We start from the raw sequence: 144,179 nt of genomic DNA, 5'->3' as shown, positions 1-144,179 counted from the left end.
ACGCCCACGCACGTGTACGTATGTCTATGTGTCGAGCGCACGTGTACACGTGTGAACGGGTTATTCGATGCCCGGCGTCGGCTGACATCCGCCGCGACGTGTTCATTTTCGCCTCGTGATCGCTGTCCACCGGTGGCCACCGGCTTTTTTCCTGCGTCAATCGTTCAGAATCAGTCGGTGAGATCGATGAGCTCCTAAAAAATAAAAATACAATAAAGACATTATTCCTATAGATCATCTTTAATACTTCCGTCACTGCTAGATCTACGGAACGTTGTATACTTATCTTTATTGTTTGGTAAGCTTACGGTAGTCGTTCGACGTTCTCTTTCCTTTTAATCATAGACGTCGTGGAACCGTATGAAACGCGAGTAAACGAGACCTTTATCGTTGTTTAACGACGTTAACGGCATTGCCCGTGCGAATCGCGTGCAGATTATGGATCATAGGGAAAGCGGAGAGGTGAGTTAGCGCGGTTAGATCGAGTCAAGAGATAGGTATTTTTAGGGTGAGGCTGTAACAGAGAGTGAACTGGCTGCGAGGAAAAAGGGAACGTTCATTACCGTTATTATACGAACGTTCGCGAGTCGTAAAGTTGCCCGTGCTCCCGTACTCGTTCCCTCTGTGTATCGCGGGCGACCTTTTTCATTTGAAAGCTTCGAAACATCCGGTACAACGGAATAAATCGGCGAAGCAATAAGATGGTTATCGCGGTAGCTGTAACCGACTATTTAGCGAGAGTCCGGCTGAATATTATTACCGTTACGTTGGCAAAAGAGATAAAACAAAGGGAAGGCGGGGTAAACGCGACGCTTACGGTCGCGTAATGGCCACGTAGTTTCACACGCGTGGCACGATGCGATGCGATGCGATGCGATGCGATGTGGTGCGGTGCGATCACGTAACGCGCACCACCACGTTTCATTGAAATTCTTCGCTTCTCAGCTTTCGCGATAATGATATTCGCGGCGCGCAAATTATGCAACGATATTCGAGAGAAGATTGCGGTGTCGATAAGCGCGCCGTGGTGAGGCAACGCTTAACCGACCGCTGAAAAAGAAACTGGAAAAGAAAAACGAACACAGCGTTCGTTGGTTAACCACCCTCCGTGAAAGAAGTTTAAATTCTTTTAACGTGCCACGAATTATCAGGCCCCGCGACCGACCGCCTGTTTCGTTGTAACGGGAAATAAGAATTCCTGCGGCGAAATCGGCGAACGTTTTAATTATTTCAATTTCACGTTCACTGTATAAACTGACTAGCCGGGTGTGGTCACGGTGTATCGTGAACATAAATTCCAAGTTTTACAAATGCGCCGGTTGATCGTTGGTATCGCTTTCATAAAACTGCTCGCAGTTATCCAATTAACGCTGACGTTCGACTCGTACAGTTGAATACATAAACTTGATATATTATTGGCACAATACGGTACAGGTATAGTCGCCGGCTCGTTCGCCGATTTCGTTGGATTGTTCGCTCGAACGCAATATCGAATTGATTTCCCAGAAGCGAGACCGCGCTTTGATTAACGAAATTGTGCCATTGATTGAGTTCCGTGCCAACACTTGATACGTAGCTCGTAGAGATGGACTTTACTTTATGAATCTTCCAAAGGGGAATAAAATGCAAAGCGTTCTTCCTCGTCGAGTCAGAAGAGATAACGTTCCCGTTTTCGCGGTTGAGAAGATCGCATCCTCCGGATATTCCACCGAATCCTCCGTAGAACGATAGGATAGGATGGAACGGTAGAGATTGAGAAAGCTGTCCGAATGGTTATCGGTGTTGTCGTCTGGCAAAGTGGATATATCACTCGGATATAAATGGATCAATGTGGACACGGGTAAAGCACGCGTGTTTCTTTTTTCCATTCGTCGCGCTTCCACGAATATACGAACCGTTTTTCCGTATCCGTAGGATACGCCCGCAATCGCAAGGAACACACGCACGTGCGTGTGTGTATTCTTGTTGCTGGCACAGAAAACGCACGGTGCACTTTGCGAGTGTGTGCGTTAGCCTCTCCTGTCCTTGTGCACACAGCAACCCTCTATCGAACCCATCGGTCACGGGTATTGAAATAAACAAACAAGCATCGGGAGCAATATCCCGCTCGGTCAATATTTGCCCGATGGTTAGTCGACTCGAGTTCCCCGCCACTGGCGTCAGCCGCCACCTCCGCCTGAACCTTCGCTCCTGACTCCGTCCTCACGGTTCCTCCTCTTGCACCTTCGTCTTCGTCCTCCTTCCTGAATCCGGGCACGGCCGGTCTTCCTCGTCACCGTCTACCTTCGTCTCTTCCGCCCCCGTTATCCGGCAATGTCGTCGAGGTTCCTTGGTCGTAGCCCGAGGGGCTCGTCGAGCGGCTGCCGGGACGAGCAGGGAGGCGAAAAGTAAACGTCAATGTAAACGCCGCGTTTACATTTACGTGTTTGCCAAGCAACTCAAATATTTCGTGCCGTGCCCGGAGTGTCCGCGTCTCTGTGCAAGAGCGAGCACGTCACTCTCTGTGGCGATGTGCAAGCACGTAAACCGCACGTGTGTGCTTTGCGTCGCTGAATTTCACTGTGTGCGTTGTGTGCTCGAACGTGTAGCGTATACCGCGTGTGCCCGTGTTAACGGGCTACGTAGCTCCGCGACGACGTTTCAGCTACACGCAATGTTTATCGAGTCTGAGACCTTTCTTTATTTTCGCTTCACCATGTACCACTCCGCCCCCTTTTTCTTCCCCCGTCCGTGCTTCTTGCTCTTATTTCCTTCCTCGCCCATTCCGACGATACGAGACCCTTTCCGCTCGTACAGACCACCCTGCTACAAGCTTCCTGTCTTTACAGTACGTGGGAGGAGGAATCGTTCTGGTCCCTGCTTGTATCGGGTTTTCGAGAAAACGTACCGCTTGCAATATTTAATTCGACCATCTCGTGTCGAACGCAAGTGGTACGACTCGACGGTAGACGATACCGTTATTGGGAAGGAATTTTAGAAATTTAATTGAGAATTATAATATTACAAGCGATTGACAATTATTTTTTCTCCCTCCCAGGAAAATGCGAACAACGTCGAACGATTCCGTTATCAACATATCATTACGAGTTCCCTCCATTTCGCAAGATTGTCGAAACGCTCATTACGAGTCGGAGATGCATCGATAAATTCTCCGACGGAGAAAGCCGACGTTATAACGGTGGCGCGCTCGCCATGAAAATCAAGCACTAATCTCGATAAGACCAGCCCGTACATTCAAACGGGATTGAAATTCACCGCGCGTCTTGCTATGGAGTCATCGGCAAGCAAAGGGGGGGTTACTCGAGAATCCTAATTTGTTCGTAACTATCCGAGCTGCCGGTTCTTCCCTGTAAGCGTCGCGGACGAAAACGTTGAGAGGGGACGGTGGCTGAAAATAATCCGGTAGCTGCAGTACAGCGTGCAAAAGCTACGAGGGGGAGGGTTTCGACGACGCGACTCTAGACGGTGGCGAGGTGAGGCGAGACGAGACGACGGGGGTAAAGAAGAGAGCTTGCACGGCACCGAGAGCCGTAATTCCTTCATGGAAAATTCAAGGTTTTTCATTAGCGACCCTCGTTTCCCCCTACGACAGGGTAGCTCGCCACTCGAGTCTCGGCTTCACACCCCTTAGGTTGGCCGGCAACGGGGGAGAGAAGAAAGTTTCGGCCGCACCGGCGCGGCGGAAAACTCGACGTGGCGCATATTTCATATATTATTTTGCACGACGTCGGGCTTGCTAAAGCAGAGGGATAGAGGGTCGAGCGAGCGGGGTGGTTTGCCAACAGAACTGAACGTCACTGCTGCAGGCTGTTTGCGCGGCCCTCTTTCACGCTACAACCCTCTTTCCCCTCCTTCTCTCAGTCGAGGCCCTCCATCGCCGTCGAACAAAGAACGCTGCATCCCTACCACGCGCACCGCCTCCGGCGTTAATATTTTAAGCACACTTTTCTACCACCGCACAGCCCTTACCCTTCTTTCTTTCTTCCTTCCCTTCTGGTGCCTCCTCCGTTGCCCTGCCGTGCCATGCTCTGACGGTCTTTCCTTTTCAGAAAGGGGAAGCAGGTTCTTTCGTTCTCCCTACTCGAGCCGGCTATCTTTTCGAGCAAGAGGAAGGAAGACGTCGAACAGCGGAACGAGGGCGAAACGAAGAGAGACGGCGAGAAGACGAGCAGAAAAAGAGGGACTGAATTTTGCAAGGCAAATTAAGTGTGCGGTTTCACGACAGTGGCTTTCACACCGTCCCAAGGCTCGCCTGGGATCTGAAAGGGATGTTTTAAGAGGACACCCTTGGCAGGCCTGGTCCTATCTCGAGGGAAAGCGCCGGCGCACCCTCCGCGATTACGTACCGAGGAGCGTAATGTGTCTCCAGATATTTCTCCCCTCTTATATTTCACGAGGGTCGACGCGTTTCTCTCTTCCGGCTGGTTTTCGGGAAAAAATTCGATTTGAATATCGGGATACCGTAAAGGGACGTCGAGAGGAAGGTCTTATTGGACGTTTAAAGATCAAAGGGATGCTCGAAGTAAACAAAATTCAATAATCACCAATTAATTTTATGTTCTTTCCGAATGTGTGTTCCGTATTCGTTTTCAAATTTCTTCGTCGCGTCATCTCCAAGTTTTCGAAACTAATCAAAGTTTTTAATCTGACCGCGTTAAATCGACCGTCTCGACGGAGAAACCGCAGTCCCTTTTGTCCGCGTACGCCGTACGGTATTAATGGCGCGACAAAAATCCCCGGTCGATCAATAGAAAACCATTTTCCCCGTGGCCATTAAATATTTCGCATCACGGGAGAAACTTTTCCTGAATGCGAACTGGGAACGCGTTGCGCCTATACCTGTAAGGTCCGCGCCGCGGCCGTAGCTATGAATAAATCGCTACCGTTGTTAAGAAGTCATGGAGAATCGAGTCACTTTTCATTCAAACTTTTATGACATCGCTCCCTTCGTATAAGCCAGCTGTCTTTCCACGTCCCTGTACGTGCATCCTAACGTTTCTCCAATCCCCTCCGTTCGATCCTTTATCGAACGTTTCCGTCGTTTCTCCGCCATCCCGAGAATTTGTTAGCGTTATCGAGCGATCCGCGACGACGCTCGAGCCACGAGTAGCTTGAAAATGTCACGCAACGAGCGTGTGTCGAGGGTGCTCCAGCACTCGAGGACAGCAGCGTAGAAAAAGCGGTGCGGTGTCGCGTTCTACCTGCTCGTTAACGGTTTACAGCCGCAAGCAAATTGCTAATTTTCACGGTAACAGTAGCCGACGAGCGGACAAGGCAAGATAAAAAAGACGCGACGATACTACGGGCATGGTATCGCGTTTCTCTTTCGTCTTGCTATCATTTGCCTGGCTGAAAAGCCAGCTGAGCCTGGCCGGCCTTATCGCATCACCGAAGCTTTGTTATCGCGATACGGCTACACCGACTAATTCTGCACGAATTTTCAGCGATACGCGTAAGAAACGAACAACGTTTCTGGAAACGAAAGTTTGGCAAAAAAAAATATTGCACTCCTTCGCGGGGTAACGCCGTACAGGAAAGCGAACCGAGGGGCGGTGAGAAGAGAAATGAAAGTTTATCACTTAACCCGCAACGTTGTCGGCCGATTTTGTCGGTGGAATGTCACGGGGCGCGGGTGGCCCTTGTCGGCAATTATAGCGGCACAGCTGCGCTTCGGACGGAACTTTTGATAGTTTAATGAGCCACGTCGGAAAACTTTTAAACGGCCGAACACGTTGTAGCCGGTGGTGGCCAACAACAGACAGGCCTCGAAAGTGAACACCCGCTGGCAGGGTCGCAGGTTCAACAACCCTCTGGGACCATTACGGACACGTACTACGTTCACCTGTGAGCAAAGAAATGGAAACCCGCGCGTGGACCCACGATACCACTTTTCAGTATGGCACCTCTTAATGTGTAACCTCTTCCTCTGTGTATGTACTTGCTACCGCTCGTTTCGATATAATTTTAAACTCTCCGAGCGAAGCTTAGACACGGCAAGTTTTAAGGTAAAAATACTTTGAGTAAACTGTATCAATTTTCGCGTTTCATTAATCATTACGTACACAAGTTTTGGGTGTTAATGGGTTCGGAGCCGTTTGCGACGTTTTCCTTCGAACGCATTTCTCTTTCTCGTATTAATGCGCGTGCATCTATTCAACAGCATCGAATTCGCGTATCCGTGGCAACTGAGTGATATCTTTGAAAGCCGCTAACTGTAGGTAGGTACATATTTAGACGAGATCGCGTGCAACCGAGGCGTGACTTATTCCGTTGATTCGTGCCGGCAAACTGTGCAACGCGAACGGCTCGTACGCTTTGCATCGAGAACAATGGCAACGTAAGAGCCGGAGGAAATTATTTCACGGTGTATTGCCCGTGACACGCACTAATTCGTCGGTTATTCGCGCACTCGTTCGGCGAGGAGTTAACGTCGGGACGAGAAAAGTGGATGGCTCTGAAAGCGTCGCGACGAACGATTAACCGATCGGTGAAGATCGTCTTCACTTTGGAATACAATGTACTTAAAAGTACCATCATCGAGTAATTTACATTTTCTACGATGTCGGGAGGTCTGCATTTCAAGATTTATGTATGGCCGTTCGAGGATTCATTAGTCAAACTGTTCGTTCCGTGATGACGCGCGACTAGTTAATTGAGATTCATTTATTTCTGAGAGCCATGTCATGGTTCACTCATGATGTTTATTCACCAGGTACGATTTTAGTTAAACGAAGAATGGTACTTTTCGATTTAACGTTTAAACTTGATAAGCCAATTAGAGGGAACATGTCAGAAATTAGAAAACTTTTACGTAAGATTTAAACGTTTATTTAATCGTTACACAATTTGAACGACAAATTTTTCCGATCGACGAAGCCGAGTTTCGTCAATTCTACCACGAACAACAAGTTAACCCATGTGGTGATACGATGACAGGGAAAAAAGGTTGTCATCGATCGAGCGGAAAACGTCTGTCCCGTCCGCTCTCGTCTCGCCACCGCTGCGTTTCAATTTTCCGCGGACATTTCTGCGGCTTTCGGCTCGATGCAATCACGTTTCGCGACTCCGCGTTAATCGATGTCGTTACATAAAAAACAATGACGTCTGGCGTGGCGGCGTTTTCCCCGCAGTTCGATAAAACGCGTTGTTCCGTTTGCGTAATGGGATCGGTAACGCGCTCGACGAGCAGCCGTAACGACGCTTAAAATCGTCGCATCCGAAAACGATTTTCGAATAACGAGCCGCGCCTCTCGGACTAACTGCGTGGTAATTAGAACGTGGTCTTCTTCGTCGTCACGGTAATCGTGGTTGGCGATGGCTCGATATAATTGCACCGCAATTACCGGCCGCGACAATTGCAACGTTTCCCGCTCCCGTTCCTTCGACGAATTGAGAAGGGTGGATGAGAGCATCCACCATTAGGAGCGCCATGGAAAAAGTAATCGGGCAGCGTTAATTCTTTTAGCGTTCAACCGTCTGATCGATCGATGTCTCGCTTTCTCCCTCGAAACCGTTCCCTTCGTTCCTCGAATCGCCTCCTTCTCACCGCTTTCGCGTCCTTCTCCATTGTCCACGAAAATGGGAACTTGTGTCTGCGAGACTCGACAGCAAAGTTCCTTTCAAAGCAGCCACCGGTAATATTTTAGCCGTGTATTTCTGCGTGGAAAAAGGGACCGACAGGAGAGACTGGTAGTCTGCAAGACGTTCCTTCGATGTAGATTCTGCGGTTCGTAAACTGCTCCTAAAGGGACCAAAAACGATCCGTTACCGATCCTTTTGTACGTCGACCATTCGAAAGGGAAATACAGTAAAATCTATCCAGTTTTTTATCGAACGAAGAGAACAAGCAAACCAGTATTAGTTTTCAAACATACGCGACTGTTAATTGAATTTGTATCGGTTTCGCGTCACCAACTTCTACGAATATTCATTCTGTCTAGAAATTGAAAATCCATCATTTTTTCCATCGCTGATTCTAGCTCAATAACTTTAGGCAGCTAAACAATCCACCTCGACTTCTCCTGATGACTCGTCCTATCGACATGTATACTTGCTCGTCGCAACAGAAAACGAACACACGTCGACTTTACGGTTGACGAATTAGTTTTAATGGAAACACCAACTCGGGGACAATGTCCTGTCGCTTCGAAAGTCACGTGGCTCTGATAAACGCGTTTCACCCTTCCGTACTCGGTGCACGGCTTGATTTTTTTTTTCTCCCCCCTCACTGAAAGTTCTCGCAAATGAAAGTTGAACGCGCACAAAGGCCGATTGTCGACTATTCCACGGTCGTTCTCGTGCCGCGACCTCGCAGACAACGCGTACTGAAAAAGAAAACACGAGGAAAAATAGATAAAATACTGATATCCCGACGTTTTTCCATCGGCAGAATTGCAGCCGGTTTTAACATGTGCGCCTTGCAACATTTAACCGATAATATAACAAAATTACTCGGCCTTTATCTATCCGTTGTGTCGCGGATTAAATATTTACGAGCTTATGTACTCGAAGCTAGTGAATTTTTCATGGAAACGCTCCAGATACCCTTCTGCTTCGTCTGTGTCGGACACGGATGGCAACGTTCATCGAGTAAACGCTCCTCCCACGAACTTTTAATTATGCACACGAGAAACGTGCATTATTTAATCGCGTACTCGCGGACGTAAACGACGTTCGTTGTTTTATAATGCACATCGACGAGAAAAAGGGTGAGGGCTGGAAAGAAAAGTTGATGACGGTACTCGTTTAAATTAAGCAACCGTTTAATTTTTGCTCGTTAAAATAACAACCCCTCTGTTTCCTTCGCCATGGCGTGACGAGTTTCGATAATATTCCAAAAAGGAGACCCGTAAAAGTTGTGTGTACGCGCGTCGATGCACCCTCGATTACCTCCAATAATCGACCACCTCCCACCCTTCTATTTACCATTTTCAACGTCCGTCGAATTTTCGTTAATTACAATTTCACGATCGCTTTCCATTAATCACCAGCCCCGAATAAGGGGTCGACGAGGAGATTCGTACGCGTGTTTCCCGTCTCGTTGTCGAGCACCGTCTCTCCTCTTGGCTAACCACAGTTTTGACAAGCCAGAACTTTTTGTCCAGCTTGCTCTCGTATTTGCTTTCAAACCCCTTTTTCGGGTCGGGGTGGCTGCCTGATCTCTATTCCTGGCCAACTTTGTCCGTCCCCTTGCGCCACCCTTTTGCACCGGCTCTATCCATCTGTTCCGTCGAGACCGTTTCGTAAAACCACCGTGCCCATTCAGCAGCGTTTCCAGTCGCTGCTTTGATCTTCCAGAGGGGCTCTAGCTGGATTCGTGGTTGCTCCTGTAGCGCTTCGTTCCAACTCGTATATACAGGGTGAGCCATCCAAGACATCATCGATTAATATATCTTTCAAACAGTCGATAATACCGAAAAATTTATCAGATGAAAATGATAACAGACGTGAAATTATGTCTCTCTCTTGACACCCTTCAACTGTTGTCCAATATAGTTAACGCTGTTGAAGGTAATTTAAGTTAAAGTCTCGGATGACTCACCCTGTGTGTGCGAATCGTGTAGCATTCGCGTGCTTCGGTTCCATCGCCTTCTGCTACGTACATACACGTTCAGATTGTGTACCTTGCGGAGAGCGTCGGAGGTGACACTTTCGTGACACTTTACGCCCGGAAGAGCTGCTGAGAGCGCTCGTCGGGACTTTCGGGATTAATGTAATGGCACCCTCAGCCTCTTGCACCACCCCGTCCGACGGCGACGCAGTCATCGGCCTCGTTCTTGCCACCGACCTTGTCGAGCTGAGTACTCGCGAGAGAGAACTCACCGGGCCACGATGAATTTCTGACGCGTCCCTGAAGAGAAGCTTCCGAGGATGAACCGAGGGAACGCGTGGTTCGTTGGGTTGAAAAACCGTCGCTCCGTGTATTCGTATCGTCGAGGATATGGTTCGGTACAGTTACAGAAATTTAAGGATGCTCGATGATTCGACACTGCACAGGTTTTCGTTGGTTTTATATCGAGTTGTTCTCGAGAGATTTATAACTCCGTCCTGTTACCTGTCGTTGGTTTTTGTTAACAATTCAGTGTGCGTGTCGCGTGGTCGTTAGGCGAGCTGCGCCACCCCTTTGACTGTATTTAACGGAAACGCGCGAGCTGCGTTAACGTTATCTCTAATTGAAAGTAATTATGGTGAAAAATGGACGGGAGCGTCGAACGTGGTTATTCTGCAACGACGATAAAATTCACGAAGAGAGAGGGCTGTCTGTTAAAAGAAAACCATTTCCACGATTGCCTAATAAAAATTTCTCGGCATGGAAAATTATACATCGAAATTGGCAATAAAAATTTCGTCGAAAAATCTCGGCTGGTACGATCAATTGCGTTCAGCGACAGGTAAAAAGCGCAATTAACTGAGTTGTGTCTAGGTGATGTAGTCGATATCGGTTCGAGGTTTGATGTACTACAAGCTTTCGTGACAGTTTTAAAATCGTATCGGCGTTTTATCGTGGACGGTAGGGGGTGTGGCTCGCAGGGACGAATGTAATGAACGCGCGGCCGAAATCAACAGCTATGCCATTCAGATAAAAATGTCAATATTCGGGCGCAGCTAATTTGCTTTACAGCGACGGCGCGGCGTGCGCGGCGTGTTGATTGTACAAAGTAATTTGGTTGGTTTAACCGACACGTAAATCAACAGTTTTTTCCCTCCCTTTGAGCGAACAAACGGTCGACGAACAGCCGCAGTATCAGATTGTGCCATTACGATTCATCGCTGCCACGACGGGCTAATTAATTGTCGACGATCAATACCGCTTTAATATTAAGAGCCACGCGATTTGTTACGCTCGTGTATCTATATATATACACACATTCCATTTACCTAGCCCGGAACTCTCGGCTCGAAGATTAATCTCGCCGCGATTCAAGATCTCCTGCGCGCCAAGAGTAGCTGTACCAATCGGTAATTTATTTTTACACGATCGAACTCGTTCCAACGAAACCCTATACCATTACCCTTATTAATACCAGAATAGGAAATGTTCTCGGTGAAAATATATTCTCCCTTTTACCCCGCTTTGCGTGGTACGTCAAATCAATTTGCGTTTCGATCGACCCTGGTATCGCGATACGTACTTGTCGAAGGGTGCAAAATATTTAGTCCCGATTGTAAGTGACGGCTCTTACCCGGAGGCAGTCCTAACAACCCTTGTTTACGTTTATAGCTTTGGGTTTGACGATCGCGTGCTACGTATCGCGAGAGTGCACCCCCGCGCCCCAATGCGCCACGCACACGTGTAGAAACCGTGAAACCGTATGCTGTCTACACACGTTCGAGCAGCAGGCACACGCATATGGTATCGTACAATAGAGCTGGGTATGCCGAGGGGTTTCACCACCGTAGGTGTAGATACCAATCTCTGTAGCAGGGGTTGAAATCGGCTACGGTAACCTAACCCCATAAACTCTCTACGAAACCTCCCTCTTGGAACTTAATTCGTCGAGAGTTGACGCCGACCCCGGGGGATGGGGTGAAGGAGAGAGAGAAACTGAAGGTGGAAACCATTGAACGATAAAGATAGACCGAGAGGAAGCGATAGGGTGGTAACGGTGAAAGAAAAGGAAAGAAAAACAACAGGATGACAGAGAGGGAGTAGGAAAGAGGGTGAAGAGATAAAGCAGGGAGTGGAATGAGAAGGAAACAGGACGTTTAGGGTGAAAAGGGAAGAAAGATAGGGCTGGATCGCGTTTATGGGGTGAGCTTGGTGCGATGGCCATCGCCATTTATTGGCAATTTGCTAAATGAAACGTGCCGCGCGTACATCGTACGATTATTAGTACCCCCTATCGGGATATCGTGCTCTCTCCCGTTGGCGAACCGGTCAGCGGGAAGTAGGAGATGCCCGGCGTAATGGAATTAAAACGATCGCGAATGGACGTCGATAGTGTCGACAGGGGCTTCCAGCGAAAATTCGGCAAGTTTCGCGGTGCTTTAATTTCAATTACAATAAATGGTTACAGCGAATCATCGTTTGGCGCAATCTGAAAATAATTTCAGCTCGCCGTGTGACCGCTCATAATGATTTTGCTCGTTTCATCGCGTTACACCGGAACCTTGTTACCGAACAATTTACGCAGACTCGCAACTTTATGAATTTATTTCCCGTCGCCGTTTTTCATTTCCTCCCCCTCCCCCCCACGTCAGCTCATCCTCTTTCGATCCCTCCAACTCCTGCAACGAAGCAATTTCGGAATACCGCTGTTTATTTGTTTGCCGCTGTTGTTATTGTATTTTTATTTCTCTCTGTTATCGTTGCATTTCTTGTTTTTATTTCAAATAAACCGCGCGGTGATTTCGCGTTTCGTTCGTAATTAAATGGCGAATTATTTTCGCTCGTACTTAAAACATCGATGGAAAAATAAATTGATTCGAAAAGCAACAGATTTTTAAACGCGAATCATTGCGGGGGAGGGATGAAGGAGGGATGAAAAAAGAGAGGTAAAAAGGTTCGTCGTTCGTTTTATTCGCGAATTGTTCGTTACCGGTAAAATACGACGACGGAATTGTATTATCACGAAGTTCAATTTGATGTTTCTTTCAGAGCCGCAATCGCGTTTCCATACGTCTACCGGCATTTTCGTGTCGCTTCGCTTTAGAAGTTCCTTTCTCGTTCCCTCGAACTCTTCGAATCCGTCGATTGAATTTTCTTCCAGGATATTTCTTTTCTAGCATGCGCATGTACTTTTAAAACTTCTCCGATCCAGTCTCTCCCTCTCTTTGGGTACTCCCAAAAATGACCTCCACCTTAAACTAACTGCTACGCGAACAGTTTCTTCTTCTCATATTGGATTTCAATACTATTCCACGTATTACCAAGCAAATTCCCAATACTATTTCTTTATTAAATGATTGCAAATTATTAAAAAATCGGGGATGCACCGAACCACGTTTGATTGGAAGGGAACGCGTAGCTGTGCTTCATATACGTAGAACAGGACTCTAAATATCTGTAGAGGCGAGTGTACGGGACTATGGCGAATATTAACGCCGCTGGATATTCATAATATGGTTAGCCGCGTATCGGCAAATATCCGAATTGGCGGATGTCCATGTCATCGCAGATATTCGTATTATCTAAATACGATTTACGATTTATCGCGCGAACTGCTATACATATACATATCGGACAAGCCGACAAACATTATCGAAGATATAAGTCCTTTAATGATCCGCGTTGTATGATTTCTCTGCGATGAAAATTGGCCGTGCGAATATATTAATTTTGGAGTATCACTCTTTTAGAATAAAATGAAATACGTTCGATGTTTCAGAGGGAGATGAACTCGTGTATTTATAGAATTTTTTTTTTTTACTCGATATAACAAATCGATTAAACGCTACAACGAAGGTTAATCTTGAATAGCCTAGAGCTATCAATTGCGGTCGAACGCTCCTCTAATAACAAGTGAAATAAAAAAAAAAATCCGTGGAAAAAAATTATACCAATCCTCGATAACGAAGCGTACCCCGCTTCCAGCGCGAGGATGGCAAAAATAAATAGCTGAAAGGCCGGGTAACCCGAGGCTTCTCGTTTCGTAACAACGTGTTCTCGTTAGCCGAATTCACGAAGCATGGTAGGGCGAGTTAGCGTGAAGAAGAAGACGATCGCGAGGGACCGCGAATGGCGACGGTAAGGAAAGAAAATAAAGAAATGCCGAAAGAAAGAAAAGAAGAGATTGTTGTTGAAGGGGGCATGAAAGGAGCGTCGGATAGGGGAGAAAAAAAAAGAAATAGAAGGGACTCGGGGCGGGGTAGGCGCGAAACGAAGGGAAAGAGAGACGTGTGAACGAGCCTTAGGCGAGATGGTTGGGTTAGGCTCGAACAGACACGGGTACGGGGCATAATAAAAAGATTTATTCGGCTTTTATCCCGGAGTTATTCAGCTCTTTTCATCCAGCCGGTGAGCCCCCGTTTTTTCTTCTTCTCTCGCTACTACCGCTCTCTTCTCCCCCTTTTTATAAGTCTCCACGGGCGAAACGATTCGACAAAGGGTGCGGAGAGAGCACCGTGGATGGTTGCGAAGAAGTAGGCAGGGGGTTAGAGGGAGATGAGACGGAGATAAAGAAAAGAGGGAAGGAGGATGGCGGAGCCAGAGGGCCCTGATTAAAATATACGAGCGAGCCTCGCGGATTTCTTCTTATATATCCCCGGATCCTTATGTCTCTTCCCATTCCCTCCACCTACTTCTCTTTCCTGGCCCGTCTGACTCCCTTTCTTTCGTTTCCCCTCGAATGCCCCCGCGCATTCGAGGAATTCGAAATGAGCTGCCATCGCGAATTCACGCGGCCGGAATTGGACCGAGCGTATATTTTACCGAGCTGACCGTGCTGGGAATATTAGGCTTGACTCGCGCCGTTTTACGTCGCGCTGATGAACCGCGATAAATCTGATTCCCTGCGTAAACTTACAGCTCGTAAACTCCTGACCCGCCACGTAGCCAAACTTTCGTCCTTTCATAAGAAAGTATATATTCTTATTCCTTCTTGAATCTGTTTTTTTTTTTTTTATATAATGCTTTTATTAGCTTTCAAGTAGAATATAACGCCGATGATCTGCATCGCGCTTTAACATTAACGAAATTTCACCTTTTACCACCTTTTTACCTTTTTCTCTGCTTCCGTGTCTATGTTGGATGCGCGTTCGATGGAACTTTGAGTTTATCAACGTGAGAGCGTAGTTCCGCGAAACTGGCTCGTGATACTTTTTCAAAGGACGTCGCTTTAAAGTTGACGGACGGCTTTACAAGCGAACCGTGTAAAAAGTTCGTTGCAGTTACGCTCACTGTTACGATTTTCGTTCTCCCGTTCGATAGGATGAGGTCAAAGCAAACGTTACACGTTCGAAGAGCAACGTCTGATTGTACCTTTGGCCTTTGATTCCTGCTGAAATTTGGACGAAGCAGAAAAAAGATCGATTAGCAAGTTTTAATTCTATACCAAATGATTTTTAAAAAATTTTTTTTTATTAATTAGGGTTTTTTGTCACATCAACTATAAGGTTATTAGCGACATCAAGGAGTAGGTAAAACTTACATTATCTGTTCTATCAGTTTGGTATCTTTTATAAATTTAAGTATCTTGCGATATTTTCAGGATTGTAATTAAATGACAATTGATATACACGCACTTACGTTACGTATCGATGTTTATGAAGATAACTTTACAGCCGGTAACGATCCTCTGTGCAGCGTTAAACGGAGGTACTCTGTTTTGTAAGGCTGCCTCGTATTACCGACATCGATGCAAACAAATCAGAGGTCGAACGCGTAAAGTGCCTCTGTACGGGTACAGAGGTGATCGCGTTTACGAGCGAAGCACGAGTTTGATATTTGAAAAGTGGAAACTTTTGAACATAAATTTAAACGTTTGAGTGGCATGCAGCGCGATCCTGTTGCTCTCGTTTCGCGTCGACGAGTGCCACCACTTTTCACTAGGTAGACTGTTAACGCTATCGAGCAAAGCTATTTTAACAAACTGACTAACGTAGAATGTTAAGCGATAGATAATTACCAAATTCTGAATAATTAACGCGAAAACAAACATAGGTATCGGACTTGTAATCAAATCTTGATTCGTGTAATTGAACGAAAAATTAACTGAAAAGGGAAAGGTGTTAATAAAAGAAAATTCACGCGAAATATCTAACGAGCGACTAAGGGTGTAACTCGGCAAATTGTCGATTCGAATTTAAACGACAAAACTCGTTCGTTCTTCAGTGGCGCTGATCTTTTTTTCCTTCGTAACTCCGCGAAATTGTCAATTCAAATTAAAACGTGCGAATTAGCGAATTCGTCGACGTTCGCACGCCACTTAAGTCCCGAAACTGTTCCGCTTCTAAATTTAAATGAAACCGTGCCGCTTATTAAATCCACCCGGCCGTTTTACGCGCGATAATGAAACCGAGCAAAAGCGACACGGGTACAAAAGGTTGGAAATCTGTCTGGTGGTTGGAGCGGCCGAATCCTCGTTGATTTTCAAACATCCCACAGAACGATCCCTCTTCTCCTCTCGGCCCTGTCTCGGTATAAAAACTTATTCTGCCGTTCGGATCTCGCTCGAAACAGCTCGAGCAAACAGGCACGTCGCGTCGCGTCGCGCGAAATGCGAGCGAAATTTTCAGAAGGGGATCTAAAGAGGGTGAAAAAGAGAGGAAACGATGGGTGGTGGCGGGACAGAAATAGCCTCGAAGCCGTTTCCAACATTCAAAGGCTCGCATCGCGACAAATTCCAGCTTGGTAGAACCTTTCATCGTTGCTGGCGGCGCCTCCCTTTCTCGAGCAGGCAGCCTTGTTTATCACCGGCGTCATATCAGAGGGATGGGTTCGTTGGTGAGACTGGAAAGAGAGTCGAAGAGAGACAGAGAAACGGAGAGACTTCTCGGCGTCGCGGCCGTAACGCAATTACGGCCGCACTTAATTTGTTTGAAGTACACTGCGCCACCGGCGGAGGTGTTAATGGCAACGCGACCTCATCCACTTCTACGGACCTCCCTTTCGTTCTTCTTCCCTCAGCCGCGTCACCGCGTCGCTTTCCTCTCCTTCTACCCCCTTTTTCTTTACCCTTTCCGTGCATTCGTACAATACTATGCCGCACAGCTACCGACGTTACTGCCATTCGAATAATAATCACCGCGAATTTTTACCAAAGTACACGATCTACGGTTAACGAATAGTTGCCTTTAAAATCAATATCCTTCCATTTCGATTGAAAAATTCTTTCATTCGTTACATTTATTTTATGAATTTTTGTTGCGAAAGGGATTTATCATTCGCAACGATCCTGTTCGCGTGAAACTTGCGGGAGAAAATTGATCATGATTGATAACGCTTCGCTGATCATTCGATGATAGTAACTTTACCACTGAATTACATTAGAACGGAACACGAGAAGGTCGGTCGGATTAATTGACAGCGTTAATACTGCAAGCGGCTGTTTCGATATTTACTGCTTCCAATAAGGATCGTAATCCTGTCTGATCGCACGACGAGGCGCGGTACGGATTATCGCGTAGGCGCTCATTGAAATTTAATATCGGCCCGATCGGTCAGCCGATGAAATCGATCGCGGTAACGCGATAGTTTGCCGCGAAATTGCGAAAATCGCGCTGGCCCGTTGGTATTCTATCGAAAAAGCGAATATCCGCGGCGCGTGTTCGCGTCAAAGCCTCCCCTATTGAAAAGTTGATACGATATTATCCCGTTGATACGGGACGTTGTAAAACCAAAAATCGATTTCGCCTACAAAATAAAGGGCTTTTCGCGCCCGTTCGATAATCGATCCTCTCCGTTCGCCTACTACGATTCGATGTTTCCATACGAAACAGCGTCGATCCGACCGCAAATATTGCCATTACGATGATTCGCGTGCGGTGGCTGATGGCCAAAGAAATTTTACGAAAATATATATTTGCCTCGCGTCGCGTTCTACGGAATCGTAACGCGATCGTAATTAACGGCAAATACAGCCGGGCTTAATTGTCCTCGCTATATTGCTAAAATTGTTAGATAATTGCGTTATCACTTACGTAATTCCATCGGGGCAAAACCGTCAAAGACTTCCGTGGTAATAACTGTTTGCAGTTGTGTTCTGCATTTCAACGCGAACAATTTAATTAACAATGCGAAATTGTACGCAATTACGTTATTTACAGTGATAACGCTGTTACATCGGCGACAGCGTTGCCTATTTATAGTGTTATCGATCCGTTGCTCTGTACCGCGATTCCGAGAGTCTACCGTGCCGGAATTTCATGGATAAAAAGGATATTGCTTATTTCTTTTTTTTTTATACCGGTATTTTAATCATCTATATCGATAACAATATTTCTAATTTCCAATACCCTTGCCGACAGCAAATTACTAGTAATTATCGCTGAAATCACAATCATCCGATTGTCTTTCATCCTCGTATTTCGAATTGAAGCTGAAATCGCATCACAGCGCGACTCTCGAAATTGCTTAGTCGTTTGCGCGTCTAGCAATGTGTGTCGTTTATATCCTGTTCGTACGAAAACACAGAGAGATACACGGTGTATCTGGTGTGCGAGCAGCTAGCGAGTCGTTGGTCGGATTACGAGTGACTCGAGTTACTCTAACCACCCTGGGGGTGGTGGTTGGGTTAGCGTGTGCAAGCAAAGTCAGGTAGAGAATCGCGACGGATACACGTAAGCGTGTAGAGTGTAGGTGAGATCGTGGGTGTGAGTAACGCGCTGGAACGTACATAGGAAGAGGGTGGCGTGTACAGATGCGAAATCGTATCAGGGTAACGCTGAGCGGTTGCTCGAAAGCCGCATCGTCGGGCAAACACAACCGGGTCTGGCTTGGTTGTCGTTCACGCAGTTCTCCAGCGGGATAGGTGGTGAAGATACGAGGAAAAGTGGGGTCAAAGAGAGCCAGAGGGGCCGCCCGAGCGAGTCTGTTAATTGGACTAATTACAGTAATTACTGAAAGTTTCAGCAGGCTACAGAGCGAGGAAGACGGTATATACCGGGGCGTAATACGGCACCCTGCTACATACTACCACAGCAACGTCGTTGACGATCTCACAGTTTGCTTGCATCGTCGCCACCAACATCGAAGCGAACACCAACAGCTACCACCCTCGTTTCTCGACGCCCATCGAGCGACTCGTGACACTGAGCTGGGTATTAACGATCGCACGCGTCGCCGCGTTCGCGCGTACCACGCTCGCGGCGAGTCGAGCACCCTTGTGGCTGGATACGCTTGTTTTCCTATTTAACCTCCTTCGAACCCCTCGCCCTCTGCGTCCCACCCGATTTTAGCCCCCCTTTCGAAACGGTGACACCCGTAACCCACTGTCGTTCCGACCCGGCGGGGCTAGCTTTGATCGAATTAGCGATTATCATTTGATATTTAGGGGACGATGAGAAGGGGGTCCGCGACGTCGACGAACGCCGGTTGGAAAATCGAACCCTCGTTACCGAACCCTGCTCGCACTCGTCTCTCTATCCGACACCTCGTTCAGAGGGTTGTTCTCGCGCCATTCGTTTCCGTCATTCGACAGTGGATCATGAAGAGGGATAAGTGATTTTTCGATCGGTCATTTACCAACATGTTTCTCTCCCTATCGCACTTTTTTTATTTTTCTGTTCGATGTTTTTTGCGTTCGATTCGACGGTCCACCCCCGAAACACGTAACAACGAATTCATGAGTTTCTGTCGGGGTTAATAACAAAGTTCTGGCGGGATTATTTTGACGATAATTAACGAGCAGGCAAGCACACTCGGCTTAATTGATACGGACGGAAAATGTTTCGCGGTTCGTATCGACGAAATGATATCGAAACCGGGGCTGTCTGCCAGCGTGCAAAACGTTTCGTTCATCTGTTCGTTTAATTACTTTCGCAGCGGGACGGAGATGAGCGTCTAAAATAATTCATGGCTCGACCTCTGAATCTATTTTGTGCGACGAAGAAGATTTAATATTAGCAATATATTGATACAAAAACTCGAGTGGAATCGTACTACAGAAAGGGTAGGAAAAACAATTTCCCCGATTTCTGAAAGCACACCCCAAACAGAGGAAACGTCCCGAAGGATTCGTGTCGTATCGAGGATAATCTGATAAAACTAAACAGAAAAGATTTCCCGGTTACAAGAGCCGCACAAACGCGACACTGATCTAAAACGAACTAGTCGGAAGCTGAAACGGAAGGGACAAGAGGAGAGGAGTAAAAACAGAGCGAAAGAAAGCCATAGTATGAAAGGTGTCGTGGAAAAATACACACGTCGAAGGGTTGCCTTCTATCGTCATCCCTCTCGATATCCTGGCGGAATTTCGATAAGCACGATTCGATATTTGGGTGTCGTTTGTATCGCGCCGGTGCAATCCCATCCAAGCCGGGCGTAATACACGGGAGACCATGCTTGTTATTTTTCCGAGGGATCTGTCAAGAAGGGCGGAAACGCGATCGGGAGCGCGAGAAACGGGCGGGAAAGATGTTAGCGGAGCACGCGATGCTCCTCGCAATCTCGTAATATTCCCGTAGGAGAGAGAGCGTACGATCTCGGAAATCCCTGGAGATTTCATCGAAATAAAGGTCGGCTCGGCAAAGGGACGAGCGGAATGGTGATGAAGCCGAGGCGATACACAGAGGGATTGTTTCGCGGCTACACGTATGTGTGTACACCGGTGCACGTTGTTTGCAACGTCCACGCGATTATACGAGAGTAGGTACAACATGGTTCGCGAGAGAAAAAAGAGAGAGAGAGAGAGAGAGAGAGAGCGTGCATGTGGCTGCAAAAGTTGTCGGGGAGAGATCAGAAGGTACATCGGTGCCGGGAGGGTGAGCGACGACGAAGTGGTGTGAGATTAAAAAGAGGAAATAAGGAAAAAGAAAAATAAACGAGGAACAGAGGAGCGTGGAGAGAAAAAAGCGGGAAAAAGGGAAGGTTGGTTTGCGAGCACGGTCGTGGAGGGGATTGCGGAATGGCCGAGGTTGCCGGTGCCGTCGTGATAAAAAGTAAATGAGGAACAAAGGTCCCGCCTTTAGCGACCGAGGGGGTGGAAAATATAAGGGCGAGAGAAAGAGAGAGAAGAGTATAGGGTGAAAGAAAGAGATGAAAGTAAAAGTAGAGAGAAAGAGAACGAGAGGGGGATACAGGGTGGAAGAAAGAAGGAAGCGGGAGTGGCCCCGACCGTCGGCAGACGTGCCGAGAATAATGCCGACGGAATTACACGGCTGGCAGGGAATAGGTAGTGTTGGTGGCAGTAGCTGCGTTAGTGGATCGACGACGGCGGAGGGCAGGAAAATCGAGGAAAATTAATTGATAGAGCCTACACAGGTAATTAAGTTTTCAGAACGCTTCGCCTTTATTCGAGGCCGCACCCTCTCCCTACTTTCCAACCACCCCATCGGTCGTGATCCTCTTTTCTCGATCGTTTTTCATCCCTTGCCCCGCTGCTTGTTCTGCTTCCAGACGTTCCTACTTCAGCCTGGATACTCGTCTGCCCTTTATTTTTTTCCATCTTTCTTTTTTTCCTCTCTCGTCTTCGTCGCCTCGATAAATCATGGTCCGTTCATGAAACGGTGCTCGATCGAACGACTCTACCCATGGATTTTTATTGCTTCCCGAGTTGCGATTTATTTCACTTCGTTACGCCGATATCGAAAGTTGTTTGCCGCCCTCGAGCATCCCGTGTCAAGCAGAGGGTGGGGGCCAACCGAGGCGAGGCGAGGCGAGCGAGGGCGTAAAGATCTTGCACGCTCGACGCCCACGCGACTATTCTTCCCGATGGTAATCTTAGGGGGAACCTATCCGAACCGCGTGAACCATTCGAACGGATATAACTTATCTTTATCTCGGGCTCCTCGTGCCGCCTTTCGGTGCTCGGGGCCACGGTTATAGATCGCGACGGCCCTGTCGATAACACTTTCCGGCTGACTGGTCGTCGATGATGTTCCATTTCCGCTTTGCGTGATGCACGAGTTTGCGCGCCCTGATCTGGCCGCGTTGGCATAATCATTTGCGGTTGCAAGTGCGTGCGATCGTGGCATTACAGGTTGTGTCAAAAATTAAAACAACATCTTCCTTTTATCTTTGTAAACCGATCAAAATTATACTTGGATCTATGTCGCGAAATTATAAAAATTTTGAAGACACTTTATAGCAAATATATCTACTCGATTTTGTACTAAATTAAATTCAAAATCAGAAGAACCGCGATACGCATCGTTTCTGAGACGCGTTGTAGAGCTCGAACGCACGCATCGTTCTCGTACACTACGCCAAGCGCAAACGAGTTATACCAATTTGCCAATAATTGTTGCAGTTATGTTAATTCTCAATCAGTGACGCCGCTCGGCTCGCATTCTCGTGTGTACCTCATGCAAATTCACCCTACACAAACTGTCGCGCTTTCGGTGAACGGGAAAAAGGATCGCGCGATGCAAGGGAGCGAAACGGAACGCAGAGAAATATCTATCTACACGCGTGAAAATTAAACGGACAGAGATACGGCTAGAAACAAGGGATAGATGCAAAGAGATAATGTACGAAGAGAGAGAGACGAACAACCGGACAATTGTGTATCACCGATTAAAGCAAACCCAGCGGCGACGTTGATTATGGTCTGCCGGATTGATTTATCGAGTTCGTCGGTCCAAACCGAGTCCCATCGGCTCGACGTCCCGTCCCGCTCGTTTCCGGTTTAAGAACCAAGGAACGTCCTTGGCCGGCTATATTCGTGAAAAGGGCGATAGTACGCTTTATAGGTGTTTTACGGCCGCGGTTCCGTCCAAACTGAAAGAGACATACGGCAGCCTGCCAATAGCACGGGAATGCTAACGGCCCACGATAATATTCGACGTCGCGGAAAATTCAGACGTCGAAGAAACTTAAGGAGGGAAATTTACGAGGGGCAGTCGCGCGTACCGGGCTGCTCGCCATCCTGAGTTTCGAACGTCGAATAATATCGTGTCCGGACGAAATCGTCCTATACGTTCGCGAAAATCTGGGTTACCGCGATTCGAAAAAATCGTAGACTCGGAGTTTTCAGAAATAAGTTGCAACGTTTCGATTCTCGCTTGTTATTCATCATGTTTCGAAACTTCAGCGAACCGTGCACGGAAAATCTGTACGATTACGCGCCGCAGTAACTACATCTGTTTCGCGGCCGCAAGGGGAGCAAGTACAAATAACGCTACCCCTGTTGAATCTACCCCCTCGTTTGTTTCGTTTGCACAATCCGATTGTAACCTGCAACCGCTGTAAATTCTGTCGTTACGGATACAACAGTCTGTAAACATAGTAAAATCTGTCTGGTAAGAAAATAAACTCGTTCGAGAATCTTAGTTTTTAGAGTAAACCGTGGAAGTAGTAATTTGTCGTTTATGACATCGCGTTACGGTTCATTAATTTTAATAAAAAATTAGATCACGGTCGGTAGCGATGGACGGTAATCTGTAGTCGGTTCATTTTTCAAACTTTACTCGGTTCATCGATGATAAAATCTCAGTGCCAGATTTATAGGAGATTTCGTAACAGTTTCAATTGTGAGAATATCAATTGTTACAACGAGGAAGAGAATAGGAGGGAAAAGGCGGATATACGAGGAGTCTCGTGACGCTCGTTGCTCTCGCGATTCACCGCGTGTCCTCTTTACTGGCGATTCAGCGTACTCGAGTCGGGCCTCGAATATCCAGCTTTACTTCCCCATAAAAGTTTCATGGCCCCGTTGGCATATTCCACGTCCACACGTCGTTAATTTTAGAGAGCGCGGGGCGACACGCTTTATTTTTATCGACTGACCTCAACACGATCGTTAAAGCCCCGCGAGCGCCAGCCGTTTTTCCCAGCTTCTATTACTTTCGTGATGGCCGGTGACGAGGGAACGATCTCACGTCAGTGACTACAGATCTAACAAAAATGTACATGCCTTTGTTTTCGAGGGATCTTGAGTTAATACTTCGATATTGCGCTGTCATATCATATCGTTAATAATAAATGCATGTCCAGTCTTGTTAGATCTGTAACCACCGCGGTCCGTGTTATATCCTAGAACTGCCACCCCCAAGATATGGCGAAGTTTGGTTTCCGGGAGTTCTTTCACGCGGCACCCAGGATGCAGTTCGTTAATGCTATCTCGCAAATGAAATTACTCGCGATCGGGCGGACGCATTATTTAACGAGAATTTATTAAACGAACATGCGTGCGCGCGAAGAGAGGAGCAATGTTGGGTCGGGTGTACGATAAATTAAACGTTCCGCCGGCTTACTCTCGCGCCCCGTCTCGAACGAAACAATCACGGCCAAGCGTTCCGTCTATTTGCATAATTACGCGTGTCCGTATAGAAGCCCGTCGGAGTCCTGTGCCGAATTAATGGCCGTGCACGTCGCATCGTCCGGAAATTCATTTTCGAAGAAGCTCCGACGCGCCGCGGCCGATAAACAGAGCCTCGGATCCGCGATAATTACCGCGTCCCACCCAATGCGTGTATTTATTTGTCGCGCGGGATGCTGTAATTAAACGTTCCGACGATAACCGTGCTAGGCGGTCATCATTTATAATTACAATCATTTGCATAGGCCGAAAACTTATCATTCTATCGTTTATCTTCGTTAACGATCGTGTCTTCTTTCATGCTACTTGTCAAGTCCCCTTTTCTTTCTAATGGCGCATCAATAAGGATATTAAAAGAATACAGAGAAAAAGGAAAATGATAGTATAAACGATACACTTGGGAGAATTTTTATTCTTTCGTCGCGCCGTTCGAGAGGTCATAACGCGATAACGGGAATGGCGCTGTAACCGTCGGACACGATCAGAGGACAGACGCGAATGACGACAAGGTCGACGACAACAACAACGAGCAGGACAACGAGGACGACGACGGGCAGGATGGATCGTCGACAGGGGATGATCTCGATTCACTCGGTTGACGTGGACGTCGATGGTGGGCGTGTCGGCCATGGGATGGCAACGTGTCAATTTCGAGGAAACAGGTGCTCGACGCCTCTGTGACAGCATGTTCGAGTTGGGCGCGGGGGTGATCCAGCTAACGGGGCTCGCGCGACGATCGACGAGCGAGGACCATGGGCCGAGGGCGAAAGGGGTGGCATGGCTGTACCGTGTGCCCGTTACGTTGGTGTGCGTGCCATTTTGTACGTGTAAGTCCACCGGGGTGGATGGAAGGGAGTAACACGGGATCGCGTGTTGAACATACACACAGTTAACGCGGCGCTCGACAGGCTTGGACGGGGGTAATGTCGGCTTGCCGGATGTTGGCAAGGGTTGGTAATAGGCCACCGCCATCCCTGCTCGACTTCCACGCTTACGGTTTCTCGTTGCTACGCTGAGCAGCAACCCCAATCTCTCACTTTCTCCTTCCCCTTCCACTCTCTCTCTCTCGCTCACTCTTGAACCCGCGTGATTGTATCAACAGCCTCATCAGGCTCATCCCCCTCCTCTAACCTACCCTCTGAACCCCATTCTGCGCAAGCAGCGCGAGTCTCGACCGCCACCTATTTCTCTGCCACCCTCAACCCTGGAATTTAACCTCCGTGAACACCGACAGTCAGCCAGCCAGCCAACCAGCAAACCAACTCAGTCGCGCGGCGATTATTAATTACTGTCAAGCCGGCCGCCTTCGCGAGGCTAGGATCGCTACTTCTCTCCCCCGACACTGGATAATGAACTTCGGCCTCGTTTCCAAGATACGTTGCCGGCCGAGTGTAAAGGCTCCGCTAAGTCGCCGGGCTTTTCGCGTCGCGACGTATGCACTCGGAGCTTTTAAATCTTTACGAGCCTCTCTCCCTGTTTCCTTGGCTCGCTGGTTCGCTCGGTAGCAAGGGTATTTTCTTGCTTCCGCTAAACCTTGGATCGGTGTTAAAGCAGTTTCAGCTAAATACCGTTGGAATGGCTCTATTCAGAACGCGACACCGGAGAGACGGAAATAATTTATCCACTTATACTTTTACGCGAGAATAAAGTTCCCTGCTAAATCGGGGAAGCTTGAATTTTATTTCCCTATCAACTTGGAAGCTTCTTAACGAAGATTTAAACCAACTATCGGATGCTCGGATCCTCGAATTGCAAACTGTTTCTCCTACAGCGGGAAACTCGAGTCATTTACAATATTTCAATGCACACTGAATAATCGAAGTTACGAAAGTATACACGAGCCTGGGAAGCTCGTGGAATTTTATACCGATGCTTTAACGACCTCGCTAGCAACGGCTAACAAGATTCCTCGCACGAATCTTTCGCATCCCGCGCTCGAAGGGAAGAAAATTGAAGGTACACCGACTCGCGCCGTTACGGATGATGATCGACGATAGGTTTCGGGCTGCGGTAGCTGCAAAACTGATGCCGCGATAAGGTATAAGGTCGAAATTAAAAATTCATTGGAACACGCGAGCCAGTCGGCGTGCGGAGCGGCGATTTCGATCGCGGAAAGTGCACCGGCGCACAGTGGTGCTCGGGGCATACGCGGCGTCACTATGGAATTAAGAAAACATGACTCGACCCCTCATTCGATTTAATGCGATTGCCTGGAGGCCAGGGGGATTCGTCGAGGCGAAGGGTGTGTATCGAGAGGGGCCACGTGTTTGCGGATGCGGCCTAGGGGCTGAAGGAGGTAATGGATACGAGAACTCGTTGTGCTATACATTTGATTTTCGAGGGGCTTCTCCCCTCGTGCCAGACGAACGAAGCGCTGTTCTATTTTGTATGAACGGTGACTCTAGCGAAACCGCTTCCACGCTTGTGCTTGCTCTTTTTTTTCTCGACACGATATGAGCCATTCGATCGAGGATGTCTCCTGTGGCCTAAGGGGAGCGTGCTCGTGAAAAGATCGATCGACGAAAAGCTCGATTAAGAGTACGTTTTCATGTGACGCTAAATATCATGAATTCAACACCGCGTAAGAAGATAACATTGAAACGAACAACGAATCAATTTCGCGTACGCTCCTGTCACGCGGACCTCGTTAACAACGAGATGCATTAAAATAATTAATTAAAGTAATGCAACGAATCGCGCGATTTCGCAAACATCAACGAGATTAATATCGAATGTAAACAGGACGAAACGGTGCCCGTGCACGCTCGAGCACGTACTCGAGCCCTTTCTCGATATCGTGAATTTTATTGCGCCCCTACCAAACACCATCGGCCAGTCCATACTTCTGCTCGACCGCAGATATGTATCCGAACTCGACGATGGTTCTCCCCCCTGAAAAGCGGAAATAGCCGCCGCACGACAAATTGCCCCGACGATTGGCCTCGCACGAGGGGAATCATCCGCGCGGACACGGAGAAGCTTTGACGCTCGCCAGCCTTTCGTGCCCCGACTCATTAATTTCTCCGCAGGCATAATCGGTCCCACGAAGTCGAAAGAAACAGGTGAAGGAAAGAGGAACGGGGACGGGGAGAGGTCGAGGTTTGGGAGAGAGAGGCAACGAACCCTCGAAATCGACGACACCCTCGGAAACCGGCACGAGCAAATGATAATTAACGGTAAATTACTTTCCTGAACGGGGTATTAAGGAACGGTTCCTTGTTGATCCCTGCCGGTGTTGGACTCACCCCTGGCCCCGGCTAATAAGCGGCGCGAACTTTAATTAAAAAGTAAACTGCGAACCGAGGGAACACCGACGCTACGTATCGCGGTAATTTCTTTCGTCGAGATTTGTTCGCTCTGCTATTTTTAAACTTCCATCGCACCCTTGTTACCTATTCGCATCGAACGACTGCAGTCAGGCGGGAATTCTAAGTTACCATAGTGAAATTAATTATTTCATAATATCTGATTGTTTGGATATTAAATAAATTATAATAATTACAGGGGATGCGTTTAGGCACTAATCCTCTTGAATATGGCTCTTAATCCGAAATCTGCTATTAATAATAAAATAGGCGAAAGCAGGCTTTGAAGGAATAAATGATGTGTCGTAGAAAAAGCAAAAGAATCAGGCAGAATACCACTTGCGTGGCTACGCTTAAATGGTTGCAGCCATGAATTACCTCTTTCGCAGTTTTTAATGATAAAACATTGAAGCGAAATAATTGTAAAAGTTCCCGTTTCTGAGCCAGAGAACGAGATGAAAAACTCGAGCGATAACGATGTTTGCGATTACTCGCAGCGATTTCAAACGAGAATGAAGATCGAAACTCGGGGGATAGGGTTGAACGGGGAAAGGAGAGAAGTGCTCGGCTGTTTGTTCGATGAAATAAGTCGGATCGTTCACAGTGATAATTCGCCTCGTTAATTTGGTATCGACGCGAGCCACAGAGCCGTATAAAAAACTGGAAAAGGAAAATGGGCTACGAGAGACTATAAACGCGATTGGTCGATCGCCTCGAACGATTTAACGACGCCTCGTTTGCGCACGCGTGTCTACACGTATTTTTACCCTCTCCGATTCTTTTTCCTTCTTTTTTTTTTTATTACTCGAATCCGCGGTTTACTGACCACGTAAATCGTATTATCGCTTTACCTTTTCCGATAGAACGCTTCGCTGCTTGTTCCAATACCAGATATCGATTAATTCTTTCGTTTCGAAATAGTGTCTTGAAAATTGGGTCTTTTCAAATGTCAGATTGGTAAAACAAGCGCGATTATCATACTGGCTGTGCTCTTTACATGCAAATCTAATCTCATCTGGGGGTATCTGGGACCCCCTAAATCGTGACCCCTCGAAAACAAAGGCACGTCCAGTCTTCTACATCTGTAGTCACTGGCATCGCGTCGCGTCGCTCGTCTGTTTCCTATTTACCTTTACAATCGTTGCCGGCGGACGGTGTGTTTTATCGCAACGAGTATCCGTCGTGCACGACATTCCGATCGTCCGATACCCGGTATCGAACAAAAATTCTTCTGAATAATTCACCGCGTTCGTATCAGGCGGGGTGGCAGACGGCCGGTCACGCTTCGCCGACGAATTGTCTCTCGTAAAACAGAAATCGAACCGGCGGCCGGATTTCGAAGGGCGGGAGAGAGAGGGTGAAAGAAAGAGAGCATACATTCGCATGGCACCTGTGATTTATTTTCCGAGCAGACTGTACCAACCCCCTCGTACTCCGACCCGCACTTTGGCACTATGGTGCACGAGGTAATGAAGTGGCAACACGGCGTTTCCAGGGGTCGAGAACGGGGGTGAGATTGATACCTCCAGTCACGTCGGGTGCCGTGGGGAGGGATGAGGTGTCGAGAAACCGGATCGACGACGCAGGGGAGCAAAGTAGAAGGAGGAAACTGTTGGCAGGAAGAGGTAGAGTCGTGGGGTGGAGGGATGCGAGATGGTTGAAGTAGGAGGAACCGTGGAGGGGGTGTGAGAGTCGCAAGAAAGGCTGGAGGGTGACTTTCCTCGTCGAGGGTTGGAAACGTTTCGCTCAGTTAGATACGCCGTATCTCACCGCGACGTCGGTGGCGGCGGCGTCTGCCACGACTTCCGCGCACTAATTAAAGAAATTAGGAAGGGAGAGATAAATTTTTACTCCCCACCTTGAGCTGAATGGTCGACCAGCCGGCAGACACCGACGGAAAAGAGAGACGACTCCTCTTTATTGCCGTTAACCTAATTGAAACGAGTGGCGCCGAATCGGACGAAGATCCAATCGCGACGAGAATGTACGAAGAGGTCTGCTCTCGTGTTTTTCATCTTCTTTTTCATCGTTTTTTCCTTCGATCTTCTTCCCTTCGACGACGATCATTCCTGATCTTCAATTATGACGAACGACGATTTCTTCGGGGGTATAATTAATCGTAATGAAACGGCTTTCCCGTTAATTGCCCGTGTTATCTTCTTCGTGAAAGCGTCAAAAGAGCGCGAAGGGAATATAAAAACATTGGCTAAGTCATATCCGAAATTACGAGATTCCTTTTATATTTAGACGGGATAGAATCCCGTCTGACCGGACTGTATGCCAATCCAGAGATTTCGGATAGCTAATTAGTTTATCTGAGAATAATCTTGTACAGTTAACGCGGCGTCAGCGCAGACAGCGAGGGGAAGAGAGGTGGAGGGAAGCAGCCATCGTCTAACTAAATTCTAATTAAGCGACCCTCCTCGAGGAACTGCTCGGAACCCTCTCTTGTACACGCCTTCGCCTAGCTGCTGCGTCTGCCAAGTATATCTGTTATCTATAGTCTGCCTTGTAATCCACGCGCGGGAATAAACTGAATAACGGATGAACGAACTTGTACCTAATCGTTAAAGGAAAAGTTTCTCAATTACAGGAAGAGCGAGATTTGTTCCGCTACCGGTCTTCTAGAATATGCAATGCGCCGCGGTAAAGGAGAAACATAAAATTCTCTTTAGTAATTTACTCGTAACTCTTACGGTATGTAACGCGTAAGTTTTATGAATGAAAAGAGCAAAAGTCATAAATATTAAATTAACGACAGGGAACACTTTCGTTATCCAGGCTTAGGTGGTAATAACCATCAATTGCAAAGTCTAAACGTTACTGGTATCGATTTCTTGTCTTTCCTTCTTTTTTTTTTTTTTCTTTTAATTAATATTCCAAACTTTGCCGACGTCGCGTCGCGGGGTCGCATTTAGGCGGGAGCGCTCGAACTTGACGAGTTCGAAGCTTGAAAACTTGTAGAGGGTTGAAGCTGTCGAGGGCGGAAGCGCGGAAAGGGTTCACGGCCGCAAATGAATTTTTTCCGAGCAAACGAATCCTCGAGTGTCCTCGACGCGGCTGCCTACACATAATGCCGAGCACCCTTCCATTCTGAAGAGGATGTTAAAGGACTCTAGAACGTGACAATGGGAGTCGCGGTGATTCGCAGTAGCGGTAATCATTGCTTCCTAACGTGTATCATGGCATCGAATGGCGGCTGCGATCCGCTCGAAGGCGTATCTGTTTTATTCATTACACTCTTTCTCGTGTCGAATTTGTTTCAAAACCATCAAGGAAAACTAGTCGTTCACCTTCATTTCTTGCTTTGTCTCGAGTTTAATCGACGAGGAATTCAACGAAACAAAGTGGTAACACGTAGATAAAATAGGTATCCTAGTTTTGTAGGACCCGTGGAAATTGTCCTGCGTGTTGCGTATTTGAGAAGGAAAATTAAAAACAAACAACGCACCGCGATATGTACTTGCACATCGATTCCGAGCCGATTCCCGCCGATAACTCTCTCTCTGGTTAATAAATTGCTATCGAGCGCGTATCAGTTCACCGCCCTCGATCATTTGACTAACAATAAACCATCGGGCACGAAGTGTTCGCGATATTTGATCTTTTTCTCGCTTGCCGGCCATAACCAGCACGAAATAAATAACATCTGTTTTGTACGGCTTGACACGATATTTTCCGCGTTCCGATGTCGAAACCTTGTCGCGCAACGAATTATCGAATTTAAACAATTTTTCGATGACGGAAAACATTGAAACGCTTCGTTCAAACCGCGTTGATGGATTCATATAATCACCCGTTTCACGAGTGCAATTAATTTATTTTCCCTCGCTATCGTGTGTAAATTATATTCATTAAAAAAAACGGTCGTTTAAAAATGCTTGTATTAATTTTATCTCTCGTCGAAGCGATCGCAGGACGATGTAATTGTTATTCCTTTGTTGAATTATTTATCACGCATTCAAAATTATTTGCCTGTGAATAATTTGATACGATGCAAGCATCCCTCTTTCCCACTTCATTTGAACCACATTCAAAGAGATCAGAGTGCCCCGAACTCGTAAATTATACAGGTGCATCACAATGTGTTACTGGAAACAATCGAATCGAGTGGACGGATCAGGAAAAATAACACGAATTTCAACGATCGAAAGGACAAGTACGGCTCTATATACCAGCCGTCAAAGTGTTAAAACCAGTTAAACACCAACAAAACACAAGTATCCGAGTATTGTCGCGTCTTCGACGGGGGGTTCGGTAGTTACGCGCGGATTTCTGGCATTCCAGAGCGCGCGTATCGCGCACCCCGCGGTAAAGCGATTTTCGCGTATTACTCGCGTTGCTCAGAATCCATCGAATTTCGACGAGCCGCAAAAATTTCGCCGACCCATCCCCGTGGATTCCCATCAATCCGACTACCCGCTTTCGCAACACCGCCCACAAAGTTGCGACAAAAACCGATCTTCTGATCGCTCGATCGAATTCGATCGCGCCTGTATCGAGAACGTAAAAAAAAAAAAAACTGTTTCGATAAGGCAGAGAAGTTGCGGACCTCCCTGAGGGATCGATTTTACGGGAAGCCGCGAATCTCCGAGTCGAATCGTCGCCTCTCGTCCCATCTTTGTCTCTCTCGGCTGGCCGTTTTGCGGTCGGTTGCACCGGTTTCAAGGTTCACTGAATTTCTCGGGGAATTGAAATATTCATAGAGGCGAGGCAACGGGGCCGGCTACGCGGCTTGAAGATTCGGATGGTAGTACAACGGGTGCCACGTGCTTCCCGTAATACGGTAGAATCAGCAGCGACGACGCGTAGACACGCGTGTGCGGGACAGATAAAGGCATGCATATGCAACCCTGTATATACCGGTTACACGTCGGTCGGATTTGCATGTTATTTCGAAATCCGGGAATACGGACACGAGTGCAATTTCCAGCAGGTCCCGTGTGGCTCAACCTCCTGATCAAGAATCCTGACACAGGACACGAAGACGCGAGACGTTGCGCGTAAATAGACGTAAATACGTGAAATTTAAATTGACAAAAATAATGTTGTAAAGAAAAATTTATCTGTATATCCCTTTGTTCCAACGCTTTCTTTCCCATCGTCGCGTGTTTCGCTGATCTCTCGGATTAATGCGAGCTACAAACGCGAACCGTGATCCAGCGATGAAAAGATTTTCCGCGACGGTAATGCATTGCCTGCGAGCACGGACGAGCCACCATAACGGTACAGCGATAATGACTCATTAATGCGCGAGATATTTGCACGCGGCCAGGGGGCTCGGTTCAGTGCACAGGGATTGATTATCTCGCGGCTTTACGGTCACCTGCAGGCGTAGACGATGTTTATAACTGCTACGTGACTGGCATACGTGTAAGCATTATGCCAGGGTAATTAGGGACGTTGGAATGAAGAATTATCGTCGGCAAATATTTATGTCGCCGTGGATCACGTTTCTCCTGATCGACGAAGGCGAGATTTCCTCGGTAGATAGGGAACGATTATTAGGCGCGAGCTGGGATCGTTGGCAAAGCTGCATTTTCATTTGTACGATCGCGTCGATAACGAGGCAAACCGTCGCATAAATTTCAACGGAACCTCGAGCTCGCTACGCGCTTTCGTTTCCCTTTCGTTCACGCTTCGAGCCTGCTTCTTTCTCTTTGGACGCGTTTTATCGACCGTGAACGAACCACGCTACACACCTATTCAACTTGACAAACGTACGATATAAACAGTTTTTCTTTTGGTTTAGATAGATCGAGGATCATTTGAATCGAGGTGATAAAACGTGCATTAGATTTCTTCAGTCATTTGAGTTGTTACTTTTTTAAGCGGTGTAAATCAATGTTTCTGTCTTAGTTAAAAATTGTTGTAGGTAGGGGAAGTTAGGAAAAAGAGTGTATTGTATGTTAATTCGAAATTCAAAGAGAACCGGATAAAATGTATTGTATACCAAAGATGGGCACACGAAGGTTGCATCAACGTTGAGAAAAATTTCTGCTATCTGCAATAAATAAAATTCTCAACCAAATCGCTGGCAGACATAAAAAAATCAATTGTCTCGCGCGTAGAAAAACGATTTCATTAAGTAAAGTGCTGGTCAAAAAGGCAAAGTTTGTCGCGAAGCGAGTTCTCGCGATTGTCAACGGCGAGTCGCACACGAAATTACAAAGCGTCCGCGTCTGTGAAATTAAAAACTGAATTCCTCCGTCGCGGCGCTGTTTAATGTAAACGTATCAACAGCCCCGAGCGAAGAGATGCCGCGACGCGGCGTGCGGAGTCGACGGCGGGATTTTAATTAACCAAATTCTCCGTCACGTTTTTGTCGCGGTCGCGACGGCAACTGCAAGTAATAAACACGCATGAGTCGCGTACGACAAGAAACTCGACGGTGCGCGTCGCCGCGGATTTATGCGCACGCCTCACCGTTGCGGGCAGAACGCCGGGCAATTCGCGTAAAGCAAGCAAAGCTCGCCGCGATTGCGTACGGAAGCGTAGGATATATGGAAATAGCAATAAGATGCAATGGGGTTGCTTGCGCGATCACCTTATTTTCGAAAATAAATTACGCACGCCTTCTCGATTTCCGAGCTGTGATTTCGCTTGAACACGCTACTTTTCAATATATTTTCACACCGTAATGCGAAGTTTCAAAAATGCAGAAGAATTTCTAGATGAACGGTAAACACGAGATGCCTGGATATAGGAAAACGTTGGATTTCGAGTAAATACCAGCTGGTAATTTTTAATAGCTTCGCTTTAAAGCTAATATTCTGCAAATACTGCTACCTACTTTGGCGTTTTCAAATGGATTGTTAAATATCATGCGAATCGAATATTATTTTTTGCAGAAGGAATCTGTTCTTTTTGATTTTTATTACTTTATCGACGAGATAGTGTCTGTTTATCAACGCTCAAATAAAAATCTTCAGAACGATTAAAGAGCCGAAGACGGTAGATTAATATCCTCGAGATTCAACGAATCGAGATCCATCGTTCAACGAAACAGACTTAAACTGCTTCTAATAGAGAGCTACCATCACGAACGAATTGCGAGACGTCGTTACGGTTAAGAGAGCAAGAGAGCAGTTTCGGTGGCTAAGGGGCGATAATTCGTAAATGACCCGGTCACAATGGAACGTACTTCGTCCATCCGTGAACAAACCCACTCGTACGCTACATCTGTTTCAACTGCTGTCGATTTTCGAAGAACACTTCCTTCGGATACGTTTTGTAACTCCGACGCGTCGTGTCGCTGAAGAAAATGCAATTAACAGGCGCGAAAGAGCGAATTCCAATTAGCGAATTTTATCCGTTCGATTCATTATTCGATCTGGAACAAGGAAATCGAGGAGGCGCGTGGTGAAAAGTTGACGCAACGCAAACAACTTACACGAACGGTCGATTCCTCGAACTTTCTACGCTCGATTCACTGCTTGCAAATAATTACCGGCTAATTACGTTCGCGCCGTGTTTCCCGGTGTACCGTCAGCCCCCAGGTCAGCCTTTGTGCCCGCGTTAAATGGCAACTACCGTGGAATGACGTGCAAGGATCGTTCACAATGGAGACACCTGCGGCCTCGATTCCGTGTAAAACGAACGAGGGCCGCATAAAGCCGTGAACGCGTACGGGACGCGTGATTGTGAGGGGCTGCTCGAGAACAGGCACGGGAATTATTTTCACAAGTTCCGGGCAGCCCTTTGTGAGGGCCTTCGCGCACAGCCAGCCAGGCAGGTGCTCGATCGGTCGTGCCTGAATTCTCTTTACGGCCTGGCCAACCTTCCATTACAGAAAAACGTCTCCATTCAAGAGGCGCGTTTAATCCAGACGCCGGTTTTTATCGCGGCTGGAAGCGACGGATCATTTGTTTTTGCACGGCGCACAGTTCCTCGACAACGAACCCGTACCTCTTCTGCTCTGACGTGTGCACGTGAAATGAAAGCGGAATTTCATCTTTCTAGAAAAGTAAGTCGATATACCTGACTATGTAAATGGCGAGAATTCAACCTCGTCAACGTTTTCGCATTATATTGTGTATCGCACAAATGATATCACAAGTAATACAACGGTAATATCTTCGCGATTAATTTTCTTTTCATTAGCGCACTCAGAACGTCAATGGTTTGAGCCGAGAGGTAAAATCTACGGCTCATCGTTCGAGTTCTGAACACGCTCCGAACAAATTGATCATGTCATATTTGTGAAAAAGGAAACGTGGTAGAATTACTCCTTCGCAGTGAATTACCTTCGGTAAGAAATTGATCGTTCTACCCTATGACTTTGTTGCTTCAGCGTTGCGTAAAAAGTGACGTTGGTTCGGCGAGTCGAGTAAAAAGAGGTCGACGCGATCGGAGCGAAGGAGATCCGTTAATCGGCAGGATTAAAGCGTATTAGACGAGCGAAACACACATAACTCGTGTCTATTAAAAATTTTTACCTTGCCTAGCCGAGCAAAATCGTTCGTTCCGCACGGTCGATACAACGAACCATTAACATTCCCCGCTAATGGCATACCTGTCGAGGCTGGCGATAATAAAATTATCTTAATCTCCGAAGTTCTCGGCTGCTACCAGTATTTCTCTGAGGCAATCTCCGTGAAATAGAGTCCCAGGCGTTTGCTATCCATTTACGCCACTAATTTGTTTCGTTTAGGTAACCGATCGTCCAACAATTTTCGGCTCCTCGAACTTTCGTAATTACACAACGATGTAATTTATCGTAAAACCGTATGCTCTTGCCTTCCACCGTGTTGCACTATTGTCCGGCTTTGTATCGCGATTTCGAGCACATTCGACCTCGTTTTAATAGAAAGGAATAACGAAATGACCAAGCACTTCCTGTTCTTTGTATCGCGTAAAGTTTAGAAAGACCATGTGCTATAGACTAAGAAAACCATAAAGAGTATTTTTCTTTTTTTGTTTGTACACTTTTTAAGAAGCAACTGCGTAATGAGGAGTTAAGTGTTCACACTTTCGTACTAGGAATAGCTGACCTGTCCAGAAATTATTCTTTCTTATTATTCTTTTTTAAATTCGTATACCTACATTTATTTATTCATTTATGAATACATTTATTTACAAATCACAATGAAATATAGCAGGTGATAATAACAGTAATTAATGCCAGGCTTGTACTAATTTGTACGGTTTTATTGAGAAAATGCTGATTAACGAGCAGCAATACAATTTAACATACAATTAATGGCAATTAACGAGCCACGTTTATTCTCTCTTTAAACGTGATCACAGTTACATGGTACTTTAATAACCAATAAATCAAGTAACGATTTCTCAACGTCCTTTTGAAATGAAAAATATTCAAGCAAATAAACAGGATATTACTTGTTTCAGACGAGGAGATTAAACGCTTTCGATTCATCGAGGTGCAAACATCGTATAACCTTAATCCCATTTTCCGTCCCGTGTTCTCGAGCAGCCAGGATTTCGTAGCCCTCGAGAGGAGGGTGCGATACGCTTATAAAGCATATTTTCAGCTACGCGATTCGGCACGACGCGCGCCGCTCCGCTCCTCGCGGGCTTAATACAAATCTAACCGAGCGTGGCCTCGGCCGAGCCAACATAATCAAACTTCTTAGGTTGCCAACTGTCGCGATTCATCTTCTTTTCCAGCTTCCTCGGCCCCTCCGCAGTTTCCGGCGTGTTTCCCGCTTCCTCGCCTCCACCCTCTTGCGGGAATAAAAAACACCGGCTAAGCAGAACGACGATGCCCGAGGTGGAAGCCGAGGATAATAAATCGCTCGACGATGCGGAGGCAGGCGATGCTGACAGATGGAGGGGGCGAAAGAGGGATATAGGTGGAAAACAGGAGAAAAAGGAGGTTGAAGCGTGACAGAGAACCATCGAGTGAGAAGGTAGGAACGATTCGAAGGAGGAATGAAGACGGAGTAGCCGGAGAAGGATGGAACGAAAAGAAAAAGAAGGTATATACGAAGGGAGCGGGTGTAAGTCGAAACAGCAAGAAAAAGAAAAAAAAAAAGGAAAAATCATGTTGTCGAGAGAAAGAGGGAGGAAGAAGGAGAGAAGAAAAAAGATATAAGGTTGGAAGTACCTGTATCCTGTTTGTTACAAGGCTCCCAGAGGCACCGGGACTCCGGAGGCAAGGAAGGAGAGGCAGGTTTAGGCAGCTTTCACACTAAAGCCCGAATTTACGACAAAGGAGGCCCATTAACCCCGTGGCATCTCGCCTCGAAATTGACTTTGCTCCCTACCTGAGCTCCGCGACGACGCGTGTTCCCGTCTCGATGGGGAAGGATAAAGAGAAGAAGGTAAGAGGGATGGCTGGTGAAAGAGGAGGATGCAAGATGGCTCGGGGAATCGTCGACAAGCACGATGTAGCGTAAAACGAGACGATTAGCGACGTCCAGTGAAAGTGACTGGAATCTTCGATTTCAAAATGAGAAGAAAACGATGCTGACGACGATGAAGAGGAAAGAGGCGGCGGGAAGGTAAGGGACGCGTGTAACTTGTTCCTTCTGGACGCGAAGCTATCGCGGCGTAATTTATGCGAAAGGAAAGGGAACGGTGCGGAAACGTTTATCGTGGCCCGTACGTGGCGCGTAATGTGTATCTCGATCGTCGTGTATCGAGGCTCGTACCGTGTGTACACACGTGGGTTACGCGCGCGCTCGAGCGGGCATTTCTAATTGCTCCCGTGCGCTGTTCACCGGCACCTACCTATAGAGTCGTTTCGATTACCGTAACAGCTCTTTAAGCTCGAGAGAGCCCGGCCAGCCGGCGTACAAATTCAACGCGCACTTATCGTATTTCATTATTGGCGTTTCTATATTATCGCAGTTATCTGGTGAACGAGCGTCTACGAGTCACGCCGCGCGTAAATACACGACTCGATAAACGGATCGACACGCTCCGTTCCGCCGCTATCTCGTCGCACTGTCCTACACGCGGCTCGCTCACTCGGAAACGCGAAAAAGGTGCCGTCCCTTTCGCCGATCCGGCGAAACCCGGTCCCGGGAAGGTCTTCTATCTCTCGAGTATACACGATGTGTATCGGCGATAAAACTGGCGCCAGGATGCAAAACAAATCCGACGAACAACTCTGCTGGACTTCTTTGACGAAGATGACGAGCGACTCCTAACGCGATTAAGACGTTTCGAACACCCAACCTGTCGGGAGATTTTCCTTTCTTTTTTTCCCATTTGCTTGTCCGTTTTTTTTTCTGAAAATACATAGTTGCTCGACGTGTGATTGACACGAGTGTACGATGGTAGACAGACTCAAAATTTGTTGCTTTAAGTAAATTGACGGATACCGTTATTGGAGTACGTTTCAACCAAAGGAAATGTCAATTATCGTGCAATCGAAAACGGACCGAAACACGATATCGTACTATTGCCATTTTCCCTGGGCCGTATACTTTTCCGGATAAATTACGAGGTTCCGAGCAGATTGGCCTTGCGGTCGGATTTCATCGTGAAATAAAAAGGGTCGCGCAGATCGTTTCTACGTGATCCTACCCCTCTTTTCCAACTGCACTCTGTATTTTCCTTTATTCGTTCCGGTACAAGCTCGCGACGCGTCGATTTATCGTTTCGTGCTTGAACGGAGTCAGCCATTCCACGGAGACACGCGAACACATTATTTTCAATCTTTTCCCCCTTTCCCCAGCTTAATCCTCGCCGATGGTCCTTCGATTTCAACGAACACGCCAGACAAATCGATGTCTTCCACTTTCGACGAACAAATAAAAGTATATTATTTCGTTCGTGAAGAATCCGATGCTTAATTTTCCGCAAAAACACCAAGTCAGCCGATGGATTGTGGTAAAAAGTCTCGACGGTACAACGACCTCGGAATTGTCGATTTATATGATTCGCAGGGAAAACAGAAGGGAAAGTTTTTCGCGATGCGAACGAATGATGGAATAAGAAAAGGAGAGAAAAAAAGAGAGAGAATCCACAGAGGGATATAATCGGAATGAAGCAAAAGGATTACAGATAAAAGACGCCAGTGTTAGCAATAAAGAAGCAGCTGTATAATCCTGCACGGACCGAAGGTATAATGTACTTACAATTAGGTATCCCTTCCCGTTGTATTTGCTTCGCTCTCTTCATCGCTCCCTATCCGACCCCATCCCTCGAACAAATTTCTTTTCCCCTGACTCTCCCCTGGTTAGTTCTGTATATAACCCACCGCCTTTTATGCCTTTTATGCCTTAATCAGCAGCAGAGAAGGGTCCTTCCCGACGCGATGCTCTGCCCACAAGGAACTTCCATCGCCCCCTTATATACATACGATGAAGCGGGTGGACCGGGAAAGGAAAGAAGAGAAAGGAAAAAAGGAATCGAACGAAGATCTCGAGTAAGAAGAGGAACGATATCTCGTCGGTAAGAACTTTTCTGCTTCTCGTTAGGAACCGTCGCTGGAGAAAGGGAACGTTGAAGATGTTAGATGGTGGAAGAGAGTGGAAGATAAGAGGGAAAAAGAAAGGGAAAAAAATTCCGTTCTCTCTATCTTTTCGTCTCCGTTCGGTATAGAAGCCAGGGACTACGTGGCAAGGGGGTTCGAATGAGTCGCGTCTGGGAAATCTGTTATTTTCTTCCCTCTTTACCACTACCAGCCCTCGGCTCTCCAAACACGCCAGTTCTCTTCCATCTATACGTAGGGTGGCATCCCGAGCCGCAGGGGGTGAACGAACGAGGGACGAAAGCCCTTTCGATTTAGGAACTCATTGAGAAGTCTGCCACCGTTGCTGTTGCCACCCCAAAACGTCAACGCAACTTCCCCTCTACCCTTCCTAGGTTTAACCGGCATGCTACGCGCCTCCTTTTATAAAGACCGTACAAGCACGCTCGGTGTCGATTTTCCAGCAGACATCGTTCTTCCGTCGTCCGCTAATAACGACCAGTTCCCGCTGACGCGTCGGTCCTCGCGCGAACGGGACCGGCTTAAAACGTTTTTCGACGCTTCGTTAACGAATCGGATCGACGAGAAAAAAGGCGCATCAACCGGAAGCGACTTCGTCGAACGCATCCCATCGCCGGGGATGGACAGACGTTCGAATAAATGGCGGGATCGATGGCAGCCTGGTGTAAACGTCCAGCGAAACCCGACGTGTAAAAATGTCAACTAAATTTCGCATGTAGACCGTCATTTTGCCTAGAGGGACGCTGAGCTTTCTCGAGGGTGTACATAATATGATCGAAACTTTTGAACGTCAGTGTACATACATTTGTGCCGACACACATCGGTCTCGCCTCGATTTGAAAGGATGGATTACGATCGCGTGATTGCCGGTGCGCCGAGTGGCGCCCATATAATTACCCTCTTTTCTATGCTCCATCGGTCGGGCCCCCGTGCGATGCCCGCCCCTATTCAACCAGGGTGTTCCAATAAAGAAAACAATGAGGGCTTTCCTCGAGGGGGGCCAGCAGAGGGGGCACGGTTCGTCGTCTGGTATTCTTCCCGGTGCCGATTCACGGTGTCTACAATACGCTCGCCGCAGGTCACGCTCCGTTCGGTTCCTCTCTGTGCACGCTCGACGGCATAATAAATCATTTCGCGGAACCGCTCGACCGGAAACGGATTTTGTACGCTCCGTTCGTCCCTGTCATCGTCGGCTACGATCGCCGCGGACTTCGATCCTACTCGATCCTCTCTTCGTAGCCCATCGCGATTCGTAAGGTCCGCGAATTTGTCGAATTCGTTGGTCCGGAACGATGCTCGACTCCGTAGCTTGACTTCCTCCTGTTTTATCTTCGTTACAAGCCATCTACTATTAGCAAACACGACGGTTCTTAGCGTGAACGAGATGAATTTTCACTGTTTAACAGATTGTACTCAGCAGCCAGTCGATGCAACGAAAATTCTAACACGTAAGATTGTTTATTTAGGATCGGCTGTTTAACGAACGATTAACGACGAACGATACTTTGTTCGATAATTAGCGAAACGCAGCGGGGTTCCGCTTAAGCGTCGTTTCTTGCTCGATCACGATGAATCGGAGAATTTAACGATCGCGGTACTCAAGACGGTTTCGTAAAGCATACTTAATTTTAAACATTGACACGGTAACAGTACACGCATTGTGGAATGACAATTAAAAAGCTATTAATAAGATAATAGATTAGTGGTACAGTTAATAATGAAAGGATGCATTAAGCTGGAGTATCCCACGTTTCAATGCGAATCACGTAGCGTATACAAGCGGTCCGTACACGGAAATGTTTATATAATTCACAAGTTTATTCCGCGGAGGAAAAACAAGCGCGTTACGTGACCGAGATCTTCTGGTTCACGGAGCGACGATCGTTGAACGACGGGAATCGCTCGACAAGGAACTCACCGAAAACGTATCCGCAACGACGGGAACGTTCGAATCTCGTGATTCTTTCATCGAGTACTGGGAAAACTTTCCGGAAAGTACGAGTTTCCGTGGCGACCTCCTTAGGACGGTACGAGCGACAGATCGTGCTCGCGTACACCAACTTCCCCGATGCGTCGTCCTCGAATTCACCCCGGAAATAGCCGGGGAACTTGGTCGATTTCGTGGAGTCGACGAGACCGTGTGTGGATTACGTGACGCCTTTCGAATGAAAGTCTCTCCTCTCTATATACCACTCTCTTCCCATATGTATGTGTGTTGCTTTCAAAATAGGACGAACTCTATACGCGTCAGGCTAGCGGGCGACGTTTTCGACGATGCTTTGCTAGCTATGTCGGGATGCGTTCTTCGTGTTCGAGAGAGATCCCGGATCGCAGCTGACGCGTTCGAAAAGCTTGAGATATTCGAAAGTCATTTACCCTCTTTTGTCGCGGCAACTTTTCTACGGATAAATCCTTTCCTACAGAAGATCGTGCGTCTCTCTTTCATCGGGATGAAAGATACGGTGAGCGAGAGAGCGAAGAAACAGGGTGGCTGGCAAACGTAGCGAAGAAACTAAACGATCGCGACCCCTCGCCGCGAATACGGGGCGTTCGATCGTAAAAACTCCTCGACGACGCTTTGATTTCCCTTTTGTCGTGTCCGCGCTGTTGGAAGGCCTTTTGGAAACGGTTTTAAAGGCCGCGGATTCCATCCACCGGAAGGCAATTGCCTGTCGGATACGCGACCGAGTCAAAGGGGCGGAGATGAATTTTTGACGGGGAAACGACGGGGATACGAATTCGCGACTCGACGTACGTACACACAGGGTGGTTCGCTACGGAATACGAAGCCTTCTAATAATACGTGCCACGGCCGTGTTTCGTTTCGACGTGTGCCGCAGGAAGATATCCTCTGTGAAGAGAGAAAAAAGAATCATAGTACCCCAGTCACCTGGGGGAAGAAAACTGGGGAAAAGGTAAAATCGTATGGCCAAATATACGGCGTGTAGTAAAAATTGTTAAGAGGTAGTAAATAAGAAAATCGTACGGTTCGGTTCAAACGACCCTCCCGGTCCTTTTAGGTGGACGTAACCTTTGGTTGCTCTGGTGTTAACACGAAACCGTCTGGTAATCAAAGGAAACGAGAACAAGGGTCGTCTTTAATGACCGATGCCGATCGATGGTTTAGTTTTACAAATATAAAAGCGTGGATTGGTTATGGGGGTAGGGATGGATCGAACAGACGGCGGCCGGTATCGTCGTCGATGGTGAAACCGAGCGAGCGATTAAAACAGCGATGGATACCGACGGTCCGAGCGCGTCCCGAGGGTTAATTAAAACCTCTCTAATTATTTATAAACAGTCATTTCTTTTTCCCGCGCGATAATAAACGTGTAATGCTCGGAGCGACGGTGGATTGGCGGGTTAGCAGTGGCGCTAGTCCCGGATTGGACGAGGCAACGGGAACCGCTCGAGTCCGCGTGGACCCGATAGCTCCGTTTTCGTCGCACCCATCGCGACGAATGGTCCTTGACTCCCTCGCCGTGTCGTTCCTTTATACCCTCTATCTCGGTTGCACTCGTTTTCATCCAGCACTCGCTCGCTCGTTCCCGCGTCACCACACTCGATGGTTTCTCTCTCGGTCGCACTCAGCAGCTCGGTCTACCAGCGCGTAATCTGTAAATCCTCGACCGTGGAGAGAACGTAGAAGTCCGGTAAGTTGCTCGAACGGAATCCTCGTCCTCTTACTTCTCCCCTTACTCTCTCCACGAACCCATTCCTCCTTCCGTCGGCTCTTCGGGTTCTCCTCATACCCTTCCTCGCTTATCCTTCGTCTCCATCGTCGCTAACCCCCCGCCCCTCTTCGTCTTTCGCCTCTCATTCCGTCACACTCCATTCCGTGTCTGCAGCTACGTGTATCTCTCTATCCGTACGCCGCCTCACCGGCTTCGTTTTTCCTTGGCCGGTTCGCGTTTCTCTACCGTTGGGTTTCCATTCCAAGTCGGTGCCCACTCGAAGGAGGAAGGAAGGAAGGAAGCAAGCGAGGGGATTTCTTTCAGCGCCGATAAAAGCCTCGCCTCGCTGCCCAATATTGATTCGCGCTCTAATCTGCGGAGAGATCCTCCGGCTTTCCCGTTCCTTTCGCCGCGTCTAACTCTCCTCTCTCTCCTTTCCGTTCCTTTCACCCGCCGCAAACCGTCCACGTCTCTTATGTCGTCGACAAAATAAACCGCCGATACCCTCCTCGTATAAGTAATAACTCCGATCAAAGCACAGAGGGTGGACGATATCGGGAAGAAGGCATCTGGCGAAAGGACGTGTGCAAAGCCAGTTCCTCGAGAAATACAGCCCCGTAATACCGTGCTTATGGATACGCTAGATAGCGGTCGAGAAACCGTCGTCCGATATAAACGACCGATCCACCGATTACCGATTCGGTATTTCAATTAGCGATCCTTCTCGCCTCTGCATTTTCCTCTGCTCTCGAAAATCGTCTTTCAACGTCTCTCAATAGCGCAGCAGGAGAAAGAAAAAAGAGCAACGCGTTGTCGCGTGAAACGACAATGATTTTCTCTTTACCTGAGTTTACCTGAGTTTACCTGAGTTTACCCGAGTCCTTGGTGTTCGACGATGCACGCCGGTCGTATTTTTTCCCCGTACCTTTTTCTTCGTATTGTTCGCGCCGCCTGTCTTTTTAGCGCGATTCGAATAAGGCTTTAAAACGGCATCGGTGAAGCGTAACCAGAAGACGAGGAACCAAACGTTTCTACTTTCCTGCTCTCGATGTTTATTGAAACCACGCTATTCTCTCTCGCTTCGTAAAGCTTCCACGGCGTAGCAAAGCAGTGCGTTTTCCAGCGGACTTGGCACAATGTCGGGTAGTAGCGTAAACACGCGCTGGCTGGAAAAACGAGGCGATAGAGGAACGGCGGTAATGCTCGACCGAGTCGACGAAACAAATTGCACGGTCCAATTGAATAATCCACGAGGATCGTGTTCCTTCGTGGCAGCTTCGTTCCTCGTAACTCAGCCGGTAATACAAGTTTAAGGAAACAGCCAGCAGTATAGAAGCGAGCGCGTGGAACGCGAACAGAAGAATAGGTAGATAAACGGAAGGAAGGAAGGAAGGAAGGAAGGAAGGAAGGAAGAAAATGGGAAAGGATCGTGCTGGCGAGCAATGAAAAATAATGGGGTGGCACCACCCCCGTCGTTTCCTCTTATACTTCATGAAGTAGAAAAAGGAGAAGCTCGAGCTGCCGCCGCCCTTTAATCTTCGCTTTAAGCCACGAACCGTTTCGCGAGTTTAGCGCGAAATGAAAAATTCATTTCCATCGAGGCGACACGAATTCCTCCTTCTCTCTCTTTCACTTGCTCGTACCCTCTTCAACCTTTCTCTTTTCCACTTTCAAGCTGTGCACTCTGCTCGCTCGTTTTTCCGACCGTTTCTTAACGTCCCACCACCGAGGAATTCATTATGAAAGTGTCTCTGCACCAGATGCAATTACAGAAACGATGCATACGAGAGAATGCGCCGGTAACGAGGGTTTCTCTTTGTCCTTATCGATCCCCCATGTATCTTCATCGATCCCTGCTTTAATTCGCAACGACAAATTCATCCCATTATTCGTTCACTCTCGTTACTCGTACGCGAACCGTGTTATTTATGCTCGTTAAAGATTTCTCTGCTCTCGCGTCTTTCAGCGAATCGACGTTCGTTCAAAGTCGATTGGTCATTCGAGCTCCCAGATTGGTTATAAACCGATTGAAAACGAACTCGAGTCGACGGGATTGGAGTTTATTTAAAACGACTGCGAAGATACGTTTGTCCTCCCGTTTATTGGCACTGCTCTGGAAAAAGTAAACTTCTTCCATTAAAAAGCTGTAGAAAAAAGGACATGATAATCCCTGATTCAAAGAACGAACGACGCTTTACCTGTTTGATACTTTTCCACGAAATAAAAAGAAAATTAAAACGGAAACGAAAAGAGGAAAAAGAGAGGACTGTTGGCTTGATCGTTTTTCCACGACAGTCTTTGAGAAGTTTGCTCCGCGCGTTAATTTCTATCTCGTCCAATTTCTCCGCGCGGATTCGCAGTGTTTACGCGTGCTAACGCGCGTAACTTATTAACTTCTGCTTTTTTTCCGAGCTCCGAGTTTTTCGCTCGAATTCACCGCAATACGAGTAGGTAACCGTGATAATTATTTTCCTTAACTCTCTTCCTCGTACACGCTTTCCTGTGCACTCGAGTATCTTTCGCGTTACCCTCTGGCGATCGTTGCGTTACCTTCGTGGCGAAATTTATCGGCTGGCACTGGATTACTATATTTCCAAGCGCGATGAGTGCCACCGCGTCGTATGCCGTGCAACTCTCGCTGCTCACATTGCGATTTGCATGCGAACCGGCGGCGTTATGCGCCAGATAACGAGCCTGCTGCAACGAGCCGCGAGCATACGCAAGCATTAATACCCAGCCGGCCGCGATACCGTGCGTGTAAACCGATTCGTGTCGACTTTTGCACGGAGGAAAGTTTAACACGTTGGTGGTCTCGTCTGTGTACACAAATGACCCGTCTGCTCTCTCGCTCTCTTTAGCGCTGTCGTTTTACTCGCAACCGAGCCTCAGGAAACTCGCGTGCAACGTTTACGGCACGCCGGTGTAACATCGTTAATTCGATCGAACCGTCCACTCTTATCGTACGATCTCGTTAATAACCTTCTTTCTCTTCCCTTAATTACTACCGCGGCACGGGAAAGGAGTAACGCGAGCACGCGAGCGAACGAACGGGAACGAGGATCGAATCCCAACGATTCGGACGCGTTTCTCACGATCACCTCGACTTGTACAGTGGAGAGATGCTACTAACGATTACCAAAGGAATATCGATCTTAATGATGGTTGTTGATTCATCGAGTGTAATATAGCACGTAACGAGCTCTTAACTTGTTTCCTTTTAAATTCATTAAAGTAAATGAATGTAGATGTTCCAGGATGCAGCTGTGCTTTTCGATTTAAATAAATCTGTGTTGTGTATCGGATAAAACTAGATAATATGCATCGGTTGACAAAACACCCTCTAAAAATAGTATAAGGTAATTGCTTACTTATATCGGGGCGTTTCACCCGACCACTGTGTAATACGCCCAGTCTAATTAATGCTTTGATTTAAGTCCGATATCGTTATCAGCACCATTACTTTGATCCACGGTAACCGGTTAGTACACTTAAAATCTATAACGCGATGCCGAAAGAAACGGAGAAGAAACGTTCTCGCGGATTTCCCGTTAAACGAGAGAAAAGATCGAACCCCGGACTAATTGATGCACTCTGAGTAAATAGGACGAAACGGTGCGCGGAATCGGTGCACGGTGGCCGTAGATCGTTATCGATTACGAAAGATTAATAGCCGAACGAAGTGTTGCACGGATTTTAACGAGTTCCAGGTAAAAAAAAAGGAAAAGCGGTGCCGGTTTGGCGGCTTCTGATTCGCGGCAAGAAATTGATCGTTGCCCAACGAAATCTCCGTTGCTCGCCTCGTGTGCGGTTAATATAAGAAACTCTAACGAGCGTGTAAGAAACGCGAAATAATTAGTACCGGTTTGAAGTAATCTTCTCTCTTTCTCTTGGTGTATCCTCGCTCTCGCTTCCTCCCGTCTCATCCTCCCTTCTTGCTCGTGTTGCCTTATGCAGATGCGAGCGGAACGTATTAACGTCAGGTACGTACAAACTTGCCCTCGCCATCGGTACCTTCGCACGTGCATATGGCTTTAATGGATGTACTACATAACCGCAGAAGCGGAGGTATCGATACTCGCGCGTAGTACCGACATCGTACTTTCTCCATCCTCCACGCTTTGTCCCTCTCGCTTCTTCTCCTTCCTCCTCGTTACCCTCTCGAACACGGAAAATAGATGCAATTACGTGAAGCAATTTTTTGTCATCGAATCTACCTCACCTAAATCACGAAACGAAAAGGCAAAGGTGTCGTTTCCGATAGTACGTAATCGTCGATAAACGATAATTATAATAACCCCTTTAACGAACGATTACGCTGAAGACTACCGATACTCCGTGAAAGGGTAAATCATCGATGAAATAAACTCTAGGTGTAGTTGGAGTGATTCAGGTGCAAGCAACGAACTCGCGACGAGGAAAATAGATCGCTCGGGGCGTGGGCTAAACCTCCCTTGATCCGAACGTAATCGATGAGCGAATAATTGAGAAACGAGAGGGAGCCGAGTCCTTATCGTCAGACTCAAGGAATTAGATGTTGGTTCTTGAATTGACTGTTGGTTTCTTCTTCTTCCTCTTCTTCTTCTGCTTTCCCCTTTATAATCAACGATATTAACAACGCAGCGGTTTTATAATCGCTAACGAGATTGGTCTGTAATCGTGTAAACAATTTGTCCACTGTGATTTGTGTTATCTTCATTCCTTTTTTCTTTTTTTATACAAGATTAGTCATGGTGAATTTTTGTGAATTCTTCAAAGTCGATCTCAGTGATTGTTCGCAATTGCACCGATCATAATGATAGGAGAATTCAGTGATTTGCAGTTCGTAGAAATTCAATAGAGGCCCGTTATCCTCTTCGTTCTCTGTTGAGCTTAACCCTGTTCTTTCTTCTAGTCCGACCTGAAAACAGGCCTCTAAACACGAGGGCGTATGTTGTGTACGGTCTGGCATCGAATTTCGATTCCGCTGGTCGATTGCGTATACTACGTTCGAGCACTCGAACTCTCTGGTTCGAGTTTCTCGAGGACCTCTCGTTATTTACTGTCATCCGATTCGGCTACTCCCCCGCAGCATCACGAGCGGAGAGGGTCCGTGGAGTTTCGGTCGAATCAAGAAAGAAGGAAGCAAGAAGAAAAGGGAGAAGGTCCTGAACGAAAAGCTCGAAAGCTATTCGACCGGCTTTCCGTCGATGTAAAATTAAATCAGATCGGACCGAACAAAGCATCTCGAATCCGTAGTCTCGTATTCGAGTCGTTTTCGAGCCAACCAGACGGATCAAAAAGACCCTCTGCCTCTCAGGTATATCCTGTTCCTCGCTGAATATTGTGTCTCCTCCCTTTCTCGCATTTCGTGCTTTTAATAAGTTCAGTGGGGATTTCTACCGCAGATAGCTGGAATAATGAGATAAAATTAACCTAGTACGATGGCTGTCCAACCGAGTAGCATTTAGTATATCGTATCAATAATAAAACGATCGATTAACTAAATTGTACGACTCCGATGTCGCTCACAAGCGTTGTCGGTTTGAATTCGTCGTTTTATTTTTGAACCAGTTATAAATAAAACAATCACGAGTAATTTGGTTATTAACGCAAGGGTTAATTTCTAGAAAGTAACAAAGTTGGAAATAGATAGAATATAACATGCAGAGATTGAAAAGCCGTTTACTGCGCCGTGAACAAGCTGGCAAGAGAACAGTAGGTACGTAGGAGAATCGAGGTAGTCAGTTCCCTTAAGATTCAATCGGCGCGCAGGTCGAACGAAATAATCATAGGCCGTCTTTCGATGCGTTTATATCGTGGACGGGTAGAAAAGAGGGAGTACCTTCCCTTTTTCTTCTGCCTGTCACCGGGAGAGGCAAGGAAACATTACTCGCGTAATAGCGATCTGAAAAGCGAGTACACTCGTTGCCGGTTTACCAGCTTTCCTAACAGTAATTTATCGGCTCCCATAGCGGCGCGTGATGTACGAGCAGGACCAGTCTTTCCTTCCTCCGCCAGATCGAAGATAAACGGCGTATTGTCTCGGGCTAGGAGAATCGTTGGCCACGTTGCTGCTCGTCGAAGGAGGCAACGATCGTTCTTGTGGCGCACCCCGTATGCAGATATCGAACGTAGGTGTGTTGAGGCTATTATGCTCGCTCGAAAGACTTCCACCGGCTGTGTATACGTGCTCTGTGTATGCCTTGCGTCGTGCACACAATCTACCGTCGCTCCGTTATTATTCCAGCCGCTCGAAAGGGAGACAAAGACGGCCCATTGCCGGCTGAAGGAAAGAAATAGGGAAAGAGGGGTCTGAGGGTGGCCATTGTCGCGACGAAAGCGGAAATTTTACGATCGTTATCCGATCCTCCCGCGCTCCGAACTTTCGAAACTGAGTAGTCCTCGGGTACCGTAGTTGTGCTCGATAAAGCGTTAACTATGTCTGTATGTAGTTGGTCCCCGCGTAGCGTAGAAGGATGTTAAAGGCGTTGCTTTCGACTCGATACGTTCGATCTCTATCTGACATCTGAATGATGGAAACCCATCGCTATTTGATCGAACTCGTAATACGTTTATTTCTGTCGTTTATGGTTCACACGCGCGATCTCACTTAGCGCCGGTAGTCGAGCTCTTGTTCTCGCTTACACTTTTTTTCGCTCCACTTTTTTTCATCCGTCTTAAGAGGGAAGAAACAACCGCTAGTCTAGACTACGATGAAAAAGCAAAGAGTCGGCTGATCGCCGGCGTTATCTCGAGACCACTTTTTTTTCTCCGTTTCGACGGAAACGTTCGCAGCCGACAAACTGTCTCGATGCGTGTTTACACGTTTTTTTTTTTCACATGGTACATCGAGCACATCCGATAACCAGTTACGTGCAAGTTTTTTTTTCCACGATGCCTCGAACTCGTCACGCGATCCGCCGCCCAGGTCCTACTCGGCGAAACGTAGCCTTATTTTTTTTTCCCCTCCACGGCCACGCGGATATCTTAACGTCTTGTCGCTATTGTTCCGGTGTGTATCATCCTCTGAACGGCGTAAACAGGTTTTGAAAACGAGATCAATCGTGGGAATAAGAATTCATAGCGCCGTTGCAGGGACGCAACGAGCGAGGGACGGGGATATATATTCTCTGCGGGATCGCGTAAATCCGATTACGAGGAAAGCGGCAGCCGCGTTATAAATTCCCGATGAAAGTCGACGTTAGGGAAAATAGGCGGCCCTTTTCAGCGTCGCCTATTATCCTCTTCTCTGCTGGAAGATCGACGTCGAGCCAGCACTGTGAACCCAGCGGCAGCGACCAGCATCGCCGTCACCGTCGTCGCCACCATGCAGCGTAGAATTTATTTATTTGCTTAACGCGCCTTTTATGAACCGGTAGCGGTTGCTGCGGGTTCCGTTCTGCTTCGTTCCGCTGGTTTGTGAATGAAAAATAAAGAAGAACGGGGGAAATGAAAACGGTTGAAAGAGGGAGAGAAGCAGACTTGCGAGAAAAAGGAAGAGAAAGATCGGTGTCGTATTTGTATGGAATGGAAGGAGCGTGTGTGCGTACGAGACAGGAAAGGGAGAGAAATAGGCGTGGAACAATAGGAGAAAGGAAGAGAAGGGTGAATGAAAAAGGAGGGTAAATTAGTGGGCTTACACGCTTGGCAGCTCCCATTAGGCTAACGTAGCGAAGTATTATTAAGTCACCGGCCGTCGCCGATAGTTACGGACGACCTCCCGCGCTCGTAGATAATAATAACACCGTGGACCCAAGACCACGAGGCAGACTGAGATAATAATAACACAATAGACCGGTACGATGGGAAAGCGGGGAAAAATGGAGAGGATAAAGCTGGGGGGATGATAGCCCTGGCTCGGATGCAGGCTGCGAAAGAAGGGGCAGGGACAAAGTCGAGTCTTGACCGAGGTTGTTTGCCAATTAAACGTCACGACACCGGAGACATCGAAAAATCGAAGAAGACAGGAAGTTCGAGTTGGCATTGCCGGCTAGTGGGCGGTAATGATCGTGTTTCGCTCGACGCTCTGCTTTCTTCGTCGTTTATCGACGTTCCGTTCAACTTTATACGACTATCGTTTCGAAGCATATCGTGCAAGTTATTTTATCGCACGAAAATCTTGAAAATTGATATTTTTGCAGTTTCATAGAATCGTACGTTTGACTTTTGTTAGTTAGAGATAAACTGCTATAAAAGTGTGCGAATTTTACGATTAGTGTTTTTATATCCCATCGCAGACGTTTGTTCGAGTAAAATCTCAAAGTGTTAATAATTTGTTCGATAAAGAATGCCACGCGTACGTAAACCTCTTTCTCGGTACGCTAAATTTTCCTTGAAAAGGCAGACGGTTGCCTTCTTCCTTCCTTTCCACCGATGCTGCGGCAATTGCCAGTGTAGTTTTACGAGTACTAATTGCCAGCCTTTCGTCGGTTTACCGCGAAATGAATTTTGCCGTGACTTCGCGGAAGATGGCCGCGAAATCGTGGCCGCTTTCCTCCGAGGACGTCTATTAGCCAGTCGTTCCGCGGTTACCTGCTCGTAGATATAGCGAATCCAAGAAACCGGCTGCAGGGCTGCTATTTTTCTCACGATTCGAAGGACCTAACGGGGACCCGATTTGCATGGTGAACAGCGTGACTCGTGACTCGAGGAACTTATTACGCGCGCGCGTAATGATACACCGTCAGCCAGCATTGTCCGAGACGCGAGATTGCACGTGTGTCGTGCAATTCGACGAGATGAAGAGGGAATGCTTTCTGCGTTTTAAACAGCCGTAAATGGATAGGTTGCGAAGGCATCGACGCTTGAAAATCGTTAAGTCGAGACGATTTCCTCGTGGAAACGATTCGAAGGCGCATCTGTAATTCCTTTCGATTACCAGTCCAAGTACCCGGCTTCAGAGAGCGTAAGAAATTATTAAGCATCGTTGAAATTAACGTAACGCGAGCCTCGATTGAATGGGATATTGCGAAAACGTTGACAGCGTGCACGATGATTTTTGTATTTTTGCGTGGTCGATTTAATCGATCGAAAAAGCGAATGAAAAACAGGGAAAAAAAGAAGAGGCGATCCTTTTTATTCCCGACACGCTTTTAACCCGTATCATCGGTTCTCCCCGTCATCGACGTCGCGATCCTCTCGCAAGCGCGTCGGTCGAATGCAAAAAGCATCCTGCCGACCCGATACGAATTTTTAATTATGCATGCATGCGCGTCTGCGCGCAACCATGCGTTATAACACGAAATCGCTAGGGGAGAACGTGCGGGGCAATTGAACGAGGCAGGCCGATCGATAAACGATCGTCGCTCGTACGCCAGATTTTCGTGTCGCAACGCGAACAACCTCTGGCCACTGTAAATGAGTAATTATTCGCCACGCACGCTCAATCGCGTTAATCTCGATCGAGACGAGCATCGCTTACCGCCTGCAGCTCGTGCTTCGTGGCTTATGATCCTCTCGCCAAGGATTCGACAAGTATTCCTGCCTACTCGGATTGAAAGAAAAGCGGATTACGATGAGCTATAAAGCGAATCATGTTCACAGAAATATCGAACGGTTCGAGAAACAATTATTATACAATAGCCGTTGATACGGCTGGTAATTCGATAGATCGTGGCTGCACCTTGACCAGCTGCTAGCTAATGGCACTACATCGAGCCATGTTTCGGAGGATTAACCCTTTCGCTAATAAAGGACACTCTAATGGACGTCTGCATATTTATCTCCGCCTACGATCATTCGTTAAACCCACAAATTTATAGCCAACAGATTTGTTACAATTAACCATTTAACATTCACGGTTGGGTAGTGTATTCATAGATGGCAGAAAAGATGAAGAACGAAGGATCAAAATATCGATGCCGCTTCGAGTTTCTATAACTCGCTGATCGACTCTCGAGGTCTCGCCCTTTCTGGATGGCGAACACGTAGGCGGCAAAACGGAGATAGAAAAAGGCTGGAGGATAACAGGGATGCGGCGTGGCGTCGGTGGATCGAGCAAAGCGACAAGAGCATTTACGTCGGTACGCGCAATTGCACGAGGTGCAACACGTGGTGAGCCAGAGAGAAGGTTGGCGCGCATGCAGCGGCTACGGCGGCGGTGTCGCGGCCAGACGCAGCGACTGCGTCTAATTAGCCGCTTGGCCGCGCGCGGAATTGAATTTCAATCGTCGTAATTCCCCGGTTCGCCTGGGTGCGTGTCGTGGATCGCAAGAGGACGTGGAGGAGGGAAGAAAGGTGGAAAGAACGCGAATCGAGCCGGTACCTGAACGGATGAAGAAGCGGCAGCGATCCTCGACGCTGTAGCCACAGCCTTTTACGGTCCTCAGGCACGGATCGTTACAGTCGCAATTGCGCTGCGGGCCCTGTTGCGCGATGCGGCACGGCCTGCTCGTAATCGCGAGCCTCGGCTAATTAAACGCCGACGAGCGATCGTTAACGATACGCCGCGCCTCGTCGTAAAAGATCGTGGAATCTCGAAGCGTGTCACGGCTGTTACGCTCCGAGATCGATCGATCGCAACAGCCTTCAAGATGAAGCAGCCTGGCGTGCATTATACCGCTCCAACTACACAGCCGAACCGCGTGCGCACACGTGTTGCAAAGCGTCCGACGACGCGTCGATGTTGATTCGATGCTCGTTGAAATATGATGGTTGTCAGCGTTTTCCTTTTTACGCGCAACCTCTCGTGTTGGCAGACGATCCGCATCGCGTATCGATGATCAAGTTGATGTAAAAAGATTGCCGTCCCGATTAAATTCTTCATCCTTTTGAAATATACCTACAGCTTTTATCTATGATGGACGTTTGTACGTGTTGTTTGTTTCGTTACCAGAGGGTGTAAATTCAAAAACATGTGTTCGTTTTATGATACTTGCTTATACAAATTTATTACAGATTAAAATTGAGGATTCGACGAAAGAAACTCCTCGGAGAGAAACTCACAAAGATACCCTAATTAACTGAAATTACATCCCTAATGTTGGAATTATCTTACAACACCGATCACTGTCGAACGGTTTAATGACCACTGTATCGAATGACTCAACGCTACCGCTATAGCTTTGTGCAATGATTTCAGGATAAGCGTTATTGATTTTATCGTGGCTCTTGTTTTCGCTGACAAGTATCATAAACCCAAAGTATATAAAAAGGAAAACGTGTACAAGTCCGATTCGCGCGTCGCTTTGAACAAAAGCGTATTACGCAATTGGCCGACCCGCGCCTCGATTAAATTAACCGATATCCGACCGAAGCCCTGTTATAAATCTACCTCGTGTCTTGCCCACGATCCGTATTATTACCCCGCTCGTCATTATATCCAGCCAATATCGTTTCGCGCACTTTCTTATCTCCCCATCGGTTACGGCCCTTGTCCAGGTCATCTCTGTTTCGAGGCAACACGTCGACGAGGGAGCGAGCGAGAGATGGCAGAATCTCTCGAATGCATGCGTGCTTGCGTGGACGCGTGTGTATAGACTCGTATTCACAGGGAAGCAGGAAGAGAACCCCTCGCAACAAAGATCAGGAACCTAATCTGGCCAACAGGAGCGGCAAAGGCAGCAGCGGGAACAGCAACAGCAACAAGGCGAAGGGTGGTGTTCGTCGGGACGGGTCTGTGGATGGATTTATTTAAGGGCGTGTATTCAGCAGGAGATACAATGGCGAAACGACGTCGGGGTGAAGGCGGGCAAGAGGGGAGCCGTTCAGCGTCAGGGTCGTTCCCGTGCCGGGAGGTTTATGGCCGACATCTGCGGCCAGTTTTGACCCCCTGGCGTGACGAAACAGCGAATACCAGATAGGACAGAGTAGCAAGGGTGGTTTAAGGACACTAACTGGCCGAAGGGTGAGTCGCGTTGTTGCTGTCAGTGTTCCCGACTGCTGTCGTAGGGAGGAGTAGACTCGAGGCTAGGCTACGCGGTAAATCGACCGTTAAAAATCCTTCATGGCCCCCAAGTGTAATTCTGTTAGTCGTTTCCTAGCGCAAACCGTGACGAAATTCCCTTCGTCGCCGACGTTCCACCTTTCCTCGTCGTCACCGAAACTCGTCCTACTCGTCCTCGTGGTCGTGGTCGTCTCGGCCAGTGACGATGGTTCTCTCCTTTTCTCGAGTACGCGCCTATGTACTACAAAACGCCACGACCTGCCCATTCGTTTTCCTACCCGAGTACCCCGACTTCCGTTCGACGCGTGAAAGGAGTGTTTTCCGCAAGGGAAGCCGCTCGAAAAGGAATTTTCAAGGCACGCCCGTGAGTTTCACGCTCGTCGGGGATCGTACTTTTTTTCATTCTTTCTTTTCGCTTTTTTACTTTGGCTTTTCTTCTCCTTCAGTAGAGCATCGAACGAGGGAAACCCTCTGGATACAAATTAGTTTCGAATCGTGCTCTTAGACGATGGAAAACCGGTGAAATTCGCGAAATTACAAAGACGATACACCGCAAACTCGTGCTCGTTTTTTATTTCGCGTGTACCTTTCCACGAAGGTGGATAATAACGAGTAATAAGCTAAGCGACTCGCGGAAAATTTTCGCTACCATTCCCGGCGGAATAACGAACCCCTTTCCTACGTGTCGTTCTTAATAACACCGCATCTTACTCCACCATTTATACCGTAATTTCTCTTTCTCTGTATTGTTGGAACTGAAATTGCGGCGTAATTTCCAGCCCCCTTCTTCCTCGCTCTTTTCCACCGTCCTGCCTTCGCCAGTCTTCTCGTTTTTGTTTTCCCTCTTTTTGTTAATCTACGACGATACAAACAGGATACACTTTATTTCCCCGACAAAAGGTTTCAATTAAGAAACCCGGCTCGGTTGCTGAAAAATGCCTATCCATCTTCGCTTAAATCCGTATAACTTCGCGAATATGCATTACACAGCACTCTCTTCGAATGCAACATCGAATGCACTCGCTGTTGCACATCGAGAATGCTATATTCGAGCACGCGTTACACGCCATAACTACACGTGTATCGCGACTCCGTGTGCCGCAGATATAGGCCAATGGCGTGGAGTGCAAGGGTGACACGTTATTCGATTACCGTAGCCGTCGCAATAACTCTCTCTCTTCGCCGCGACAAACGCCACGCGGAATGACGAGCGGCCCAAGACCGTCGCTTGGGTAGAAAGTTTGAAACGCGCCACGCCGACGATTTATGCATTTGCCAAGCGAAGCAAGCGAAACAGCGAATAAGCAGCCAACTACGTGCACGATACGCGAAAAGGGTTGCCGACGATGGAGATAAAAGGCCACGGATTTCAATCTCTTACGATCGTACGTCGAAGGAAAAAGAACATACGTACGGGTATGTACGCGTATGCGCGCGGACAGACTGGCGTGATTTAATGGCGAAGTTATTGCCAATACCGAATACGGTGTATCGGCTTCGAAACCGGATCGTTATATCGAATAAAACCGGGTTTTGCGATAATTAACGAAATTGAAATTGCCAGGGACATTCCCACGCCGGTGGGGGCTCGAAGGCCAGGTACCGGGTCCGTAAAGCGGGTAATGCTTGGATCAGGCTCATTAATTAATCCTCCTTCGTGGAAAAAAAAAGAAAAGAAAAGAAAGCGACCGATGGCGTGGTCGAGCAAAGAGAGAGAAGAAAAGAAAGAATAGAAGAAAGAAAGAGGAAGAGGGATATTGGGGAAGAAGCAGGACAGTGCAGGGTCTTTCTCGGGTTACCTGGCCGAGGCCGGATCCATAAATACACTTCGCCGTGTTAATTCCGTGTGCCGAGCAAGGGGCCGAGCTACTACCGGTATTAACGAAGTCCAAGACGCGCGGTTACACCGGCTCCGAACGGTGGGGATAATTTCGAGCCAACCCATTCCGAGTCGGGAGCAATTTGTCTCCGGGCGTTGGATAAAACGTCGACGGCGGTGTGTTATTTGTAATTTGGATAACGGTACGCCGCTGCCAGAACCGCGGAAGACATTTGTCAGCCGTGAGTGCGCCTGCTAGATTCGTTTCGAGGCGGACGAAACCGCAACGCGATACTTTGCCAAAACGTCGAGCATCGTCCTTTATCGAACTTCTTTTTTTCATTACTCTTTCTGCAGTTACCCGTCACAATCATTACCACGCGCCTGTTCAGCAATCGGTGCTCCTGTAATTTTTAATTCCGCTTGTTCGTTCCTTTCTTAAATACACTGAAAATTAAGCCGATTTTGCTGGTCGATCGCGATCAAATGGTTCGTCACGAAGTACAACACAGCCGGTTTTTCCTTGCTAGTCAAATATTTGGCCCACTGTTCTTTTCTCGGGAACGATCGGTAGATTAGAAGAAGATCCTAGAAGGGCCATCGGGGTTTAGTTAGAAATTCGATCCGTAGGTATTATACTCGAGTCGGACAACACGCAGGAGGGAAGAAAGGAACGGTTCCACGAACCTTGCCTTTTGGATACAAAAAGGTTATGCACGGTATCTTGTGTCGAGTTAATGGCTGTAATTTCATTCGTTCATTTTCGATTTGTTCTGGCCGACAGGATACACGAGGAGAGAAATAAAATGGAAGGTAGTACAACGCTTCGATCATTCAATTTTCTCCATAATTAATAAACATGATTAATATTTTTTGTCTCTCCGATACCGTTTGATCGATGGTCGCTCGATATACAAATCGCACATTATTAGCGGCCATTCGAAGTTCAGTTATTTCGACGATCCGTTTGAAACGGAGCCTCTTTCAAATATATTAATGGGCAGCCCGCAGCGCTCGATCATCCTCACGGATCCTCTTCGAGCCGACTGCGGCGTACGGCGCTGAGCGGCGAGACGTACGCTCGTACTCTCATTCGAGCAGAAGTCAAGCTCTTAGATCTTTCCCTCTCGTGCGCCGGATGAAGTGGACGTTGGGTCCAGAAGAGGCGGTTGCCCAATGCACTCAGCCAATTATAATTAATTAAACCGGCTCCTCGACGTTTCCCCGGCGATTTTCCGAGCAGGAAATTCTCGCGCACAATGGCTACAAATAGAAGAGCCGCTATACAATGCCAGCCAAAGTAATATTTACATTACGGCGAATGACTTCTTCCCCGAAGATACAATGGTCGTGGTTATACAGTCACAGAACGGCCGTGCGAATTGATGCACCTGTTTCTATTTGTGCCAGCAACTTCGCCTATTAAACGATATAATCGTACAAACGTATTTAAGCGGAATAATAGCGGGTATCGTTACTTCGAACGACAATACTACGCGTTCCCACGACTAGTTCATGTATCTACCGTCTCTATGGATAGCCGAAAAGAAAGTAGTAACGAGATTAAGCGTTACGAACATAATTTACACGTCCAACGAATCGAGTACATATTTCTAGCAGATAGGTCTGTAATTTAATTGGTCATCGTAACGATGTTAGACGCACGCGTGGTCAATTAATCGAATGTATTTAATAGGGAAAGGATTGAAGAAATAAGCTAGTTGGAGGAGGGTCGGCGATACAGGTTGATAGCGTCGTCGTAGAAGAGGCTGGTATTCTTGGTGCGGTTAGCGAGGTCGCCGCGGGTTGAGAGCACCGGCGCGGTTAGCCGCGACGACCGCAGCGACTGGTTCTGCCGCCTCACGGTGTCTCTCTCACCCTCGTTATTCCCAGCGTCAGCTCATCTCTCTTTCTCCCTCTCGCTGCTGCTGCTGCTTTCTACCTTTATCCCTGTCTTCCTTCACCCTTTCTGGCTCGATCTCTCCTCTTTACTCGCCGTAGCAGAGCGTCGACGGTCGTTCGGTGAGCAGCGAGCCGCACCGAGGACACGTATCCACTGAGCGAACACGGGCGAACACGCAAACCGGCTGCGGCAGGCGGCAGGCAAGGCGGCTCCGCATAAACCGCAGCCGACCAAGCGCGACCGACAGCTTCGCCAACACTCCACGGCACTGCCTTATATTCCTTCTTCGCCCTGTGCAACAAGACAAAGAGCGATATCCAACTAGACGGGGAACGCGTTAAAACAGGATCGAGAAAGGAAGGAAAACGGTGAAACGGGTGTGGAATCATCAAGGCAGGGGAGTAGTTTGCGTCTCTCTGCATCCTCGCAAAAAGTTGATGCCTGGCGATAAATAGAACTACCATCGCATCGTCGCTACGGCACGTCACGTATTTATTTCATTAGGAGGGGTCCTGCACTACCGCCTCCGGGTTGTACGAGGAAAAGGAGGCGAGCCCAAAGCAGGGGAGAAATTGTGCGGAGTGCTTTTCTCTACATATGTATGTATATATCCCATCCCGCGTTCCGCGAAGCATGACAATGGGGTTTTCTAATCCTCCTTTGGATTAAGGGTCGAAAGCAGGGCTCGGTGCACGGTGGCGGCAGGGCGAGAGAGAGCTGCAGGTAATGGGATCGACGTTTCGTTATGTTACTTTTCCATTCTCATCCTCGGCCTCTATCCTCGACGTCTTCTCCCCCACCTCTCACGGATGCCCCGCACCAGCGCACACAACCACCACGACTGTGCGCCAGCCTTTGGTGTCTCGGTTCGTAGGATCCATCCCACAGAGCCCTCCTCCTTCCTACCCGGTCCGTGTTTTTCCTCATGTAGCCCCCTATTTTTCATGTTTCGCTGCGGCTTCGCGTAGCACCTTCATTCCGCCGTATAGGAACATCCGTGGGGCTTGAGCAACACTCCGCGCGGATCTAACGTACAGGCGCCAGCTGAAAAAGTATCGTTCTCATTGGCCGAGGTCGTGCTTTCATTCGACTCTTTGCGGCTGTCTGGTTGGATGGTGGGGCTGGAAATGTCGTTATTGGCAAAGTCACGAACCGGCGTGGTTTGGTTGGTCGAGGCGAGTAACCGTAGTCCGCGCGGATCAGTTCCTTTACGAAGCGAGCGGACGATAGCGGCAATCAAGTAGGAAACTGCTTGGGACTGTGTGCTGCGCCGATATTCACATAGGGGCACCCCCTTTGCCACACGCATAGGGATCGTACTTGCTACACACGGATATTCGGATACAATCGTGTTGGATGCACGTGTGTATATATATATATATATATATTCCATTCGCATCTCTCTCGCTCTCGTTGTCGCTTGATAGAGGCACGTTGTGTAGGGGTTGGGAAAACGGGTGGAGGCGCCATATTTGTGGTGGTGTGGGAAGTGAGGGAAATCACGAGTGGCGAGAGAGGCAGCCAGTCGGCGGCCAGTTGGGTGAATACGCGGAACGAGGAGAGAGCGAGAGAGAGTTTATACGGACATCCGTGTCAGCCCGGTGACGGCCATTTTGCGAAAAACTTTCGATTTGTTTGCACACGCTGAGCGAACCGAGAGAAGCAACTAATACCTACGCGTATGCATGGCACGCCGTGTTCCGTGCTCTGTCCTCTCGTTTATTCGACCGTATCTGCCGCACCGAAAACTTTCGAGGCTTCTAGTCTTCGTGCTTCAACTTGCAAAAATCGCTGGACCTATACACCCGTAGAATACACGATTCGCGTTACGATATCTCCCAGGGGTAACGATCTTTCCCTCTTTCGTTCCTCTCTCTCTTCCTCTCTCCCGTCAAATCGTATCCGTTAAAACGAAGCACGAGCGAAGAGATAATGGGACGGCACGAAAAAAGTATTCCAAGAACCGTTTGTTCCCTTAGTCATTGGTCGTAGCACGAGATTGATACTTTGAATTGTCTAGATTCCAAAGGTAGTTGAATGTAGTCAGCAAATATTGTTTGCACACACTCGTTAACCGTCGTATCAGCGATAATAGCTTCGAACGAATGGAAAAAAACGAACGTAATCAACGTTGATAAATGAGCGCGTTGAGTCATCTTCCATTAATACAGAAACAGTGATCGCTAGCATTAAATTTCGCAACGTCAATATAGCGCTAAAAAAGAAAAAAAAAAAAAATCGAGCCGACGGTAAAACAATTCCCGGGGAAAATAGGAGGGAATAAAAGAAAAACATAGAGGGGGTAGAGAGTATTAATAAACGTATCGTGTTGGTCGTGTACATAATAGAATCGATGTTACGTACTGTGTATCGTTCGATTGCCGCTATGCTTAACGCGGATATAACTGTTCGTTTCAAACCAGATTAATTACGGTCAACTAAAATGGCCCTAAAGGCAAAGCCGGGTCACTCGTCGCGTCGACGGCGCGCCGAAATCATGATGGACGTATCCGAGGCTTCATCGTTGATCGATAAAGCGGATCAAGTATACGATAGGACGACAGGTGCTATGAAATAGAGAGTGGCAAAAAGGAAAAAGCGAGAAAGACGGAAGAGCGAGCGGCGTAGAGAGAAAGAGGGAGGACGGTACCGACGTTTTAACGAGCCGTGATTTTCGTGCTCGCCTTTTCGAGACCCTTACGTAACGCGACTTAATTGTGAAGGAGCTATCGCGCCGGTTAATACGAGCGTCGAGAACGAGGAGAGACATTCGAGGGGGTGCTTGGCGGGTTTAACTGTGGAGTAACGGCCTGTCGGAGTGGGGGAATGGAAAGATCGCGCGTGGAGGGGATACCATCCCCACCACTCGCCCGTCCATCAGTCGCTCCGAGGCCGTTGAGCGGAGAAGTTTGTTCTTGTTGTTCGTCTGTACGTTTGCTGTTTCGTGTACGCTTTCACGTTGCCTTTCGACGGTTCCTTTCGATCGGTATTTTAACTTTGATTCACGGACGCGTTCGCTTTCACGCGAAGGAATTTCTCCACGGATACGGTATACGAGAACGGAGGGACGCGTGCGTGCTAGTGTTGGTAAACTTAACCTCAAAGTGGCGGCGGGCCACCGTTTAGCTTGGTAAACAAGTGCAGTGTATCTTCAGTGTGATGGTGTTTCGATTTTGAGTAAGTGAAGCTACGATAAAAGGCAAAGAGATTAATCTCTTTGTTCGTTTAATGCGAAGAAAAGAAGGTTTGTCGGGAAACGGTTGACGCGGCGCGGCGCGGCGACGGCGGCCATCGATCTGTTTTACCGACCGTGTAAAGGGCACGCCACGCTCCTCGCGTCCGTACGGAATTCTTCGTGGCGTCGTCGGTGTCACGAATCTAACCTCAATGAACGATAGAAATAAGTGGTGACACGAGTTATACTTTCTATACGGTGAAAATAATTTCGACGAGAATGCGGTAGTGGCGTACGTGAAAATCCACCGATGGATCATCGTCGTGCAACGGTGGCGGGGACCTTCTCGATCGTATCGTATCGACAGAACCGCGGACAGAACCGTGGAAAGGATCGCTGCTTGTACTCGTAGCCCGCGCGGGCGTTTTGAATCGGTGTTTTTGTTTATCCTCGATCGCGTTGTTATTGTTGGTTATTTGTTAGCATCGGTGTGACGCGTGACATGAATCGTATCGCTTACGTGATTTGAGAACACACACGAGAGTGTTACGATTTTCTACCAGTTTGATACCAGAGAGGAAATATGTATCCCAGTGCCGGAATCAACGCCGCTGCTGTGGCTGCTGCTGCTGCCAGGCATCCGGTGAGTGAAATTATTCAACCATTTTTATTTTTACTTTTATTTCATTCTTTGAACTTGTATTTTATCGTTTCGTTAAACGGTATGGTAACATATGTTTATAATTGCGAATTTCTCAAATTTTTATTATTTTCGATGGCCAATTTTCGAACCGTTACGCCTTTGTTACGCGGTTTGAGCGATTTGTAGCTGGTAAGGCGATGCCGAGCGTAGCTAGAGCAAGTTGGCTCGAGTTTCACGTGTGCAAGGGTGTTGCGCGTAGCCGTGCGATTCCGATCACGTTCAGCGGCGTAGAAACCGGTGTAACGCCTTTCGATCGTCGATCGAATTACCTGGCCGTAGAATTTTTCAAACGGCCGACGATTACCGAGTAAGATCGCGCCGCGGTGTTACACCCTTGTCGAGGAAACGTGCGCGTCAAAACATTCCTCGATCGAGATGGAAACGCGAACGCGATAATAATGCCGAACCGCGGTTTCTTCGTGCCTCTAGGTTCGCTGTTAATACGGTCACGTGCGTCCCGGTGCACACATTTATCTTGCATCGCGCGTACATTCTCTTATGTGTGTGTAACACGTTGGATACACGTGCATTCTGGGAGTGCGCGCATACGTGTACGTTTCAAGATTTCGAGATAGCCGCGCCGGGGTGAAACGTTGTTGCAAACCCGTCACGAATTCGAGGTTAATCCGAGAGCCGTGTAAAAGGTATTTCGTCTCGCCAAGACGAGGCCTATTGATCCGTGAATCGAAGACGACGACGACGACGACGACGACGACGACGACGACGGGGCTAGTACCGCGAGACAAGGTCTTCTCTCATCGCGTGTCCTCTCCGACCAGCCACGGAGTTCGTGTCTGTTCTTTAATAGCCGCACGGATTAAAGCGTCTCGCTTGTTGTACATAACCGTAACGACGGTACCAGATTGCCTCTAGTCGTGCGTATTCCGTTCCGGAGAATAATTTCACGCCGCGTTTTATTCTGTTAAATCGTTGCCGGTCGATGAACAGGATACCATGAACGAAGCTAAGGGAGCACAGAGAACCGCAGGAAGGAAAGAGCGCGTCGCTTGGTTTTTCCTTTTCTTTTTCATTCAAACCGTGTCGAATGGACGTAATACGTTTATTCTAATGGGAACGTAGAGCGATAGAACGAAAGAAAGACGTTGATGAACGCGGTTAGAAACGGTAACGACGCGTGAGAACGCGGAATTAATAGGTCGCGCGAGATATTTTCACGTTTAAGACGACGCTGGAAACGTAACATTACATTATTTCCGTTGCCATTATACCTGCCCCGGGCCGATAATAACAATAATTAGAGAGGAAAGCAAAAAATCGTCCATTACTTTGTATTATAACGGTGTGTTACCGTGAGAGGTGGGGTGAGAGAGGACCCCTCTTGGATAGAATAATGAAAGCTTCATCTGGCCCATCCCTAATAACAGACGTTACACCGGATGCGGCCCGACGATATTGTAGCACGTGGTGAGCAACGGGGCGGAATATGGACGGGGCGAGAAACGCGGTGAAGAGACGGAGTAAGCGAGAAAGTAAAAAAGGAGTCGTGACTCTGTCTCTTGAAAGGCGGTGACAATGTTGTGGAAAAAGGGTGACTCCGTCGAGTGGCGTGAAGAAGCGACGGAAAGACGGCTAAAGAGAGGGATACCAGATCATTCTAACGAACTTGTGTGCGTTGTATATTGTATGTGTGTCTCGTTTTACCACGAAGAAGGTAGGTCGCGCTGGTGGCGAAACACTGGTGCGCGTCTGGTATCAGGAGAACATGAAGGTAACCTTTCTGCAAACTGTGGCATGCGTTCGCGTCGGAGCCCTGATTCGACAAATATTGATACGTTTAATCGGCACGTTTGCCCAGATGGTTCGTGTAAATGCAGTTCGTGCATGCACAGCTGAAAAAACTTTTGAAAATTTCACGACAGTCGTTCGTACACGACGACGCGAAAACAGTATTTTTCTCTTCGACCGGAGAATCTATTGGCGAATCGATGATTTTCCTCGACGAGTAAACCGCACGATAATCGACTGATTTTAAGCTTCGAAGCCGTGCAACGCTACACGGAATGGTAATGCGTTTGTTCGAAGCACGGGCCGCAGGTATGCGATGAGACAAGCGAAGCGAAGCGAATCGAATCCCGCTGTCGGCACGGAAATATGGAATCACGGTGATATCTTGAGCGTCACGTCGTCCATTATGCTGATGCGCCCAGTAAATTTCACGCATTATACTCCCATTATACGTTTCCTGGCCAAGCGGAATCGCGATCTCGTGCTGCCGCTCGCGGTAATTACACGACTGCTGCTTCTTGTTCGGCGTACGGCGGGGTAAGGTGAAAGGAAAAGAGAGAGGAGGAACCGATTGTTTTAATTTTCACGTTCCCCTGTTATTGCTTCGCGTTTTCTTTCATTCACCACTTACTCGTTTTGTTAGTCTTTTTTGTTTTTTGCCGAACAACCGCTTGGCCGTTTCGCGATATACTATATCTGTGTTGTTTGCTCGTTGATACAATTACTTGGCACGAACGAACGCGGCGACCGGAAAAAATCGTTTCGCGCTACGTATTGGAGCGTTGAAACAGCGTCTGACTGCGGCCGATAGAACATGCTCAAATTGTATTTCTCTCTATACGATTTGTTCGACACCTGGGGCGCGTATCGTTCTTCCCGCTAGCCTTTGACCCGACGCATTGTCTCTTCCATTATTCTCAGAAGCAACGCCCTCGAGACTGGTTTCTCGTATTATTGTACGCCGGAATGTACGACCGTAAAAATCTTGTCGATAAAAAGGGAACATCGTGTCGAGTGAGCGTATCGAAGTACCGTAAAAAAGAAAGACGAGAGAGAAAATAACGCGATACGGGGGTTCGTTCAACGATAAGAACTTTCAGGGAGAACGTAAAACGATTTTCTCTGTACAGGGTTGGTACTGTTAACGTTGCCGATAAGGCGACTCCATTTATCCGTACATACTCGCCTAGTTTCCTTTCCAATAAGACAGATAATTAAATGGACGAACGCTCTTTATCGTTGGCTTCCCGGTTATAATTGCCATTTGTAAGAGTTTTTAATGAGTCTCTCGGTGGGCAATCAACGATAGGGCAAAAGAAGAACACAGATGCCTGAAGTCGGAGAAGTAGCTTATTACGCTAAATGGTTTTCTTTCCGATATCAAGGCGAATTAATCGAAAGAAAGACATCCTGGGGAACTGTCGTTTCTTTCGTCGTCTACTTTCTCACTTTCGAAAAAAAGACCAGACGGGACACAGTTTAGCTGCAGGTGCCCGGGAAACGTATAATCCGAGGGTAGCTAAGCGAAAGAGGCGAACGACTGCAACTGGAAGGCCGACCCCAGTTCTTCGTCCCTACCGAAATAATCCCCTGGACTGGCGCAACAATGGCCAGAAACGAACCCCCGAGCGTGAAGCGTAATACCCGAGTCCTCGGGGTGCCGTAAATTGGTCCACCGGGAGAGCAAAGGAGGACCGTCGAGTGCTTTGGCCGTAGACCCTCGCGGTTACTTTGCCACCCCACTCCGTTCCGTCTTCCGTTTCAACAAGGAACATCCTACTCGAGAAATCCCACGGCGAGAGTACGTTTCTTCTTTCTCCATTGCTTTTCAATTATTCTGCGAACCCGCGTGTTTGTTCACCACCCTATATTGAGCGTATCGTCTCTCTTTATTCCCTGCTTCTTTTTTTTTTTTATCATAGCACTTGCTTTATAATCCGTGATTTTACGGAGAGCCTATTTCGCGAAGGGTGGATTGAACGAGCACAGAAATTTTTGCCGCTGTGTTCGATAATTCGTAAAACATGCGATTGAAAATCACGAGCTTCTCGAATGAACGGTACATAATACATGGCGAAGAGTAGGCATTTCCGATTGCCGCTCGTTCGAGATACTCGATTTTAAAATGCGCACACCGTTCGAGGGAGAAAGACGTCGGAAAACATCCGTCGTTCCTCGGGGCCAATAAATATTTCCAATCGAACGGAAATTTGTTTGCACACCGAGGGAACGCGTGGCTCTTTTCTTTGCTGGTGCGGTGTTTCGTGAGACATTCGAACCCCTCCCTGTTTGTCTTCCGGCAACGCTTTTCACCCAAATTATTTATCTTTCGACCGTGCCCTGTATGGATAGCCCGGGCTAGACACGATGCCCTCGTTCCCCTCCTTCTTGTCCCTCGTCTTTCTCAGACACTGTCCGTTTTAACCGACCTACAAGGGGTCTTCGAGTGTTCCGAACATAATCCATTGTGCCTGGGCGATTGTGTTTACGTCTGCATGCGTTTCCAAGTGGAATGGTATGGAATGGAACGGAGTGGAATGGAATGGAATGGAAGTCTGCTTCCAGCACGACCTCTCTCGCTCCTCGTTTAAATAACTCTCGAATTACCTCTACCACCGCCCTCGTCTCCTCCTTTTAACTCCTTCGAAAGGACCCCTGTTTCTCCTTTCGTACGTGGCCCGGCAATCTCGTTCCAAGCATTTATTCCTCGATCGTTTACCCGACAGTTAATCCTCCACTTCTGAAGCTGAATCGCTTCTAGTATTAACCTTACAATGAGAAGCGACCAAGGGGTGAAAGCGATTCCTTTCGAGGAGCAGTTTGAAGACTCGTTAAACGAGAATTTCGATCGAGAGGGATACGAAATTCTCTTGTTCCGTAACGGCGAAAACGGGTAATTAGTACGTCCTGATACTCTTCCGGCTAATGTGACTTGCTCTGTTCTTCGATGTTAATTATTCATAATCGTTTACGGTTACGATAATCGTATGGATAGAAGATTGCGCCTTCGAGTAATGACATTTTCGCTCGTTTCTCGTCGAATAAAAGAATAAGGTAGAAGTCGAAAGTACCGTTCGATACCTAAGGGTCGTCCACGATTTTCACGACTCGTTAGCTACGGCTTTATATAAATCGAACTACCCTCGACGAAATAAAAAAAGAGAAAAAGAGAAACGAGAAGAGTGGTTGTAGCCATGGAAAGGGGACACAAACGAACCGGTATGTGCGAGTACATAAGTATTTCGTGCACGTTCGCCTCGAATAATGCGTGCAAGCACTTGGCAAGAAGCGATGACGGATACGATGGCATAGGCGTACGCACACTCTCGTCTCGCGATCCTGTGTACGCGTGCACGTATATAACGCGATAAATATGCCTAACCGCTTTGTAAACCTGGCTGTAAGATGGAAGGAGGGAAAAAGAAAGTCCGAGGAAGCCTCTTCGAGTCCCCTCGGACCTGCTCGTGTACAGGAGAATGGCACTAATTGGCATTAGGCTTGGCAGTTTGTCGTGTTCCCTCCTGTGTTTGCCCTGTGTGTGCTCTCCCTCTTCGGCTTCTACATCGCACGCTCGCACACCGGGCATTTCGTTTCCATGACTCCTCTCTTCCGTGACTGCGGACATTTCTCTCCTCGCTTCTCCGCCCCGTAAAATTGCCCCACGGGCTAAGCCTTACAATCGGTCGTGGCATTACTTATCGCCGTTGCTGCTGGCATCACGCACACACTGCGGATGTATATTTAACGAGTATCCTCGATCAGCGGCTCCCGCGTCTCGCACTGCCCTTTTGTCCTTTAATCCTGATGCTTTGGGACTCTGTAATTTCTCACCGCGGGGGGTTATTATCCCGTTGGCCATCGACCGTACGAAAAATTCTACGAAAACGAGATTTCGCCGGTGAATCATTGTTGATTTAATTTGGTGGAAATGCTGCGGATATCGAATTAGATCATTTCAACAAATAACGATTACTTCGTGATATATTGACGTCCTCCGATAACGCTGATCGGTATTCAAAGTGGTAGCAAATTTATTACCACCGAATATGGGAATATCTCGTAAAAGATTCGAAAACACGTGTTCCTCTTTCGTTGCTTACCGTGCTACCAACTACCGGTATCAACCGTGCATAAAAGGTGTTCATTAGTTAGGTAGCTCGTTAAACTTAAAACATAAAATTAACTTAATGAAAACATTCCAAAGAAACGATGTTTGCCCCTGAATCGTTTCCCTCTTGCACGGGGACTAGAAATTGTTGTAGGAAAATTCTATAACGTTTAATAAGTGTAGCGCGGTATGCACGCGTAACGAGAAAATAGTCGTTAAACGAGCAACCTGTGTGTACGTTGGTAGTTAAAGCGTCGCGTCGCAACGTTAAATGGATTTCATTGTAGCGTCTGCATAACACACCGCGAATGGAAATCTTTTTACGCTCGACAATTCCACAGAGAACCCATGAAATGCTCGAGGGATTTTCTTCTTTCTCCGAGAGAACCGCTTTACTGTATCACGAGCCCTGTCTACGAGATGGAAGAACGGATTCGATCGTTTTTCAAGAGATCCCCAAACGACACACTCGCAAATTTTCAACGCTCTCTACCTGTCCCGTGTGCATACACGTATATATACAGAGAGATATTCTTTTCGAATACGTCCGCTTGGCCGACGGCACACTGGTTTTCCGCAAACCCGCCGCGCTATGCAAATATTTGCCGGACGTTCGTCGAGCCTGGTGCTTCTTCTCCATCTCCTTCTGCCTCCTCTTCTCCACGCCGTTCTCTTAGGCCACGTCGTCATGGATACGGTATACACACCGTATAGAAACGAACCAACGGAACGAGAAAGAAACGTTCAAATATTTGTCATCGGCTAACGCGCCTGGACACTAATCAGTTTCTTTTAGCCGTTGGACACTGACACTAGCCAGCCTGAAACTCGCTGGACAACATTCGGTTTCTCGTTGCTTCTGTCGTTAACTCGGCTCGATCATGGGATCGTTTTTATAATTTGGAACTGGGAACATTAAATAAATTCTGTTTGAATTATAATTTTGTACTGTGTATTTTAGAAATTTTCTTCTCGGGTTGAAGATCTTTGTTTGTTCTTCCATGTCAGGACACTTTAGCGATAGTGTTCCTTGTCTCGAAAGTAGCGAAATGTTCGGTTGTTTGCCATCTTCTCCTGTTTACTCCTTCTCTAAACAGCATTCTAACGCTCGATAGCTACGCGATACCAAGTGTTGCTTCGCGTTTTGATCATCTCCTGGCCATGTGTTTCTACTCACTGTCCAAAAGCGACATAAATTCACTAGACTATGTATTTCTCGGTTGTTTTTTAAATCCATCATCGCACCATTGCTTTATTAATATAACAGTGTTATAAGACTTAAGAGTCCAGACGTTGTATATTCACGCTTTTTCCTGAAAGTATATATACGTTTTAATATGAGGTGAAGAAAATTCCTCGTTTGTAAGCATAATGGAGGATCATCTTTCTTAGACTTGTAAACACTGTACGGAGAAGGACCCGTTTATATTTTCCCAGAAAACCGACACTAGTGTCTCACTCAAAGATCGAGATCTGCTGGTGCTTCTCTCGTAATTTATGGTACCACTTTAAAACTCTTGGGAGCTGGCTTTTACGATGTTCCTACTGACATAATGTTGTTCTGCTATTTCTCCCATTAAGAGGGTTCTTTTTTCCTGTTTCTAAACAGTGTCTTTTGGAGAGTGTTGGAAACAAGCCATAAGAAACCTTTCTAAGAGAATATAATTTGTATTCAGAATCTTTTTGAATTGCAAAAATCAGGGTTGTGGAAAATCCAAGGATTTTATATACCCATTGTTCGATAATATTTTCCCAAATGATCGTGTGCTGTTTCAAGGCAATAGAGAGCAAACGGTTAATGGTTAGTTTACGACCTCTTGTCTGTTTCTTACAACATTAAAGTGTCGTAGAGGAATAAGGATGGGAAAAGGGGTCGCGACCGAACGACGCCAGTGCCATTGCCCTCGGCCAATCATCTTACCGCTCATAATAATAGGAAAATTGGCACGAAAACGTCGCAGGAGAATGGTTCACCGTTAATAGAAAGACAGACGGTAAAAACACGCTTATCCTTGTGTGGCGTGTTTTTAGAATATTATCATGAATTGTGTAAAAGCAATCAAATATATTGCCCCTTTTCCTCATCGCTCGTCCTTTACCGTCCTTTTTATTTTCATTATATACTTTCAACTTCGTTCCTTTCGCCTTTTTTAGCCGTCATTTGAATACCGATTAAGCTTTCGCCGTTTTCCACCAACTTAATTGAATTGCATTCGTGTTAATTCTTCGTTATATCGACCCGGTGGAAATAAATTGTCGCGTTCTAATTCCGTGGGTCGGTTTAAAAAAAAAAGAGACTCGCAATAGCATTTTAAAAGAAAATACATATGGGTAATTAACAAGTCGAATACTAACGAGGTCATCGATCACTTTAATCAACTAAATGGTAATATTTTTAAAATTCACAACATTGTTAATGATATGGTAATAATATACTTTTATTTTTAGATACATATGCATATTGGATCTATTGTATTGAAATAAGGTGCATCAGCATGTTACAACGATTTTACTATTATAATAGAGTTCTAATATGCTATTTTGTCGTGTATGCATATCTACAGAAAAAATAAGTTTCTCAACTTTAAAGTTAGTTCAATTGTAGATCAGAAAATGTTTAGGTACTCCAAATTCGGAAATGTTCGGTCGGGTTAGTCATTCCTAAAGCACACGTTGCTATCGGATTATCAAATTCCTGTTTACGGTCGTCGTGTCAAGTCACACGTGAAACCCATGGGCCAGGCTAATCCAGTCTTCGCTACCACTCATCAAGTATTCCAACGACAATCGTTGGCAGCCCTAACCGGTAAACGACCCTCGTGTACGAGGGACGTCTTCCCCCTTTTAACAACATACGACTCTCTCTCCCTTTGCCGCTATTATTTTCCACGAGGTCGTCCGTGACCACCTCGGGGGTCCCTCTTCGTGATCGGTCGTAATTTTTGGAAGTGAGCCGCGACCCTCCTCTCGAGGGCTTTCGGGCGTTAAGCCGAATTAACATAAGAGCGTGTGTGCAAACAGAGTGGTTCGGAGACAGCGTGTCCGAGCGAGACGAAATGAGAGAAGGAAGGGTAGGGAAGGGAAGGGGTTCGAATGAGCGGACAGAGAACGGAGAAAGCTGGGATGAGACTGAATGGATGGAAAGAGAAGCAGAGGGAGCACGGTGGGAACACGTGTCCCACACGGAGATAGTTAATTACTCGTTTGTGCATGCTGGCTCGTTCGCTACCAGCAGGCAGGCCAACCGAGATGGAAAATCGGTGAACGTCACCGAGGAAGCAGGACGGATCGTCCGTCGCGAGAATGGGATCAGTCGAGCGGAGAAACGAAAGAGCGAGACAGAGAAGACAGCAGATCGAAATGAGAGGAAAGGTCGCTCGTAGAAAGAGACGTCGAACCTTGTACCATGGGTGCGAAAGGGAGACGTGACATTCCTGTTTCATCGGACCGTTGAGACCCACGTTCGCCACGTAGCTTGGGAGAAAGAAGGTGGCAGCGATGGAACAGGGTATACGAGTAGGAGGCGAAAAACGAGGATGAGGTTAATGATATACATGGCGGCTACCGTATACTACCGGCTCGATCCCATCTATGGCTACCTTTTCTTCTTCTTCTCCTCCAACTCTTGTTTCTTCGTCGTTCCACCTCGTTCGAATACTTCTCTCGCTCGCTCTTCCATTTCCTTTCACCGATTCACGCTTCTTTCGTTCTCTACGATTTAACAATGTACCTGTTCGTTCGTTCCACGCTCGTCTACGTATACGGCTACGAGATACGTGCTCGTACGTGTTAACACGATTCCGATAATGTACCGAGTTCAATCTCGTCTTCGGTCTATCGGTGTTTGACTAATCCGAAGAGCAACACTAAAGGATTATCTCCATAAAAGGAGAACTCCTTAAAATCTCTCCGTCTGATTACGAATCTCTGTGCTTTCGTGCAGTATCTAATAAATTGCAAACATATACCGTCTCGAATTTCCACGAGGAGTAACGAAATTATTATGTACGGCAAACAACAATTACCGTTAGCGATTCAGTCCTCGTCTCGATACAGTGATGGTGTTAGTGATAGTCACGCTGAAAGATTGCACGCGCTCGCGATTAATGACGGTACACTCGCTTGTACACGCTCCGTGTATACGCACACCTGTGCCAGCTCGAGCTTTGTGCGTGCAACGCACGGTGCACGGCGAACCGAGTGATTCCTGACGCGTACGTAGCCCGCGGAGAGGAAGATTGTGCAAGCGTGCACACAATGCCATTCCACCAGCCAGTTTCGTAGTTGCTCGAGCGAATATTGGTATTCGCTACCAACGTTACAAGACTACGCACGCTTCGCTAACTTTCCGAAGAGCGGAACATGCTCGCCAAAGGGGAATCATAGTCCACAGGAAGAAGTACACGAAGTGTATACGTTGAAGACCGCGGCGGAAACGCGAATGTATGCATCGGAAAAGTCGAATGTGTTAACAGATAAATTGAATATTCATCGATACGAATGTAGAATCGCATTTAAAGATCACCTTGAGAACGAAATCTGACATTCTTTCGAATATCTAGACGTCCATTCATTGAATGATGTTCTTCCTCAATGGAGAAGAGTGCGGCTCATAAAAGGGTAAAAAATACTATACCTTTTTTTCCACTGGGTAACATGATTTTTTCTGCTTGGCGTGATCGATAGTTTACCAAGAATCCACGAAACCGGTGTTTTCGTGTAATCCGAAACCGAGATATTCCGTGGCGTGAAAAGAATAGATCAGGTTACGCTTTTTTTCTCTCTCTTTCTGAATGAGTTCTCTTTCAGTCTCGGTGTAGAAAAAAAAAACATTGAAAGGAAATATGATCGACCATACGGTTGTCCTCTTTTTTTCTTCGTTCTTATCGAAGCTAAAGTCTTCGTTTCCTTGTCCGCACCGCGCTAACAAGATGTATCTCATTTCTTGTTTTTTTTTTCTATCCTCTTTTTTTTGAACACTTGGGTTCGGGGTCGGGGAGGCCACGATGTCAACTGGAGAGATAATAAGAAAAAGTAGTCGGGTCGGGCAGAGCTGGTCGCGTAGCTACATTAGCTGCAGCTTGTTCGCAGATAAAGGGCAGCTACGCTCTTAAAAAGCCTCGGACGAGCGTTGTCGGGAGATAGCTTCGATAATGGCTCGACATCCAGGAGACACGAAAGACTTTTCTCCCCTATCTTCCTTGTCACGCTTGCACGTTTATCTGGTCCCGTTCGAGCCGTACCAATCATAGCCCCGAGAAACAGGTTAACGATCAGCTTGGACATAGAAAAACAATTAAAACTGATTCGCCTTGCTTTCAACTAAAACGAATACAGCTTACGTAATTGGGATTTATTCCAGGATCCTTTTTGTCCTTTTGTTTTCTTGTTACGGATGCCGTGTTTGGTATTTTTCTTGGAACGAGCATAATGCGAACCGTTTTATGAATACGCGACATACTTGGCGCTTTTATGGACTGAATTCTTTTCACTGAAATTCCTCGTCGATGTTTAATCCTTTCGATGCGAAAAACGTGTATGTACGTTTTATAAAAGTAGGTTGTTATTTATGAAGGACGTATATGAACAGCTTAGAATCCACTGTTAATGTTAAAATTATTCGGGTTAACTTGATAGCGTTATTTATTATTCTTAATCACTAGATGGCAGAAGCTTATGCATTTTTTATAGTGTATCAGATTAATTTAGATACAAGTCGATTCAGTCGTACTGAACGCTTCAACGATTCTCTGAAAAGAGTCCCGTAATTTCTGCTTTCTTCTCGACAAATTGTGACTTGTGATTCGCATATATTCTGCATTTATGGCTAGAGATACAGATCGTTGAACACACACATACGTGCTCCCGATTAGAATCGCAATTTAGATGCTCTCCAATGATTTCGCCGCGTGCTCGAATTTCATTGCCCGCACGCACCCTCGTAGGGGAAGAAACGGGGCTGAGTCCACCCTATAATGTCAGATAACGAGATTATCGTAAAGCAAGGAAGGAAGTGGCGACGAGAATGGTGGTGTGTGGCCATCCCACTCGAGAAATTTCATTTCGACTTGACCGTCAGTTCTTCCCGCCCTTCTTCGAGGGGAAAAAGAGAAGAGAAAAAGATGGTATCTCGCTCCCCGGAGATCAAGAAGGGTGACATTGTTCGTAAGTGTCGGGGATTGAACGACGACCCCAGGCCTTTCCAAAGTGCCCCCGGTCGTTCGGTTTGCCAGTAATTGTAACATATTCACCCCTGACGCAGTCAACCCTTATGCAAAGTTACTTCGAAACATTGTGTCGGTTCTTAAAGATCGTCGAGATGAAACGAGCGAATTGCGTTTCGTAACTGTGGGAAGAAATCACGAAGGGAGATAAAAATTGCAGGTATACGCGAATTTCAGATAAATAAGCTTGAATGGGTACCGAACCTTCCAGTTATTATGACTCTTAATAATTTGGTTTTCTAAGGGAACATTCGAACCGGTTGAAGAGAATGAAATAACATTGCTGTTAAAAGGGAGATTGATTGACGTGTGCCCTTAACTGAAAGCAATCACTGAAAGGATTTGACTTCACAGAGGCATAAACTGTGCACATAAACACGTCCGCGGGTCTGTATAGGTATACACAGTGTAACACTGGGGTGGTTTTGGCCGCTCGTAAAAGGGCGGCAATGGAGGGACAAAAATGGGGTTTATGACTGTAACAGATTAGGTGACCGAACTAGCAGGGTGGTTCTTGCTGTGCTTTCTATTATCGTAGAGCTTTTGTACCGTCGTGCTCTTGTCGAAACGACCTTTCTCTCTCGCTCCATGTCGATGTTTCTCTCTTTTTCTCTCCCCTATTTGGAGCAAGAAAAGGTATGAAGCGGACAGTGAAAGAGAGGGGTCGTTTCAGGGGTTGGGTGGCACCAGGCTACGACAGTTGGCCGATATTTGAGCTTCCTTTGTGTCGCTAAAGTACCGCGCCCCATTGGCGTAGCTCGACGGAGTTTTCTCCTGGTGCTTTTATCTCCTGCTGCTTTTTCGCGGCAACTCTCAACGGGAACAAGAGAACGACTAAGGGTGGGATGATGATGGTGGAGGTGGGATGAGGGTGGCTGGAAAAGATAGGCGTCAGAGGTGGGGAAAGACAGAGGAGATTCGGCCAGTAATTACCTGGTCCACTCGGAGTAGACGAACCGTTGCTTTCGGTCCTTTGTTCGCTTTCCCTGGCTTCTGTTCATTTAATCTTCGTTCCGCTTCCACGTGTTTTTTTTTCAAGCTCTTCTTTCCGTGCTCTCGTTGTTATCTTTTGCTTACCCGGTCACAACCAGGGACCGTCCGCTTTTTCCCCCTTTTCTCTCCTGCACGCTTTTGTTGTCCAACAACGTTACTACTTTTTACTAATCTTGTTCATTCTTTATCGCGCGGATTATGAGGGTTTTCATTATCGAAGAGCGTGTCGAGATTGCGTTTAGCCGCAATTATATAAAGAGTTTTAATTCTTATCTCGCTGGATGTAAATAAGATTATTAAGTAAGGAATAACTTTGAACGCGAAAAAGCACGAAAGATCAACGGGAAGAACGCTCGAATAATTCCGACCGAATCGTTTTGTGTACCGTTCACGGAACAATCAACGAGAAAATAGAGAAGGACCGTGGTGCTTATGGTTTCGAGGCAATCGAGCTTCACGGACACGCAACGCCGCCGTGCGTCACGGAAACGTTCCCGACCGGTTGTAATTTGTGTTTAACTTTAATTAGCCACGGAGCAAGGGGGGAAAAAAGGGCCCGTCGGTGTCGGGCTTACAAGCAGCCAGTCTCCACGGTGCATTTACTCGGCCTGCACCGAGTGCATAAACGTCAGCGGTGCTGTGTTATTATGTTAAGCCGGCCGCGCACACCGGTCCCTGCGAAGCGGGCACAGCTGGTCGTCGTCGTCGTCGCTGTCATCGGGCGTCGCGGTGCGCGCACGTGAAAACGCGATGCAAAGCATGCGTGTAAACACATATGCATCGGCTGGCGTGTAGTCGGGCGTGTGCGAGCGCCAGCATAATAGATAAAGGGCGGCTGAGAGAAAGCACGTTTCAAAGGATCGGAGAAAGAGGGACAGTAACGTTGGGCACGAGGACGCGAGAGGGAAAGAGAAGAGAAACGGGTGGGACGAGAACACAGAGGTAGCACTTATCCACGTATCCAGCTCTCTGCAGTGTGACGTTATTTCACGAGAGCACCGATCGTATCGCCTTAATTGCTCGGCGGGTTAAACTGCCGCGGCCGCCTCTTATCGACGGATCTGCACGAGTGCTCGCTGGAACGAGCGAGACAGTCAAACGGAAAATGTGAATGGTAGAGTGAGAAAGGTAGAGGGTCCGTGTCCGTGTCCGTTGTTACTCGCTGCGCGTGTGTCTGCCGCTGAGTGTGTCAGGTGTTTTCAGCTCGATTCACATCGCTTCGAACGGTGAGCCAGCCCTGCCACCGGGAATAAAAGAAATTTACCGTATGAATATGTCCAGGCATACGAGCCAATATACAGGGTGGTTCAATTTAACCTTTCCGCACTTTCTAATCAAAGCTTACAAATGCGTTTTTAAAATGTTGCAAAAGTTACGTATCACCAGGAATTCCATTTGAATTCATCGGTGACACGCTACATTTACGAAGCTCTAATTCTATTGCACGAATGGCATGTTTTAATGAAAAATACATCAGGAAGATAATTGAGCGTTCGTTCCGTATGGAATTCACGTGTCATTCAGTGCCGCATAATTAAAAAAAATGAAGTGTACTCACGAAACCGTTTGCACAACGCATGAAATATTTCCTGACGGAAGTAATAGAGGCTCGTAAACGAGACAGTAAAAGCGGAAGCGGCGAGTTCGCGCCAAGCCGCGTCGCGGCGTGGTATCGTTGTCGGATCGATGCGCGAATAAAATCTCTCAATTATCGCAAAACGGGTGTAGAACGGATCGCGTACGGTTCGCCGGGTTGGCAAGCTTGCATACCAAAGAATTACGAGCGCGAGAATCGTTCTCGTTCCGCGATAGACACGGTTCGCGCGATCATCGCGGCATGCATTATTTATGTCATTCCGTGTTCCGCTCACAATGTAGGTCTACGAATCAAAATGCATTGCTTATGCAAATGCCGGTCGCGCACCGTAGTCCCCGGTTGAATTCACAGTCTGCTTCAGGGAATAATCATAATGATCAATAAGATACACCGTTCTCGACGAGGCGTGTATTATTTCCTCGTCCCTCCTTTTGTCGTTCACTCGCGTTGCTCTTCCTCTCTCCTTACTTCATGCAAATCTTGGGGCACATTGTCTGGCGATATTAAGGGAACTGTTATCGCGTTGCATAATTTCCGTGTTCATTCGTGCTGCTCGTCGGGTTTGCCGAGCCAAACGGTGATAATCCGTTTGTGTTCGAGCGTCGAAGCAGAAGCGTCGTGTCTCATCGCTCGAGAAACTACTTTCGCGGATACAGAAACCGCGGATCGTTGAATCAACACCCCGACAATTGAACCGTATTTTCTTTGCTAAGACGTCGCGTGATTTTGATCTCGGTTTCTTGCTTCGATGCACAGCTCGAGATATATCACCGTGATCGTCGAACCGAAGGATCGTTTGAGGGGAAATCGGAGCGACTGGAATTAACGCGATCAACCGATTACCATGAAACTGAAACGTATGATTAAGTGGTAATTTATGATGAGATATCTCGATCAACCGGCTGTATCCAGACCCGGGACTGGTTGCTTATATTACGAGTTGTGAAGAAGAAATTTCAAAAGTATTTTCGTGTTTACGAAGTTGTTACTCGTACGCGTACATAATTTATTCGTTATAATAATTAGGTAGTTATACATACGAGTGGTTTATTACGGCAGATTCTCCGTGTTTCTAGAACGATACGATACACTTTTCATACGTGTCAATTTTCGCGGAAAAACATCGTGCAAGATGATTACATATCGTTACGGTCGGTATAGGTATATAATGAATACTCGTAAAAGAATACCTGATGCGACGTTACAATCATTTTTGCTGTGTTTAATTTAATTTGATCGACGAACGCTTCGAACGATATTCTACGCGTAAAAATCACCGATACAGGGGTAATTGAATTTTCCAATTCGTTTAAATTTTCTCTGCTCTTTTATTATACTCGAACCGTAGCAACTAGAATATCGAAGAAGCCGTCAAATCGAATACCGATTAATCAGTGTTCCGCCTTTCCTTTTGAAGTTAAATTATCATTTGCGAGCTATTTTATGGAATCAAATAACGCAGTTCGTTTTTCAATTTAAATTAATTTGTACACTATGAATTGCGTAAGTAAAGGTTGAATAATTTAGAGGTGAGTACGTATTAGGTGAACACGAGGAATATTTGAAACGTGTGTTTCATCCCTGAAATGCACGTACGAGCCTCAAAGACCTTGACCAGTGGGCGGGCTTTCGAACTACGGGGTTGTAAGTTGGTCCGGTTATAGGGCGAATGCGGTCGGCTCTGGTCGTAGGGTGGTTTCGGAATCCGCGCCACGTGTTGGCGGTTTTGTGGTACGAGGAAAACCGCCAGGCCCTCGAAGCTCTTCTCTGTCATTCTCCATTTACCCCAGCCTTCCATACCGTCTTCACAGCTTTAACTTTGATTTTCTCAAAAACTTTCAAACCCCCAACATCCGTTGAATTTTATTAATCCTTGTATTTCCACGCGAAATTCGAAAGAAACTGCTCCGAATTATCGACTCCCCTTCGAAGCTCCTCGTTAGAAATCTATCATTCGATATAAATATGCATGATATCGAGGGTTTCAAGGGATTCGAGCGATCCTTTCGATCCTGTTCGCGCGGACAACGTACCTAATTGCGAGAGCTTTTAACTTTTTGTTTAATTATTACGCGGCAATTATGGTAATTAAATTGTCGGTACTAGCTGGTGCTTTCTCCGCTGTACGGTCCGTTTAGCCCTGTTAATATGTATAAAGCTCGCTCGGCCGGCTCGGTGGCTGGAGAGCGGCTTATCCAGAATCGATTCGCGAAATGATTAATGTATCTTTAGCGGTTTGACGCGCGTGTTTCGCTTTCACGGAAGAGACGGTGTGGTATCGGGGGACACCGCACACAGATAGAGAGAGAGAGAGAAGGAGAGAGAACCCCTTAACTCGGCCGATAATGCATGCTGATAATCGAGTCTTTAGTGGACGGAGCAAGATCGATGGAACTAACGTAATTAGGCGCGCTGATATTCGCCACTTAAGCGTACTTGAGTGGCTGCAAACGCAACTGATTGGTTCTGTTGCCACTATCCGACGTAATGCGAACCACGACACGCTCGTCGGCCTTCTCTCTGATGCACAGATAATGCACTTTGTGCAGCGTCGAGTTATTAAAGTTGTTAACAAATATTACCCTAGAACGATGAAACGACACGACTCCTTTCTTCTCTTCTCTTTTCTTCGCATTCGTTCCGTTGGATGCGTTTCGACGACGTCGCTCTTGCCGGGAAATTCTCAGACAGGGTTGCTCCTTTTTTCGAGAATAAACGGAAGCATCTCGGGACGGGTAAGAATAAACGAGACGTTTTGTACGGTTCGATAGGTCTTGTTCGATGAACGCGAAAGAAATCGCGTTGTATCGACTCGTGCTACGTTTCGTTCTTCTTTTCGATGCTTCTTTTTACGACGGCACCGGTAAAGCGTCACGGGGATAATGAAATCGACGAAACGAAAAATACGAGCGAGTTTTTCTTTGTCGAATCTCAGTGATATTTCAACCGTACCTCGTGTCCCGATATTAATTCTTCGCCGTCGTCGAGCGCGCGTTTCTTCGGCGGAATTTTTTCTTTTTAATTTCTTTTTTGCGAACAACGATCGCGCGACGCTTTGGCTGTGTCGGTGTTGGTGGCACGATTTAACGAAAGTCAACGAAAATCTCGCAATATTGGAAAAACAATTTCTCGAAAGTTGCCCTGCGTCCAGCCACCGCTGTTTCAATCGACCGCGTCACGATATTAATTCTTTTTCGGTGGTCGCACCCGTTAGTCGCCGATTTCACGGCAGTTTTCGGGCCGCGCGTTGGTCGAATACTGATCGCGTTATTGCGATTGCTCTCGATCGACGAAAAAATAAAAACGTAGGTGGATAGAGAGAGGTAAAAGAGAAGGACAGGCTCTTTGTGACGTGAAAAGGGGTTGAATTTTGCGAGGGGTGAGTCGAGATATCGGATAATTAAATCGGCCGCAGGACGTAAAGGACACTGATTGACGGCTGCCGGCTGTGCTCTCTCATCATTATTCGTCGAAACGACATAATTCGCGTTTCGCTTTTCAACGGAAGTTAATCACATTCCCCGCTACCTTTCTGTACCCCCCTCGCGTCGAAACCAACCCCTGTCGCCTCCCTCCTTGTTCCCGTTTTATTCGATGTAACGCGATGAATATTTTAAACCGCAACGAAAAATGGATTTTCCCTCTCGGCGTATACAAGCGATTTTTCGTCCGAAAAATCAGTCGAATGAGTACGCGAGAACGTGCTCGATCGCTTTATTATTGATACGGCCACCGTGGCTGGCAAACAGTGCACCGGGAATATTTTTACGCGGTGTTTTAGCTTGATTTCATAGGGACAACACGTATTTATTACGCCTTTATTTGATTCGCGTGTCGATCAGCACGAGAACGATATCGACCGCCGTCAGGAAAATTTGAATTTAATTTTTCGTTACCTCGGATCGGCCTGTCTGTTTTCAGACTTGATTTTCAGTCGCATTTCAAAACGCGAACAACTATGAACGTTTGTTTTTCGAGATGGTACATGGGCGGTGTGAACAGAAACGAAAGGTAACACGTTTTATTTCATTTTCATTCGAAACGAATGTTTATGTTCGTTGTATATCAACGTTGATCATCGATGAATATTGTGGAAATTTTCACTCGACCCCTGGAACAATCAGATTCCAGGCTTTTACAGAAAATGTTTCCGTAGAAAATATACAGTGGTATTTTAAGACAACGAATATATGTGGATGGTTACAATCTCGATGCTATGGTTGCGTGCATAAAATAACAATTATAACGTGGGAATGGTGTGTTTATGTGTGTACCGTATGGCGGTGAAATAATAAAGAACACGGAATTCCAACAACGAGGGAAACGCGACTTACAGATCAAATGCATGGAACGTATTTCATGGAAAGGGATATTAACGGAACTGAAAGCGAACGAGCAGTAAAACAAACAGAAAAATGTTTATTGCGTTATTATAAGCTTTGAGAATATAGGTACATATTTTTATCTCCCAGATGCAATAGAATGATTTGCATTGTCAAACATGAAATCTAAATTAAACGTTTCCATCGAATTAGAAAACAAGAAATCCTTGTTCGAATGAATGCTATCAAGAATCGTAAAATTATTTTGCAATTTATCAGAATTAATTTATCCCTCTGACTAAATAAATATCGCGGTGAACTCAGCATGTCGAAATAAAATCCTTTCCCAGAAAATCCGTGCAACAAGTTTTGAAATCGAGTCGATTTCGCAACGATTCAATCGTAACGTTTACGAGTCTAATGACAGAGATCGTTTCCCGTACGTACGTAATCGCAAGTCGATCTCTCGCGATCGAGCTTGGCGCCGCGGGTATTACCGCGATTCTCGCTGATAGAAGCTCGTGCCCGTTAAGTATATAGCGTTGTCCGGCGAGATAGTACGGATGCTCCGCGGCGAAAGCCAATAAATTAATTGGATTGACCGCGACTGGCTTTGCGCGAACAAATGGGATCAACGATTCTGCCGATCAGCAACGCGTGCCTCCGTCGATTCTTGCTGAGCCCCCGAGCGGTCAGCCTTTAAGGCCGCCCGTTAACCGGATGCAGTCTGTGTCGATGCTCGTTTACACGTGTCCGATGTCGTTTAAAAACACGCGCACTTTGACAGACTAGAGCCGTTTTTCTACGTAACACGCTTTGGGGTGAACAGTTACGTTTATTACGCTTCTCCCGCGACAAGCGACAAATGAGATATGCGGTGTCGCCTTTGACGGCTTCGCGACGACTAGCGCATTATCTAGCAAATATCTCGCGCTAACCTGATAAGCGCGTTATCGATTCTAGTTAAGTTGTAGACTAGGTTCCGTTTCGTAAGCGCTAGAACGTCGCCTTTTACCAAATTCCTACGTAACGTTCCTCATTACTTTCTGTACACACATACGGTTCCTACGCGAATCATATTTGCCCTCGTCATTGACATTATTAACTCTGATCTTACGTCACGTTTAATTCTCTGCTTACTTTGAGTTTCACGCGCAATAGAGTCGTTGTTACAATTACGAGGGCACAGCATTCGTATAAATCTACGATGGAAACCTTAATTTTCCATCGAGTTTATCGAACACGCGTAGTATATCTTTCGAACAACTTTCACCTTGGTAGGGTTTTTATTAAAAGCAACGCGAGATACGCGGCCTTTAAGCTCGGGCGGAATAACGCGTGTAAATGGTTCTCGTTCGGGCGGTCGTGCGACGAAGAACGGTGAAAGAGAGCAATCCTGGGTGAATCGGTGGGACGAAAAGGAGAAGAGAACTATTTCAGCTTTTACGAGACCGTCGTGGCGTATCCGTTTTGCGGGGTACGACGTGCAAAACGATCGATAACACGCTCGTAACGTTATTACCGACAGGTATACGGAGGTGGGTAGCAGCGGTACTACCGGTAATAATGTGGCTTTTACGGTCGTGGGTGCTGGTACAGCTGCCGCCAAAGTCGGTAAGCGTGGGTTTCCATCGGCCTCTCAAATGCCGGAGCAGCAACCGAATTTGCTCCGCTATTTCCGTCTTTCCCCAACACCCTCGTGCCCGTTGTTTCGCCGGGAAATAAAAGCGACAACCGAACGACGCCAGGGATACGTGTCAGGTCTCTTTATTGATCGGTAGAACGATTTCGTAAGATAGCCGATATATCACTGACTACGGGATAAAATCCACCCGCTGTTACTGACACAACCGAAGGACATCCGTGTCTCTTTCGTTGTCGAAAATGCAACCAGTTCATGGTAGGACAAAAATTAAAAAAAAAAAAAACAAGTAGGTAAAGATCTCAGGTTTCAGTCCCTTCCCAGTTGGTTTAGAAACACCGCGATAATTAATAGTACAAGCCAGTTAACGCTTTGACGTCGATATAATTAACGTTAATTACTCGTCGATTATACGCGCAGTAATGGAATCGATTATCCTTCGAAACGGTAGTCGGTGGTTGGTTACATCTTTACACTGTGCGAGGCAATATCCGTAACGCAGCGGAACGCTAGGAAACAATGTTTCTCGCGGTACCAGACTCGATTTCCATCTAAAGTGTTTCCTGGATCCTTTTTTTTTTTTCTTTGAGCCGCACTTTTACGGGCTGAGCTCTTGCTGTTGCAAGAGCGAAGGGGAAAGAGAAGGGAGCAGAGAGAGAGAGAAGCAGAGATTTAAACTGGATACGTAATCAGCGAACGGAAGCCAAAGCAGCGGCACGATATCCGCCGCTTATGCCGCTTGCGTTCGTGTGCACGCCTCGAGGTGGCTGCTTACGTGGGCCGTGACAAGTACATCCGGCACATCGAAGGATTACCATTCGTTCCGTACGCAATCACGACGTCCGATTACGCTTCGAACACGTTCGATTTATTCTCCAAACGATCCCGTATATTGGAAATTCGATGAAAGTTATCGCGCGTTTTTCACGAACCAGTAAGTTGGTTGTTGATTCGCTCGGGAGATCATTTCGGATTTCATTTTGTCCGGAGGGAAGTCTGGTAATACTAAAACAAAATATTTCCATGGTTCTACCTCGAAGTAGCATGGATACAAACAAGATCAGGCAGAGTCATTCGGAGGTAACCTTTCAGTCGCTTAACGTCGATGCTTCGAGGGCTTCTCTTAGAAGCTCTGACGATGCACTTTGGTGACACGAGAAGATACAGCAGCGTTGCTCGTCGATAAATTGTGTCGATGATTTGGGAAATTATTTTCAAGAATGTTCTGAAATTTATACTAAAAATAGCGAACAAAATAAACAACAGGATATTTATCACTCTGACGTCGAAAGACAGAGGATATCGCGTGTGAAAATTCGGTTGTTCATTCTTGAAAAAGGTTTCTGTAAAATCCAACGTCCCGTAGCATGTTTCGACGAACAAAAAACCGTTTGATCGCCGGATGAACTGACCGTATCGTTTTATTTCGTGTTTCAGGGTCCACCGCAGCCTGGCCAGCAATATAAATTCTCGATCGGCGAGTTGTGCGATCGTATCAAGGAGGACTTCAACTTTCTTCAGACACAGTATCACAGGTAGACCTCTATGTTTAATATCAATAAATTATGCCCTCCCCGAAACCCCTCGCCTCTTGAAATGAATTCTTGTTTTTGATGAAAAAAAAAAAAAGAAAGAAAAAGAAATTGAATATTCTCGAGGTCGATTCGTGTCGAGGTGGTAAAAATGTCGTTGTCTTATTTAAAATGTACACGCGACCTGTTTGCGAACAGAACAAGATACTGTTTGTTCTCGGTCCTTATCTTGAAACAGATTCAACTTCTTTCAAAATGGTTTTCAATCACTAAAAGATACATGATACTGCTCGTAATTATTTGAAGAACTGTACCGGTGTTGGGAAATCGATATTGTACTTATCGACGATCAAACAAATATTATTTTCCTTCGTAACAATTGCTTGTTGAACGAAATTTATTTCATACCGACGACTTGAATGATTTTGCAATGTTAACAGATGAATTCATATAAGGTTAATTATAAAACGAGATAAAATATGAATTGATTACTTAAATTAGATCCGAGTCAGAGTCAGTTGCTTATAATTGTTATAACGAATTGTTACGAAGGAATTATTTATCTCTCGCAACAGTAATTCATTGACTAGAGTCGACTCTCTGTTTGGGAGTACGTCGGATCTTATCTAGGAAGTGTTTGCGCAAACGTCGTGTCGGCGCGTAGGCGAAGCGGGACAGACAAACGGACAGATGTAGGCAGAGAATTGTTTGTCCGAGCGGAAGCTATGCACACCGAAGTATGCACATAGCCTGAAGGATGAGGGGGCCCTCTCGGTTTCGATTCTGTGCACGCGTGTTACACGTTTACGAGCCATTCAACTCCTTTTACCACTTGGAAACATTCTATTCTTATCGTATCGTATCATTTGTCATTTCGTTAGAATATTTTTCTTCCTTCCCTTCGATCTCTCTAAAGTACAACAAAGGAAACAGAGAATTCTCGATGGAATAATCAAATACAATGGAGGAAATGGTTTCTCGAGAAAGGAAAACTTTCCTTCTCGTTATAAGAAAGTTACACAGCGAAGAATCGATAATTTCAACGAGCCTCGACCACTCGGCGGTTACCTGGTTCCCGTTCAAGTTTAGTTTGATCGCGGTCCCGTGTGACCAGCCGTCCATTCGAAATAAATAACATCGTAAAAACGTAACAAGCATGAGAATATAGAAGGTAATCGTGTACGATACGATCTCGCACGCAAGCAGCAGCGAAAAGTTAAGTTAAGCCGATAAAAGGGAACTTTCTTCGGGCGGTACCGTCGGTTTTCACCTGTACACATCGCTCGACGATCTTTATCACCGGCTTGACACGTTAATTTATGCCCCGTACCTTTAAACGTGTTAATTCGCGACGTCACGTGCCGCACGATTTCCAGCGACGACGGAAACTTAAATTGCTGTTTCGTGTCACAAGCGACACGGACCCGGAGGGTAGAGATACAGACCGAGAGTAAAGTCCCCGGGGTTGTGTGCATACATGCATAAATATAAGCGTAGACGTACGTGAACGGATTACGACATTTCCACGCATTCGCTCGCGTTTTCCGTGCAGGACATACGGAAAGTAGCCAATTTCCCACTCGGTGCACATCAACTCTTCCATAGAGTGCTCCATTTTTCCTTGACCGCGCACCTCGACGTTCTCTAGCGAATCGACAAAGTTAAACCTTAGTACACACTCGGATACAACATTTCAGATCTTTTCGTGGTATATTTTGTAATTTCAAATCGAATCGCTTCAATTTCAAGCGATTGAAACTCAATGAATAGGGTGTAATCTTACTGCTTTTATCTTATAATTATTTCAAATGAAACGCATAAAAAAACACGTTATTACAAGTAGAGGTTCCAAGTCGAGACAAGTACAACTAGAAACATAGTGTTAACAATATCGCGTAGAAAGGAGGGAAAAAACGCTTCAAGGCTCGACAACTCGATCCGATTAGATAATGAACCACTCTAAATTGAATTTCCAATCAGCAAAGAGATCAATATAACAAGAAGCTTTCGAATCGAGTGATACAGCGATGTTTTTAACAGCGCATTCTTTTCATCGGCTTCGATTAAGGCGCGAGTAAAAACACTGTTTCAAGAAACTATTACGCGGAACAGGCGCGATCGCGTGGAATAAATTCATTTTATGTCTGCATTATACGATCGATGATGTGGAAAGGCGGGTTCAGGCGAGTTAGTTATATTATCAAACCGGTGGCACGCTCGTGAATAAATGCTTTCGCTAGCTCGATTCCCGAGGGAAAGATCGAGCACGATGGCAGGAGGGAGCGATAAATTTGCTGTTTACAAATTGACAGAGCTTCGAACCGCGAAGAATTTTCGCGGCTACGCAACGCGTGTGGAACAGGTGCTGGTTTTCCGCGTATTTAATGTCACGTTGAACCGTTCACCGTGAAACGGCCTCGATAAGGCATCTTGTAAATCGTTGCACCCCGTCAATCTGAAAATAATTAATGGGCTCCGAGTTGCCGGTCGCGCAACCGGAATTATCGTTCGACCGATCGTTAATATCGTACTAATTTATCGTTGACGAAGCAACCGCGATCTGGCAAGCTCTCGGAGTTTCTCAGCTCGAATCTCCACGTTCTCTTTATCGTGTCCCCTCCTTACACGGCAACTGAAATCCGCTAACGATTGACTGAATAATTCACTTCTCCCCTTTAAAGGAGCCAACGCGTAAAAAGGAGTGTCTCGTTACCGATATCGCGTTCACAGATCGTTAAACGATCGAAGAGAGTGGCTGCTTTACGGTAGAGACCGTTCCGTACACGCGATACCGTTCTCCGTTGTTCATCGGTGAAGAGCTACGTCAGGGTACGTTTTCATGTGACGCTAAGAGCCATGAGTTTCACTGTCGTGACAGTGTGCGATTTACCCCCCTAAACGTAACGTTACGACTTCTAGTTTTCACGACAACAAAAGCCGTGTCATTAAATATCGCGATTTACCGTCACGTGAAAACGTACTCTTAGGAAGGTGGATTGCAATTTTACGGTTCCCCGGTTGGAACGTTAACGATTGAACTACGTTACCCGATGCACTTTCGCTTCCGTGATTTCAGAATCGATCGGTGAACAATAATTTTGCCAATGAATTTCCGTGAACAGGCCTCGCGAGGCCGTAGAATTTCACCTGGCCAATTCAGTCACGATCATCTTGGTTCTGAAACATTTTCGTGGACTTTCTATTCGATTACGAATCGATAATTTGACGATCAGTTGATCGAGCGTAGAGATGGCAAAGGTACGATAGATACGTCTTTCAACGTACGCGTTGGCTGTTCATTTACCATGACGCGTTTCACGAGCGTGCTTATTGCATTATTATTCTTCGTTCAACACCGCCGTGGAAAAGACCAACGACTGTTTTTACTCCGTTCGTTGTCGCGAATTAGCCGGCCTTCTTTTCTCCATTATATTCCCCTTTGTTTCCTACGGACGTTATGATTTTTCTCGTTAGTACCTATTGTCGTGATGCGCGCGTTTTAATTTAATGTCGCGGATACGACGACGAGCGGAGAGACAGACAAAGGTTTTCCGTGTTCTCCAGGGTTGCTGGATATTAATGTTGTGCTCTTGTTCCCCTTCTGCAGCCTTAAATTGGAGTGCGAGAAACTGGCCAGTGAAAAAATAGAGATACAGAGGCATTACGTGATGGTAAGCCGCGAGGGAAAAGAATCTGGGGGAGAAAAACCTAGATTACAAACCGCTTTTCTTGCATCGTGCTTTCACCTCTTTTGCTCGCCACGGATTCGTTAAAAGAATTCCGTATTGTGTAATTAATTTGTTACGTGCGTTCGTGTGGTATTAATGAAACATTTTACAACCCCTTAACCGAAGATGAACATCATTCTAATTTAATCTCTGTCGTTTCAATGTTGTATCGTTTACGAAACGAAGTAATATATCGATCGAAACGGTTCGAATCTCCTATTTTCCTCGCTTTCAACGAGTCATAATATACGGCTCGTTAAATAACGATACAGGGCTTTCGTTTTGCGGCGATAATGAAGCGTGTCGCGATAATAGGATCGGAATGCGAGCTAGCTGAAACCGGTGGACGAAGAAAAGTACCGTAAAACATAATGCTCGCGTAATCGGTGTTATAACGCGGGCGAAACCGAGAAGAATTATCTCGATGTCCGAGCTGTTGCTGTTCGTTCGTAAAATGTACTCGTAACACGGCTGGAAACGCGTACGGCATAAATGCACACAGGTGAAACATTTTGCAGGAACGGTGTTGCTCGATGCACTCAACTATTACCAACACCTACCCTATTTATTATACGAACGGAAGGGAGAGAGAAACAAGGGGGGGGTGGATGCAATTTTGTAGGAACACTGGAGGCCGGCGGTAAACAAAAATATGACGCGGTCCCGTTGTCGTTAAAAAATTACTCGCACCGTAGAGGGGACTTTATGTGCGGTCGGTCGCGTCGTTTCGCGGCGTATTGCCGGCGTGCCGGTTCAATGGAAATTAATTTTCCATTTAACGCGCCCTATTATTTCGGTCGAACGGTGGCTTGTTACGTGACGCATCGATAAAGATCGATCGTTCCCATAGACGAGAAAGTAACGTTGCACCGGCTCGTTCGAGCCTGTTCCGATCTTGATCGAAATTCACGTTAAACGTTCATATCGACTTATACGACGTCACAGAAAAATATGTAACAGATATTAAGTTCGATCGTGTGTTCCCGGGGAACTCTTGGCAAACACGCGACACACTCGATTTCCCTCGTTCCAGATGGGACTCGATCGAGCGAAACAAATTCCCTTCTTCGCGATTTCACGGGGCATCCACGCAATTGCACCGCTTACCGATAGTTTCCGATATACGGCGATCCTATGAACAGAAACAATGGGGAAACGTCTGCAAATCGATTCAATAACCATTATCGATGTTCGTCGCGACCGCGGTAATTAGGTTTTTAACCCTCTCTGGGAGTGAGATAAAATTGAGTTTATCAGAAGAATCTCTGTAATAAATAATTTCAATTTATCCTTTTCGGAGAAAGGGAAATATAAAAAAGAGAACGTTAGAATCGTTGAATTATATTGTATCGTATATCCCGTCCCATAAGCCCTACAGCTTTTGTATGCCGCCTGCATTTACTAATATTTTGCTTAAATGTGCGTTTTCCTGCTTGTTCTGTACAGTATTAAATTGGAGCTGGAGAAACTCGCCCAGGAGAAGACGGAGATGCAACGCCACTACGTTATGGTGAGTGAAAATCTTACGTATCGAAAGAAAAATTGCAAATTTTATCAAATTTACTACGCTGTTTCTGAGATTTATTCGAATTTGTGCCAGGAGAAAACGTTCCCTTCATAATTATTACTGGATAGTGGCTTTTTCAATTACCTAAGACATACCAAAAACATGCCATAAATTCTTCCGCGTTAAGTCGAGTAAGAACTAGCCAATCAAAGCGACAGTGTTTTAATGAAAGAACCATGCTAGACGTCGACCTTAGAACCCATCAGCTATTCAGTCGACCCGCTGAGCGGGTTCTTCTCGCGCGGTTTCTTCGTGTTAGCTGTTACCTTCTCCTTTTAAGTCGGTCTCGCGTGCACACGCAGCCGCGTGCATGTACGCGGCTTACTTTCGCCTGTATATCTTCATTATTGCGATGCAACGTCACCGTCGTATGCGTCTTCATTAGCGGAAGATACAAGGTACCCGACCAAGTAGACAGAGCCGATGCCGTGTGCAATTCCTACGGGGAGGGTCACAGGTCGGCTTTGAATTTACGCACCGTGTGAACTGAACATCGCGATGGGAGATTTTAGGCTTTCATGTCTTGCTTTGTTACAGTTTATTTTATTTAAGGCTCTCGAATGAAGAATCTGTTTTCTTTTCCGTGTCGCGTTTTCGAGGACGTAAATCGTGATGAGCTCGTTTATACGTGTTCATATTTCTGTCTATTTTTGTACACATTTTAAAATTGTAAATTGATTTCCGTGAAGCGCACGAAAGAAGGTAAATTACAGGCTGGCAATTCAGCCAGAAATATCTAGACGCTAAAGAGGCGAAACGTTAAACGTCAATAGACAGACACGTGTTAATTCGCGTGTACACGAACAGGTAGCCGCGTCGAGTAGTTCTGTGTAACGTAACAATTAGACTGTAGAACGGCAAAGTTGTTGGTGTAGTTAAAAAAAAAAAAAGGAAAAAGGAAAAGGAGAACAAACAGTAAGGTTCGAGTCGCCGTAGTTTATTGTCTTTGGCCGATATCGCGGTTATCGCGGACACGCGGTAATTTATAAGCTACACTTTGCGGTCGCGTTCGATGCAAATGACTTGATATAAAATGCACGCCGGTTGCTTGCGTGGACGTGGCACTTCCGTCGATTCACGGAGCAAGGAGATTAATCGGCCGATCCGTCGGACGAAGCAACGCGTCTCCGTCGATCGATCCTTCTCCAGACGATCATTATTTTCTCTCTCGATTCCACGCACGTTTCCTTTCGTTGAAATTTATGCGGCGCGCATCAAATTCTCGTATCTCGGCGAAAAGTCGTTTCTGTCGTTCGGTGCTAAAAAAAAAAAAAAAGCTCGTTTCGTTTGTCACCGGACGATGAATCGCGAGAAAAATCTGCTCACCATTTCGCACCGTCCCGCATCGAATCGGGATTCGAATCGATCCGGACGCCGGTCATTTATTATTAGTCGGGACGGTATCATATTACGGCGTTTTGTCATTCATGATTAATCATCGAACACAACAAGAATTTATTGTATTGGCTTCGATTGCACGGTTAGCAACAGGTACATGCGCTTGTCGAACATACGCACGCCCGTTCGGACGCGGTGTCTGACGTGTATCGAGTGACTCGTAAACGGGCCCCTAATGAATCGGCGGCGGTTTGTACGCACACGTAATTGGAATGATTCAGGCGGAACGTCGAGCCTATTCGTTATCGCTTCGTGTATCGCGCTATCTCGACCAGACGAAACGTCATTTTAACTTGTGAACTATGTTAGACCACCGTTACGCTAGAAGAATTTACCTTGTTATTCTTTACTTCATATTTATCCATTCTATTAAGTACTAATTACGATTCAAAAGCTGATTAAATTGCGGCTCTCACATGTATTTCCTTGAGCAATTCCCTGAGTATTACCCTTAGAAGAATTTAAAATAGTTAAATGTGCGCGAATTCATTCATCTTCAGAAACTCGATCTCTTAAAAGGAACGATAAGTCCAGTGAATGTACAGAGTGAGCTTCTCACGTTTTATATTCTCGATTTTCAGCAATGAGGAGTCTAACAAGTTAATTAACTCCTGAATCGAATCGATACTCGTTGATCCGCGTCACAAGTTGCACTGCAAAAATAAAAAAATAATGATATTTACGGCAAACGTTTAATTTTCCGGTGAATATGAAGTCGTCTTGTTTTTTCGCCATGAAATCACCGTGCTTTTCCGCTCGCGGCCGGTTTAAAGGCTTTCACGTTTATGCATCGCAAGCAAGCACGGTCGGCACGTTTTATATTCAAGCGGTACGTAAACGACGGTAGCCTCGCGTTTCCTGCGATTTTTCTTCGTGGAAAAGTAATCGTCTCGGCTCACCGAACGTGTTTTCTAGCGTTCGCGAATCGACTCGTCGACTTCCGTTCACGGATTTGTTTCCTATGGCTGCGGTACGTCGAACGACGTGTTCCGGCGTCGCGTTCGCGAACAGGATGCTCGTACGACGTCGTTACGCGACGATATAGCCTGGCCACGGGGCATTACGCTTTTACGACTCTTTCACGTAATTGTCGAGCTCGTGAACTTTTACGACCACGAACAACGCGCAAGAGATCGCCTCGAAGCGTATCGTTCGTCCGCGTCCGGTGCTGTTTCAACGCCGCGGTGCATCGACTACTTCGAGATTTTCCAAGTTTTCCACTCGTTTTCAGTAGCAATCCAGTGAACGTTCAGCATTCTTTCCGCCTTTGATCGACGTTTTACTCGAGGGAAATGGTTTTCGGTTTGCCAAGTTACGTATGTGTAAGTTCCTTCTTCATTTTTCGAACACACAGACAAATGTGCATTGGTTTAGATTAAGGGAGTGTTTTTTTTTTATTAAATCAAAGAGAGAAGTGGTAGGAGCAAATCGAGGGCAAAATTTGCAAGTCGTACAACCGACGAGAGAGGACCCTTTATGTAAGGGTGTGTTCGCAACAAGGGTCGTAGCATCGAGGGAAGATAAAAAGGGGGATAAGGGCTCGTGAAAGGGACGAGACAGCACAGAGAGGTAGGGTCCATTAGTCTTGCGTATCTCGTCACGGTGCAGATACCGATCGCGATCGATATCGCTCGTTTATTCGAGAATGAAAGCGTTGGTCGGCTCGTTTCCAGGACCAAAGGGATTACGATTCCGAGGGTCGCCAATACGACTCGGTTCATAGTTTTCTCGGTTCGTTTCCCAATTTTATTTTTTTTTTTTTTGTTTTATCTCCGAGGTTTCATTCTCGTTCGAATCGAACGGTTTGAATAACGCGGGTTCCCAACGTGTTTTTTAATTAGACACTTTTAGCCGCGAAAATTTGAAAAAAATTCGGAGATTGAATTTCTGTCTCTAACTGGATAATATGAACACGATGATGCAGCATAAAACTCGATAGGGGCGTAAAGCTGGTTCAATTTGAAGATGCAAACGATTGTGGGTTGGAGAACGAATGACAGAGATAGGGGGGAGCTTTCGATTCACAGGGTTTAATGGCTGAACGACGTTTATTGTCGCACGGTTTTATCATCTCGTTTGATTCGAATCTTGTCCCCCTTGTTCGTGACATTCCGCTTCCGTATTAAACGCGTCAACCGTGAGTAATGTTTCCAGCTCTGCGATAATCATGATTCTGACCTCTGTTCTTTCCAAAGTATCCCTCAAGAGAAGAAGTGTATTAATTAAAGGCTAATTACCTCGTCGAGACACGAGAAGAGACCGTTCCAGATAACTGTGCCGTAAAAGTTTCTTGTCTTCCGTCTTTTGCTCATACTTTTCCCTCTTTTCTGATTCCTAAATCGTCTGAAATCCCAGTGACGACGAATTAACTTGACATTTAGAACGCCATGATGTTCATTCGGAAAGAATTCAGTTCTTTCATCGTATATGAAAGAGACGGATTAATTTCTTTTTATTTATTCGTTATTAGAGGCACAAAGGAGAAACGATTCGTTGCTAATCGACTATTGAGACTTTGACCACCCTAAAATTCCTGTAAATGGAATATTGAGAACCACTGACCGGTAGGTGAATTAGTTAAAGCATACCTGGGATGGGGTCTTGTACACACGATGTAGAAACGATATTACGAGAAACCGGTCTTGGATGTCGTGTACACGCACAAATCCGCAGGTACACGTGCGTGTGTACACACACACACACACACACACGTACGTACACAGAGAGAGATACTTAAGTTGAGCAGACTGTTCAGGGGGTAGGTAGAGCGATTTCTCGTTCGTTTTTCTCATTTTCTCCGTGCGTTTATCCTCCTTCTTGGCCGGGATCTCGCATTACGGCTCAATTTGGCCCGCTTTTCGTAATCTCGTTCGATCGATGTAATCTCGGCTCTCGGCAGCCGTGTACCAGCCCTAAAGACCCTCTTCGTAGGGTTCTTTTAGACGTTATTACGAATTCGAGCGGCATCTCGGTTTAGGTAACTCGATAATTCGATTAACCCTTGGGAATCTTTCTGCTCGGCTTAACCGGCTACATCGGGATCTTTTTCTTTGATATTTTGCCCATCGAACCGTCATTTCGTGTGCTCTCAAATTAGGAGTATCGGAAAAGGCTTGCGGAGCTATTACGCGAAAATATACGAAAGTATTCGAACAATTAGAGTGAATCAAATCTATGGTAATTTAAATCTTGATTCGTGTAACAACTTAGAACCTAAACTTCGAGCAAAGAAAGTCCTGCAATAGCGAGAGCGTAGAAAGAAAGTTTAATTTATTAACCCCTTACCTTATAATATGCAGTCGTACTTGTAACATAACTTGCAGATTAAACGCAATAAATCCTCAAAATATTTGTAATACACTGACGGTATTTGCGCAGTCAAGGATCGTTAAATGCGAGGTACGCGTAATATTTCAGCTTTCTTTATTTGCCTTATAATTGCCGAGAAAGTTATAATACAAGGAGTTAAAACGTTAGGTTCTTGCAAATCAAATACTGGATTTCGAAAGGTAGAAAGTCTAGCACGTTCTGACGACAAAGGTTTATATGGTTATTTAAGCTTCAAATTGATGTAGCATAAGTATGTTTAGCGATATTTTTATATCATTAAATTATACTTTCTGTGTTTCGTAATTTACCGTTTGAATATATGAATCACTCGGTACAATGAACAGTGTACGTGCAAGGTGTGTTCAATTTATTCGAAGCAGAACTATCATCGAGATACTCAGCGGTTTGAGCTATCAAGTGTAATTGAATCAGTAGTTGCATAATAAGCTGCACCCGAGTGCATTCAATCAAACATTCATTCCTGTCCCCCATTCGAATCTCTTGGTTCATTTACTCCCTCTCAGATTATTATTTATCGTCCAACTCCTGGCACAAATTCGTCGTTATCTCGATTGTCTTGCATCTCTGTAAACGCGTGATAAATTCATTAAAAGTGATTACCGAAGGAAATAATCGCAAGAAGCTGCATAAAAATGAACTTAAAAGACTCCTGGCGTCGGGTTTCGTAAAGTTGCTGTCTACGTAGTTTGCACGATTTTCAACCTTTCAAATAATTTTCTGTTGCATGTTGTTCGCGTTCATTACACGATCGTATGAAAATGTGACCGCTTTAATGTACGCCGCGCGTATTGCGCAAGAATCTCGCGTTAACGCTTGTACAAGCACGCTTCTTTATATTCATTCGCGCCACTTTATATCTCTCACGTCTAATATATCGTTCGTTTTTTCTTTTCATTCTTCCAGTACTACGAGATGTCCTACGGGCTGAACGTGGAAATGCATAAACAGGTAAGCCTTCTTCGTGTTAATTTGAAATTCAAATGAGTATCATCGAACCGCGACGATGGAAGCGGTGGAAATCGTGTGTATACGAGTTGTCCTCTTCGTGATCGCACGGATACGCGGCGTTGTACGTGTTGAACGCACGTGCACCGGTAGCTCGAGCACACCGGGTATAGTAATTACTTCGTTGATTTAACGCGTGATAGGCCGAGGTGTCTCGTTGAAATTTATGTTTTCATTCATGACGCGAACGTGCGCACTCGAGCGAACAATATCCCGTGCGGCGACTTGCTAATCGCCTGGCCGCACGGTTTCGCGCGTGGCCCTTAATCCGAAATTAAAGGGAGGCGAATTGAGTCGGCCAGGGGAATTGAGATTAGGGAGACAATTCCCAGGGGATCAACCGGCTATTGAATAAATATGTAAACAAGGTAATAACATGCAAATTGCACCGGAGGGAGGAAGTCTCCGAGCCTCTTCTTCCAGCGACCTTTCGAATTGAGAAAAAGTGGAGACCGCTCGTGGCAGCCTTTTTATTAGGAATTATTGAGGGGATTTCGTCGATTTCCCCAGACACGGACCTGGGGAATTCTTTTGTCTGTCGATTCAACCTTTTTTTTTTTTGCGTGGTGGTATTTTTTTTATAGAAAGTAAAGATAATACGATACACTTCATTTATAGAATTTGCGGTCTGTTGTACATTTATTCGATCCTGTATGAATAATATCGTTTTAAATTCGAGACTCGAACTCGGATTTTTCATTTTCTTTTCACATCCGCCTATTCGACTTTTCCGCAAATTCTTTCCCGTCGAACGTAATATTCGAGCTGCACGGAATGCTAACGTTTGACGTTACGTTTACATTGTTTGCGCAGGGAGGAGGTTCTCTTTGTACGGGAAATTGCGTTTCGCCAGGTTTCCTTGAGATTGCGACACATTTCGAAACGCGATATCTCGACTGGATTTGTCACCGGTATCGAAAGAAAAATTACGCAACGGGTATCGGATGCTGTTCGCTTCTTAATGGTCCGAGCGATCTGTTTGTCTAGTAAACAGGCAGAAATAGAATTGGAAGTGGTTCGTTTGATATCGTGAGAATTTAAGCGGGAGGAAAAGTGGACGCGTTTCGGCCGACGGAGTTCCCGTGGAAAACACATTCTCGATATTAATAAAGACAAGGACCGTCGGGGAATTTGCATCACAAAGATCGTGACCGTCGTGTTTTTCTTGCGCCCGTCATCCATATTCATCGCGGCAATCGGCCGATTTGAATTTCCCGTTTTCTCGTCCCTCGATCGTGACCGCCATTGTAAATATACCGATTTTTCTCTCCTTCGAGGCACCTCTTCTCTTCTCTTTTCCCTGTACGATTCTCTCGAGAGGGAAAAAAACGGCATAGTCCGACGGTATAATTTGTTGGCGGCGAAGAGTACCAAAAGCGGAACGCTCTCTCGAGCAGAGAAACCTCGTATTTCATTTCCCGCTCGCTCATACGGCATTCCAGTACGTTAATGTCGTCAATTACCGTACACGTCTTCGTTCGTTTTTACCGTCGATTCATTTACCAGTCCGGATCATGAAAATTTATCGAGTGAACGAAGCGAAGAGAGAAGGAACCCGGTTCGACGCGCGCGTTTCATACGTTTCGTCGTCGTCGTTGACATTTCGGCGGGAAATTTCTTTCCTCGATCCGCGTAGACAGCTTCCTGGAATACGACGCGGATCAAACATCGAAACTCCTGACACGGTGAAACGCCTCGTATCTGGTACATCCAGATCAAGGAATCTCGATCGTGAATTCACGGAAGCGGATAAGTAGCCTTTCTCCATCTTCGATTTTTCCCTTCTTACCTCGGTCTTCTTCTGAACACAGCTACGTAAGCCAGCTTGCGCGTCGACGTGCCAGGAATAATGCTCGCGTTTATTGAATATTTAGCAGCCGGTCCCGTTATTCTCTCCCTTTCTTCGACTCGCCTTCTTCCGGCCGGATGCACCCTTCAAATCGTAAATCGACCTTCGAAACCCTCTCGACGAGAGGGTTCATCCATTGTTAACATGAATTTTAAACTGACGACGCTTTGGACGTCTAGTCCTCTATGTAGATTACGTGTTCTTTAATTTAAAAATCATTTTATAAATTAGTCGATCGTGAAGGTGATCGAAAATGGAAAGGAGTCGAAGGTTTTGCGCCGAGATACACGGGGATACGGTCCCCAGGGAAAGACAGGAAGGCAGGGTTACCTTTTTTCTTCCTGTCAGATGGTGCGCGTTACACGTTCGATAAATCCGGTGAAGATTTACACGGGTTCGCGTACACTTTATTTCGGCGAGACGAAGTGGAACAAGGCCGGGAGGAATTTTCGTCCGACTGGTCCCGTTCCCTCGATACGCTTGTTCCGATAAATAGAATGAATTATTATCTCGCATTGATCTTCCATCGAATTTCCATCGAACCAGCCCGAAAGATCGGACGGCGTATAATCGTCGGCGCTGTTTTTCACAGACTGTTCGAGTTGGCCAAGCGTTGCGCAACGCGACGAGTTATGAGAATTCACGGTGTCCATTGTAAAATTTCGATGCCGGACGTGTCGGAGGCTGTTTACACGATCGTATTTCTGCGGCCCGCAATTTCGTGCCCGATCGCGTTTATAAAAGCGAAGCCAGAACCACGTATCGGTTATATTCGATTAATTGTTCACATTTATGACGAGCTACCGTTGTCGTTCACCCTGGATATGAAAAAGGAAGGGGGGAAAAAACAACGAGAATGGGATGGAAAAATTGGCAACGCGAACGAAAGGGTAGAAGAAGAGAGGGTGTCAGAGGGACAGTAACAGTTAGGAGGAGGGTAAAATAGAGTGGGTAAAATATCGAACGGGAAACGCGTGGACGTTTTCCAATCGAATTTATCGGGCGTGTATTAACGCGGCCAGTCTGGTAAGTGTCTGCGAATGGCGGTGTAAACGCGCTCGATTTCGCTCGGATGTAATTAACGTCGAGTAATTCCCGACAATTACCGTCATCATCGTCATCCATCAGGCCGCGGTCGACCTGTTACGTTTTCCTGGTTATATACCTGTACGATAATTGTCGTCTCGAATCACCAGTTTCGCATCGATGCGCGCGAGCCACGGATATACATATACATGTACCGGGCTCGTTAAAACAAAACGCGATCGAGTTCGTCGAAGCGTTGGCAATTCAGAAACGAGAACAAGACGGAACGAAATTTATTTGATCGCTTGTTAGAAACCAGCCATAGTAGCTTGGAAAATCATTCCCTCCACCCGTTGTAATCATATTGTCACGATCTTTCGCGATCGGTTTGTCTGTTGATTAAATTTTCGTTTGTTTCCCTTTTGTACACGGCTCGCTTTTAACTGATCGTACGCGTCGCGTATTATCGACGTTAAACGATCGCGCGTTTTTTATTCGCGGCAAGCGACGCGTATTGTAAATGTTTTCGGGCATTACTCTCGATTTTGCTAAAGCTATTACCGGCGATTCCCGCAGCTGCAATACGCGCGTCGAACAGTCGGAAAATTCACGCATGAAAAGTACCGCCGGCCACCGAGAGTGATTCGATTTCGTTGTTTTGCGCTCGACTCGTTGCTTCCCGCTGCTCCCTCGCTCCACCCTTCGCACCCACGTTTCCGCCGCCGACCACCTACCCTCAGCCCGCGCCGTGTTCAGCCCCGTATAGTCTGCTCATTATTCATTTATCGGTTTAACGAGTACATCCGCGAAAAAGCGTTGCAAAATACCCGACCGGTCGATACCGCGCCACGCCATGCCACGCCGCACCACCCACTCCTGTATTTTCTCTACTAATTTCCTTCCTCTACGGATTTCGTGCATTACACCGTGATTTCGCGTATCGCGATTTTTCCCAGTTTTCCGTCCCCTTTACGTGTCTCCCAACGCATCGCGGTGAGAATTTACTTCGTTATTTGACCCTCGAACAACGACGATGGTCATCAAGAGACGTCGTTACGCTTCGCGTAATTTAGCAATGGCTTGGAAATCAGAACTGAGAAATCTTTCTGCTTTTTCGATCGAATCCGAGCGAGATTACGACGAGTCTGAATGGACCTGGAGCGTTTATAAATCTAGGATTCATCGCTGCTCGGTATCCTTTGTCCCCCGTGTTCCCTTGGTCCAAAAAAGAAAAAAAAAAATGGAAAAAAATTATACGCGTGGAATCTCGTCAGGTGCTTCATGAATAACCTCTCAGAACCGTCCACCGGTGTGATTCCTCTATTTTTCTCCCTTGCTGCCCCTTCTGTCTCTCTGTGTAAGGGTAACCTAATACACGGTCGCACGGTCCCTCGCGCTCTTTCTTTCCGCGGCCAGATTCGTCCGCGTGTACGTTGACCATCGCTTTTTCCGCTTTTTATTGTGTCTGCAACGCCACTGGTTTGGTCGCCCATGCTCCGTGCTACTCGCCGGAGCTGGAGAACCAGATGGAGATTGAGAGAATGCCAGAGAAAGAGGGAAAAAGAGGACGAGAGGATATGGTGGAGATTGAGAGAGAAAGGAGGGAACGGATGGAGGAACGAATGGCGCGCCAGGGAAAACGTGGTTCACGTCCCCGGTACCGAGGGGATAGGGTGAATTGGTGATGAGAGGAAGAGACAAAGTTAGGGAGAAAGAGAAGGGTTGGCGGAAAAACGAAGAGCAAAATTCGCTATCGGAAAAATCGAGCTCTCTGTACCATCGCGTCGACCTCTGTTATATAGAGGGTGAGTCGTGCAGCACCGATCACCCTAAGTTCTTTTTTTACTCTAAGTGCTAGGACTCGATAAAAATGAAATTTTTTAAATAGTGCTATGTGATATAAAACGGAGCTTGATGAAAGAAAGAAAACACGTTTTCTAAGTTGATAATGGATGTTTATTAAAGTACAAAATATGTCGGTACAGCACGATTTTCCTCTATTTTTCTCCTTCTCTCGCCATCGAGCAACCCCTTGGTGTCTTCTTTCTTCCTCCCTCGCTTTTCGTCGGAGCCAGTACCGCGTCGCATCGCGTACGTGTAACTTCGATTCTATGTATTTTTCTTCTCTGCTCTCCCGTCGGTCGGTGGGACACACCAGTCCCGTAACACACGTACTATCATCCCGGTAACGTATGTGTGCGTTGTGTGGCTTGGCACAGCCGCGAAGAACGACTAGCAATATGTGCACGATAAAATATACACAGAAATATCTACTCGCTACGTATGTACGTCTACATCCTTTTTCTCCGTTCCCCTGGCTCCATCGCGAGAGCACCGGCATTATGGCATACCTATACGCCGCCCCTGCTACGCCTCCGCCTCTTTCAGCGCAGGGATCTGCAATACCGATGGGGTTCCATGTACCCGGTGCACGTCCCTCCATGGTCGCGATCTCTCAACACGATAAGTCCTTTCAACCAGCACCGGCTTCGATCCCTTTTTCCTCTCTTTTTCCCCCTTGCTTACCCGCTCTCGTACGCGTACCACCGTCGCACCCCACCCCCTCTTCCTCGTCCTCTTCTTTTTTGCTCGCTAGATAGGAAGGATGTTACTCGGAGACGACGCGACCGAGGAGGAAGGTTTTATCCGGAGCAGCTTGGGTTTGCGCGGTTGGAAATACCGCACGAATTGAGTCGACTTTCTCCCTCTTCGCTTCTGTCCCTCAACCCCTTACATCCTTGAATAGGATGCCATTATCAATTCTGTTTTCGAGTCGAACGGAAAGGAGGATTCTTTCTGCCGCGGTGTTCCGCACCGCAACACACTTTACACAGGGTTGTCTCGAGGATTTTCGTCAGTTATTTTTCAAGCTTATCGGATCCCCGGGCAATTGGATAAAATGTTCCGCGGGTTTATGAAAATAAAAAAGTAGACGCGCGCGAACAGATTTTAATCAAGAACGATGAAACAGTTGGCTAATGTATTCGAAAGATTTATCGCGAACGATTCGACGCGTCAACAGGCTCTGACGTTAACCCCCCTCCACGGGGGTGATTAACACGCGCGATATCTTTGATCACGAAGCGGATAGAGGCGCCATGAATTTTTATCGGTCGCTGTTTCACTTTTACACCGCCCTTAAGATTCAGGAAGTTCTCGTTGCCCGCTTTGCTCCGGCACAGTGAAGAGACGCTTAATTCTCGAGCCACCGAACGGCCACTTAAAATTTCGCGCACTAAAACCCACCCCTCGTGGAGCAGTCGTTAACCGGGGGCTGTGTAAAGGCGTGTTCCCTTCGGGCCAACGCAGCCGGCAGCCTGTTCTCAAGGATTTAAGTGCCGCACTGATACTGCCGCGGTTACGTCCAACCAGCTACATACCCCGACGTTGTTGGCAACTCGGTGGATAGCTTTTATCAGTCGTAGTCGCATTTACGAGTCGTCGTTCCTCTCTTTCTGCCTCGACTAGATGGTACAACTTTTCCAAGCTAACAGCATCCTCGTATCCTGACCTCACTTCTATCCTTGGCGCGATTCTCATTTCGATGTTCACCGTCGTCTTGGATGGAAAACACAGGCTCGAGTCGAAAGGAGGTATAATAAAACTGTTACGGGGATACAGAACGGTAGCGGGTGGTTTTCAAGAAAAACGAACCGGATTCCCAGTGTATTTTCTTTTCCTTTTGTTCGCTTTGCGTTCATGCATCCGTTTCACCGAGGCGAACAGAATTTTCTTTCGAGAGTTCCCGGTAAAAACTTTGTATCGATCCGGTCGGGGCGAAGCAAGCATGGCAATTTGTTGCCACGTCGTCGGGAATACGTTTTTATGGGCTCGCCTGGCGCGTTATTTTAAATCATGAACGATAAGCTGCGCCTAAGCCGCTGGTATTTACATTTAATTAATCCCACGGGCTAGCAAGGGTGCTTCTGTACCTTCGAGACACCCTTGCGTGGGCGTATTTATGTACTTGCACCGGCTGCCAGCCAGTCCCTAGACCCTCCTTTTCCCGGCTTAATGCGCGACGTTTCGCACTTTTATCGATGCCAGGGTGTTAGCATTATGCCGGCTATCAACCAGAGGGTAGAACGAGAAGAACACCCTCCTGCTGGCCTGGCTGTCGTTAAGAGTTCACCCCCCGCCGCGTTTTCTTTTTCACCCTTTACCTCCTCATCGAGCCAAGCCTTATGTTTTTTTTTTTTTTTTGCTTCCACTCTTTCGTTCGTGTAACTCGTTTTCCCATCGACCAGCCGAAGCGATTAAAATGTAAAACCGACGAGCCGTGGATCGATCGTTAAACTTGATTCTCTGTTGAAAATTAATTTCATTCTCTCGTCGAAAGATTTTCACGTCGTCCGTACGAGACCTCGCGGTTTAAAGTTCGTACTTCCATCGGGAAACGGTCGTTCCCGGTTTAATCTACGATCGGATTACCTGCCGGAGAACAACCGACCGTGGTGTTATTTAAACGCGGTCGACGTTAACGAACTCGAAGCGAAAAATGATGGAAAAACGGAGATAATAGAGCCTTTGTCTCTCTCCATCGCGAATATCTCGCTGAATTCTCGTTGATGGATTGAAATACGTAGAGTATATTATTGCATTAAAGTACGCATTTTAATTATTTTTAAGAATAACACAGAGGAGAGGGGAGGTAGATGAAATTTATTCGTTAGAATCGTTAAGAGAAACGTTGGGAAATCTATGCAAACACAGTCCAAACGGTTCGATCGAAGTTCATCGAGTCACGAAAGCTCTCCCTGTTGATTTTCCGTCTCATAATCAGCGGCAAGTTAATTGTAGCTGCTATCAGCCAGACACGAAGGTCTTGTTTTCCTCACTGTTCATCCCGGAATTACGAGGGTCCGTTGACAACGATAATTCCTTGGTGTTTCGCTGGGTGTGCCGGGGCGGCTCGTAAAGTCGCGTTCACAATGCGAATTCTCGTCGTGTCTCGGAGCAACATCGTTGTCGTCGTCGTGGTGAATACGCCCGAGGCGAGGCAGGGGCGCCAGCGTACGCTCGAGAGAATCATCAACGGGACGAGGATAGAGGGAAAGGGGGATGATAGCGAGAGTGAGATGGAGAAAGAAAGGGTGAGGCTTGAAGGAAGACGGAGAGGAAAAGGAAGGGGATGCCTTAACGAGAACAGCGAGAAAAGGGTGTTCCTGCTCGGTGCCGTGACACTAATTTGCTCGCTCCGCGCCACATCGGATATCATTCCGACGCGTTTTCACCACCTCCGCGTTAATTACCGCGCTCGTATTTACACCGGCTAAGACAGAAACGAGTTCTGGGCTCCAGCGGGGGGGCTAGCATCGCTTGTTTTCTGCAGTCTCGAATAATGGCTCGAGCAAAAGCTTGGCCCGGCTAATGGTAGCGGTTACGCGACCGTTCTCTTTTTCTTTTTGCCAGCAACCTTTGGACAAACGAAAAAAAGTTTCCCTCTTGCGGACACACAATTGCGGTTTTCACTGATGAAACGATCCTTCTTCCTCTTCGTTTCTTTCTTCTTTTTACTAGTTAGAAAGTTTGATTTTTACCACCCTTTCAAAAATAAATGCTCCAAAGATTTTCATCTGACTCCGACTTTTATTTATAAATATTTTATATAAGAAATATTAATTTTATAAAATTTTATCATTTCCTTCTATTGTTCTATCGTGATTTGGTGTAAAACCTACATTTTAATAGATATTTCAATAAGAAGTGATCCTCGGTCTACATTATAAAAGTGAGAATAACGAGAGGGACCGACATTAATACACTCGAGAGTAATCGAACATTTAGCGCAACGTTGAACAGACTGACCAACATGCCTGTGGGTAATCTCGTCGAAACTGGAGAACAGTCGAAATCCCGTCGTTGGAGCTATTTCGCAGTTAACGTACTCTAACATGCCGGCCCAATAATCGCGGCCGGCTACAGAATACTACTAGCCTGACTCGAAATCGAGAGGATAGAGAGCACACACGGCTTGCCCGATCTTTCCGTCTTGCTCCGTTTCACCTAGCAGAGGAACAGAGAAGAGGTCAGCTTCGGTGGCTGTGCCGTTAATGTTTAGCGCAATCAGCGATAATGGCGGTCTATGGCGCGTTTAATCAAGGCAGTAGCCCGTTGCGGCTTGCGGTTCGAAAGCGGGTTGCCCCCCCACGATGCAAAGGAAAGGGTCAACGTGTATATAATACACGCGTGTATTCGCGCGCTTGTCTGCGACTACGTGTGTGTAAAACAAGGAACATCGAACGGAGACAAGGAGAGAGACACGAAGGGATGGCGAACAAGAGGGTTGAACGTATCAGGTGGGCTTAGCGGTCTCTGCTGGCTCGGCATCGCCTCGACCAGAGAGTGACCACTGTACACGCACACAAACGGAAGCCAGACGCGTTACACGGATGGGACACGCTCTCTGAAACTCGCGTCTGTGGTTAGAATCGCGAATCGACCAGACTCTCTCTTTCTCTCTATTCTTCCGCCTATGATTTCCATGTATCCGCTACACATACAACTTCTTGTATCAAGAGCTTTCTGCTCTTTTCTCTGTTTCCCCTTTTCCCAGTCTACCGGTGATCCTTTCTGCTTCGTGGAGTACAGTCGATCCCAAAGGGTACTCTCTTGCGGTTAAAACGGAAGAGGACCTCGATTAACATTCGCTCGATCTTCTTTGATTAATATTCTTCTGTAGTTCTTGTATTTAGAACGAGCCTTTTCATTTGATCGTAATGGTGTAGCAATTATTCAGGAGAAATTCTGTAGGCTATGATTCATTAGGAGAAACCCGATTGCGATAACAGGATTTTCCCGTCGGAAACCAGTATTCGGAGTCTGCAATCTCCTGGAAACAAGCCCCTAGTTTCCTCTAATACCTGCGTCACCGTCGGTGCATCCCTCTTAATAGCCGAGGCAAGGTTCGCCGTTGTTATTGACTGCTACCACCATTTTCGTGGCTAACGTTTCCTGGTCGTCTAATATCCCAAGTGCCGCTAATTTGCCCGGCGTAACCTACTGACACGCTGATCGATTATCGTGCACCGGATGCTCGGCTCCAACCGACCGAACGTCTCTAGGGAGAGAAGAGAGTTTGCGAAAGACGGAGAGACGGAGGAGCGAGGGAGAGATATTGCGAATCGTGCGAGCTTGGGACACGGAGATGGGTAATTAGGTACTCGAGGGTAATCGGGCTTCTCGAGTAACCGCCTCTACGCCGGTGATCTCGACGACGATGAAGCAGATTGCCTGTTTCAGCGCCTGTTAACTTGCCTCGCCGAGAATCAGATACTACCCCTCGTCGACCTTGCGAATTATACTTGCTCCGTGTCCAGCATACCTTGATGGAATTTTGCATCGGTGATTCTGTTTCGTACAAACGTGTTCAAAGAAACAAGATTACGGTCAAAGGATCGATCGAGGAGAAACATAGTTCTGGGGCCGATGATTGATGCACGCTCAGCGTGAAACATCATTTTTATCGTTCGGTAATATCGATGCATCCGGCCCGTTCGTGATTACTCATGGTTCTGCTCGAAAGAACGACCTGTCGTTGTCAATCCGACGGATATTCGCTCTTCTTTATCTTACAGCCCGGACACGAGACTCGAGTATAATGTACTACGGTGTCCGATATCCGGTGCTATCAGTATTTCCTCGAACCGATTCTTCTTTCTGTCGTCTTATCGCCCCTCGTTTCTTTATCCGATCTAATCAGGTTGCGGCATCGAATTCAGTCCGTGGAATTTATCCATGAAATCCGTGTTGTAAAAGCTTGTCGACACCCGGAGATACTACATTCGATCGGATTTTTTCAATCGAACCTTGCAATTATTCATCGTTCATAGGGGGTATGTTTTTGTATCTTCCGCGATTTTTATACTGGCAATTTAATGGAAGTTGAAAAACGATGGACACCCGTTGTATCGAAGTGCAACGAAGGGGATCGAACACTCGAGAACGAGGTGGAAAACTCGAGTGCTGAGGCAGCACTCTGACGTTCAAACATCCAAACATCCCGATCTTTCGCCGTCTGTCAGGCCCTCTCTCCTACCCTCCTTCCTACTCGAGTGCCACTTATTCTCCTTCGTCGTCTCTTTCTCCGTCTCGTAGCGAGCCCACTTCACTCGCTACCTCTTTTACTCTCCTTCTACTCTCCTTCTACCTCCCTTCGCACCGACAATAGCAGAACGCGTCGATGTCGCTGACTGATGGCAATGCTAGCTACTGCAGGTAACAATGAACACACCCTCTCCCTCTGTCCCTACGTTATATGTACGTTCGATATCCCCCGGTTGTTCGTCGAATCCCTCTGATTCAGATGTATATACAAAGACACACGAACCGGGGAGAGATAGAGGGACAGAGACACGCACAAGCATACTCTGCGCAGCGACCACTCCAAGTCATCCCTCCCTCGTCGAGCAGCCACGATGAACCCCTGAATTGATTGCAGCCTATTTACCCTCCAACATTCACACATAATGGCTGCTCCACCTCTCGACGTTCTCCATTACCCCTCTGTCTTCAAAGCTTTAACCTCTCAGACTATTCTCGAACCTGCACGCGCGACCGCTCATCGATCTTCCAATTTCCTCTACATTCTTTTTATTTATATTAATTTTTCCAACCTTTTAAATCACCATCGACGAACGAAATACAAAGGATATTTCGTCTGATATCGTTTGGTATAAAATTCAAAGTTACTGCGGTTCATGGGTTAATGCGCGAATCGTGCGGGACCAGCAATTATTTCGATCCGCAACTCTCGTCGTCGACTGGCAACTCGCGATTCATTGTCGTTGCACGAACCGCGTTCCCTAGCAGTTGTAACTTTTGTCCCGATAACTCGTTTACCAGCAGCCAGCATTATTTCACGACCGAGTCGACGTTGCCCGTGCTATTTTTTTTTTTTTTTTCTTTCCTTTTTTATCGTTGGTTCGTTCGCGAACCCGTAGGTATTTCGATGGTATTGCCCGGTGGTGGTGATGCGTAAGGGTAAACCAGAGGGTGCGGGTGAGAGGAAAATGCAGTCGTACCACGTGTGCGCAGCATCGAACGCACGAAACGCATAAAATTCCATCGAGGACCAGGAATATCTGTGTTTTTCCCTCCGTTTCAGTCTCGTTCCCCTGCGGCATCAGCCACCACCCGCGCCACCCCTTTCTGACACGGTACAACCAACACCGCGGAAAATTAACCGAATGACAATGGCCAGCTCTAATATTTATACGAGCAATTTTCGGCGCGACTAGCCGCCACGGCTACCTGCATCCTAACCCCCTCGTCCACGATTCTCCCCCCATAAATCGCGACCGTGTATATTCGTCACGCCTGACGGTGTACTCGAAACGACTATTTCTTTTTTCCATTTGTTCCTTTCCACGTTCCTTTTTTTCGTTTCATTCGGCTCGCTGTGTTTTCTCAGCTAGAAATTGGTCTCAACGAAATAATAGTTTCCTCGAGCAGAGGATAAAAAAAGTCAATTACCGAGCGAGCAACTCTTTCGCGTGCAAAGTAATTGTGAGAATTGATTGTTCTCCGTTTACGTTTCGTATCCTGTGTTGTTTAGCATCGACTTCCCGAACGTTCGTCGGATCGATTAATTTTAATCGAGGTTAATGAAAGCGCAACGGTGATCAGAGAAATCGCGAAGGGAAATTCGAACGCTTACTACGCATCGACGATCTTTTTCTTCTCATCTCCTCCTTTTGTTCTCTATTTTCTCGGCACATTAATCACGCGGCAAACTTTTCATCGGTCCTCGTTGGCCGCACAACGAGCCAGATAATAGATAAAGCATTAATCAGCCGGCTGGCGATGCAACGGGTTATTATTTCTTCGCACGGATGCAAACTAAAAATAAAACCGATTAGCGAGCTGATTAAAGCCAGTTTCCGTTGAATCAGCACAATGAGTAATGAATATCGCGTGCATAACTGACGCACCGTCGCTTTCTACCGAAACTTTACATCAACTAGTTCTTTTTAGTAAATTAGACGTTTTCAATTGGGTTGAAACGAGGGAAATTACCGGGCCACTCGGTGTACAGAGTACACGAAACTCATTTCATGTCGTTAACAACATTCCAAACAACCTAACGATGCGAAAGTTGAACTTACCAAACTTGTAATCTCAATATTTTGCTGAGAAAGCAAACCGTTCGAAATTAGGGGTATATGGAAGAAAATTCAGCTTTCACCATTCAATTTACTTAGTTATATATTTCGTTAAATTAAAAACGAACGGAGAATTTCTATTTTAAATAAAAGATAGGATCGAGGAGGATAATAAGATTGGATCAACGTTCTTTGTGTTTCTTGTTCTATCAGCAAACAAGTGGAACAGAATTCGCACGTTTGTACGAAAGCAACAATTCATTTGTTCTGGTGGTGCGCGTACGCGTTGTCGGCGTCGAAGTTGGAAACAGAACGAGCATCGGTTACAGAAAGCTAAATTGATTAAACGTAACTTTCGGTGCGGCGGACGAGCACAATGGCCGATGAGTTTTCAACGGATCCCGTATCCGCGTTTTATCGTAAACACGTTGCGCAATTCTCGTGTGATCCGTGCACCGTTCTCGTTCCTGTTCGCTTTATCGTTTCCAGTCCAATTTAAAATTTCCCAGCAAAAATCCCCGATAGAAACGCGACACAATCACTGTGCACCGGGTATCGCGTGAAAATTTGCAACGTTCACATCCGCGTCGAGTTATTTGCATCGATGGAGAACAAAATTTCATTATGATTTTGCAATTCTATGGATCGACGTGTTTGCACTTCGATTTCTGTTTAATTTCATTATACATACTTGCAACTCATTCGTTCATTTGTCATTCAATTCTATTCGGGTTAGCTTTATTTGTTCGTAGACATTTCGTGTTAAGATAATTACGGTCAGCTTGCGATGCGAATTCGAGGTCCGATTTAACTATTCTACGGTCGGGCAAGGTTGTCGTCGGAGCGTGTCGCCACGACCACGTGTCTAGGTTATTCTTTGCCAGAAAACATAGGTGGGTGTGTTGTTGCAAAGTTACAACAACTCGATTAAATTTAACTTTCCCCACGGGCGAGGCGCGGCGAGGTGGACGAATGTAACGGACAATGAGTTTTCGGTGCATCTCGCGTCGGTGCCTTAGAGAGCAGCAGCAGCAGCAGCAGCAGCAGCAGAAACAACGGGTAGACTGGTCTAGTACACCGACGCGGCTACACACAAGCTGCGGAACATGCTCGTACATCCGGCGCGCACTCCACAAGCCGCGGAATATTGCAATCACGCGGACGTTAGCCGGGCTTTACAGCGAGTGCAGCCAGTGTATAGGGGCTTACCAGAAACCAGGGAGTTAGCCGAACACGCCGGTTTATTTGCTCGTGTAGCATAATACCGGCAAAGTCCGACGAGCAACTGCTGGTTTACTCGTTAGTGCGAGTAACGGGCCGTTTTACCGGCGTGCTCCGTTTCTGCCAACTCTCTCTCTCTCTTTCTCTCTTCCCTCGGCAGCATATCGAGCTAAACGTGCCACCGTTCCGACAAACTTTCCGGCCGTGCTTATAACTGGCCCACAACCACCACCACCACCTACGCTCTTGCTGTTGCTAACTCTTCAATTAAACATTCGGAAGTGCTCCACGTTGTATCTTCGCCGCGTCGCGCCCTCCCGGCTCCTCGTGATTATCGTTCACGGTTTTGGAACGTTGCCGCCCCTTCAATTCAACTTGACTCGCGTTGCTTTTGTTCGAGATTTCGAAAACTTGACGCGCTGCCGACCACGTAAATCGTATTTAACCAGCTGCTACGCCTTTTTCACAAGCCGTAATAATGTGTTCTAATTTAAGCTTCTGTAAACTTTAGGGAGGGAACTTTGAGATTTTTATATTTTGAACCTTGAGAATTTTATATTTGATATTTGGGTCATTTGAGAAAAATAGGGAAAAATGATTATCAAGTTTTGAAACTTATTAATTTTAATGAGACAGAAATTTGACGTTGATACCTTGAAAATCGTAATTTGAGATTTATAATTGAATTGTTTTTTCGCTGTTGGAACGTTGCCACTTGGTACGGATTAAACGGTGTATGAAAATTTTCTACGCTTTATCCTTCCTCGAGATTTGGATCGTTCAAAGTAGAGTTCAAATCGGTCCTCTCGTTATTTCGCAGAAGAGATTTCGCGTGGGATATAGAGGTGTGTCTGTTTTTATTGAAATATCGCAGTCGGCAAGGTTCGAAACTCGGGGCGATAAAACATCCTCTTTATAATTCACGCTGTGCTTTCCCGTGGGTTGTAATGACTCGCAATTTCGAGGCGTGGGAGGTCGTAAAGAACAAGCTAGTTACGAGTAAACTGTTTATTGAAAGCAATAACAGAACGCCTTTTGACGATAAAGAAAGAAAAACTTTGGTATACAAGGCAATAAAGGAAGCCGACTGGTTGGATATTAAAACCGATCAATTATCCAAGTTTCCCCGGATAATATCGGTATCAAAGGAATTTCCTCTCGATAAATTACATTCCTTTTTATATTAGTATCATCAAATACAATAACGCGTGTAGTCGAATCATCTTCTTGCATCTATCAATCCCGTCGATGGTTGTTAGCTGCATCTGCATCTCTGATGTGCAAGAATCTTGGCTACCCCTGGCCGAGCGTTTTCTTCTCTCTCTCCCTCTCTCTCTCCCTCTCTCTCTCTCTCTTTTCTGCTGGTTGACGTTCACTTTAGCATAGCACGGGGTCGTGACACGCCGAGGCGAAGACGCGGATACTGTGGCTGGTAATATCGCGAAAGCCGCAAGAAGCTTTAGCAAAGTGCCTGCTCTTCGGCTGGTGCACTCTCGACTCGCGTCTCGACGCCGACGTTGTGCGTTCGAGCAGGCGTTCTTCGAGTAGCTCGTGCATGTGTATGCAGCCGAGCGTATTGTACGAGTACTGCTAAAAGCAGGCACACGGCAACATTCGCGGTATGAAAATGCAAAGCGACAAAGTGCCGCCGATAAAATTCTTTGCCTGTAAAACGGTGACGTGAACCGAATGCTCTTCCGCCACCTACTTCCATTTCGCCTTCCACCAGCAACACCGACGTACGTACGATAATCTAATACCCACGTTTCGACTCGAAACATCCGAGAAACCAGACGATCTTTACAATAGAGGAAAAAGATGATCACGAGCTGATTCCTCTCTTGAATTTTAATCCTTTTATCTGAATGTATGTATACACCGGATGTTTGAACGAGCAAGTTGGGTAGATTGTTTAAAAGGGGAACGACGTTTGTCAGAACGTTTCACGAAGAAGATCCGTTCGCAATCTGGAAGCTTTGGCGCTGAATAAAGCGGCTTTCGCGAGAGAAAAGGTACACGTAAGTTGGTCGGACGAACTGGCAATCTTCGCGGTCCAATTTGGCTTGCCAGGGAAAAATTCATTCTCTGCAAGGTTTTCATCTCACCGGTGTGAAATCCAGGACAATGAGGATTCGCAGCACCGAAACTCGACGGTTCGTTTCCCTATTTCTCCCTTGCTATCTTCACCCCTTTTCTCCGTTGCGCTGGTAAACCATCCGAGCCATTCATTATTTCCTTGCTTACCTCTTCAGCCAGAGAAAACTTCTTGGCAACGCAATTACGTTTGCACTCTACACTGTCTCTTCTTTCTTCTTCCTTGTCTCTCTTCGTCTTCGATGTCACGTTGCATGCATATAAACATTGTTAACAAATGAAATTGGTCTCACATTTCGAAAATAAGTTGAATAGGAAAAAGTTTCATTCGATAGCTTTAATGATAGATTAAACGCGTACAAAGATAGCGTTAACAAATTTCGAAAGAAGTTTCTCGTTGGCAGTGCAATTTGTACGATCTGTTGATGTTTGAAACAACAGAAATCGTATCAGCGAAGTTCTCTGTTTGCGGTAGGTAGAGCTCATTCGCGGATTGCGCGACTCATTTTCCCGTACGTTATAATTAGTGGTCTAATGACTAGCACTCGGCAGGGCGACGGGTAATTAAAACAACTCCCCGCGTTCCTGCCTCTTTCTCGCCTCCCTCCTCCTCTTCGTTCTTTCCGGACCTTCGTTTCTCCGCTCGTTCGTCAGCCCGCTCGAGAGAGGGAAACTTGCCAAGAATTTTAGTGGCCGCGATATTTCAATTAGCATCCGGGGCTCGTTTAAGCGGCAGTGAAAACGGCTGCTGCCAGGCCGCGACGAGACCTTCTGAACGAGAGAAAGAGAACAGAGAAGATAGACGAGGGTTGAGTTTACATCGTCTGCAGCCAGTTCGTATACGATCCCGCGTTTATGACTCCCGCGAAATGCCACTGTTTTCAACGTTGGACACCCGGTAGAAGAGTGTTGGCTTCCTGTTGCGCGACGAATAGCTTTCTTCCGTTTCCGTAGCTCTTCCTTCCTCCCTCAGTGTATATGTGAGTGTGTATGTATCTTAGCAGCGTGTGAAGACGACGGCGAGCAGGCGCCCGCTTAATGACTCGCGAACACCATCGCCAAGTTGTTCGCTCTGGTAATTGGTCCGGTTAATACTTTGACGACCACATATTTTCTGGAATTTTACGTTCTTATATTTTACGATTTATAAAATTATATTTGAGAGCTTTTAAAGAATGAAAGTTCAACGTGTTGAAAAAAAAAAAAGAAATCATGTAAATTCGTTGTTTTAATTCATCAATACTGAACAATAACAGACTCGTGTGCCACTTAACGTCTGCGTTTGCCGATTAACCGAGCATGCTCGAGTAACAGTAACGACAAAATGGTCGATTTGTCGCATCGTTAACGCAAATTAACCCCGGCGAGAGTGTCTGGGGTGGAGGGTAGGGAGGACGCTGGCTCGATTATGCATTAATCGAATTATTATTTCCAATTATGCGGCGGCCTCATTAAAGTTGGAACCGATTAAAATTCGAGTCGAGCGAAACGCGACCCCTCGTGCAAAATTCACGGTGTTCGACGCGAGAGGGGCGCGGACGAGCGAGCAAACTTGCGAGAGAACGAGGGATGGAAATCGAGAATCGAGAATCGTCGGTTGTCCGGAACAGTTGACGGTTTTCCGGTCACAGCCGCAGGCCGACTTCTTTTTTTTCTACTCGTCGAACGACCTTAATTTCCGGCTGAGGTGGCAGCAGATACAGGTAATGCCCGTTGGCATGGGTTAGGACGAAAATTGAGCCGGGATGAGGAGAAAAAAAAAGGGAGACAGAGAGAAGGCCAAGCTACCGCCAATTCAGCTTGGATTTAATTTAATCCCCGTCAGTCTGTTCTGGCTGGAGGGTGTCGTAAACACCCTCGACCGGTTGCGCCGCACCTGCATCTCCACTCGTTTCCCTCCTAAGGGGGTGCGTTAAGTCAGCCCTTGCTTTATTTAACCCTTGCTTTATTTAACCCTCTTAATGGTAAGCAGTTTTTAGAAATCTACAAGTCTCAGGGAAGAAGCTTTGTTTAGCGAGATGAAAAACTTCTTACTAAATTTACACTGTAAAGTGTTAATTACGGTTGAATTATAATTAATACTTCGAAACGTTCTATCTCGTCGATTTAAATTTGTACGATAAATCAAGCTTGGATCGCGTTGTGACAATTCTGTAATCGAACGGTCTCCATAAAATTCGAATGAAATAACATTACACGGGTATTTAATGTCGCTTGTCGCGTGGTTCGATGAATGATGCTGTTCGGATAATACGTTGGAGAATGAAAGAGTGCGATAAGGCGATGGAGGATCGTTACACGAAAGGAATTTACGGTTTAATAAGGATCTTTCTACTTTCTGCTTTCAGACAGAGATAGCGAAGAGGTTAAACGCCATAATTGTTCAGACCCTGCCGTTTCTCTCCCAGGAACATCAACAACAAGTCGCCACTGCTCTTGACAGAGCCAAACAAGTGACCATGACCGAGCTGAACGCCATTATCGGGGTGAGTGCACGCCAATGCAAGATAAATTACTCTCCGCGATGCACGCGAGTATATGGATCAATCGTATACGTAGAATACATACACAGGTATCGTGCAGCATCAAATGGCGAATGAAATATTTAACATATTCGATGGGACGAAAAACAACCGCATAGAAATCTTCCGATGAACGACTGAAATCGAAGTAGAATGTCTCCTAACGCGAAATCAATTTCCTCGTGTCGGGCGAGAGGACGTATTGATACGGTGCCGGAAGTGATTTGTAGCCACGCTGGTGTCAGGGTTATTTCCTGTGATTGCTCGTTATATCCGATGGAAGGATTCTAAATAAGTTTGAATCGCTTGCGATTCAAGGAAAAAATGATTCTCCAAAATGTGACTAGGAAATCGTTTATTTATCAATAGAATGATAGATTGTGGAGGAAAATTCTCGGGTTGAATAGAGCCGGATGTAAATCCTTTTCCTGGAAAATTTACGCAAGCTCGTGCAGAGTATCGTCGAGGTGAATAGAAGCGGGTCTGATTCGCGTTCAGCCCGGCGTGAAACGCATTCGCGGCGAATGAGAATCCCTGCCCGGTGGTAGGAGGAAGCCGATGCACGCCCGAGGAATCCGAAAGCGGACGGATGGATACGATCCTGGCGAATCCCGAATCCTCCTCAATATTGCTCGAGCACTCAATTTCCTCCCTATTAAGCCGCCGGCTTCTCTGCCGGTTCTCTCTTCCTCTTCCTTCGTTCGCTCGCTCGCGTTCATCCAGACCGCCTCCCTGATCTGCAACCCCTTTCCTCGACCCCATCCCCCCCCCCCTTTCGAATCTTATCCAGAGTCTTCCTGCCTGGTTTCCAGGCCGGATAGGTTATAGTGTTACGGAGCACGAGCACCGACTAATCAGCATTCCTGCTACCCAACTGCCTTCCTTCCCTTCACCCTCGGCCACCCTCTATCCTCTGCTTTCGCAGCTCTACCTTGAACCAGCCCCTCTTCGACCATAGAAACTTCCACGGATCCGCGGCGTTGTCGGGCTACGTGCGGCAAATCCTTAGCAGAATCCCCGGATTCCGCGCGCTTTAAATCGCTTCCCGAGCTTCCAGCAGCCTCCTCTTCGCTCTTCGCCACTTTCCTCTCCATCGGTCTTTCTTGTTTCTCTCGCGTTCCCTCCGCTTCTCGCGCCTTCTCGATGCCCTTAAATCCTTTCGGTTGCCACTGGATCGAAAGTAAGAAACTCGTAACGCTTCATGGAATTCGCAAACGCGTGCGTGTCGGCTCCGTTTCGCGCGAAACAAGACGCGAAATCGTCGAAACGTTCCGTCGTTTTTGCATCGCGAAGTTTAGTTCGGAAAGGATAAGTGTCATCGGTGTATTTATAAATTATGCTCGCTGATTGAATCTTCCAGCTGTCGCAATAGATTACGAACGAAAGATACGTGGATCGTTCGATAACGAACGTCCGGTAAAATAAGTCTATTTATAAAGCAACGAGATGATGCACACGCTCGTCGAGATGAATCAAGGCAAGATGCTGCTGACGTTCGTAATCTCTTAACACGAACGGCCCAGCCAAAGACGCTTTTCAGGCGTCAACGACGCGTGATATAGAAGAAGGTTAAGACGATCTTGTCGGATCTTTTAGCGGTACTATCTTCGCGGTTGGTTGAGTCAGCAAGTAGCGACACCGGTGAAAACTGCTGAGAACAAGCCTTGCACCGGTGGATGATGCAGGTGCCGTAAGACGCTCCCGCAGAATATGAAGGGGTTCGTAATGACTTCCTCTCTGCTTGTCACTCGTGAAAGAAGACCCTTTGCTCGAAGTGAAGAAAAGAAAAAGAAAAACTTTGACTTGAAATTTCTTACAATTTATTAGCAAAATCTCGCGATAGAATAAGGAAATAATCTGCATGCTGCAAAAGGGTTTCGAGTTGTCTGAGATACTCTGAATGCTGCTACGACAGCCTGAGGTCAGGATTATTATCGTTGAAAGGGTGGTAAGATCAGAACGTTTCCTTAGGTGACTTCCAACCCTCAAGAAGGTTCGCTCACGCCTTCTATCCCAGCCGTTCGTTGTTTCCTCTCGCTTCAGCCTGAATACCGGGCACATTTCATTCCGACATGCGCGCACACTGTTCCTCTCTCTGTTTGCGTGTTTTGTGGGTGGCTCAGACAGTCGCTCGACGCGAGGTTATTATATCGTTAAACCATTTAATTATCTCGGCAAACTACTCTCCGGAATATTCGCCCCGGTCTTAACGAGTGTACACGGTTCGCAGAACGGGGGATGGTGCACTCAGCCTTCATCCCTCTTTTCGTCTTCGTCTTTCGTGAAAATTCCTTCCTTTCTTTCCTCATCTTTCTTCTTCTTGTTCTTCTTCTTCCACGTCGCAGTGTGTACTCGCAACGTGATCTGTCGAGCGTTAAAACGCTCGCTGCGTGGCTCTACAATTTGTCTGGCAGCGTTGAAACTCGACCTACGCCCCCTGATTCGGGCCAACTAACGAGGAAACTACTCGCGCGAGGCTGGTACGTTTATGGTTTCGCCAAAAACTTTTCTCCTTCCTCAACCCTTTTGCTCGCCACGGGGCTACGAAAGGCGGCACAAGTCCCGCCACTTGTTTCGTACTTTCGGATTTACCACGGCTCCCACCGTCGGTGAACGAGGGTTATTTAAAGCTGTACCACCCCCGTAAGCAACTTTGCTTCGTGATTTGTATGCCTCGCCTCGCTGGAAACTCGCGCAGCTCGTTACGAATGTCGAGCAAAGGACATAGTCTCGAATAAGCGACCGGGATGAAAATTAAATTACGTCTGAAGACGGCTTTCTTTCCCTCGTTTTTCATTGTATTTTGCATCGAACCTGTAACTATAACGTAATTATAAGCTCACGATAAGGGAAGCAATTATCTACTTTACACGGTCGAATAATTAATATTCCGAATGGTATCGCGATGTTGTGGCTGGAGAGGAGATAATAGAACCGCAAAGGGTTAACCCTCATCCGAACGAGTTGCTGATCAGAGTTTATCGAACGATTACGATAACAGCGGTCGACAAACGGAACCGTGTGTTTCATCATCGTCCGATGATGTCATTCGTCGTTTAATCTCGGTACTTATCTAAACGATGTGTTATCGCTTGTTAAGATTAGATTCTTGAACCGTCCATCGTGATTATCTGGAAATCTCGGTACACTTGTTCGATGTTACACGATAATCGTATATCAAACACAAGCACTTTCATTGTACAAGGTAGAAAAATCTAACTAAGATTGGATAACATCGAACATAGACGACGAATGAAAAATAATGTAAATTCTTTTCTCTTTTATGATTCAATTCCAAAACGTAAATATGAAAGATAGGATGTTCGTTGAAACGGTAAAAAAAAAAAAGAGCAATTGACCCGATTCGTTACAGCAACAGAGGCCAGACCTGCCGAGGCTTCTTCAGCAGGTGCACGCGCAACAGCTACCGCCAGGTGCCGCGATGGGTCCGCATCCAGGTATACCTGGACTTCCCGGACTAGGTCCTGGAGCTGGACTTCCTGTTCCGACGTCAGCCTCCTCTGCGGCTCTCCTCGGATTAGGTATACCACCGGGTGCAGCAGCGAGCGCAGGTGGCGCAGCTGGTCATCCCCTTTCGATATTGAACAAACCGGACCTCCATCGAGGTCAACCCGACGACTTGAAGCACAACGGAGGTGAGTCAACTGTTTAAACAATTAGTCGCAGTAGATGGTCGGTGTATCGCGACACGAGATATACCTGTTTCGTCGCGGCCGATTCGATTTACAAAAGTCGCTGATCAAGTGTCTCGCGTTCCTTCATCAGCATCCTGCCGACGAATGTTTCTCTCGTATCGTAAGTGCTTCGTAGAAGCATTGCTGGTTAAATACGGTCGCGTTTCTTGCAACCCGGCTTCTTGTTTCCGCGCGTTATCGCGTATGAGAAGCGAACGCAAGCGGATCCTCGCCAGACGATTTCGCGGTTTGCATTCCGTTCGATTTCTCGCGGACGAACGAAACAAACCGCTCGTTCAGCACGCTCGAACACGGATCATGTTGAACAACAAAATAGCGGTATAAGCGTTTCAACCGGCCACTTCCTTTGCCACTTCTGTTCAACGCCGTTCAAGGCTCGTTTCCTCCTGCTTGTCGCAGCTTGAAACAATTGCAAATCGGAGGTGCGAGCAATCAAAGATTAATGAGATTAGTCTTTGAAACGTTGAAACATCGCGTCGAGTGACTAAGCTTCTTTATGATCGCAAGTAAATAGCGTATATTAGCTCGATAAGCGTTCCCGGTTATTTTCCGAAGCATTATTCATCGTTTCCTGACTCAAAATACAAATTCATACAATGCCTGACTCATTTCGCGGTTACAAGATAATTTTGCTTAACTTACCGATTACTCTATCACCCATTTGTCGTTACGAATAATAAAAATAACGAAATATTGAACATATTAGGAACGAATCTCCAGCGTAGATAATAGCCGCTGGAGATTTATTTAATACAGGGAGATTTCAATGTCCCGGCTAGCTGAATGGTCAGAGCAATCGCAGAAAAAGGATGGAGCTCGAGTCCCTGTTCAATAATCCGATTGACAGAATATTTTTCTCCCTATACAAGAATTCGCAGTCGATGAATCAATCACGGAGATTAATATCGTCGTTTCGAAGCAGCGGCGCGTCAAAAACTGCAATAACGAAGACCCTGTCAAAAGGATCGGATCGTTCTGTTGAAAATGCCAGATAGCAAGGATATTTCGAGCAGGCAAATTATTTTATTCAGATTCGTTTAGAATGAAATGGTAGGGTTTGAGGGTGGATTGAAAAGGCGAAGCATACAGTATCGAAGGGTTATTCGAAGCGGACCGCGATTGGAACGGTGACGCAAACGATCGTGCTTAAGCCTGAAACTCGCGGAACCCTCGATCTTGACCTCGAAGATGCACTCTTGCAACGGCGCGTCCTCGTCCCTCTCCTTGGGAGGACATACGAGTGCAAGAACGTTCGCACTTAGGCTCCATGTAGCGCTGACAAAGTCGCGAGGGCTTCAAGTGACTCTCCTATCTCGCCCACCTATACACGTACACAAGTTTCGTCATCCCTCGCGTTTCGCCAAACGTCTCTTGCTTCATCCCTCTCTTTCGCTCTCGTTCTGCATGGTCGTCTCTCAGGAGAGCACTCGAGAATCTCCTCTTGACACGAGAGTACTTCCGACTCTTCCCCCCTTTCGTTCCATCCACCTTTAGGTGGCTCTTCTAAACCTTCGCGCCCCTCAGCCTCTTCCTCCTCTCGCCCTTCCAGCCCCTTTTCTCTCTCTCTCGTTCATCCCGTACCTTTCTCAGTTTCTCTCTCTTTTCGTTTCGCTCTCCTTCAGCGCCCTATTCGCGCAATATCTCGAACTGCACTCCTCGCCTAACTATGTTACCGTCGGTATAACCTGCGGCCAGTTGTTCCGCGTTTTTCCAGCGTCCTCGGGTCGTCCTAACGAAACGCCGACCGATTTTCGTTTACCGGGTACGAAGAACTCTTTTGCTTGTTAGTAGCGTCCATTTTTCGCTGACACCTTTGAAAATGATTTTAGAATCGGCCATTTCTTCTGTCGTCGTCTTAGGTTAATTTCCGGTCTAGAAACTTCAAGGAAGTACGAAGTTCGAAGGTAGAAAGAACCATTGTTGGTGAGAACGAAGTTCAATCTTATTCCTTTCTGACACGCGTATTTCTTTTCACGACGACGATGGTGAATCGGTTGTTCGTTCTCCTGCAAAGTGATACTGCGATCGTAGTTGAACGAACAACCGCGAGACATCTGAAATCAGTGTGGTAGCGAGGGATGCTGGTTTTTCTCTGTGGGGAAGCAAAGGGGAATCTGGTCGACACGATTTCGCAAGGGGAAGCATCGAAACGAGTAGGGAGGCAAGGAACCGTAATGGGCCACTATTTCTGTCGCGGCAACTAGTGAAACTTCTTCCCTCCTTTCCGGAACATTGCCCCCAGCGAATTGTTTCCAGCAGGGCCGTTATCGTTTTCCTCTCCACCCAGTTACTACCGGGGATTCCGGCGTCGAACGACTGGCAGGTCCGTTCGACATAATATCTGCCCTCCACCATTCATCCGATTCTTTCTAGCCGCTCGTTCCCGAAACGATTTACCGGTACGCCAGCCGAACCAACTCGATGGGACTCTTTTTACAGACGATTAGAAACCGGTATCGTTGGCATTACCATTTCATCGAGGATACTTGGGCAAGTAATGTCCCCTCGGGAGATCGAGACCCCTCGAGCGTGTACGCTTCTCGTAATTCTCTCGGATATTTCTCCCTGTTTTCCTTCGATCGTTCGCTAGCGACGTCCGAAGAAAGAGAGTTTACTCTGCTTGGCGACCGGATCGTTAAACCGATCGGGGACTTATTTCGCGTTTATCGTCGCTACTTCACCCTTTTATGCTCTGCAAACGTTCTTATAAAGCGTCCATTCGATGGACGATAAATTACGCGAACGTAATGGATTCGTAACTCGTCGGCATAACGCGATGGAAATAAAGAGATTAATTTTTTATTTTAATTCTCAAAACCTTTCGCTGTCACGGTCGAAGCGTGCACTTCGTAAGAGCCTCTTCTTGCCGGCTGATATTTCCTGTTCTCTTAATGATCCCGCGAAAGGTGAAGCCGCGTTCCGAAGACGTCTCTGTCCGAGCATGTACACCGGCAAACGAGCTGTTCGCGTTTTAGTAGGAAATTATGCGCGCTCTTCCGCGTCCGTTTACGAGCCGCGGCAGGAAGTTCAACGATCCGGCCCAGGGAAAGAGTTGAAACTGTTTTCTCGCGCTGGCCGAAGCACGCTGTTATTAGATGAAACGAGACGAACGTTGCCAGATTTTCTCTCCTCCTTCTCGCTCCCTGGAAACCAGCTCGAATACTGGTCCATGGAGGAAAATTCACGACCCTTGCGAGTTCGCGGTCCGCCACCCCTCGAGAACTCGGTAATGGCAGCGAGGGTGGATCCTTCCGGCCGTACGCGACGGCTTTCCTTAATTTGCTCGACCATAAAACAGGCGACCGAGCCAGCCCGTTGCGGACTCGTGTTTTATCGACGCGTAAAGCGTGCTATTCCAGGGATTACTTTATTTGTAAATGGCACCGTACACGCCCGCGCATGGAAACTTTACGGCGTCGAGTTTTTCCGCCCACCCGCTGAGAACTGTATCCGTCCGAGGTTTCAGCGATTACGTTGGATTTCTTGTAGACGATGCAACGATACAGGCGTTTAATGCTCTCTCTATAACACGTTAATTCGTGTTTTGTAAAGAAAGTACACGGTAATTTTTGTTCTCGATTATTTCAGTCAATTCCATTAGGTGATGGCAATTTAAATGGTACCAGACGCGAAATTGACTGGTGTAGCCGTTAGGGAGGGTAAAAACAGCTGAAGAAAAGATATCGTTAAGATATTTGCTACGAGACAAAGTGTGCTTTCGAAAGGGATGAAGAACACAGGGGGTTTGAGGAAATCGAGCGAGGGCAAAGTAGGAAGCCGGCTTCTCGAGGACAAAGCTTCTCGTTCAGCATCCTTTCCAACCTTTTTCCCTCGACCCACCTTTTCTTTCATTCACCCTGCCTTCTCGGAAATCTCCTCGGCAGGTCTACCTTCTCTTTTTCGTTCTGCCAGCTTTTTTTTTCTTCCCCTCCTCCTTCTTTCTTTTATCTCGTTCCCAGCGCGGAAAAGATTCTGCCGGCATACCGCTGACTCCGTCAGAGTTAGTTCCGCAATAATCACGAGAAACATTGTGAAGCTTCAATTTCCCGGGAAATACGGTGTCCCCCCGGAGGGAGACACAGCGGTGTTTGAAGTAGGGGAAAAAGTATGCGCTGGATGGATTCGCCCGGTGTGATCAACGGTAAATCTCGATAATTGTCACCGTGTTTCCTCCAATTAGTCTCGCCATTTCCTGAACCTGATCACGCGACGAAAGCAATTTTTTCCAAATACCGTCATCTCGATTAACTTTCGTGAACGTTATAAACGAAACGTAAATTAGATCTAACGATATAATTTTATTTGTTGCAGGTCTGAATCCCGCCGAGGAGAGGCATGTGAGTATCAAATAATTCGAGTAATATATAATTTAGCCAATGGGCAATCGATAACAGTCTATTAATATCAGACACAATTATTCCGATCGTAGAGGAATTCGCGCGTAAATAGCAATATCGATACACGCGACGTTGAAATTCTGTTAAATCCAGCGTGAAATCGACGAATCTCGACGCTGAGCGAAACGATAATCTCATTCGAGAAGTCGATGAACCTTCCCCGCGACATATTCGCTTGCAGAAAGACAGTGGCAGCACTTGTAGACACATATACAAGCAACACGTACCGATAACGTTTAATCTTGATTAAACTTATCGGCTATCAATCTCGATACTCGATTTACTTAACAATTTTTATGCAACGAAACAGTGTGCTATGTGTTGTAAAAAAATTTTCAAAATTTCTCTGCTTGTTTAAATTATTTTTTTATTAAGTCCTCTATAGCCGGTTGGAGGAATTAAGCAAACGTAGAACGATGATCCGCGAAACGTGCGCGATCGGATTTCAAAGAGGGTGGACGAACACGCGTCGATTTACCGTCGTCTGCTCGTCGGGAACGATGGAAACGGATAGGAAGACCGTAAAATCCGAGCGTTTCCCGGGTTTTATGGTTCGCGTGGCGCTTCTCACACCTCGGGTCAGATTTTACCGAGATTGACCGACGGAATCAGAACAGAGAGCAGTATTCTGCTCGAGGAACGACTTTGACCACGTTGAATTTCATCTGGCGAAAGAAATTAGAGCGTGGCTCGGTGAAACAAATAAAATCGGTCGGGTGGGAAAGAACAGAGAAAGGGTGCACGGTATAATAGAGGGACGGAGGGAAGGAACGGTTGAAGAGGGTGAGACGCGTAAAGTGAATGAAAGTGGAAGAACGCGCGAAGAAGAAAGAGAGAAGGCTACAGATCAGGCTTTGGAAGAGGCGGAAACCTGAAATGGACGTAAAAGCCCCGAACAGCAGAACACAGGACCGTAAAAAGCTCGTCGTCGAATACACCCCCGTTCTTCTCCGTCTCGTTATCCTCTTTCTCTGCCCTGTTCGCGCCCTTTACCCCACCTTTGATAGCATAAAGCGCGGCTACAGGGCGCGGCGCGCGTTTATTAAAAGCGCTCCGGGCAGGCGAAAAAAGCTCGAGAGACAGCTCCAGGGGCCGGTGTTGCCGCGTTACGATCTCTCCAGCAGGACACGGGATCGTTTCGCGATCGATCCTCTTGGCAAGAAGTTCGATGCTAGAGTAAATCGATTCAGAGGGAACTGTTATTCCCGATTCCCGTCGCATCAACGATCTTTTGACAGAGAAAATACCAAACGAGGAGAAAGAAAAGGATAAAAAATGAATTGGAAATTTTTGTCAGAATATGAAAGGCACGGGAAATTTTTTGACGTTCGAATTAACGAACTTCTCGCAGAGAAGGGATAATTAAGGTAAAATTATCACGCACCTCTGGTCCTTTGATAACGATTCATTAATTAGTATCGTTTAGGAGGTAAAATTCGAAAGCGAATGATTTTAGTCAGTTTTTACTTATAATTGATAAAATTTGATACGACTGATACTCTATTAATTAATTGTTATATATAGTTCGCAAAAACGGTATTTGTGTAATTGAATCAACTGATACGATTCCTCGGGGTAGGACGATCATTGAATGAATATATCCGAACGTTTTGTAAAATTGATTCGCAATTTACTCAGAGTGGTTATATCGCTCGCGTTACATTTGTCCAGAGTGATTTCCAACGTAATTATCTTTTCGGCGTAGCTCTTTTCCGCACCCGTCATTACGCGCCGGTGTTTTAACAGCGTACACAGCCAGCATAACTTGCACAATTTACCGGCGGTGGCCGTGGCCCGCGGCTGGACCGATAATTAGCGTCCGTTTAATATGCACAATTATTACGGATTGATAATCGGGGCTGCGCATCCATTACACCAGCATTGAGATAGATGGTAATAGGTTTCCATCGGCATTACCCCTCTCTTTCTCTATTCCCTCGTGTTTCTCGCTTGTTTCCGCTCATCCTCCTCCTCTATTTCTATCTTTATCCTCGTGCTTTCATAATGTGTACGTACGAGCTAGCGATGGGACTAATTCGATTATCGTTCGAACATTTTCAATCGATCCAAGGTAATCCTAGTAATCATTTTGAAACGTCAGAAAAATGGACGAGATTCGATGAAAAAAAATACGCCTGTTTATTCGACAATTAACAAATTGCATTCGCTATTTTCCAATTTTTATTCTTTTATAATGCAGTAGGTAAAATTCATCGCGACCAGGTGTCCTCGCTGAATGTGATATTCAATATTCCCGTGTAAATTTTAATCAAGTTGTTCCTCGATCGGTCTACTAATTTTTAATCGATTTTAATTTCATTTGAATCACGTCGCTCGTAATTTAAGTGCTAATGGACTGTTAATCGGGGCATCAACTTTTAGGGCATATAATATTCAAATGCAGCGACAGAGATTATAGGGGATGTAAATTATAATTATCAGCGAACCGGTGTTACGGTGCTATTAATATCGTCAATAAAATCAAACAATTGACACATTTTACCTTAATTAATTGCTGCACGATATCGTCGCGTTCGTCGACCGTTTGTTTTTTCATACCTTTATTAAAAATCCTGTACTAATAAAAATTTCCTATTAAGTGGATCACTTTTTTCTTTAATTTAGAGTCACGAGGGTGTTATTCCCATCGCTACCCCTCTACGTCTCTTTTCAATCTCTTCATCGTCGTTGTTCACACATCTCCGTCCTTCTTTCGGTCCTCCATTTATACCCCATCTTTCTCTCGCTGTCTCCACTTAATCCTCTTTCTCTCCCCGTCTCTGTCCCTTATATCGTTCCCTCTCGCTTTCACCCTTCCATCGAACTTCTATTTATCTCTGTCCCGCAGCCTGGCTCGTCCTTACCAGGATCCCCGGTATCACCACGAGGCCGACGGCTATGAAATTGAAATATGAATGCTAATGGGGTGGTTGGCTCGTGTCGCGTCGTATAATGTTACTGATTGCCGGTACGTCGGTCCTTTTACCCTTTCCCTCGACCCTTCGCGCTGTATCCCTTGTTTCGGATGCTGGGAACAGGGTACGTGACGCGTGTTTCGCGTCTTTCACCCTCGTCTGTCGCGTGTATAATTAGAACCCGAATTAATGATATTTTTCGACCTGATTCTCCCTGATTCGCGAGATAGAAACACGTTGCAAATAGCTACAAAACGCGCGATGTTCCTTGGTTTAAGACTCGCGAGAATTCAAGCAGCACCACTTTCACCGTCCCTTTCTCTCGCGCGAACCTAGCGTACAGAGATTTATATTTGTTTGTTTATCCTCGTTGGATTCTCTGGTTCCGGGCGCGAGCAAACGTTTACTCTCGAGCGAAACGGCTGCGTCGAGCGGCTGGCTGGATTACGAGCGACGCGGGGAGCAATTTAAAATTAACCCGGCTAACCGGAGCGAGCAAGATGCTCCGCGGGGCGATTCGCAAACACGCGAAAACGTGCCGTGAAAGAGGGTTTTAAAGATCCGGCTTTCCGCTACTGCTTCTTCCTAGCAGAGGAAATGTAACGCGCGTGGAATCAGTTCAGAAACGTGACGTTCAGCACGAGGGGTGGGTAGAAAAAAATGCTTAGCATTTCAGATTCTTTTCTTTGAAATTATGCATTATTTACTTTGCAATGTTCTCTCCGAAGCGTCTTTAACTATACATTTTTGTTTTCCATTTCCGTATCAGAAGATAGAAACCTTTCTTTTTCCTCAACGATTCTCATTACCCGATTGAATTTTCATATTCTTTCACCTTTTCGCTGCGCAAACCCCTTTTTCTCGTTCTTCGAAATCCGCCACTTACCCTTTTTCGATCGGATCCTCGGAGCAAGCGTGCACGGTTTCGCGGAATCGTCGCGGAAAGGAATAAGGAAAAGCCGGATAGGGGCGGGGGGAGGAGGGAGAGAAAAGCTGGTATCGTCGAATGGAAAAGCGACGAGGAGAAAACGGAAGAGAACGCGAGTCGTTATTATTCGTGCACCGGTAAGCTCCGTCTTCCCGTTCCCGGAAGAAGCTTTTCTACCCTTCCCTCCGCTCCTTACACCCCCGTCCATTCAAAGCTCTTCTCACGATCCGAAGAAATATTTCCTCGCGCAAAGCGACGAAGCTTCTCGAGAGTGTACGCGCGGAGAAAAATACATAAAAAGTCAGACGAACGGCGTACGATGGAAAAAGAGGGTGAAAATGTCTGCTCGTTTCCGGTGTCTCCTCTAACTGGCACGAGTAGCCGAGGTGTGGACTCATAACCGATTCATGAAACACCGAGAAGAGGCGACTGTTCTCGCGGCTCGCGAGAGAAACGAGCCGAGAGGTAAGGAGGAGAGAAAAAAAAGGGCGGAACGACTGCGGAATATTTATTTATCGTCGTCGCGACGCGTCGGAACAGACGTGTCTTTTTTCCCTCTTTTACTTCTTTTCTTCTTGCAACCGGTGCAGGAGAGAACGAACGTTCACCGCTTTCGGTCGGTTAGAAGCAGACCGGGAAAAGGGAGAAAGAACGAGTGCCTCGAGTTGCACGAGCACGAACTTAATTGAATTTCACGATACTTACGGCCGATCCGAGTAGCTCGCGGCAAATTGTCGCGAAAGCGAGTGGCCCTCGATGCCAATGAGAAAAGTACTCGAGAAGCGACGGCGCATTAATTCGTTCGCGGAGCGAGAACGAGCGGGGAAGCGAGCTGACAGCGAGACACACGGCGGGAAACGAGTCTTTGAGGAGGGCACGATCGCGTCGCGTCTACCATTGCGATCGATCAAAGGCTCGTTCAATATATATTTTTTCTTTTTCTTTTTCATTCCGTTCACTCGTCGAGCCGTTCGAACGCGATCGAACGTTATCCGCGTCTAAATCCACTTTGGCGGCGGTCGCGTGTTTTCTCGCGAACCTTTCAGCGTTAATTAGAGGAGTGAGAGAAACAGGGCAATTGGGAGGAGATCAAAAGATCGTTCTCGATTATTATGATCGTCGAACAAAAGAACCGTGCCTGCAATTATCGATTTCCTCTTTAGGAAAGCCGGTCGCTGGTACACGAATACCGATTAGCAAGGGGCTTAAGAAGAGGCTTGCTTTTTTTATACCTTCGATTGCGTTGCACCCTCGAAAAATCGGTCGCGAATGGAGACGTCGACCATCGATTGTTCCCTCTGTCGCGTACTTTTCCTTGGTATGGCCATTTTCCCGTCGGTTCCCCATTGGTCGACACTCTTTATCCGGCTTTCCTTTCTCTGGCTCGCGCGAATTCACCCTGTTGAACCTTCTGACCCTTTCTGTCTCCTTCTTTCTCTCTCTCTTTTTTTGTTATTTAATCCCATCACAGAGTCGAGCGCACACCAACGAGCCTGTCGCTCGGAGGTCGGTAAATTAAATCTCGAATAAAGTGCAAATAAACGAGGGGGGGTGAGGGTTGAGAGAACGAGAGGGGTTACCTAGCTGGTGTCGCTGCCTGGCGGTGGTCGAAAGTGCGGTGCAAAAAAAACGACGGCGGTGAAACGAGGGTGGAAAAAAAAAGAGGAACGCTGGCCCGGCGGGGGTGTGGCGGATAAAAGAGCGAACTGACGCGAGAGTGTAATTTATTTTAATTAGAGTGGCTGCATTATGTAAGCGGGCGAAGCGTCGATGAAAGGGTTTGAAAGGGTCGGAGAGATTCTGACACCGGCTCCCGACCAACATTGCCTGCTGTCTACCCCTTCCCACCCCTTCCTCCGCAACCTTTCCCAAAGACCCCCGGAACAGACTAATTCACTTCTGCTTCAGCCAACGGTCCTGATTGAACGTTTGAAAAGACAGTTGCGAAAAGAGGGATGCTTTTGAAGCGGTATACGAGATCTCTCGTTCGAGACTATTCGGAACACGAACCGTTTACCGATTACTACTTTCCATCGCGAGAATGACGAGGGAAAGTTGTCGGCTCGAAAGGGAGAAAAATTTCGTGGTAAAATTTCCAGCTGAAATCGAAGCGACAGATGCGAGATGAAAATCGAGTTACCCGCTCGAGGGATGGAATTTAACTTATAAACAGAGAGCAACACGCTTGCGCGAGAAACGCGTACCGGTGCGAAAGAAGAGAAGTGGTTGTTGGAAACGCTACCCCGAGACGCTCATCGTCGGAAACACCGAGGGGTTGTTCTTCCTCTCCGCGGACAGGGTAGAGAACTAGCGATCCCAGCTGCCTTACCGACACCTCTGATCTCGTTAGGGGCGCATTAATTAATTTACAAGATGGCGGCGGTAGGAACGATGACGAGGACGGTATAAGAGAGACAGCAGCCACTGTGTAAAGTAGAGACGGCAGGGTTACGGGTAGCACGGTACGTTTTAATTACTAATTGAAACGTTCCCCTGCCAACCATCCCTCATCCCTTTCACCCAACCCCCTGTTCATCCTACAGCTTCAATCCTATAACTCCGCTTCCTCTCTGTCAGTTTCCTCGTTCCTGCTTCCACCCTATTCGTGACGTAGCCGATTTTACCTCACCACCCTGTCTTAATATCCGGCTCCGTTGGGGGTACTTAATATTTTTAAATACTTTCCACTACACCCTCTCTTTCTCCCTTTTGTCCTTTTTCTTTCCGTCTCGTCTCCCTCGTTATATCATCCCTCGAACCACGGCGGATGATGGTTTCGACCCCCCAAGTTCTCGCAGCAACACCGATACACCGGAATTTATGGGAAGATAAATCCGTGGTAGCCGCGAATTAATTAATTAAAAACATCACGCCGCTCTTAATGACATTCCCCTTTCTTCTCTTCCGGGTCTCGTCTTTCGCCCGATTCTTCTTCAATCTTCCCTACCATGTTTCGGCTTCGTCGAATCAGCTATTCACACCGATCCGTCTCGTCTCGCGCGAACATTTGTTATGGAAATCAAGGTAATACCATCACCTACGAGAACAGCCCCGCTAATGGCCACTTTTCTCGTTAACCGAAGCAACAGTAGCGCTCGTTTTTACGAGACACTTCGGGGGATTGTTATCTCTGTATAAACAAAATCTCCTGAAGACTCTTGCTAACTCCGTTCGACCGTCGAGCACTCCTCGAACTTCTAACGAAGCGCGCTGGGCTTAATAAAGCTTGCTAATTCGAAGTCGAAGAAAGAATATATTTCTTCGTTTTATTCGAATCGTTAGAAGTTTCCGCAATTTTAACGATAAAATTTGACAAATTTATATTCTCTTGACTTGATTTCAAGCTGCGATTCAAGAGACGATAATCGATCTCGACAATAGCCGGAGAAAGGTGAACCGGAAACAACGATGGTAATAATAGAAATGAAATTGACACAGCGTGGAATGGCGGGGTAGTTGTTAGAAAGGTTCCAGAGGCGCGGCCCAGGATAATTCGAACAGTTCCGCGACATTGAATCGTTTCGTTTCGCTCTTTTACGATCGATTCGTTCGGCTTGCGTTTCGTCACGTTTCGCCCGCGTCGATATTTACGCTCGCCATTCATCGCGCTTCGTGGGACGAGGGTGCGCGCACGTTAATTTAATTGCGAAACAAGAAACTCGACGGTGCTGTCCTGGTGCCGTGGTATTCGTTCACGCACGCACACGTCACGCCGCGAAACGTGAAAACGCTCCGCGAGCGTGACCACCAGCCGCGTGAATAATTCGCCATTCGTTTCGCGTCGAGAGCTCTAAAGGTTCCGTCGAATAATTGTAACGCGGCGAAGAGGTTCGTTAATCGTGTCAACAGGGCGCGAATGTTGAATCTTCTTAACGGGAATTTTTATTTCGAAAAGGATGGATGTTTTAAAAAAATTGTCAGAGTTAACCGGGAACGAAGCGGGATAAATGAAAAGTTACGAAGGGTGTCGAGGACGAGTAATTTCGAGGCAGGAAGTTCGGGAACATCGCCATCGGTTTGATAAAAATTAATTTTTCCCTGTGGTCGACGAGTCAAGGCAGAGGATAAAGTCTCTTCAACCGAATGAGAGCCATCGGCCTCGAATACCGTGCGTTTCATCGTTCTGCACGCACTCACACACGTGCCGCGTGGCGGAGTCACTCTTTTACGACTCACGGCACGTTTAACGGCCGACTAAGCTTTTTAATAATTCGCCGACCGGTAATTAGTTCGTAATTTAATGAGGCGGCCGTAAAACTCCGCCCGGGGCCACCGACTCTCTCCGACCGCCCCGTAATTACGTCTCCGTATATATTTCACAATATAATCGTCCGCCTCTGAACGCGTTCGTGTTTTTTGAAACGGCTGGTAGCAAAATCGAATGAATTATCATCCTAAACCCTTGAATTTCTTTCTCCAGAATTTTGTTATGCTTTCGATTAAATCAATTATTCCGACGAACTTGTTTATGAAAATTCAATTATTCAGCGTGCAATTTGAACTAATTCGATAGCACAGAACCTTGGAATCGATATTGTACCAATGGAGGTTTGTTAATATTAAGTTCCGAGGGAATGAGAAAAATTTGACCATCAGCCTCGAGATTTTAATTAATTTCCTACGAATATCCTTCCGGCGTGACGTTCGAAATCAGCTCGATACAGCGGCCTGTCACCTCGATCACAGTTAGTAATAATACACGACACTCCGCCCACCCAACGGCGTGTCCGTATTCAACCATCGTCCACGGTACATCGTGGCTGGTAACCGGTGTACGATCGAAAATGTTCATAGCCCATTTTCGTGCCGGCCATAATTCATGTATTATCGATAGCCCTGGTACATTGGCTAGGAACACGTGTAAGATCGAAAGTAGGCAGGATCGTAGGGTCTAGCGTGGCCGGTTAACAAGATTCCTACATGCAGTCCGTCGATGGTAAGGGGCGGTTTCGGTAAAGGGTTGCTCGTACGTGTCCCGTCAAGGGTACAGCGTTTAACGTTTTCGCGATAGTAGAATTGAAGTCTACTCTGGCCGTCTTCCCGTCGGGATATACTGCCGCCATAAATCAGTGGTTCGATCGGCGACGGCCGGTCGGTCGATCCTCTTCTTCTTCATTCACCGCTGTCCGTTCCTGGAGTCTCGCTGCCGATGCCACGCCACCGGGACGCCTATTAACTGACTTTTTTGCGCCGCGTAATGAGCTTAAAGCGGGCACGGTTTGCGAAGCCATTCGTTAGGGCCGAAGAGCGCGTCGGTAATCGCGCGAGAATGCGCCTCTCCTCGGGCATTGTTGCGTACGACCTCCATCTTCTATCTATCTTCTCCTTTCTCTCCTTTTCTAACCATTCACTATCCCTTTCACGTTTCTTTCTACCCCCCCAGTCGTGTCTCGTTCCGATTTCTCTAACTGCCGAAGGAAGAGCCGAAGAAACGGGCGAGATAATAGGGGAGAAGCCCGGCACTGTCGAGCACACGAAATAAAGCGACGATCGTAATCCACCAGGGGCGTTTCAATTACCGGAACTCTTCCCTTTCTTCCGCTCGTTCGTCTCGTCTCCACGCCTGTGTTCTTCTTTTCTCCTGCTGGCCGCTTTTTCTTTTTCCACCACGTTTACTCTACCCCCGGCACCCCTCTGTCTTCCCTTTGATGGCGCGATAAAAATGTTTCCTCCTACCCCTCGCGACGGATAACACGCAACCACTTTATGGCAGGCTATTCACTTTCTTCCTTTTGCGATCTTACGCCGTCGTCGCGACTAATACACGGGGCGTTTTCAATGTTTCCGGACTGGTTATTTCACGTTCCGACGTCAATTCCTTTGCAACGTCGTGTCTTCGGAAAGCTCGCGACAGGAAAATGTCCGCGAGCAGGGGAAAGAAATTCAATCTGGGAAAAATATTTGTTCTTCCGGAGGCTATCATCGAAGCCCGACGGTTACCAGCAATTTCCTCGATGCATCCAGCTGCGTCGGTCTCTGTATCGCCGAATGGAAAAAGAAAGCAATCGTCGCGGTTTCTGTATTCGATAAAGCCGCGAGACATAGAATATCGCTCGGCCCGTTTGTGTATTTCGCTGCCGCGGTCAACGGCAGACGAGCAACCAAAAACGAAAGCAGCGAAATGCCGGAAAAATGAATGGACAAAACGAAGAGATAGCCCGGGGTCACGAAGATACGAAGGAAAAGGAAATAAAAAGTGAGGGGGGAGTGATTCGATGCATATTGCAGTCGGTCTGTTCTCGCGATACCGGATAGCACGCGTTCGCCGTAAAACCTGTCGTTCTGCCGTGGTTTCAAGTAATTGGCCGCAACGGTAACGTCGATGGGAAACGCAGCCGCTTCGAGGTCGGTCGAACGATAACGATAACAATAATATCGATCACCCGGGGACGGTTTGCGGCAACGACGAAAGGGACAGGGACGAGTTGGCGGAGGGGTGGTGTAGGTAGAGTCGCGGAGGGTGGCGACGACGAACCACTCGGAGCGCGTTGTTGCATAAAATTGTAAAGCCCGGACCGACGGTGGCGGCGCCGCGGCGAGATAGCTGCAAACAGAGGCGAGTTAATTTAAAAATGCAAATTCCACCGCAGGGCTCTTCTCCTCCCCCGACCAATGAGGAACGGCTGAGCGGGGACAGAGGTGGCGGGGTGAGACAGCGTGGAAAAGGGATGGGAAACGAAAAAAAGAGGGTAGAAACAACGGTGTGCTGGATAGTCAGAGAAAACGGCACCGGGCTCGATGGAAAATGAAAACTAACTGTTTACGATGTAGGCTACAAATTGTTTTATAAACATATATTTTTTGAGGGAATTTCAAAATATCAGAAAAAGTTTCATAAATCGATGTTCTTCATGTGACAGCAGCCGTCTGACTAGTGAACGTCTATAACTACTTGAGTGCAACGAACGTTTTCGAATCCTCTTACCGATGGACTTTTACTTTGATCACCTTTAAACTTGTGAAAATACTTTTCGCCAAATTTCTAGTTCGACGCAATCAACGAATAATGAAATTAATGGACTGTTGTATAATATAATGAAATAGATCGAGGTTCGAAAAATAAAAGTTCGCGTTCACTAATTGCCGCGATGATGGATGCTCGCGGTGACCCAGTGACATGTGGTTGATTCCAGAAATCGGTTGCTGGTATTCCCGGGGGTCCCATTAAAAATTCCATGCATCCTCGAGTGAGGTTGCCGTCCAACGTAATCACGGGCACCGGCGAAATTACGCTTGCGCGGTAACATCCCGATGAATCTTTCTATCACATTGCGCTCGTGATTTTGATAAGTAAATTAATGGTTAGTGGGAGAAAGAAAGCGAATAACCAATTGCTACTTTAACGAATACATACATAAAATTTTTATTATAATATAAATACATTTTCTATTCAAACATTGATAGACATTTTAATTAGACGATAAATTTTTGTTAAATGATCAATCGGTCGTCCCGATGAATAATAAACCTCTGGCAATTCAGCCACGTTGAATCGAACGATCTGAAGAAGGCACGTACTCGAATGAAAAGCTCTTGATCTGTGCACTTAGATAGCTATAAGCAGGAGTGTCGGTTTCGCACGGTCGAACGATTCTTCTTGCGAACATGGGCGTCGGGTTGAGAACCTCTGGGTGCAATCTTGTACCAACTGGGGTTTGCGGGGTCTTGGGAGACGCGACTTCGGTTCGTAACCTCCTCTCTTGGGGTCCTGGCTACGACGAGGGTGGAGTGAGGAATAGGGAAACAGGCGAACCGTGGGATGGTTGAGGCGGAATACCGTGGGGGTGAGTGGGTAAGAAGACTACTTGGCGAGTGGAGGAAGGCGGAAAAGGAAGGAGTAGGATGGAGGTAGTCGATGGCTTGGGATATATCCGTAAGGTCGGCGCTGGTTCGATGGTATGGGTGACGGTGGTTGGGTTGAGACGAAGCGTCGTGGTGAAGGAGTCGCTCACTCACTTACCACCCTCATGGCTCCGACCACCAACCCCAATACCGCGCACACCACCGATCTTCCCTTTCCTTTCCTCCCTCAGCAACCACCACCAGCATCTCTGGCTGCTGCTTCTGCCGTTGCTTGCCAACTTGCTCGCCTACCTCTGCTTGCTTGCCTGCCGGCAGACCAAGTCGTCCCTAACACTACAAAATCTATATATCTACCGTGTACCCAACACCCTCGTCCCCCGGTCCTCTTTCCACCTCTCGCTTCCTTTTCAGGCCACCCCTTTGAGAGCAACCGACTGCCTCCCCCCTCCCTATTGATCGTGGCGCGAGAACCCTCTTTGCTGGAAAGCCTGCTACCGTCTACCATCCCGACGGAGGCTACCTAGGTGTAAGTAAACTTACGCGAACGAAGGTCGGATCGCGTACACGCGTAACCTGGAGAAATACACAGGGGAAGAGGAAGCGAGAAATAACGAGACCGGTGACAGAGAACGTCGAGTGCTTTCGGTGTTTCGATGCGTTCGCAGACTGGGTAGATAAGGCTTCCGAATACACCGAAGCGGGTTCGAAAGGTATTGTGCGAAGGAAAAATTGATCGCAGGGAGGAAAGGACAACGCGTGTCTGGTGAAACAGTTCGGATAAACGCGGAGAAAAGGAAGCCGATAAAATATGAACGAACGGGGGATCGAGTAAGGTGTAGGTAGCACCGAAATGATCGACTGGAAAGAGTATCGTGTTGGCAAAGTGGTAGCCTCTCAGACACGGCAGTGAAGCTTGCCAGCCGTTTCGTTCCCTCGAGGCAGCTACGAAAGAGAGGATAGTACCGTGGCATAAAAATTCTATGACACGTCGAAACTTTGGCAACGACGATTCATACGGTTCCTTTTATCCGCGCCAGCCAACCATCCCGATTCTTCGAAACTTATCTCGCGCTAACCATCTCCGTTCCGACATAAATCCAAAGATCTTCAGAGATTCCTCGCATTTTTATGATAATGCCTCGCCTCTTCGTATTCTTTTCGCGAGATATCTCTTCCGTTCTTCTTCCGAGGGAGAACGGATCGTTCTCGGAAATATCCAGTCAAACTCGTTGTTCCCCACTTCTCGCCTGTTTTCTTTTACCCTCGATTTATCCGAGAAAAGGAGATCGCGCCGAGACGCGTACTCTTCGGCTCTCGTCGAGGCTTTCCTTTCCAGGAACACGACAGTCGTACCAGACCGACTGCAGTGGCTGCTGCTCGGATAAATAGTGACTGGCCATTACCAGGTAACGAGAGAGAAGTAGCTTCTTCCTTTTTTTTCCCCCTCCCTCTCTGTCCGCAGAGAAAACGAATCCCACTTCTCGTGTTCTTTCGTTCGAGAAAACTCGAGCGGGGCACGTAATACGGCTCTTCGGGGATTCCTTCCTTCCTTTGAGAAGTCGTTGGACGCGAGCGTGTGTTTTCTTGCGTCTTTCCCGGGAATTCGCTTCCCTTTCCCTTTGTTCTCGCTCCTTTTTGTCGAACGAATCGTTTCGACTCTGCGAGATATCCGACCTGGAAATCGAAGCGAATTTTTCGATGTTCCCGGATTGCCTTCGCCGCGTGCCTTCGCCGCACCTTCCGGTTCGCCCGGATAATATCTCGGAATACCATTCTTTTTCTACCAGTTGATGATCCTTAGCCGCGATAAGAGGGTGAAACGAAAGAAAATTACTCGTAAATCCTGTGAAATGTTTCTTTGGCAAGGCGTTGAAAGATGCGAAGCGTAAGCTACGATAACGTGAATAAATGGAAAAATATCGTCGCCGTGGAATTGCCTGAGAATAACGAAGGATTTTAACTGAGCGCGGAGTCTTGAAAGAATAACCGTCGCGTCGGTTTCCTAAATCACCCTTTCATTTCCCTTTGGTCGACGCATGGGTTCTCCAGACACGGGCAACATTGGGTGGGACGATACCGAGGCGTCGGGGTAATGGACCGAGCCAGAGGTGGCAGTGGATGAGAGACGAAGGGTAATTGAGAAGAGGAGATTTACTTTGGGGTCGGGAGAGGTTGCGAGAGGGTAGTTTACGGTGTTGCTGTGGATGGGGCGTGCAGTTATCGGGGACTCCCCTCGCCGATGAAGAGGAGAAAGAGACGCCATTTGCCGTATCGACGACAAAACTGTCGCTCGTAAAACTTCTTGTCGATCATATCTTCGATCACTTTCGGGACCTTCGTATCTCCGAGGTATTGGCAGCAGCATTTTCGAGACCGATTCGTATCCCTTTTCTGCGGAGAAGATAGTTCAGAAGGGAAGATCTCTCGGAAATTAATAGACTCGATAGATTATTTTTGAAAAGTGGATAAAAACGTATTCGCATCGAAGGTTTCGAAGCAAACAAAAATTGCTTGTCTCGATTTTTATAGCCGACACCTTTCAGTTGAGTCAACGATTTTTCTGTTATTTACCTTTCCGCTTTTTCTCGACGACGTACGTGGTGGAATCGTGGAAGGAAGCGTAATTAAATTGCCCCTCGGTACATCGACGGAAAAATATTTCTCATTTAATCGTGAGACGAAAGAATTTCAAACATTTTAAACACGAGTCTCGACACTTCCGTTTTCTTAATCGTCGCGGGGAAAAATCGTTATCGTCAGATGAAATAATACAACGAAATCGACTACCATTATTCGAAATGAAACCAGGATATACACCAGGTCGGGAGGATTTCTCGCGATAAATTTTAACGCCCATTTTACGACGTACTTTCCCCTCGTCTTTGCTCTCTTCAAACAATCATCCTATGACAGATGCGTGTAACCTGACAACGATTACTTTTATCCGACAATATTTACCGTTTCTGATAAGCGATCGATAATACCGGAAAGAACTGTTTGATAGTTTCAACATTATCTCGAAAATATTTGTTCCCTCTGTTTGAAATGTACAAGTGGTTCTTGTAATTAATTCTAAACATTTGAAAGGTGTTGCGAATTGCAAATATTGAAATGAGAGGTTTTATCGATTGAAATTGCAAACATCGGTCTATATTTTTGTTAATTTTATTTGTTACAGAGAAACTCGATATCACCGGCCGAACGTGAAAAATACAGTAGGCCACGATCACCAGACCCTCAGCACCACGATCACGTTCCCTTGAAGAAGATGAAGAAAGAACAGGACAAAGACATGGGCCATGTAAGTATCCCAGAATAGTTCTTCCTCCAATGGTAATTCCTTAGTAAAACGGTACATCTTTTCCCCGACAGCAAAGCGATGGTGAAAAGAGCGACCAGGACCTGGTAGTCGACGATGCGAGCGAAGGACCAGGGAGTCCTGCGGCGAATGGCACCTCGTCGCCAAGAGAAAACGGCCTCGACAAACTTGGTCCATCCTCGGTGCCTTTGAACAGCCAGGTGAAAAAAGAAGCGCCACCACCTTCGCCGAGAAGCGGAACGAGCAGCAATGCGAGTACACCTTCGGCTAAGAAGATGGAAGAAAGGGAGAAACCGACCACACCGATCTCGAAACCTGTCACACCTACGTCAGCAGGTTCGTTTAATGTCGTTAAAATTCATTTTAATTACAGAACACTTAGGATCTCGTTGATAACTTTGATAGAAAATTAAAAACATTAAGAATCTTTCTCGTCTACGTCGATCAATCTTTCGGGTTTCTGTCGATCATTCCGATGGAAAGTAGATGACAAGTCTGATGATGAATGTATGGTCGACAGGTGGTAGCAGCTCCGGCTCCGGTGGTCTGAAACCATCGAGTTCCAGCAAACCGCTGGTCTCGGCTTCGGCGGTCGGCCCTTATCCGCCACACTATCCGCCGCCGCATCATCCACCCGCAGGACCCCATGTGGACATGTTGGGTTATCCTCCTGCACTGAACGGATATCCCGCAAGACCGCCGCTTCAGCAACTGTACGATCCTCATGGAAGCATGAGGGCACCTCTCGGACCTCTCGGCGTACCTGGTGGCAAACCGTGAGTACTTTCCTAACCCGTCGATTAATTCCTCATCTCGTTAAAAATAGGATAATAAAGCCGCGAGTTCGGTGGATGATTCGTGAAATTTCTAAAATTAACTACGATCTAAATATTATATCAATTAGCGGTAACAATCACTGTGGAATATCCCAATTAAAATCGGGTAGCGTCATAGTACACGAATTTCATTATGATCCATTGTTTTGCTATGACTGACAATCGTTCGTTTCGTATTCGGAACATTAATGAATACACAGTCATTTCCGCGAAACTTCAAACTTCTAATTAGCATGGCATAAGTATACGTTTCTGTCATTAAATCGACCATTTGATATGCAATCACCTGATCCTACGGAATGTAATTTTTTTCGCGAGACCAATTATCCGTTCAGACGACGAACGATTGCGAGGTTAAATAAAAAGTATGAAGGAGTTATTTAAAGTCGTTTTGTATTTCTTTGTTCGCCAGGGCGTACAGTTTCCACGTATCGAGCGAAGGGCAGATGCAGCCGGTTCCCTTTCCACCTGATGCTCTAATTGGACAAGGAATACCGCGTCATGCGCGCCAGATAAATACCCTGACACACGGGGAGGTGGTGTGCGCGGTAACGATCTCAAATCCAACTAAATACGTTTACACCGGTGGCAAAGGATGCGTCAAGGTCTGGGACATCAATCAGGGCGGCAGCGGTAGCGCGAAACACGTTTCGCAGCTTGATTGCTTGCAACGAGACAACTACATCAGGTTGGTTGAACGCCACGCCAACACGTCGCATTAACTTTCCGCTCGGTCTAGCAAACGCGGCGACACGTTACCGTTGCTGAATAAATTCTGATTAGGCGTTCGTTGAGCGATATTGCGGTCTCGTTTGCCGCCGCTCTCGAAATCATTTCAACCTCTCCGAGTAACAACCGCTACGTCTTTGACACGTGTATCTCTCTGACTAATTAGAGAAGCTTTCGGTGTATTCGTCTCGCACGTGTTGATATCGATTAGCGTCAAAAGCCAACCCTGTTCTTGATAATATTTGAACTTTCGATGATGACACTCTTGAAAGGTTCAAACGTTACGAACCCAGACCGTGTGAATCTAGAGTCACGTAATTAATTCTGAGATATTATATCTGAATTTACCGATACAATTTTTTGTTTCTACGATAAAAACAGATCGGTGAAGCTGCTACCAGACGGTAGAACCCTAATCGTAGGCGGCGAGGCGAGCAACCTAAGTATCTGGGACTTGGCGAGTCCAACGCCGAGGATCAAAGCAGAATTGACCTCGAACGCTCCAGCATGCTACGCTTTAGCAATCTCCCCAGACTCGAAAGTTTGCTTCAGCTGCTGTAGCGACGGCAACATCGCTGTCTGGGACCTGCAGAATCAATCTCTGGTCAGGCAGTTCCAAGGACACACGGATGGAGCGTCTTGCATCGACATATCAGCCGACGGGTCCAAACTTTGGACCGGTGGGCTGGACAACACGGTACGTTCGTGGGACCTTCGCGAGGGTAGACAACTACAGCAACACGACTTCACCTCGCAAATATTCTCTCTTGGCTACTGTCCGACCGGTGAGTGGTTGGCTGTGGGTATGGAGAACTCAAACGTGGAAGTGCTTCACGCGACGAAGCCGGACAAATATCAGCTTCATTTGCACGAGTCCTGTGTACTTTCGTTACGTTTCGCTACCTGCGGCAAGTGGTTCGTCTCGACCGGCAAGGACAATTTATTAAACGCCTGGCGCACACCGTACGGCGCCTCGATATTCCAGGTAACATTTCAACCTTTTATCTCCCAATTTCTTTTGATACGGATATTGAACGGTAAATTAACGAAATCATTTCGTTCTGTTTCAGTCGAAGGAGTCCTCTTCGGTGCTCAGTTGTGATATCTCCACCGATGACAAGTACATCGTGACCGGATCGGGCGATAAGAAGGCCACCGTGTACGAAGTAATATACTGAACTATCCGTTCGACGGGATACGTGTACGATCGAAACACCGGATGTTATCGAATACGTCACGTTTCTCGAGTAATCGTTGGTGTTAAAGAAAAGACGGAGCTCGGTTTATACCGGCGAAATAAGATGTGTTCGAAACATGTGAAGATGTTCCAAAGGACTTCGAAAACGGAAGAATGTAGAAAATTGAATTTTATCCCGATGAAACTATCGTTTTGTGAATCGTGCGATACTCCGTCAACGTGTGTTATATTTGTTAAATTCGGAGTATACGTGTCAGCTTACGTGTTACACAGGAGGCGAAGAAAAAGCTGTGAAGAACTGAAGTTACATTATATAGATATGAATATATATACATAAAAGGTGGCAGAATGTTTTTTGCTATTTAAGGTTGTATAGAACGCATGGTTATAAATAGGCCTGATAAATGACGACGACGATTGAGAGACTATGCGTGATTACGTGATCTTTTACTATCGTTTGACTTCGAGCAGGAAGTCGCTTGTGTAATATGTTACTAATGTAATATAGAATTTTACGATAAAGTATCATAATTGCGACCGTGAGAGATGCAAGGTGAAATGTTATCGGTAAATTACCGTTGCGTGATGTCCTCGTGCTTTTACTATCGACGAACGAACGAACGAACGAACGTAGATACGCCTGAGAAACTTGTATGAAAGCGGCACGAAATAGAGGTATAGATCCGTCTGAAGTGTAAGATTCTGTCTCGTGTTGCAAGATTCTACGTAACGTATGAAACACAAGACAGAGGATGAACGAAATAGCTGAACCGTAGATCTATGAACCGATGTAATTTTCATCGCGCTAAGATGTATAAAGGAAGCTGAGAACGTTGCGTGTGATCCTTGATATTTCAATTAAGAAGAGTATAAAAATTCCTCCCCTTCGCCCCTTCGCTCTCTTCTCCGCCCCAAACAAATTTATATTCGTATAGGATCTCGTTGAGTTCGAATTTTATTCTTTCGTTGCTCGTCTAGTACGAACTAGTTTCGTTTGCTCGTAGCGTGAACTATGCGTTCGGTAACTGTGAGGAAATTGTGAAAGGCACGGAAGGATAAAAATGCAACAACACATTCGATCTCTCGGCATTCTCTGTAGGAAGCACGCGTTAACGGACAACGTATATCGAAGCTTTTTCCTGTTATATCGTGTTCCTAGCAAGATGCGATATTTTTCAGTACATCGAATCTTCTTGTCAAAATAATTTTCCACGATTCCACGCAATCTTTCCGTCGATGTATCTTTTATTCTTGGTACATTGGTAAAATCAGTTTTCATTCGTACGATACTTTGCATAATCTATCGATCGGGAAGAGAAAAAGTTTCGTAAGTTGTCCACGTGGTATAGGAATTCAGACGTATCCGATACGATAGAGACGAACCGACGAATGAATTCCGAGCATCGGATGCTCGCGAACGAAGGGCTGCGCTCCATAGACACGTATCCGCGGGATGTTCGAACAGAATATTTTTGTGACTGTCCACGACGACCTTTTTAGGATTTAATTTTAGCAAGTCAATCGACGAGACGCGTATGTCGGTGATTGATTTTCTATCGCAACCGGAACAAATTGAAGGTATAATAGTACACGCGGTAATTGAATTTCTTGAGATGCCTGCGAGACGGCGTATGATTAAAAATTAGGATAACACTAATAGGTAGCGCGTTATTATTCGGATCTTGAACGGTGAAAGCAGGGGATGCATAATGGAGATTTATATTTTGTTACAGGAAAGACACACGTTTTACATTCGCTGTGATCGTCGTAGAATCGACGCTGTATACTGCCTCGCGATCATTTAAAAAAAAAAAGAAAAAAAAATAGGAAGTTAATCGTGAATTTATTTGAGAAAATTGGAAAAGAAAAATAAACGTAGAAATCGAGAAAGCAGACTAAGATTTTCGACGAGCACAGCTCCGACGATAGACCAATAGAAACAACGATACCTCAAGAAGACTCAATAGTTAATTATCTCTTTAACTTGTACAGAATCGATATTCTTTTACAGTGAATGATACACATATGCCCACGCATACACACATACGCACCGGGAAGACATCGACAAAATATGAAAATATTTCACAGCAGCGAAATCGTGATTCAACATCCGCACCATCAGTTAACAGTTTATAGTCTCGCTCGTTCATTGAATTGTGTCTCCGTGTTCGCAATTTTGCACTCCGTGTGTACGAAAGTAAAAAAAGCAAAAAAAAAAAAATAATAATATGCGTTTCCAGCCAGAACAAGATGACAAAAGAAAAAAACGAAGAAAAGACAAGCGTTAATCCTTTCCAAGCACAGTTCATGTTGTTCCTATAGCTACGCGAAAATTGTTTCTTTCGACAATTAAATCATCTATATCTATATAAATATAACATTTTATTTACTACCGTTCAACCCTTCTTTCAATCCTTTCTCATTGTATCAATAAGATTTTAGTAGATAAGAATAGAAAATTAGAAAGTAGAATTCAAAAGTTACGGACCCTGAAGCACCGGTGACCTCTACAGAGTGTGTTCACCCTGCTTCCTTTATATTCCTGCAATCCTTACATCTCTGCATTTTTTACATCCCTACTTTCTTCACATCCCTTACATCTCTGCATTTTTTATATCCCTACTTTTTTCACATCCTTTACATCTCTGCATTCTTTACATCCCTTACATCTTTGCATTTTTTACATCCCTACTTTCTTCACATCCCTTACATCTGTGCATTTTTTACATCCCTACTTTTTTCACATCCCTTACATCTCTGCATTCCTTACATCCCTACTATCTTCACATCCCTTACATCCCTGCATTCCATACATTCCTGCTTTCTTTATATCCGTGCATCCACAACATCCTTTACATCCCCGCAACCATTATATCCCGAAATTGCATAAATTCGGTATAAATTATGGCCCTCTGGCGGCAAAAATTGGAACTAAATCCTCGATGTCGAATCAGCGCCATCTGGGGGCAGAAAAAGGAACTAAACCATGCTGAAATTTTGGCCCTCTGGCGGTAAAAATTGGAACTAAATTTTCAACGTCGAATCAGCGCCCCCTGGTGGCAGAAAAAGGAACTAAATCATGCTGTAATTTTGGCCCTCTAGCGGCAAAAATTTGAACTGAAATTTCGAAGTCGGATCAGCGCCCCCTGGCGGCAGAAAAAGGAACTAAATTTTGCAAAAATTTAAATTTAAAATTATTTTTCACGAGACTTTACTTACCTTTACTTACCTTTACTTACCTTTACTCGAACCAGTGGCCATAAGTATATTATTTATATAGTTATTATACGGGTTGAAAGGATACAAGAGATGCAGGGAGAATTCAGGACTGTAAGGGATACAGAGATATAAAGGGTACAGAGATGTAAGGGATGCAAAAATGTAAGGGATGCCGAGGTATAAGGAATGCCGGCATATACGAGATGCAGGAATATAGGGAATGTAGTGATCTAAGGGATACAGGGCTGTTAAGGATGCAGCCATGTAAGGGATGCAGTGGTAAAGGGTTGGGCCTCATGAGGCCCTTAAAGACAAAAAAATAATAAATAACTGGGAAGGTTGAACCGGGGCCCATGAAGAGGGATAAGATAATAAATGACTTGGG

General features: G+C 46.6%; 1 protein-coding gene across 7 annotated transcripts; it reads left to right on the top strand.

The window, feature by feature from the left end:
* Positions 1 to 61,116: 61,116 nt before the first annotated feature.
* Positions 61,117 to 142,802, top strand: LOC117611916 (protein groucho). 7 transcript variants are annotated; one of them, XM_034340386.2, is made up of 13 exons: positions 61,117 to 62,646; positions 84,776 to 84,873; positions 88,478 to 88,541; positions 95,818 to 95,862; positions 114,561 to 114,698; positions 118,108 to 118,390; positions 122,762 to 122,787; positions 137,672 to 137,794; positions 137,866 to 138,148; positions 138,333 to 138,588; positions 139,061 to 139,336; positions 139,759 to 140,362; positions 140,448 to 142,802. In XM_034340386.2, the coding sequence occupies exons 1-13, from the start codon at positions 62,587 to 62,589 to the stop codon at positions 140,553 to 140,555; spliced, it is 2,364 nt and encodes a 787-aa protein (XP_034196277.1). In that variant the 5' UTR covers positions 61,117 to 62,586; the 3' UTR covers positions 140,556 to 142,802. The 7 variants fall into 7 exon arrangements, with proteins under 7 accessions (XP_034196277.1, XP_034196276.1, XP_034196273.1 ...); XM_034340385.2 differs by lacking the exon at positions 88,478 to 88,541 and adding an exon at positions 90,045 to 90,108 and having other exon boundaries at positions 61,131 to 62,646; XM_034340382.2 differs by lacking the exon at positions 61,117 to 62,646 and adding an exon at positions 84,172 to 84,418.
* Positions 142,803 to 144,179: the final 1,377 nt, after the last annotated feature.

This window comes from Osmia lignaria, chromosome 10, assembly GCF_051020975.1.
Source record: "Osmia lignaria lignaria isolate PbOS001 chromosome 10, iyOsmLign1, whole genome shotgun sequence".
NCBI classification, from domain to species: Eukaryota; Metazoa; Arthropoda; class Insecta; order Hymenoptera; family Megachilidae; genus Osmia; species Osmia lignaria.
The sequence above is the reverse complement of the archived record's forward strand: the minus strand, read 5'-3'. Positions and strand labels throughout refer to the sequence as shown.

Excerpts from the sequence above, each read along its gene's own strand:
- LOC117611916 (XM_034340382.2), top strand. The coding sequence starts at position 84,242 with ATGAAAGTTATCGCGCGTTTTTCACGAACCAGTAAGTTGGTTGTTGAT. Across the intron at positions 114,699-118,107 it reads AGCTGAACGCCATTATCGGG|CAACAGAGGCCAGACCTGCC; the intron begins GTGAGTGCACGC and ends GATTCGTTACAG. Across the intron at positions 137,795-137,865 it reads AGGACAAAGACATGGGCCAT|CAAAGCGATGGTGAAAAGAG; the intron begins GTAAGTATCCCA and ends TTTCCCCGACAG.